At 38.2% G+C, this 138,122-nt stretch overlaps 2 protein-coding genes and 1 pseudogene across 4 annotated transcripts in view; all 3 read right to left on the minus strand.

Moving 5' to 3' along the window:
- CCNJ (cyclin J) overlaps positions 1-3,635 on the minus strand; it is a 17,973-nt gene extending 14,338 nt beyond the window's left edge. Inside the window, exons 1-3 of one of the 3 annotated variants that reach the window (XM_060101660.1) lie at positions 3,446-3,634; positions 2,902-3,141; positions 2,680-2,789 (exon numbers count right to left, since the gene is read on the minus strand). In XM_060101660.1, the coding sequence (XP_059957643.1) occupies positions 2,680-2,748 (69 nt within the window). In that variant the 5' untranslated portion in view covers positions 2,749-2,789; positions 2,902-3,141; positions 3,446-3,634. Of the gene's footprint in view, positions 1-2,679; positions 2,790-2,901 lie in introns of all 3 variants that reach the window. The other 2 variants (XM_060101668.1, XM_060101655.1) reach the window with 2 other exon arrangements.
- An 11,775-nt stretch (positions 3,636-15,410) lies between these two features.
- CC2D2B (coiled-coil and C2 domain containing 2B) lies at positions 15,411-119,465 on the minus strand. The gene is given in 34 exon segments (XM_060111475.1): positions 15,411-15,599; positions 17,486-17,663; positions 19,336-19,394; positions 24,378-24,500; positions 24,894-25,028; positions 27,077-27,190; positions 29,780-29,869; positions 33,257-33,454; positions 33,597-33,779; positions 35,943-36,041; positions 46,268-46,364; positions 51,312-51,421; positions 52,190-52,310; positions 53,539-53,709; positions 64,199-64,290; positions 67,531-67,623; positions 73,953-74,156; positions 75,308-75,446; positions 79,814-79,961; positions 81,110-81,260; positions 83,908-84,085; positions 86,382-86,497; positions 86,693-86,801; positions 91,543-91,683; positions 96,337-96,434; positions 101,997-102,206; positions 108,523-108,651; positions 108,736-108,872; positions 109,210-109,408; positions 113,143-113,230; positions 115,877-115,950; positions 116,312-116,388; positions 117,737-117,797; positions 119,424-119,465. Coding segments are annotated over 34 exon segments (4,353 nt in total).
- A 10,743-nt stretch (positions 119,466-130,208) lies between these two features.
- On the minus strand, positions 130,209-131,700 carry LOC132487898 (52 kDa repressor of the inhibitor of the protein kinase-like; annotated as a pseudogene).
- Between the last annotated feature and the right edge of the window lie 6,422 nt (positions 131,701-138,122).

The following is a 138,122-nucleotide window of genomic DNA, read 5'->3' on the forward strand; positions in this document are numbered from 1 at the left end:
CATAAGAAAATGACCTATGCTTCTCTCAGCTTATGAGTTTTTTCTAATGTCTATTCCTGATCCCCTAGAATTGAATACTCTTGCTTCTCAGGATCCCACAGGACCAAAGCACAGAGAGACCTAAACATGTCATCTCTATCTCCAATCTCAGGCCCCCACTAGCTCACCACCCTAAATGCCATCCCCTTCCCAGAATGGGTTAACTGTCCAGTCAGGCTGGAAATAAAGGCATAGAAGGAATACTCACAACTCTGTGGGATATTTTCTTGATGCTTCTCACAAAATTAGCATTGTTCCCATCTGTCATAAAGGCTCCTGAAAATACTTCCCCAAGCATCCTAAGACACTAGTATACATAGCAAAACAATGAGAAGAAAGAGAAGACACAGGGTATAAGAGGACAGCTGCTTTGTTGGGAGTGTGGGGGCGGGGGGAGAAGTGATTGTATTTTACAAAAACAGTACAGCTGGCATTTGGGGTTAAAGAGGATTTTCATTTGTTGTAATTTTTACTCTTCCCTAGTAGATGCAAGGCTGGTCACACCAATTATTCCTCCACAAACCTTGGGTCTAAACATAGATACCTTCCATTGTGCCTGAATGGCAACTGCCCAAAGGAAGACCTAAATTCAGATGCTCTAAATTGTATGAGATTAGACTCCATAAAGGTAGGGATCATGTCTGTCTCATTCACTATTACCATTCCAACCCCTGGCATAGCACCTTGCACACTGTAGGCATGCAAATATGTTGAATAAGCATACGACTACCCAACTAAATCACCTAATTAATAGCCTGGAATTAACATGTATTCTCTGTGAGAAAAGTTCATTTTAACTTTCCTTGACTTCAGTGTACTATAAACAGTGGTCTCTCCAGTTCCACAGGTTCAAGTTTTACTGATTAACAAATTATAAAGTGTGGCCATTGTGTCAAATAGCAAGAATGTGGCTTACACAATGCTTAAAGATAAAGACAACCCACGGTAGCATGCCGCAGGTGGCCCAAGACAACTTTCAGTAGCATTCTTTCAGGCCCTGTGCTATCTCGTCCTCTGATAGTTTGTAAGTAAGTTTAGTACAGGTTGTGTCTTATTCCTTGGATCCTCCCCAGAGCTCAATACACAAAAACATTCAACAAATCTGCTGGAAAAAAAATCCATTTCCAACCTCAACTAACAAAATTAATTCAGGTAATCACTCAGGATTAAAACTACTCATAAAATGTAAGAATCGAAAACCATGGAAATCACCAAGAAAAATCTTTTAAGTTTCATGTCATTACAAAACATATGTATCATTAACATCAAATAATATTTTCACCACATACCAGAGGAATAAAGAGCTGACACTTAGAAAATCAGAGCATTTAAAACTGAAAGACAACATCTGAAAAAAAAAAACAAAAAAAAAAAGGTATCTGGACAATTTTCAAAGTGGAAAACCCGCAACTCTCTTCTTAACATTCCAGAGAACCATGCCATAGTTGAGACTTTTCTGTAGTACAAACAGCCTCTTAGGGGGCTGAGGTGTATTTAGAGTGTCTAAGAGACTGAATGTCAGAATTAATAAGCAGCATTTAGAACTCAAACTTTAGAAAAGGGTACAACTGTAACAATTTAAGTCAGAATTAGGTTTTCTAATCTACTTAACCTGGTTAAAAAAAATCAAGATACAACTTCATTATCATCCCAGGATCTCTCAACTCCAACAGTGAGCAGCCTTTTTATTAAAGAGTCAGCTGTTTTGCTGCTTTCCAATTTTCTATACATAATGAGTGGCTCTCTCTATCCATAGTGAAATTAAGTTAGAGTTAATTTTGGATCTGGTCTCTCTTCTGGTTATCAAGGATGCAGAGCTGACACATTTCCCTGAGATGTGACACACAGAATAAAATTGTTACTTAGGAGCAACAATAAACAAAATTTGCATTGTGCCAGAAAGATGTACTTTTTCCCCCAAATCTTTTAAAATATACTAGGTCTACTCCTGGCCTTTGATATTAGCTGAAGGAGCAGCTAATTCCTACCTTAAGGCTTTCTGAACACCCCCCAAGTCTTGGGGTTTCGGGGGTAGAGAATAACAAATAGTTATCACTTCCTTGGTGCTTACTATATGCCAAGCACTGTTCTGAGCACATCTACAGTATTATCTCATTTTAATCTTCACAGTCATCCCATAAAGCACGTTCTATTATTCATTTGACAGATGAGGAAATTGAGAAGCAGAAAATTAAGTAACTTGTCCAAAGTCTCACAGCAAGTTAGTGGAAAGGCTGGGGAATTGACTGTTGTACAAATGTGACATAACAGACAGCTGCATGCAACAGCAACTATAGAATAAAGGAGGGCTGCTCTGCCCAATAAAAAGCCAGCACACTTACCTTTTTAAATACAGTATCAAATCCATTTTCCATCTGGAAACAAGGACATCAGAAAGTCCCTTCACACCTTCCCTCTCCCAACTACCACGCCCCACCCCCTCCTCATTCAAGTTTCAGGTTCTTCTGCTACAACCCAGGGAAGAAGCCAAGAAGTTAATTAACCTTGAGCAAATAGGCAAACTCGCCTTTTCTGGTCTGGAAACTAGTGGTTAAAGACCCGGACAGGCTTTCCAGGGAGCCGAGATTCATACTAACTGGCATAAGACACCGAAGGGAAAGGTCGGGGCATCGCGGTTACCTTGTATCGAAGAGCTTGATGGATATCTGCAGCCAGCTGTCCCCGCCACCACTGACCCTCCAGCTCCATGGGACCGGGCGGCGCGCCTGGCCAGACACGGCAACTTCAGTCTGTAAGACACACCCCAGACGCGGTCACTGCCAGCTCCCTCCACACGCCCCTCCGCGCCCCCTCCCCGAGGCGTGTGACCTCAGGCCACCCTGGGCGACTGTTCATCTTCACCTGACTCGTCCTAAAATCAGCACCGATCCAAACCAATTCCCTGACGCCGCACGTAAGGCCCGAGCCACCGGTCAGGAGGAGCCGGCTTGTTTGGAGAACGGCCGGACCGGGCGCCGGGCAAACTGGGACCAACTTGGGCCCTAGTTCCCAAGGCGCGGACCCAGGCGCGTGCTCGGGAAAGCCGGACAGGAGGCCCGGCTTCGGGCTCCCCGAGCTCCGGCTTCAATTCTCCAGCCGGCCCTGAGAAGAGGAGACTTGACACCAGTCACAGCCCCCCTGAGGTGAAAACCCCCCGCCGAGAAACCCGGAGACAAACGCCCGCGCGGCTCCGGGTGCCCGCCACAGACAGTCGGGGGCGCGCTCCTCCCCGGGAGCCTCATCGCGGCCCGGCCGGCCCCAGCGCGCACCCAGGCTGCCGCCTCCTCATCCGGAGGAGCGCACGGGATCGCGCGGCCCCAGAAAGGCGAACAAAAGGCCGGGCCGGGTGGGTCCGGTGCCCCGCCGCCAGCCCAGGCCTGCCGGTTCCCACGGCGGCCTCCCTTACCCGGAACCGCGGCCCTCACAGGCCCAGCCCCGCCAGCGTGCGGGGGACGCCGGCCCCGCTCATGCTGCGGACAGTTGGCCGCGAAGCGCCGGCCTCAGCTCGGGCCCAGCGCTGGGGCGCTCGCGCCGCCCATTGTTAAAGGACCGGCAGGCGGCTCCGCGTACAAAGCCAGCGCGGGGGCACATGCGGCCCCGCCGCTGCCAATCTCGTCTCGCGATACAGCCGGGTCATCCGGAGCCGTCCAATGGGCGGCCGGGCCGGGCCCAGGTGCAACGCCCGGCAGCGGCTTGGCGGCCACCGCCGGACGCGGCAGCGTAGCCCGTTGGCTCTACGCTGCCCTGCGCTTCGCTTTGCCCGAGAGCCCCAACACCACCTACCGCAAAGCCGGACTGAGGTGCGGGCAGAGGTCTGAAGAGAGCGCCGGAGAAATTAAAATGCTGAGCATCCTTCCGTTGGCCAATCCGGTCATGCCTCTCACCTGCTGAGAACCTTCGATGGCTCCCCGATGCGGAGGAGGAAAGTTCCGATGCCTCAAGTTGGCGTTTTATAAACCCTAATCGGAGTGGATTCAGTCGACCTCATCTCGCGTTACAACAGCCCCGTACATGCGAGGGATGGGATTATCAGTCCCTCCATTTGTGCTTTACCCGTTTCTGAAGCCCCTAAAGTTGCTTTCTTTGTGAAATTCTCTCTTAAGTTCCACCTCGAAACCTATTCCTTCTAGAAACCTAATTAATCTCTTCGTCCTCTTTATTTCCTTTGCTTTAGAGATTACCAAAGCTTTGAATGAAGGCGGTGAAGATTACCTTTAGTAACCTAGCTTGTCAAATCTGTAGTGGATGTAATTAACCATCTGCGGTCGTAAATCAGGAAAAAAAAAAAAAAAAAACTGTGGAAAAACTCCAGTTAAGGTGATGTAAGACCTGAAGTGTTAAATCTAATCAACTGTACTTTAACTTGTTTAGTGGAATATCACAACAGAAGTAGATGGTCAGCCCAGGACAGTGATCCTCACTTCCGAGAATGTACATCAACCTCTTTAAATATTAAAAAATAAATCATGAAACCCTAACCCTTTTACTTGGAATCCTTGGTCCCAAAAGATGCATGATAGAGATCTACAATTAAGTAATGAATGTATGTTGCATGAATCTGAGTTTTAGTTATGACCTCTTCATATACTTGAAGAACAGCTACAAATATGTATGTGAGCCACGTGGCACAATGCTTATGCTCAGGAGAGTAGGGCTTCAGGAACCAATGGCAAGACAAGGAAAACTCAGAAGCAGAAGTTGGCAGAGCCCAGTCTAGCCCAGCATCATTCGGGGAGAGGCTGCCTTGGCCTATCTTATGTTTCCTAGAGAGGAGATGGCCACATCAGGCTAAAAGCTCCATGCCATTTATAATGGCATTTAAATAGTACCTACCTCCTCATGTTCCAATTCATGTGCCCTAAGCAACTTTATGACAATAATTTGGCTTCCCAGTAACTTAAATGTCCAGAACCTATTTAAGAACACTTTCAGAAGAATGGGTCACAGACTATAATCATCAGTTTAATAAGTAGGCTGTCTCTCATGGCTTCTACTTTCAAGCTGTTTTTCACTGGGAGATATGTGTTCAGAAATCATTCTCACAATTTCTGGATTTCTGGATATGATAAAAGGACTGGAATGTGTATGTGTATTCATTTTAGCATGTGTGTGCATGTGTCTATGTGTGAGAGAGTATATATATATATATATATATATATATATATATATATATATATATATACACACACATATATAATTTTCCCAATGTGTCCCTAAAATGCAAAATTCAGGTTTATTACATTTCTTCATTAATTCCTTTAGGGCAAGCTGGACACAATTTAGGTATTTACTTAATTCCTAAATAAAATTGAGTCTGCTCCCTGTATAGAATACAGAGTTTATATTCTAATGAGAATAAGTGAACAGCAACAACAAAGTCACATAGTGACAAGTGCTATGAAGAAAAATAAACATAAAAAGAGAAACGAAAGTGACAGTGGGTGGACATTGTTTTATGATAAGTAGCGTATGCCAAGTCCCGAGGGAGGTTAGGGAACATGCAGATATCTGGAGGCTGAGTGTTCCAGGCAGAGAGAACAGTAAATGCAAAGGCCCTAAGGAAAAGGCATGTTTGGAATGCACATGAAGGACAGGGTATGCCTGGAGTGTAGAGGATATAGGAAGTCTTAAAAGCAGTGATCAGTAAAGGTTATGAGAGGGTGGAAGTTAAAAAGGCAGAACTTCTTTCTACTTAATGAGCGGAGTAAGGAAACTGCAAGGAACCCATGTGCCTGCAGCATAAGGCACAACATGGGTTTGGCAAGAGATGAGAGGGTACCAGAGTCTGCAGAGTTTTTGTAACTCACTGAACTTTAGACAGTGAAAAGCTACTGATTTTAAATTGTTTATTTAAATAGTTCACTCATTATTCAAATTAATGCATGCAAAAGGTAAACCATTCAAACAGTAGAAGACTGTATCTGATGACTAGCATTTCTCCCTCCCTCCCTTGATCCCAGTTCTTCCTAGAGGCAACATTGTTACTATTTGCTTTTCTTTCCTTCCAGGGATATCCAGATATTTATAACCATGCATGTACATTATCTCCTTGCCCCATTTTGTCACAAATGGTAACACATTACACCGTGTTGTGTCCCTAGCTTTTGTCATACGATACATTCTGGTGAACATTCCATAATGGAACATCCAGAATTCCTTTCAATGTCTACATCATATTTGACTGGATGCAAATGACTTGAAGTTAGAAGCCCTGGAATCTGGTTCTTGGTTCTTGATTTGTTGCTTTTTAGTGGAGTGGCCTTAAGGCAGGTCACTGCCCTCCTCATCTATAAAGTGAACTGAGTGATGACTGAGATTGCTTCTGACTTTAACATTTTAGGTTCCTTGCTCTTGCAAAGACATGAGAGGACATTTTGCAAAGTCCTCTACAGTGAAAGAGGCCTAACACTCCCCATAAAGCTCTGATCATTATCCAGTTGTAAAGGTTTTAAATTTAAAGCATATCAGTGTGGCCCGAGATTAAGATGGTGGAATAGAAGGACAAGGACCCCCCCGCCTCCACGTACACATCGAAAATACATCTACACGTGGAGCAATTCTCATTGAAAACTAACTGAAGACTGGCAGAAAGACTCTTATACAACCAAGGCTGACTCCACACAGAGTCAGGTACGAAAGGAAGAGAACTGGGACCTGTGCCCCTAGAAGGGGACACAGAAGAGGAGGGAGATTACAAGGGCTCAGAGATCCTCCCTGGGGAGTGAACAGTTTGAACCACATATTGGGCACCCCAGCCCTGGGGTCCGACACCAGGAAGAGTTCCCTTAGCTGGTTTGAAAACAAGTGGGACTAACAGGAGGGCTATACGAAACCTAGACTCTGCTCAAGAAAAGTGCACCCATGCTTGTTTACTACTGGAAAAGGTGGAGGAAACAGACTGAAACTGCCCAGGACTCTGGTCAGTTTCCCATGACCACCCCAGCATGGGCCCCAGCCCACGCCAAGCACCCGCTCTGGCACCTCTACCCCCAGTGCAGCTCCCCACTAGGGTGAAGGCTGCTGTGCCCAGGAGAGTGGCCAGCTTGGACCCAGCACTGCATCTGAATGGGGCAAGGGTGGGCATTATTGGTGCTCACGGAAGTGGCGGATGGGGAGCTGTCCTGAGCTATGACTGGTGTGCTGGAACCACCCCAGCACAAGCCCCAACCTGCACCGGGTGCCCACTCTAGCCCTCCTTGCTCTAGTGCTGCTCCCCTCTAAGGTAAAGATGTTGCTGAGAGCAGGGAGAGTGCACACCTAGAGGGAACAGAACCAGCTCCTACCCAACCCTCAGGGCTTTTGCTCCAGTACCTTGGGACCTGCCATTTCCCCCACAGGGCTGTAACAGCCACTGAGGTTAGGAGAAACCCTGGCTCACACCTGGCTCAGGCTCTAGCCCCTCCCTCTCCAGCCCTATCTCCCACCAAGTGATAGCTGCCAGCACACTCTGGGGGGAAGACATGACCTGTGCTTACTTCAGATCCAGCTCCCCCACCAAATCCCACGTGTAGACTGCAGATGAATGCTCCCATGCAAGGACAACGCTTTAAGACTGGAATATGTAACTGTTTCGCCTAATTTTTTAAAATTAAATTTATCTATTTATTTATGGCTGCATTGGGTCTTTGTTGCTGCGCACAGGCTTTCTCTAGTTATGACGAGCGGGGGCTACTCTTCATTGCAGTATGTGAGCTTTTCATTGTGGTGGCTTCTCTTGTTGTGGAGCACGGGCTCTAGGCATGCGGCCTTCAGTAGTTGTGGCGCACGGGCTTAGTTTCTCCACGGCATGTGGGATCTTCCTGGACCAGGGTTCCAACCTGTGTCCCCTGCATTGGCAGGTGGATTCTTAACCACTGCACCACCAGGGAAGTCCCTCATGTAATTTCATAGAGACAGAGGAAGGTAGGCAAAATGAGAAGCCAGAGGAATTTGTTCCAAACAAAATAACAGGAAAAAAATAAAAACCTGAAAAAAACAATTAATGAAAAAGAGATAGATAATTTACCAAATAAAGAGTTCAAAGTATTAGTAATAAGAATGCTAACTGAACTAGGGAAAAGAATAAAGAAACATACTGAGAATTTTAGCAAGGAACTAGAAATATAAAAAGAACCAATCAGAACTGAAGAATACAATAACTGAAATAAAAAAACACACTAGGAATTAAGAGCAGACTAGGTAATACAGAAGAACACATAAGTGATCTGGAAAATAGAATAATGGAAATCACCAAATCAGAACAACAAAAAAGAAAACCAAATTTTAAAAAAATGAGAGCAGTTTAAGGGACCTCTAAGACAGCATCAAGTGTATGAACACTTGCATCATAGGGTTCCCAGAAGGAGAAGAGAGAGAGTAAAGGGCCAAAAAGTATTTGATAAAATAATGGCTGAAAAAAGTCCCAAACCTAAAGAAGGAAACAGATACCTAGGTCCAGGAAGCAGAGAGAGTCCCAAACAAGATGAACCCAAAAAACCCACACCAAGACGTATAATAATTAAAATGGCAAAAGATAAAGATAAAGAGACAATTCTAAAGGCAGCAAGAGAAAAACAAAGAGTCATACAAAAGGGAACCTCATAAGGCTATATCAGCTGGTTTTTCTGCAGAAACTTTGCAAGCCAGAAGGAAGTGGCATGATATATTTAAAGTGTTGAGAGGGAAAAACCTACAACTTAGGATACTCTACTCAGCAAGGTTATCATTCAGAATTGAAGGAGAGAGAAAGAACTTCTCAGACAAGCAAAAACTAAAAGGGTTCATCAATCCTAAACCGGCCCTAGAAGAAATATTAAAGGATCTTCTCTAAGTGGAAAAGAAAAGGCTACAACAAGAAGTAAGAAGTTATAGAAAAGGGAAAATCCCACTAGTAAAGGCAAATATACAGTAAAGGCTGTGGATCAACCACTTAAATAAGCTAGTACAAAGATTAAAAGACACAAATTGTAAAATCAACTATAAACACAATAAACAGTTTAGGGATAAACATGAAGATGTAAAATATGACATCAAAAACACAAAACAGGGGAGAGAGGAGGAAAAAAATGTAGATCTTCTAGAATATGTTTGAATTTAAATGAATACCAGTTTAAAACAAGTAGATACAGTTATAGGTCAACATATATAAATCCCATGGTAACTACAAATCAAAACCTACAATAGATACCCAAAAACTAGAGAGAAAGGAACACAAGCATACCACTAGAGAAACCACAAGGGAAGAAACTAAAAGAAAAGAATAGAGAAGAACTACAAAAACCACCAGAAACCAAGTAACAAAATGGTGGCAAGTACATGTCTATCTATCTGTCTATCTATCTTCTTAATGATTTCAGTTTGCTAATATTTTGTTGAGGACCTTTGCATCTATCTTCATCAGAGATATTGGCCTGGAATATTCTTTTTCTTTTTTTTAGTGTCTTTGTCTGATTTTGGTATCAGGGTAATGGTGGCCTCATAGAATGACTTTCAGAGTTTCCCTCCTCTTCAATTTTTTGGGGATAGCTTGAGAAGGTTAAGTATTAGCTCTTCTTTATATGTGTTTAAAGGGCTGGAACTCTCAGCCCTATTCCCTGACTTTCAGGGAGAGGGGACAGGTTGGATATTGAGTTAATTACCAATGGCCAGTGATTTAAATAATCATGCATTTGTTCCAGCCCCTATCCTGAAGCTATCTAGGGGACCTCCAAGAGGTACCTTGTTAGCATGAACGCAGGTATATGCTTGAAAGGGGCTCATGAATATCAAAAGATACTTCTCTCACCCCCATCACTCAGGAAATTCCAAGGGTTTTAGAAGCTCTTGTGTCAGAACTGAGACAAAGATCAAATATATATTTATTATATCATAATATCACACCTTCCTAATGTGGGTGGCCCTCATTCAATCAGCTGGAGGCCTGAATACAACAAAAAGGTGGACCTTCCTGTGAATGAGAAGGACCTCCTCCTGCCTGACTGCTAATGAGGTGGGACACAGATCTTTATCAGCCTTCAGACTCAAACAAAAACACTGACACTTTGAGGGTCTTGAGCCCCCTGGCTTTCAGACTGGAACTTATGCCATTGGCTCCCCTGGGTCTCTAGCTTGCTGACTGCAGATCTTGGGATTTCTCAGCCTTCATTATTGCATGAGACAATTCTTTATATTAAAATATATATATATGGCATAAAGGCAGAAATGTAAAGGAATATATAAAGTGGTTGGAAGCAACCTAAATGTCCATCGGCAGACAAATGGATAAAGAAGATGTGGTACATACATACGATGGAATACTACTCAGCCATAAAAAAGAAGGAAACTGGGTCATTTGTAGAGATGTGGATGGACCTAGAGACTGTCCTACGGAGTGAAGTAAGTCAGAAAGAGAAAAACAAATATAGTATGTTAACGCATATTTGTGGAATCTAGAAAAATGGTACAGATGAACCAGTTTGCAAGGCAGAAAGAGAGACACAGATGTAGAGAACAAACATATGGACACCAAGGGGGGAAAGGAGGGTGGGATGAATTGTGAGATTGGGACTAACATATATACACTAATACGTATAAAATAGATAACTAATGAGAACCTGCTGCATAGCACAGGGAACTCCACTTCGCTGTACAGTAGAAACTAATACAACATTGTAAAACAACTATACCCCAATTTAAAAAAAAGCAAGGAAAAAGAAAAAAAAAGAATATATAGATGTCTCTGTATAAGTGAATCAAGTTACTGTACACCCAAAAGAAACACAATATTGTAAATCAGCTACACTCCATTATAAAATTAAAATTTAAAAAATAAAAAGGAAAAAATAAAAACCTAAAAAAAAGAGAAACATATAAGGAGGTAATAGCTCTACAATCCACTTAAAGTGGTAAAAAAAAATTCTAAATAGACTATGAAAAGTTAAGTATGTATACTACAATCCTCAAAGAAACTTTAAAAATATATACAAAAAGGTATAGTAAAAAATATAATAGATATATTAAAATGAAATACTAAGAAATGTTCAAATAACCTAATAATGTAGGAAAGAGAAAACAGTGGGACAAAAACAGATGGAACAAATGGAATACAAATAATAAAATGGTAGACCTAAGTCCAAACATAAATAATTGTATTAAGTGTAAACAGTCTAAATATTCCAATTAAAAAAGAAATTGTCAAAAGGTATTAAAAAAGAAAACATAACCCAACTATATGTTATCTACAAAAAACTCACTTCAAATATAATTATATAGATACATTAAAAATAAAAAGATGAAAATATATACACCAGGTAAACACTAATCCAGAGAAGCTGGAGTGGCTATATAAACATCAGACAAAATAGAGTTCAGAGCAAAGAAAATTGCTAAGGATAAAGAGGAACACTGCACAATGATAAATGGGTTAATTCACCAGACGGCATAAATTCTAAATCTGTGTGCATCTAACAGCAGAGTTTCAAAATACATGGAGCAAAAACTGATAGAACTAAAAGAAGAAATGGACAAACTCATAATTACAGTTCGCAACTTCAATTCTCCTCTCTCAGTAACTGATAGAACTAGTATACAGAAAAACAGCAAGGATATAGAAAAACTAAACAACACTTTGATCAACTGGATCAGAAGTTATTCTTATCGGTAGGAGAATGATGAATAAACTATAATAGATAATATTCACAACCAGGGTTGTCACATAATATACAACTCCAGGGGTCCTTGCACATAAATTGTGAGTTGTGTGGCACACTGCTTAAGTGCACGTAGTGGTCCTGCCCCCACTTTAGAATAATATGGATCTTTTAAGAAGAATGAATTAGTTTACTTGGAGTATTTTCACTATTTTTGAAGGACAAAAATAACATGCAGGAAAGCATACACAATGTGGTCCCATTTTTATAAAACAAACAGGAACATATGCATATATGTATATATGTATACATGAGAATGTTGGTAAGTGGAAGATACCTGTTGGTGAGGGGGTGGGTGGAGTGAATAATGTGGGTGGAGGAGGGGAGAATAGTAGGACAGGGACCCAAGCAGAAAAGGAAAAGAAAAAGAAAACCTGCTCTTTAAAACATGATCATTTTTATGCACAAATAATAAGTACCTCTAAAAATAATTTTAAAGTATTCTCAAATATAAAAAAGGAAAAATACTACTTTATTCGGTTACCTAAAATCTTTCAATGATGGATTTGCTATTATACTTTAAATAAAATACAAACTCTTTACCATGACCTATGTGATCTGGTCCTTGTCTACCTCTCCAACCTTATGTGCTACTACCCTTTCCTCTCCATAAAAGCCTCTTTCTGGACTAGAGGCCTTTGTAATTGCAGTCTCCTCTGCCTGAAATGCTTTTGCCACAGGTCTTTGCATGACTGGCTTCCTCTCAACTGTGGAAGCCACGGACGCCTACCCAAAGCCATCCTCCCCTACTTCCTCACCAACAGAACCCTGATTTTATTGGGAGAGCAGTATGTCCATTTAAAATACTTGATCTCCGGCCTCTCTCGTGGCCAGGAGTGATGCAATTCTGGCCAATGGAATATAAGTAGAAGTTACTGGACACAGCCTGCCGAAAAGCCTTTTAAAAGAGCTAAACCAGCGGCCTTTTCTACCTCCTCCTTCCCTTTCTGCATTTTCTTGTCATGAAAATGACTGCGAGGCTATGGCCTCTGTGGTTCCCAGGTCAGCAGTCTCAGTATCACCTGGGAACTTGTTATAAAGGCAAATTACCAGGCCCCACCCCAGATCCCACTGAATCAGTAACTCTGAAGCTTAGGCCCAGCAATCTGTGTTTCAACAAACTCTTCAGGTGACTCTTAGGCATGCTGAAGTTTGAGAGCCACTGAGAAAGAGGATAGAAGTCTCCTTAGAGATGGTGAAGAAGACGGATGAAGACGAGTACACTTCTGACATCACAGAGCTACTGCACTAGAGTTGGACGGCCTCCTCCGCACTTGGCAGTTGTATAATCCCTATTTGGTTACGCTACTGTGATTAGGTTTCTGTTCCATGCAACTGAATGCAATTCTATTTGATAAATCATCTTTTAAATCTCCGCTCAAACATTATCTCCGTGGAGAGGCCTTCCCTCACTACTCTGCTTATATCCTCCATCCCCAGCAAAGTCCTTCTCCATCGTGCCAACCTTTTTGTTTCCTTTATAGCAGGAGTCCCCAGCCTCCCATCAGCGGCCTGTTAGGAACCGGGCCACCAAGCAGGAGGTGAGCGGCGGGCGAGTGAGCGAAGCTTCACCTGCCGCTCCCCACTGCTCGCATTACCGCCTGAGCCATCCCACCCCACCCCCTCCACTCCCCCACCGCCGTCCGTGGAAAGATTGTCTGCCATGAAACCTGTCCCTGGTGCCAAAAAGGTCGGGGACCACTGCTTTATAACATTCATCATACCCTGAAATGATCTCACTTACTTACTGTTTATTTGCTTATGAGCTGTTTCCCTTGTAAGAATGTAAACTTCCCTTGTAAGAATGTCTTTTCACTACTGTCCTCCAGCACATATAAAGTGTCTGGTACATAATGGATGCTTTGTAATTATTTGTGGAACGATTCATAGAATTTTATAATTGCATGTTACATTTAATATTTTTAAAACAGTAAAATGAAAAAAATGGTTCATTATAGACAATCAAAATTTAGGAAAAATTTTTAGTTGAGAAACACATACACATATTTAAAAATGCATATAATACAGAATACAATACACACTTGCCTGTGAACACTTTCTACCTTACTCTTAAGTGGCCTATCAATTCTAAAACCACAAACGATTAACAAAATAGCTATGTAAACATTCAGTGTGTCACAAAAATGAACTGCATGAATTCAGCATTTCTTTGGCAAACTTGTCTTTTCATAGATACAATTTTGTGCTACCCCAATCAGTGTGGGAGACTTGTTAATAACAAAACTTCCTATAGCATTTAAACACAAACATTCAAATAAAAACAAAAATTCTGATCATTTTTCTCATGCATGCCAGAGGACATATATAACTAGGTTTTAACCTTGCAGAGAAAGCATTCTCTTTACCCACATACCCACTCTTTCTACTCTTCTGGTAATCTTGAGTTTGGTCCAAGACTAACACCCTGCAAATAAATGAGGTCTTCTCTGGCATCAACCTATGCAGGTATATTGGGGGAGGGGATACAGATTGAGGGTTCCCTGAGGATGAATTTGGGGTCTCTGCTCTCTGCTTGGGGGAGTGACTCAAGAAGCCCCAGTGCTACTACATTGGGAGAAGTGAATTTTCTTTTTATTACTTTTACCTCATATAAAACTGCTCTCATCATATAAAACCTTTGGAAATCTGTATCTTTTGATTAAAAAAATAAGTTGTTATGTAACATTTAAATAAACTGTATGAATACTCTTCTCAATGAAGCACAGAACAATCAAATACAAGAAAGTACAGTGTTTCCTACTTAGATACATAACCACTCTTTCTTGAGGCCCTAGATGGGTCCCTTGGGTGCACCGTTGTGAAAGAAAAGCAGCAGAAAAGTGTCAGAGGCAGAATGGGGGGCTGCTCATTAAGAAAAAAAGGAGCTCTGGGATTTGGTAAGACCATTTTCTCCCTTTCTCACAGAATCAGGAAAGCATTTAGGTAGTGTTTCCTGGGAGTCCCTTCCAAATTCTTGGAGATGAAATGACTTCAGGTCAGTAGCATCTAAAGAGAAAATTTTTGAGAAGCCCCCAGAAGCTGTCCTCAACCCAACATGGCATATTTCCCTCTTATTCTTAACCAGTGAAATAATCTTCTATCTCATGAGAAGCAATGACCTTGGGTTTCTATTTGAATAACTTCTGCCTGGAATTCCATCAGAACCAGCATCAAATGTACTAGCCTCACTTCAGTAAAGACGACACTCTATAAGGCTGGGTTCTCACTCTTAACTGGTCAAGAGAGTTACCTGGGGAGCTTGTTTAAAATAATGTAGGTTCTGGAGCTGTACTCCCAGAGATCCCCATTCAATAGGTCCTGGATGAGATGTGGGATTCTGCATTTTCAATAAGGCTTTCCAGGTAATTTTGATGGAGGTGGTGTGGGGCCCCCAATTTGAGTAACACTGGCTCAGAGAGAAGCCAGAATTGCTTCTTTCCCAGAATAAGACCTACCTTAGACAGCGACCCAAGGTGCCAGACTTCCCAAAGTGTCCTCCCTGACGAGGTCTCCGGTGAGGAGGTCATTTATGCTTGTCCTCAAAGACTCAGGGAGTGAGTCTTGTGCCCAACTCTATAAGTGAACCAAAAATTGGGCTCACACTTGTCTGGATTTGAGGATAAATAGGAAAATCCCAAGTACTAGAAAAGTTTGGCTTCTGGTTGGGGACCTATGTACAATCTTTCCCTTTTCCCTTATTCCTTTTCACTGATATCGCGCTAATGAAGCCAAATAGACCCACACAGATAATATGTTGTTTGGGTAGGGGTGAATATACACAGCTAAAGCAAATTCTGTCTGTGGAAATTCAGAGGAATGAATTCCAGTTTGATACACAGCATCAATAACTGACTGTACATCAGTGTATGGCATCTGGATAGGAAATCCTGCGACCTAGACAAATGACAGAATAACACGTAAAACCACATTACAATCACGTAGGTGATGAAGAATTACTGTATGCAAAGAGATTACAGAAGCCTCAAAGAAATGGAAGTCATAAAATAATAATAATAGTTATCATTTTGTGGGTGCTTACTATGTTCTAGGCACAATGCTAAATACTTCACATACATATTTAATCCTCAAACAACCCTATGAGGTAGGCTTTGTTATAATCCCCACTTTACAGAGAGAGGAGCAGAACCAGGTCTGTCTAATGCCAGAGCCTGCACACTTAACATTCCACATATTTGCACCCTTTCTGGAATAGCAAACTGCCAACAAGGAAACCTTGATCCTACAAGTGACAGATTTAAGGGAGCATTTTGGAAGAATTTATTTAACATTGATTCAGTTTATATTTATTGATAACTATATGACAGGATTAAAGGATACAGAACATGGTCCCACGTAAAATTATCTATTTAAGAATATACAAAGGACAATCATTAGCTTCTTTCAAGACTTAGTTTGCTTACTTTAGGAGGTTTTTCCTGATCTTTAAATCTGTTGATGTGCTCTTCTCTTGTGGTTGTATAGGACACTGTCCTTTCCTAGCTTATTTAATAAAATATACTGCAATTACTCATTTTCTGGTCTATTTCTCTAACTAGCCCACAGTCTCTGTGAATGCTCAAGGTTGTATCTGTCTTGTTTACTGTCATAACCCTAAGTGTCTAGCACAATGGCTGCCACATAGGATACAAATAATAGTTAACATTTATTAAGTGCTGGGTGCTATGGTTAAGCAGCTCACTTAAACCTCACCACAACCACAAAGCAGGTAACTCTTTTTATTCCTGTTTATCTTGAGCCGTGGGGTAGAAGTTATAGAGAAGTTAGGTAATCTGGTCAAAGTTAATGAGTGGTTGAGCCAGGATTTGAACCCAAGCTGCAGGATTCGGTCTAGGTTTATGAATGTGTGTTATTAAATAGCAGATAATTTTACAAAGGAACTCCAAGTTTTAAACCTTGGCTTATACTTAACTATGCTTTGCTTATCTCTTTACCCCCTAATTCTATTAAAAAGAAAGCAAAACAAAACAACTTCCTCCCTATTCATGAAGAATAGTGCCTGCAGATCCCTCCCTGGCAGCCTGAGTATGAACTCCCAACAGATTCCTTCCTTTCTTCTCTTAGAGGGTTTCCCGAGGAGACATCTTCTAGTCTACGGGATAGTAGAGGGAAGGAATATCACTTTTGGGAGGCTGGGGCTTCCAAAAACCCACTGGAACACTTCATAGGGAAAAGGAGGTGAGAGGATTCCAGAACTAAGGATATCATAGGGGAAGAAAAGAAGGACCCGAACAATACACCAGATGCCCACCATGTTTGATTATGGACTTAACTGAGTTTGAAGTGCCTTTCTACCATCCAGGATGATGTCAAATGTGCTGGTGAATATATGAGAGGAGGTCAGGAGTCCAGGCTGGATGTATAAATTTGAGAATAATTTGCATGTAGAAGATATTAAAGCTTGCCTGTAGTCCTCTTGCCCAGAAGCAAGGACATGGAATCCATTCTATTACTACCATCTAGAAATCATTTTTTAGTTTCTTAGTTGCAGGTGGCTTCCTTTTGGGTATCTCTTTCCAAAGTTTGTGGTTTATACATTAAAAAACTGATTCCAAGAAAATGTCATGCAATCTGGTCATGGTACTAGTTACTCACTACATTTGAAATTTCTCAGCCTGTAAGTAAATGCATTTTAATGACATAGCATGTATCACCTAAGATCAAGATAAAAGGCATTTCAGGGATACTTAAGATTAGTATCATCTGGCAATTAATAACATAGATAAAACAACTGACATTAATGCATTAAATCATATACAAACCCAATAAAATTGTAGCAGTCTTTCAAATTCACTCTCTTCTTCAAATGAAACAAAGTTTCCGGTGCCAAGCTCTAACTTAGGAAGGATTTGTCTTAAAATGAAAGTACATTGTCTATTCCAACGTGTTGGCTGTTTAGGTCGCCATTCCATTATTTTATATTTCAGAGTTCTTTCAATCCTAAGGTAAGAATGCGAAGATTATTTTATGATAAATTACAACTCATTTAAATAAATGTGAAAAAAGTTTTGTCACTTTTTCTCAAGTATGAGAATGATACTTTTTTGATTTAGGAGAAAACCAGACCTCTATGGCTAGGGATATCTGCCATCATTCACATTAATCAAGTCCAGGAGAGAGCAGGCTCTTGCTTGGCTTGAGAAAGCAAGACGCTTCCTGGGGTAGCCAGCAATTAGCTCTCAAAGGCACATCTTTTTTCCAGTTACCTGTGTGTAGGCAGCTGCCTACTGGGTGTGATTTGCCTACCATCTGATTACTGGGTTGGCATTCCTATTCTCCAAGACCCTCCTTTGACATAAGACATTGTGTTTCCAAGAAATGCCTTTATAAAAATTCAGATATCTCGTCTGGGATAATGTTAGCAGGAATGGGGTAACTGGATCAGTTAATTCAGCAAGCAGAATTGGGAGGAAATGAAGCACTGGACTGATCAGTATGATGAGCAGTTTCCCCTACCAGAATGTATGCTCCACAAGGGCAGGGAGTTTTGCCTACCTATGCCACCTCTAAAACAGTGCCTGCTGAGGAACTGTTTTGGGGAGGGGAGGAAGTGGAGCACAGTGTGAGTTGGTTGATGGAAGCTTCTCCTCTGGGCAGAATCACTGTGTGCTACAGAAGAAGCTGCTGGGCCTCTCCTCTTGGCCGAATCTATAAAGTAACTAAGTGGTTTCGAGTTTGCAGAAAGTCTCAGTCACAGCTATATGCCAGAATCACCTGTAGGACTTTATCAAAATATTTCACTGTCTTCCAGATAGTGATTCAACAGGTGTGGTCTTGGACTCTGGCACCTATTTTTTAAAATAGTTCTAGAATCAATTTCTGATGAAAACCAGAAGTTGGGGACCATTTTCCTAGTGCTTTTATTCCTTTTTTGTTAAGAGTTGGGGAAGAAGGAGGGGAATAAGAGGTGAGAGTTGTGTGCTAGTGAGAAAAGGGAGTGGTGAAATGATTTTTGTCATATTCTGTTTCAATTAGTTGGTAGCGGCTTACATGCCAGCCTGCTGTGTCAGCATGAGTCACTGGAGGTAGTCAGATCTAGAAGCTTCTGACACATCTGGAGTAGGAGTGAGGTCTGCTGCAAGGCTGTGACCCTTTGGGCTTGACTCAACAACTCCTCCGGACGTGTGTGTGTGTGTGTGTGTGTGTGTGTGTGTGTGTGGTGGGGGGAGGGGGAGGGGAGGGGGCCTATGAGGGACAGTGTTGATGCTGCCGCCACCCAGCTTGGCTGTTTTTGCCACACACCAAGTTGTGGGCCATTTACCTTCCTGTCCTTTCAAGAAGTGTTAGCTACTGCATTATTATTACTATACGGCTCAACAGGTGTCTGTGTTGAGAACTTCCTAACGGCAGCCCACAATGTTTTCCAGATGCAACCATATTTAACTTGGCATGTTTTTTCAAGAAGTGCCGCGGAGAGCAGCGGGGCTGATCTTTGATGCATGCACCAAGAGATAGATGACTCAGTGGAAGTAACTATTATAATCTCCATTTCATGCTTCTGTTGCTGAATCTAATGGGTATTTTGAGAGACTGGGTTAGAGGACTGAAGGGTGGCTGAATGAGAGGTTAGAGAGAAAACATGATAATCATAATATATAAATAGAGATCATACCTGTTCTTTAGATCTTCTACCATGCTTTTATTAGTATCAGAATAAATTATTTCTTCAGGCTGAAATACAGAAAACTGAAAGTTAGAAAAGATTCTAGGGAGACCATCTTTATGTCAGTTGCCCCTTGGAGTGCTGAGTATAATGAGGGTGAACCTAAACCCGTCTCATGTGGCAAAAACACTCAGTGGTAGAGGCACAAAGGTAACACAGATCACAGTGTTCCCTTTGATTTTAATACTACTTCACCAGGGCATGGAAGGGAGAATGGATTTACAAAAGATATTTTTCATGACAGAAAAAGACAGATCTGCTACCCCCATCCATTTATTCACACAAGCATTTGACATGCTTATTGATTCTACCAGATAATCTTGGAAGCTGCACTGGTATCTTCCACTTATTAACTGTGACCTTGGTGAAGTCACTTAACCTCTGTGAGTCTCAGTTACCACCTCTTTTAAAAAGGGACAATAACAGTACCTACTTCCCTGGGATCATGCAAAGATTTTAAAATAAAGTAATACCTGTAAAGCCTGGCACATATTGTTCAACAAAGATCAGATACTACTGTTATTATTACTCTTGTAACATGGTGTATCATCTTCCTTCTTTGATTATTTGTTCCTTTCAGCAGGCGGGAGTCAGGTCTCTGTGTTTGCATGTACGCATGTGCACACACTCGCACATACATGCAGAGTCCATTTCAATCTCCCCGTCTCCAAGCCTTTGCCCCAGGCACCCCAGCAACAGCAGAGAGCAATGCTCTACCATGTTTCCCCATGTTGCCCCCTGAGCAGGATTTTCTGGGAGGAGGAGAGGACTTCTCTAAGCCCCTCCCCACTACCTAACCCATTCCTCCCCTCCCTTCAGGGCTCATATAGACAAGAGTGAGGGGTTGGGTTTAGGCGGTTTTAACTTAGGATATTTCTGAGCTGAGAAATAGAGGAGCTATAGAGACACGGACGGATGTTTCCCCCTCATGAGTGGAATGAGGGTTGTACGAAAAGAAGGAAACTTTTGCTAGGCCTCTAGGTCTTAGAAAATTTCGTGAGTGATTTGAGGGGGCTCAGTCTGTCAGATGATGATCTAAGCCAGTGGCTCCCAAAATGTGGCCCCCAGACCAGCAACCTCAGACCCAGTGATTCAGGAACTCTGAGGGTAAGGCCCAGCAATCCATTTTTCCACAAGCCCTCCAGAAGGTTCTGATGCCTGCCGTGGTTGGAGAACCACTACATTAGAGCATAGGCTCAAGCACAGTGAACTTCCCCACAGTGAACACGGCAGGAGATGAGGGATACTGGAGAAAGGGAAGCATAAACTGCAGCATCATCTTACAGGGGCCACCAACTATCACAGTCAGGACAGGTAAACTGAACTCCCTGATTGCTGTCACCAACCACTGTCTGCCCCTCCAAAACAATTCCCTGCACCCCTATCCTGGCAACTCTTACGGATTCGTTAGGCCACTTTCAGGCCTGAAAAAGAGGCCTGGGTTATGTTGACTTGATAAGTTTATGGAGTGTTAGTCTATTTTCTTTTCAGGCAAAGGCCCGTTTCAGGGAATTCATATCCTTTAAAACTTCGAGAGGATTTCCCTGTTAACTCCATCTCTGAATACCCATATTCTCATCATACACACTCAAATTTGTGTTCTCAATTGTGATTAAGAAATAAAACAGGGCTTCCCTGGTGGCGCAGTGGTTGAGAATCTGCCTACCAATGCAGGGGACACGGGTTCGAGCCCTGGTCTGGGAAGATCCCACATGCCATGGAGCAACTAGCCCCATGAGCCACAATTACTGAGCCTGCACGTCTGGAGCCTGTGCTCCGCAACAGGAGAGGCCGCGATAGTGAGAGGCCCGCGCACCGCGATGAGGAGTGGCCCCCACTTGCCACAACTAGAGAAAGCCCTCGCACAGAAACGAAGAGCCAACACAGCCATAAATTAATTAATTAATTAATTTAAAGAAAAAAAGAAAAAAAAACAACAACAGTGTTCACCACAGATAGTGGTTTATTCCGGTATGTGTGCGACAAGGCAGAAGATCAAGGGCCATTAACCCACAGGAAAGAAATCAGTAGGGATACAAGTCAAAAGCAACTATGAATTTTATATTTATATATTCAACTTGACAAAGGGTTTAGTGGCTTTTTTTTTTTTTTTTTTTTTTTTTTTTTTCGGTATGCGGGCCTCTCACTGCCGTGGCCTCTCCCGTTGCGGAGCACAGGCTCCGGACGCGCAGGCCCAGCGGCCATGGCTCACGGGCCCAGCCGCTCCGCGGCATATGGGATCCTCCCAGACCGGGGCACGAACCCGTATCCCCTGCATCGGCAGGCGGACTCTCAACCACTGCGCCACCAGGGAGGCCCGGTTTAGTGGCTTTTAAAACTACAATTTTGATTATGGCAGCCCTTGCCTTGGTGATGTTGGCTTCTGACTGTCCTCTGCTCACTCCCTGGCAGCAGCCAGGCTGGCCTTTCAGCTCCTTGGCAGACATCTGCTTGCCACTGCAGGTCTTCATGCCTGCCGTTCCCGCTCTGTGCTGGGAACATTCTCCTCCTTAACTTTCATCTAGACCAGCTCCTGCTCACCCTTCTTCACTCTGCTAGTCATCATCATTTTCCCCAGGAAGCCCCTGCAACTCCCCTTCACCTCAGGCCTCCTGCTGAGTGCTCCCAAAAGCACATTCATTTCTTCTCTAATAGCATTTATCGCTCTGTACAGCAAATGCTCGTTTCCTTCTGTTTCCTCCTCTAGAACACAAGCTCCAAGAGCACTGAGACATGTCTTTTTCCTTGTGGTACCTATACCTAAAACAGTGCTGGCCCGCTGCAGCACTCAATAAGCATTACCTGAATTAATAAGAGAATGATTAATAGAAACAAAAAACCTCCACTCTAAATATATCATTCTCCCCCCCAGGAGGCAGCAATACTTTGGTCACAACTTTGGGATGGGAAAAGCAAGCAAGGTCTGTGGATGCCATAAATGTGGTTTGCTCAAAAGAGATAAGCACATTTCCCCTTCCTTATAATGACTTTACAAACATCTGCAAGGAGAATGCTCAGAAGGATGCACAAGGAGCTACCAAGAGCGGCTGTTTCTTAGAAAGTGGGGAAAAGATGTTGAAGAGGAGAGAAACTCTTCACTTTATACCCTTTGATACTGTTTGATTTTTCTCCCCACAACCACCATTCCTTCTTTTTGATATTATGAACTATGTCAAACATTCTCAGATAAAGCACTGAGAATAATGTAATGAACATCCACCCAACATACATACCACCAAGCTACATCTAATCTTTGCATTCTTCCACACTTGTTGTAGGTTGTTTTAAAAGATGTAAAACATTACAGATAGATTTGAAGTACTCTGTATACTGCTCCCTGATATCATTCTTTTTATTCCTCTTTCCAAAGGTAAACTTTACCCTAAATTTGGTGTTTATCATTCCCATGCAAGCTTTTACACTATCACTATATATCTCTATATACGTAAACAACATATATTTTTCAAACAAGTGTGTCATTTCACATCTTCTTTACTTTGCTTAACATTACATTTCTTATATTCATTCACGTTGATAACAGTGGCTCTAGATCAGTAGTTCTCAACCTTGGCTGCATGTGGGATCACCTGGGGAGCTTTAAGTAAAACCAATGCGTGGGCTCTTCCCTCAGCGATTCTGATACAATGCATGTACAGCCAAGTTGAGAACTACAGTAAATTAGTTTCATATATTCTTTTTTTTACTGCTGTATAGAATATTTTATAGTAGGAGTATTCATAACTCATGTGCCCATTTTCTGGTTGATGAATTGTTTCCTTTTATTTATTTATTTTTTGCTCTTTCAAGCAATTCAGTAATGACCATCGTGTACTTGTCTCCCTGTGCGTGTACCTCTAGGGTATATACTTAGAAGATGAACTGGTGGATCAGAGGCTGAGTTTCTTCAGCTTTACCAACCTTACCATATTGCTTTCTAAAGTATTTATAGCAATTCACACTCCCACCATTTCTCTGCCTCTTTGCCAATACTAGATGTGATCACACTTTTTAAAAAGTTTTGCCAATCTTCTACATGTGAAATAGTGTTTTATTGTTTTAAATTGCATTTCTCTCATTATGAGTGACGTTGAGCCCTAGAGTTTCTGCTTCTGTGAATTGTCTTCTTCCTATTTTTCCATTGTCCTTTTTCTCATCCCCCTCTCTTCCTTCCTCTGGGTCATAGCTTCTAGTTTTTGAATTTCACAGTTGCTTGCACACTGCCATACCATGGCTCTCAATCCAGAAACAGCTGTCGAAATGGAATTTGGGTGCCTTCCCAAAGCAGTAGTGAGTACATCATAGATCCCTGGACAAGCCACCTGGTGATTAGGTTGGTTCCTGATTCTCAGCTCTGTACTTTGGTCTCTTACCTCCTGAGCCCCAGGCAGTGAGTCTGCTGCTTTTCTTTCCCATCTTCTCTCAAGAGTAGCAAAGTAGGGGAGCCACAACACAGTCCCTGGCTTCAAAACGTGAGACTGGCTCTGGTTCTCTGGATTTCATGAAGCATTTTCAGACCTTGGTGCCAACCTCTTTGGGCCCCACTCACTGCTAGTGTTTCCGTCCTGCTTCTATTCCATGAGATAACTATCATGGTTTGGAGCCCAGATAAGCCTTCTGTTTTTCAATTTTTATACTTTATCATTGTTATGGATATGTAGTAGAAGGGCTAGTTCAAAGTAAGAACTTATTACACCATCTTGACATTATTATTTTTTATGTTTCATGATGAACATTTAAAAATTTTTATTTTAAAACCTAAACTCACAATTAAGATAATACCTTCTTCTCAATTCCTCTTTTCTGCAAGTAGAGAAAATGGATCACAATAGCCCAAACTCAGGCTGGATGGCAGAGAAAACTAGGTTTTATTAATACTGCCAAATAATTCAATAAGCAATCAGCTGTATAAATATAATAAGAGCTGTCACAATTCCTAAGATTAGAACCAATGGTAACTTTCATAGAGACACACCTGGAAAAGTATAATTTACCTGTATGCTTTGTGCTTTCATCCCTCGATAATTTTTTGGAAGCATCTGTTTCCAGAAACTTTCCTTTGAATAGTCAAAATATACAGCCCTTGGTGAATTATTTTGCTGAATGTTAAACCAGACCTATTAATACATCAACATAAAATCAGTAGAGGCCCACAGGAGTACGAAGCCCGTAGTAGGTTAGGACAGAGCAAAATTTTACAGTCCTACTCCCCAATGAAGTGGCAGAAGCCAAGGATGGTTCTGAGGCAGGAGGTACAGAGATCCCAGGGGTGTGTCCACACTAGACTGCTCGCTGGTTCTCAACCTTGGAGGCACTGCAGAATCGCGTCAAGGAGCCTTGGGGATAAAAGATTCCCCTGGCCCTACACCCCAGGGATTCTAACTGAACATCTATAGCTTCTTCAAAGTTCCCACATGATTCTAATATATGGTCAGTGTAGAGAACCACAGGTTTAACTCTTGAGGAGATAACTCAAGATTCCGCCCCCCCCCCCCCCGCCATATACTTACATTTTCACCATCAAACAAACAATCTACACTTTGTAAGGGACAAAATGGGTCAAAATGCTTATGACATTGCCCAGTTAATGGATTCCAAAGCAAATATTCATCACTTTCTGGCGTTAATACGTAAGCCACATGCCCCTGTACGAAGAAAGAGTTAAAGTCATTTTTGGTGGATGATTGATTTAACTCATTTTCGTATGTGGAAATTATAGTGTAAGCATATGATATCTCTGATTTTTTAAATAGATAATATGGCCAGTTACCTTAGTTATTCTTTATTCCTGTATTATTTATTTATCTATTTATTTATTTGCCTTGCCGCACAGCTTGTGGGATCTCAGTTCCCTGACCAGGGACTGAACCCGGGCCACGGCAGCGAGAGCCCAAAATCCTAGCCACTGGACCACAAGGGAACTCCCTGGTATCTCTGATTTTTAAAAGCCTTTTTTAGGACCTTTACAATTTTTTTGGAAAGGATAAAACCAATGCAACTGAAATCCTCAGGCCCAGGCTAGCATGAGGATTCAAATGAGAACTTTTGAGCTAGTGCTGCTACGTATGGCCCTGAAGGGGGTGTACCCTCACAGCAATAAAATATGTTGTTCTAACAAAATCAGTATATTATGACCAATTCCCAATAGCTAGTACTAAAGCGTTTTGAGGTAGGGGCGCTTTTGTGTAATTCACACAAAGGTGCTATATGGATTAGCCCTGTTTTATGTAGAATATACTTGGAGACCAAAGGTGAACACCGTGCAAAGTTAGGGAAGGGAATTTTGCCTAAGGCTCTGAAAAGCCAAGTGAAGTTGCAAAGCCATAAAATTAATTTTGTGAGCAAGATACAGAGTTAGAGGCCAGAGAGAAATTACACAGGAAAGCACCTGAGGAATAAAAGTAGTCATTATGTTATTATTTTGCTCTGCACGTACTTTTGAAGTATAAACCTTTCTTATTTAGCAAAGAATAAAAATTTCAGGTAACAATAATAATGACTATTTAACATTTATTGAGTACCCCAGGTACTGTACTCAGCACTCACACTAATTTTCTCACATGAATTCCAAAGTCTGTGAGGTAGGGATGATTGTCATGCCCATCTTTCACATGAAGAATAAGAGGTTAAGAGATTGTCTAGGGTAACAGTAAATGGAATTACTCCTCTTTGGGGAGGAGATAAGTGAGGCTCAGAGAAATAAGGCTGAGACCGTACAGTTAGTAAACGTCATTGCTAGGTTTTAAAATCCTCTTTGACCTCCAAATCTATACTCCTAACACTGTGCTGTGTAGCCTGGTTTCCCTAACTCCAAAGCTCTTGCTCTTTATCACTGTGCTCATCTTTTACAGTGAAGAGGCTTCACCTCAACCAGTAGTTGAGGTGAAAGTCACAGTGAGTGCTGCCACCCAGTGTTGACTCAGAGGTAAAACTGTAAAAATGTTTGTTGAAATATTGTTGACTGTTTACTGCCATCTAGTGGCACTCAAAACTACAGCAGGGGGATCATATGGGGAAATTAAGGGACTATAGAGAAATAAATGATCATGACAAAAACCATAAAACAAGACTGGAAGTTTTTGACACTTATCAAGATATTCATACTAGAAATAGAAACAGTCCAAAAGAAGACTGCTTTCTGGAGGTTTGAATGCAGGTGTATATAATTAAGTTGTAAAAATTTCAGGTAGGTTAACATAAATTTCCGGCCCACTTCTTACACAATTAAAAATTGAGCAGTGGAAAACAGGAAGAAGTCCTTCTTAAGGATCTTAAAGTATAGTGTTAGGGACACATAAAGATGATGGTGGTGATGATGGTTAACAACCACTATAACTACTACTGTAACTATTACTACATCACCTACCACCACCATTTATTGAGCATTTGCCACATAAACCAGGTGCTGTTCCCAGTGCTATTTACTATGTAATTTAATATTTTTAGTAGCTCCATGAAGTAGCACTATTATTTGTACTACTTTACGAAGAAGATGAACAAAAGGAAGTCATTCTTTACCTTGTAGAAATTTTGATGAACGAACATTATCCTCCTAAGTAAATAATTGTTCGCCTAGGAAATTTCCTAATTAGCTTGTGAAAAGAAGGAAACTTGGGGTTGAAGTCTTTTAAACTTGCAGCTAAAGGCTAATTAGTTTTGTTTACACTATTTAAATATTAAGTCCACCACTTACTTCCAACATCGAGGTTCCTAGGAGGACCAAAGCTTTCTTTCCAAAATACAGGAAGAAATTACAGAGAAGTATGGCATGCTCCTCCTTATTTCCAATAGCCAAACTGATGCAGCGCTAAGGCAAAACAAAAGCAACAAGGACACAAAACAGGAGGGGAGGAGAGGAAGTTGAGTAATTCAAGCATCCAACAGATTTAGAGTCCCTCCAAACCCTCACACACACATTCTTGCCAGGTCACTAAGATGACTGCAAAGCCGAAAGCCCCAGCACCCTTTGCCTGTTAAAACACTAGGGCATTAGAAAGAGAGAACATTAACTTGGAACATAAGGGTCACCTTTATCATGGGATAATTAATGTGGATACTGTGTAAGTGACCCAATAATTTTATCCTCCAAAATGGGGCATTTTTGTTTGAGACAAATAACCTGGGAAAACAGGGATATATTGGCTGATATTTTAAGGAACTTCACCTGATGGGAAATCACATAGTGTTTTTGGAGGAAGGGATCCTTTGGTTAACGGAGCTACACTCTGTCCTGTACCAATATAGTGCTCTCAACTGAAAGAGAGCAAGAGATCTGAGTTGGAGCCCAATCAGAAAGAGTAATGGAAACTTCTTTAATTGAAAGAGCTGAACAGTTGGGTTGGGTGTAATCAAATACAGGGTGCCTAGTAAAGCAGTGGTAGCAGGAGAGAAAAAGCACAGCAGAGGTGGCAGACCAATGGTTTGTAACTTAGTTCTAGTTGATAGGTGTGTTTCGTTTGGCCTCGAAATGCTTTTAAAAATTGGAAGATCTCATATAAAACTCTGGATTTCTAGCTTGAAAAATCAAAGGATCTAACAAAATATATGGGCCCAAATGTTCATATGGCAATGATGTGTTATTTCTGAGTAGTGGCTGTACCATTTAGACTGCACATGTGCTTCCATTTCATTAGTCCCAGAGAAAGGGCTGTGGTGGTCAGGGAGCTTGGGGAGGGGGTGCTCAGGAGCCCTTGGAGTGACTATTTACCAGTCTGGAAGCATTTCAATGTTTTAACTGATATGGCCACATCAGTACACACCGGCTGAATGTGATGGTGAGGGATGGAGGCTAGGGAAACGTGGCTCTTCTGAAAGATGTGTGTGAACAGGAGAATGAAGAGCAGATTATGAGCAGTCTTCAATGTCAGGCTAAGGAGGTTCCCCTGACTGGATTTCATAAGAGAAGGAGGGAATGGATGAGAGTAGGTAACTAACCTACTGCATTCCAGGTGCCTATCCTTTCAAAGCCCCTGTATGACACAGATGAGGAAACTGAGGTCCAAAGAAGCTAAATAACTTATCTTAGGTCACACAGCTATCAGATGGTTGTAGTAGGATTTGAACCAAGGTTTGTTTGACTCCAAGACTGTACGTTGGGTAGGAGAAATAACTCTTGCCTTGTGACAGTCTAATTAGTCATTCACTCATGGGTATCCCAAGTCCAAACAGTTCATGTCAATGGGAAGACATTAGCTAAGAGGAAGCCTATGACTGTGGTAACCTGTTGATTATGGGTATTGTTTGGATTGGAGGGCACTCGGGAGCACTAGTATTTGCCTGAATGGTTATTTTATGGTTATTTTTAGCTATTTTAGAGGCTATCTTTCAGTGTTCTGCAGGATCATAATACCCCTGAACACATTCTGATTAGTTTTAAGAGTCTAAGAAGAATCTAGAGTTAACTGACACCTCTTTGAGTTTTACCAGATTTGAATCACTGGATCCTGAAACAAACCACGTGCTTGTATCTCCCTTACTCCCACTTAGCAGAAGGCAGGGTAGCTGACCTATTAAGTTAGTCCTGTGCCCCCTAAGTCCATTTCAGCTCAAAAATCTAACCTCTAAAACATTCTAGATAAGTGCCAGGCCTATCAGTCCCAGATGGAAAGTGTCCTTCTCTTAGGCTCCCATCATGCTGGTATTCTCCATTAAAAATATTGAATACTTGCTAAATTTAAAGTACATACAAGTGACAAATATAAAAGTAAATAAGAATCAAATCTTCCTTATCATTCAAGGAGATTAAACTTGGGATGTATATGTACAGTGTGTGGGTATAGGGCCAGTATATAAGCAACTAAATATAATTTAAGGTGGAATGGAAAATGTGTTCTAATTAGGGCTGCCATATTTGGGAGGGGGCAGGGAATAGGATGCCTAGTTCAAGTTGAATGTCAGATAAACAAGTAGTTTTTTAGTATAAATATGTCCCAAATATTGCATGGGGCCTGTATTTTACTTGGCAACCAGTCTAAAGACAATTTTAATCCAAGTGCCAAGGAAGAGCACTGCTATACAAGCTCTTCATTCAGATGTGGGAAAACTGGGGAAAGCTTCTGGGAAGTGGTGGTATTTCTGCTAGACTTCAGGGTCTGACCACCTCTATAGTGAACAAGCCATATTTCTCTCTGGAGAATGTCATAATATTGTACTCCTGGAATTCCTGTTGAATCTCAATATTATGAGCTACTTAAAATGTTGAATAAGAATTTTGGTCTTTAAGAATTATTTTTACAGGTTGTTATAGAGCTGAAAATGATGTATTAAATTATCAAATACCTTCAAATTGCACGAAGCAAATTACTACATAAGTGCATAATATTTTTTAAAAGTTTTCTTTAAAAGAAAAGCAAGTAAGAAATACTATACATTTAAATTATAAAATGTAATTTGTTACCTCTGATGTCATCCATATATCACAACCATCATTTTCATCCAGTGTATCAGGCATAATAGGAATCAAAGATACAAAGCGAGCAACGAGGTCCTAAAATAATATTAACTAACATTTATTGAGAGCATACTATATGCCTATCACCAAGTACAATGCTTTACATGCACTGTCATCACATTTAGTGTATCCTACAAGCCTATGAAGTACACACTATTATTAATTTTATTTTACAAAAGAAGAAACAAGCTTAGAGTGCTAAGATAACTTGCTCAGGGTCACACATTAACACAATATATGGGTCTCTGGGAATAAGCCCAAGTTAGCATGACTTCAGAGCATGCATGTTAACCATTACATTTCATTGTAATAAGTAAAAAATTTAAACATGATACATTACATGTATACTTTAAAGTATAACTTTTTAAAAAATGAAAAAAGATGTTGAAGAATAGCAAAAGTTTGATTTACTTTTAGGTTCAAAATCTAGCAGAAATATTTTTATTAATAAAACTAGTTATAAATTGCTGCAGCAAGAAGTTATTGGTGCAGCCTACTTTTTCCAACAACAGAAGTTCTATTGTGGATTGTTCCCCCTATAGGGTTGGAGATAAGGACTCAGACTAGAGTAGGAAAGAAGAAAGGAATACAAATAAACAATGAGCTAACACAGAAAGTTCACTAACATTTTCACTGATTTACAATAGCTACCATTTATGCACTATTATGACTTCCTACACTGGTCACATTTCTGACTTCATGCAATTAATTAAACATGGTTCACAGTCCTTGATAAGCAAAGGAGCTAGGATTTATGCTTTTTTAAAAGGTAAAGATTGTCCTTGAAAGAAATCTGAGAGCATTATTATCTCCTTGGACTTTGGGTGTCAGGAAACAGGCAAGAAGAAACCCGTAATGGAAAAGCAGAGTGTAGCAAAAGGTGATCTAAACTAGGACTTTTGATTTTAGCTTAAAGAATCCAGGTAAGAGCTTTATACTGGGAAATAATACAAATTTTCTGAGGAGAGCCAATTGACTCAATCAAGCCTGAATAAATAAAAGGTATAAATGATTTTTCATAAATGCCCTTTAATCAAAGCTTATTTTTTCTTTTTATTTATGAAAATAAAATCTTTATTTTCAGTTATTACCCACCAATAAGAGAAAGTTCACAATTTTAGCTCTTGACACAAAGTGAACTAGGAGGCAAATTTACATCCATCAGATACAACTAATGGACCAACTTTTAAAATCCAGGCTATCTTGCAAGCTTGCAACACACCAGATATTGCTGTGTATTCTCTAGTGACAGAATGCCAGCAATGGCTGACAATGGCTTGTGAAGTGTTTTTAATAGCAGTGTTTTTTTATATGTTGCTAGAAATCCAGAGGTTTATAACACATTCGTGTCCAGAAATGGGTTAAGATACTTTAAAGTCTAAACACACTATGTATGAGTGTGTTTAGGAGTGTGTATGTTGCAGTCTCAAGAGGGGTCAATAGTCCATATGGACTAAATTAATACTTGCCTCTGGGTAGCAGGTATGTTTGTAAATATAAAATTATGTTAAACATTAGCACCAGTGCAGAACATGCTCAGCATCATAAGATCCAAAACACCAGCACAAGTTTACCCATCATTAAAAAAACCCAATTACCTCCTTCCTAAAATGTCAAACTAGTAGGTAACTAGATTAATAAATCGAATCCCAATGAATGACTCTTGTACTGTACAATTTCTCTTTTAGAATTATAGGGGAGAACTAATCAGCTAAACAGACATTTTATGATTTGAAGTCTTAAATCATAAAGTATTTTTAAAACTGGACATTACCATACATAGATAGAAAACTACTAATAATAGTGACAAAAAGAGCTTTAAAACTGTAAATAAAATCCCTTTTCTCTTTATCAATAATGTTGCAGAAGACTTTTTAAAAAAAAGATCCTCGGGCCTCCCTGGTGGCGCAAGTGGTTGAGAGTCCGCCTGCCGATGCAGGGGATACGGGTTCGTGCCCCGGTCTGGGAGGATCCCATATGCCGCGGAGCGGCTGGGCCCGTGAGCCATGGCCGCTGAGCCTGCGCGTCCGGAGCCTGCGCGTCCGGAGCCTGTGCTCCACAACGGGGGAGGCCACAGCAGTGAGAGGCCCGCATACCGCAAAAAAAAAAAAAAAAAAGATCCTCGAAAGCCTGTTTATTGATTATTCTCTCCATGTACGTTCTAGTAAGTGGTGATGCTCTTGATCAAGAAATCCATTATTAACCTAATTTTCTAATGGAGGAAGAGGTAAAAGATACTTATCACCTTCTGTGGAATCTATCAACTTAAGACCAAAATTAATAACAATATAGGAAGTTCAGAAACAGTAAAATTTGTGTTTGTATTTCATGGATGGTGCTGCTGTTCCAACCTTATAAAGTAAAGCTGTCTGCAAAGCTTATTTTTTTCTTGAACGGGAGACTAGATATCTGATTTCATATTTTCCTTTCTTAAAGTGGAAGAAGCTATATTCTCTTCTAAGTCCATAATGAATACAGGTACGTGTCTCTTTTGTCAGCTGGTAAATAACAGATATGCATAAAGCCACATAAGGATGGGGTAGGAAGTGTTATGTTGGCGGTTTACAGAGCAAAATGTAACATAGTTGGACTTCCCTGGTGGCACAGTGGTTAAGAATCCACCTGCCAATGAAGGGGACAAGGGTTTGATCCTTGGTCCAGGAAGATCACACATGCTGCAGAACAACTAAGCCCGTGCGCCACAACTACTGAGCCCACGTGCTGCAACTACTGAAGCCTGCACTCCTAGAAGCCGTGCTCTGCAACGAGAAGCCACCGCAATGAGAAGCCCACACACCGCAATGAAGAGTAGCCCCCGCTCGCCGCAACTAGAGAAAGCCTGCACGCAGCAACGAAGACCTGACGCAGCCAAAAATAAATAAAACAAAAAACAAAAAAACATAGTTTCTTCACTCCCACATACAACAAGAAGCAATCCTTAGAAGGGCACAACTCCTTTAGAAATATAACTTTTAATTTTGCCTGGAAGTCAAAGGAATTTTTCTGTGTCATTTTTCAAAGTTTGACAGAAAAGTTGTGAAGCTGATATGGTCACATGAACTGGTGTGGCAACAGTGACTCTCTAGTACAAGTGGGCAGAAGTGAAGGGGATCAGGAAGAAATGTTTTCTTCCATCTGGTGCTCAAGAGGACACATTGCAACATAGATGGTTTCTCTCTCAGGAAACTGTCTCTGAAGGTAAAGTAATTTTAATAAGAAAGTTATACTCAAAGTTAATAATAAAAAGTAAACAAGCTAAAATAAATATAAATTTGGAGTGATCAAAATGTTCTAAAATTTACTGTGGTGATGGTTGCACAACTCCATGTATATACTAAAAGCCATTGAATTATATGCTTTGGAAGGGCAAATTGTATGGTATACGAATATCACAATAAAGCTACTAAAATAAATATAACTTACAAGTGTTGCATTGGAATCATGAAGAAATATATCCAGGAGTTGTTGAGGTGGATTCAATGCCTTGATATATCTTGTTACTAAGATCTGTATCCCTTCATCATTAAAAACAGTAGTTGTGATTCTTCGTTTAGGAAATAATGCCTTACAATTTTTTTTAAAAATCTGTGCTCTCTCCAAAACATCTATTTGACCTGAAAACTAGAATCAAGTTTAAAATATTTCAACATTGTACTATATTGTCCCCACAGGAAAATATCAAGAACCAACATTCATTTTTGTCAGCTTTGAAATTAACACTTCTTTGATAGTATATATGAAAATAATTCAGTGTAAAACCTACCTTGTCTAGTTCTGGATTACAGATGGCATATGATATTTGAGGTTCCATAGTAGCAAAAATATTTAAGAAGGTACATTCTTTTAAATTCTGTCCATTATAATCTTCTTTAGGAGACACATAAGTCTCACTCCAAGTATACCCAAGCAAAACTGGTGGACTATTTACTTGAAATGTTCCACTAATCTGAAAGAATATATCAGTATAATGGATTCTGCATGATGAAAATAAACATCAGTCAAATATAGTATAGCTCAGTTCAGTCTTCTCCATTGCAGGAAACAGGCTTGCATGGGTTCATGCTGATTCTACTAATAGGTACTTGCACAAGGATGGTAAGGCTCTCCATGATGATTTGTTCACAGGCAACCTTGACACCCTGGGTCCCTGTCTAATATGTAGTACATGGAGAAGGAAGAAGTAAGAAAGGGATGAAACAATGAAGCAAGTTAATGGACCAGAGTGATAAAAGCTCTTAGAAGATCTAATTTAAGCTCAGAGAAAATGCTAAAAGACCATGATACATTTTGCATTGGGTCTGGAAAGAGGAAAAAAAATGTAACAGCAGGAAGGATGACCCAAAGTCCACTGGAGGAGGGATCTTATGTGTGTGTGTGTGTGTGTGTGTGTGTGTGTGTGTGCACGTGCATGTTTGGGAGGAGATAATTTACAATAATAACTAATAATAATACTAATATAACTAATAGTTATTGAGCACTTACTATGTACAAGGCATTCTGCCAAGTGCTTGATATAGATCATATTATTCAATGAGGTAGACACCACTCTTATCTCCATTTTATAGATAAGGAAACTGGGGCACAGAGCATGTAAGTAATTCGTGCAAGATCACACAACTAATGAGTAGTAGAGCCAGGATTACAACCCAGGTTGGTCCACCTTTTTTTTTTTTTTTTTTTCTTTTTGGCGGTACGCGGGCCACTGCTGTGGTCTCTCCCGCTGCGGAGCATAGGAAGCCCTATACCTCCAACAATTTAAAATCTCTGTTGCTCTTTATTTGCAGCACTTGTATTTTCAACGTGCTCCCTCATGACATCCTGTGATTGCATAATACACAGATGTTTCTATTCTCCTCCATTCTCTTCTCCTTTCTTACCAACAGTTTTAGGTGGTAACATGACAGCCATGGAGTGACCAAGTCACATAAGTAAAATGCAAGAAGTCTGAGAGGTTTTCTGGGGAAGTGTCTGTTTTCCTGACACAGGCACTGCCCCTTCTTGCTTCACCTCACCTCCTGTCTGCAGCATGAATATGAGGCTGGAGGTGCAACTATGAGGATGAAAGTCACATGATAAGGAGAGTAGAACAGAAAGACAAAAGTAGCTTGGATCCTTGATGATATTCTTGAGCAGCTGCACTGGCATCTAGACTTCTTTTTTGTGAGATAAATAGACCTCTTACATCAGCCACTGTTAGTCAGGTTTTCTGTTGCATATGACTGAATACAGTACTAACTGATACACACATAATTCCTTCTGAGTCAAATGACTTTGTGTGCTTGATAAATGCATCTTTAGGGACTTGATTAAAAGTTATCTCCTCTGTAAATATTCCCCTGATCTTTCATCCTCCTCCTCATTCCCCTCTTACCTACCCTGAACCCCTCTGAACGCCCCCTTGCTTCCCCCTCCAAACCAGGAAGGGTAGGGTACTCCTTACTCAGTGTTCTCATAGTACCAATCTCATGCCCCTATCAAAGCCCTACAGCATTACCATGTTGTACTGAAATGGTTGTTTTCTTCTATAGAGAGTGAACTCCTTGAGGTAGAAAATTCATTTCTGAATCATCTGTAACTGGCATATCTCTGTAAGTTATAGGGCCCCAAATGAAATCTAGACTAGGGTTTTTATATTTTGCTGGCCATGTAGGCATATTCTTGTTGCAAAACACAACAGCAGAGCCCTCTGGGGGTACCACAGACATAGATGCTAATCATCAGTCTCACTATTATCAATAAACGGTGTTTGAGGAGCTGAAACTCCTGGAACCCATGGTTACAAAGCAATGTCATTAATCAGAATATTTATGAATCTGGTCTTACAAAACTATTATGAGCAAATATGAATGTTGCTGTAAGACCTAAGGCTACCTGTCCTTTTCTTCATCAATGAACACTCTAAAAATACATGAAATAAATTTGTGGGTGTCTCCTATTCCAGAGACAGCTAAAACCTTCAAATACTCCAACACCCATGGGGCAGTTGAATACAGGATCATTTTGACTGACTTATCAACCTGCCAGTCAGAATCTAGCTCAAAGACACAGGTATTTCTATCAGCCAGAGACAAAAATTTAGAATAATTAGCAAAGAATCATTTTCTATTACCTCAGATTGTTGCAGGAGAGCAGAGAAAGGGAAGACAATGGATCCAAGCCAATTCTTTCTTATATATGAATGACCACTGCAGCTCTTGAAACTGTGATCCTATTAAAATAAATAATTTTTCTATTACTCATTCTATATCATGTGATGGATAATCTCACACAAACATGTAGGTAAGTATAAAAAATTCTCTTCCTTTTTAAAAAGAAACCGAAGAGTAAATAGAAAAGATCTTTTTTCTCACTTAAAAAATTTCTTTAAAAGATAATTGACTATTTAAAGCAATAATAATGACCTGTGGTGGAGTTTATGACATATGTATAAGGAAAATGTATGATAACACTAACACAAAGCACAGGAGGGGAAATGGAAGTATAGTAATATCCTGTTCTTACACTATATATGAAGTGGCATAATATTATATAAAGATAGACTGTGATAAAGAATATATAATAAAACCTAGAGCAACAATTAAGAAATAAAAGAAGTATAGCTAATAAGCCAATAGTGGAAGTGTGATAGAATCATAAAAGAACTCTATTAATCCAAGAAAGGGAGGAAAAAAAGAAAAAAGGAACAAAGAACAGATGGGACAGCAGAAAGCAAATAGGAAGATGGAACCCAACCAGGTGAATAATTACACAAAATGTAAATAGCCATTCATTAAAAGCTAGAGATTGTTACACTGAATAAAAAGCAAGACCCAACTATATGCTGTTTAAAGTAAACCCATTTTAAATATAAAGACACAGGTTAAAAGAAAAAAATAAGAAGAACAGAAAGAAAAAGATATATCATACATACAACCACTAATTAAAAGAAAGCTGGAATCACCATATTTATAACATACAAAGTAGATATATGAATAAGAATATAACCAGGGATAAAGGGGAGTATTTCATAATGATAAAGGAATCAATTTATGAAGAAGAAATACAATCTTAAAAGTATGTGCACCTAGCTGAACCAAGATGGCGGAGTAGAAGGATGTGCTCTCATTCCCTCTTGTGAGAACACCAGAATCACAGCTAGCTGCTGGACAATCATTGACAGGAAGAGACTGGAACTCACCAACAAAGATACCCCACATCCAAAGACAAAGGAGAAGCCACAATGAGACGGTAGGAGGGGCGCAATCACAGTAAAATCAAATCCCATAACTGCTGGGTGGGTGACTCACAGACTGGAGAACATTTATACCACAGAAGTCCGCCCACTGGAGTAAAGGTTCTGAGCCCCACATCAGGCTTCCCAACCTGGGGGTCTGGCAACAGGAGGAGGAATTCCTAGAGAATCAGACTTCGAAGCCTAGTGGGATTTGACTGCAGGACTTCGACAGGACTGGGGGAAACAAAGACTCCACTCTTGGAGGGCACACACAAAGTACTGTGTGCATCGGGACCCAGGGAAAGGAGCAGTGACCCCAGAGGAGACTGAACCAGACCTACCTGCTAGTGGTAGAGGGTCTCCTGCAGAGGCGGGGGGTGGCTATGGCTCACTGTGGGGACAAAGACACGGGCAGCAAAGTTCTGGGAAGTACTCCTTGGCGTGAGCCCTCCCAGAGTCTGTAATTAGCCCCACCAAAGAGCCCAGGTAGGCTCCAGTGTTGCATTGCCTCTGGCCAAACAACCAACAGGGAGAGAACCCAGCCCCATCCATCAGCAGTCAAACGGATTAAAGTTTTACTGAGCTCTGCCCACCAGAGTAACAGTCAACTCCACCCACCACCAGTCCCTCCCAACAGGAAACTTGCACAAGCCTCTTAAATAGTCTCATCCACCATAGGGCAGACAGCAGAAGCAAGAAGAACTACAATCCTGAAGCCTGTGGAACAAAAACCATATTCAAAGAAAGATAGACAAGATGAAAAGGCAGAGGGCTATGTAGGAACATAGGATAGAAGAAGGAACAAGATAAAACCCTAGAAAAACAACTAAATGAAGTGGAGATGGGCAACCTTCCAGAAAAAGAATTCAGAATAATGATAGTGAAGATGATCCAGGATGTTGGGAAAAGAATGGAGGCAAAGATCGAGAAGATGCAAGAAATGTTTAACAAAGACCTAGAAGAATTAAAGAACAAACAAACAGAGATGAACAATACAATAACTGAAATGGAAACTACACTAGAAGGAATCAATGCCAGAATAACTGAGGCAGAAGAACGGATAAGTGACCTAGAAGACAGAATGGTGGAATTCACTGCTGTGGAACAGAATAAAGAAAAAAGAATGAAAAGAAATGAAGACAGCCTAAGAGACCTCTGGGACAACATTAAATGCACCAACATTTGCATTATAGGGGTCCCAGAAGGAGAAGAGACAGAGAAAGGACCAGAGAAAATATTTGAAGAGATTATGATCGAAAACTTCTTTAACATGGGAAAGGAAATAGCCACCCAAGTCCAGGAAGTGCAGAGAGTCCCATACAGGATAAACTCAAGGAGAAACATGCTGAGACACATAGTAATCAAATTGGCAAAAATTAAAGGCAAAGAAAAATTATTGAAAGCAACAAGGGAAAAATGAAAATAAAACATACAAGGGAACTCCCATAAGGTTAACAGCTGATTCTCAGCAGAAACTCTACAAGCCAGAAGGGAGTGGCATGATATACTTAAAGTGATGAAAGGGAAGAACCTACAACCAAGATTACTCTACCTGGCATGGATCTCATTCAGATTCGATGCAGAAACCAAAAGCTCTACAGACAAGCAAAAGCTAAGAGAATTCAGCACCACCAAACCAGCTCTACAACAAATGCTAAAGGACCTTCTCTAAGTGGGAAACACAAGAGAAAAAAGGACCTACAAAAACAAACCCCCCAAATTAAGAAAATGGTACTAGGAACATACATATCAATAATTACCTTAAATGTGAATGGATTAAATGCTCCAGCCAAAAGACACAGGCTCGCTGAATGGATACAAAAACAAGACCCATATATTTGCTGTCTACAAGAGACACACTTCAGACCTAGGGACACATACAGACTGAAAGTGAGGGGATGCAAAAAGATATTTCATGCAAATGGAAATCAAAAGAAAGCTGGAGTAGTAATACTCATAACAGATAAAATAGACTTTAAAATAAACAATGTTATAAGAGACAAGGAAGGACACTACATAATGATCAAGGGATCAATCCAAGAGGAAGATATAGCAAGTATAAATATATATGCACCCAACATACGAGCACCTCAATACATAAGACAACTGCTAACAGCTCTAAAAGAGCAAAGCGACAGTAACACAATAATAATGGAGGACTTTAACACCTCACTTACACCAATGGACAGATCATCCAAAATGAAAATAAATAAGGAAACACAAGATTTAAATGACACAATAGACCGGACAGATTTAATTGATATTTATAGGACATTCCATCCAAAAACAGCAGATTACACTTTCTTCTCAAGTGCACATGGAACATTCTCCAGGATAGATCACATCTTGGGTCACAAATCAAGCCTCAGTAAATTTAAGAAAATTGAAATCATATCAAGCATCTTTTCTGATCACAATGCTATGAGATTAGAAATTACTTACAGGGAAAAAAACATAAAAAACACAAACACATGGAGGCTAAACAATACGTTAGTAAATAACCAAGAGATCACTGAAGAAATCAAAGAGGAAATCAAAAAATACCTAGAGACAAATGACAATGAAAACACGATGACACAACACCTATGGGATGCAGCAAAAGTCGTTCTAAGAGGGAAGTTTTTAGCTATACAAGCCTACCTCAAGAAACAAGAAAAATCTCAAATAAACAATCTAATCTTACACCTGAAAGAACTAGAGAAAGAAGAACAAACAAAACCCAAAGTTACCAGAAGGAAAGAAACCATAAAGATCAGAGCAGAAATAAATGAAATAGAAACAAAGAAAGCAATAGCAAAGATCAATAAAACTAAAAGCTGGTTCTTTGAGAAGATAAACAAAATTGATAAACCATTAGCCAGACTCATCAAGAAAGAGAGGGAGAGGACTCAAATCAATAAAATTAGAAATGAAAAAGGAGAACTTACAACAGTCATCGCAGAAATACCAGGCATCCTAAGAGATTACTACAAGCAACTCTATGCCAATAAAATGGACAACCTGGAAGAAATGGACAAATTCTTAGAAAGGTATAACCTTCCAAGACTGAACCAGGAAGAAATAGAAAATATGAACAGACCAATCACAAGTAATGAAATTGAAACTGTGACTAAAAATCTTCCCACAAACAAAAGTCCAGGACCAGATGGCTTCACAGGTGAATTCTATCAAACATTTAGAGAAGAGCTAACACCCATCCTTCTCAAACTCTTCCAAAAAATTGTGGAGGAAGGAACACTCCCAAACTCATTCTATGAGGCCACCATCACCCTGATACCAAAACCAGACAAAGATACTACAAAAAAAGAAAATTACAGACCAATATCACTGATGAATATAGATGCAAAAATCCTCAACAAAATACTAGCCAACAGAATCCAACAACACATTAAAAGGATCATACACGATGATCAAGTGGGATTTATCCCAGGGATGCAAGGATTCTTCAATATACACAAATCAATCAATGTGATATGCCATATTAACAAACTGAAGAATAAAAACCATATGATCATCTCAATAGATGCAGAAAAAGCTTTGGACAAAATTCAACACCCATTTATGATAAAAACTCTCCAGAAAGTGGGCATAGAGGGAACCTACCTCAACATAATAAAGGCCATATATGACAAACCCACAGCAAACATCATTCTCAATGGTGAAAAACTGAAAGCATTTCCTCTAAGATCAGGAACAAGACAAGGATATCCTCTCTCACCACTATTATTCAACATAATTTTGGAAGTCCTAGCCATGGCAATCAGTGAAGAAAAAGAAATAAAAGGAATCCAAATTGGAAGAAAGAAGAAGTAAAACTGTCACTGTTTGCAGATGACATGATACTATACATAGAGAATCCTAAAGATGCTTCCAGAAAACTACTAGAGCTAATCAATGAATCTGGTACAGTTGCAGGATACAAAATTAATGCACAGAAATCTCTTGCATTCCTATACACTAATGATGAAAAATCTGAAAGAGAAATTAAGGAAACACTCCCATTTACCAAGGCAACAACAAAAAAAAAATACCTAGGAATAAACCTACCTAGGGAGACAAAAACCTGTATGCAGAAAACTGTAAGACACTGATGAAAGAAATTGAAGATGATACCAACAGATGGAGAGATATACCATGTTCTTGGATTGGAAGAATCAATATTGTGAAAATGACTATACTACCCAAAGCAATCTACAGATTCAATGCAATCTCTATCAAATTACCAATGGCATTTTTTACAGAACTAGAACAAAAAGTCTTAAAATTTGTATGGAGACTCAAAAGACCCCGAATAGCCAGAGCAGTCTTGAGGCAAAAAAACGGAGCTGGAGGAATCAGACTCCCTGACTTCAGACTATACTACAAAGCTACAGTAATCAATATAGTATGGTACTTTCACAAAAACAGAAACATAGATCAGTGGAGTAAGATATAAAGCCCAGAGATAAACCCATGCACCTATGGTCAACTAATCTATGACAAGGGAGGCAAGGATATACAATGGAGAAAAGACAGTCCCTTCAATAAGTGGTGCTGGGAAAACTGGATAGCTACATGTAAAAGAATGAAATTAGAACACTTCCTAACACCATACACAAAAATAAACTCAAAATGGATTAGAGATCTAAATGTAAGACCAGACACTGTAAAACTCTTAGAGGAAAACATAGAAAAAACACCCTTTGACATAAATCACAGCAAGATCATTTTTGATCCACCTCCTAGAGTAATGGAAATAAAAACAAAAATAAACAAATGGGACCTAATGAAACTTAAAAGCTTTAGCACAGCAAAGGAAACCATAAACAATATGAAAAAACAACCCTCAGAACGGGAGAAAATATTTGGAAATGAATCAAAAGATAAACGATTAGTCTCCAAAATATATAAAGAGCTCATGCAGTTCAATATTAAAAAAACAAACAACCCAATCCAAAAATGGGCAGAAGACCTAAGTAGACATTTCTCCAAAGAAGACATACAGATGGCCAAGAAGCACATGAAAGCTGCTCAACATCACTAATTATTAGAGAAATGCAAATCAAAACTACAATGAGTTATCACCTCACACCAGTTAGAATGGGCATCATCAGAAAATCTACAAACAACAAATGCTGGAGAGGGTGTGGAGAAAAGGGAACCCTCTTCCACTGTTGGTGGGAATGTAACTTGCTACAGCCACTATGGAGAACAGTATGGAGGTTCCTTAAAAAACTAAAAACAGAATTACCATATGATCCAGCAATCCCACTACTGGGCATATACCCAGAGAAAACCATAATTCAAAAAGACACATGCACCCCAGTGTTCATTGCAGCACTATTTACAATAGCCAGGTCATGGAAGCAACCTAAATGCCCATCAACAGACGAATGGATAAAGAAGATGTGGTACATGTGTACAATGGAATATTACTCAGCCATAAAAAGGAACAAAACTGGGTCATTTGTTGAGATGTGGATGGATCTAGAGACTGTCATACAGAGTGAAGTAAGTCAGAAAGAGAAAAACAAATATCATATATTAAGGCATATATGTGGAACCTAGAAAAATGGTACAGATGAACCAGTTTGCAGGGCAGAAATAGAGACACAGATGTGGAGAACAAATGTATGGACACCAAGGGGGGAAAGTGGCGGGGGGTGGGTAGGGGTGGGATGTATTGGGCTATTGGGATTGATATGTATACACTGAAGTGTATAAAATTGATGACTAATAAGAACCTGCTGTATAAAAAAATAAATAAAATAAAATTCAAAAATTAAAAAAAGTACATGCACCTAATAAAGGGTTACAAAATATATAAAGCAAAAACAGAGCTAAAAAATATGACACCAAAAGCAAGTTGATAAATTTGACTTCATTAGAACTTAAAACTTTGCTCTTCACAAGGCACTGTTGAGAAAATGAAAAGACAAGCTACATACCGGGAGAAAATATTTGTAAATCATATATCTGATAAAGGATTTGTATACAGAATATGTAAAGGATCCTCAGAACTCAATAATAAGACAACAAATAGCCCAATTTGAAAAATAGACAAAAGATTTGGACAGACACTTCACCAAAGAAGATATTCAGATAGCAAATAAATACATGGAAAAGTGCTCGCCATCATTAGTCATTAGGAAATACAAATTAAAACTACAATGAGATACAACCGCATGGTTATTAGAGTGTCTAAAATTTTTAAGTCTGACCACTTGTTTGTAAGACTGTGAAAGAACTAGAATCTCATACATTGCTGGTGGAAATAAAAAATGGTACAATCACTTTGGAAAAACAGTTTAGCAGTTTCTTAAATGTCCACTTACCATATGATCCAGCCATTTCACTCCTATGTATTCACCCAAGAGAAATTAAAACATTTGTCCATACAAGGACTTATATACAAATGCTCATAGCAGCTTTATTTATAATAGCCACCCCCAAAGAAAACCCAAATGTCCATCAACAGCTGAATATTTAAACATACAACAGAATGTATGTGTTCAATAGACTATCACTATACAGTAAAAATTAATGAACTATTTGATAAATAAAAGAACTGAGACAAATCTCAAAATAATTTTTCTGTGAAAGTTGCCAGACCAAGGGGGAAAAAGTGCATACTGTATGATGCCATTTCTATACAATTCCAGAAAATGTAAACTATAGTTACAGAAAGCAGATCAGTGGTTGCCTGGGGTGGAAGGAAGGAAAGGAAGGAGGGAGGTATTCTAACAGGACAGGGAAAAACCTTTGAGAGTGGTGGATATGTTCATTATCTTGACTTTGATGATGATTTCATGGGTATATATATGTCAAAACTTGTCAAAGGGGCTTCCCTGGTGGCACAGTGGTTGAGAGTCCACCTGCTGATGCAGGGGACACGGGTTCGTGCCCCGGTACAGGAAGATCCCACATGCCGCGGAGCGGCTGGGCCCGTGAGCCATGGCCGCTGAGCCTGCACGTCCGGAGCCTATGCTCCGCAACGGGAGAGGCCACAACAGTGAGAGGCCTGCGTACCGCAAAAAAAAATAAAATAAAATAAAAAATAAAAAACTTGTCAAAGTATACACTTTAATTATGTGTAGTTTATTATATGCTAACTATGCCTCAATAATCCTATTTTTTAAATTAGAGAAAGTATGTGTAGTAAGAGAAGCAGGGACTAGACATAAATGGGTTTGGCATTTACCACCACCACTAACCCCACTGGCAGTACTCTATGATTCACTCCACTTTTAGCCATTTAAATTTTTCACTTCATCAAGAAAAGTGCTGAAATGGGGGAATATGGGAAAGGTGTTAGGGAACAGCTCTTGGGACAGGCATGTTGCTCGTTTAAGACTACTATAGGCAACGTCCCTCTCTTTAGCACTAGTATGTACTTATATCCACTGAATTTATTTGTTTGTAATTAGGGAAGGTGAGAGCAGTTGGGCTGAGTTTAGGAATCAAGACGAAAAAAAAGGACAATGAGGACATGGAAAGGGTTGGTGTGCACTGTACCCCACTAGGTCCCTTGTCCTGGGTTTGGCCCCTGATGATTAGGGTCAGCAGCTGGAGAAGCTCTTCTACTGTGAGATTTTGTGTACCAATACTATTGCCTTAAGATCTAGATATATAATATGTAGTATGAATTCAGAGAAAATAGGGCCATTCTTCCCATGTTTGTGCAGAAGCCAGTGCCTCTTGGGTATTCTGAAGTTTCATAGCTTTGGGCTCAAGGATAATTGGGGAGATAATACCCTTGGAACACATGATGGCAACCTAATCAGGGGCAATGTCAACAGTGGTGGTGGTGAGATTCTTTTAAGTGGCTTTGAGAGCTGTGGAGCCTGAATCAAAAGAACACACACACTGTTGAAATGGGAAGGATGACTATAGCTAACAGTCGTGTTTAGGCACATATATGAGGACTACTTGCAGGCTTCCAGAAAATTTTGGGAGGGACTGGTGGAGGTTCTGTGAGTAGAGGGTGGAACAACAGTAAGACCTTAGATTATTTATGTTAATGTGACTTCTTTTAAATCCATAAACTCAGAATTTCTGTTAATATTAAAGTTATACACTATTATCTGGGCTGAAATAAGGAGACAGGAAAAAAGAAGGGAGATAAAAAGGACAATTCATTGTAGTTTTCCTCACACACTATCTTGCTTTCTGCTTCATTTTTTACCTTTCCACCATCCACCTTTGCCTTGCTGCCGTAATTATGGATCATGTTGGCTTACTGCCAAGAAATAATGGTATCAGTTAGGTTGCCATGGCCCGTTCCTTGACTAAGAAAATTCATCTGATGGTCCACTTGTAGATAGTCCAGGTTAGAAATGTAAAAACCTTGCAAAAGAAAATGCAGTATATTCTGGCTCCCATTTTAATCTGATCTCTCTCTTCTAAGAAGAACAAATGCCAGGGAGTCCAGGGTCATAATAGACAATTTTGAGATTCTAGTGATCATATGCAACTGTTAAGAATATCAAGAAAGCCATGGTATTCGATTTCCAAGCCCTGGGATTGTTGTTGCTATTTACCTGAATTTGGGGAAGGGTCAAAGTTTGAAAAAAGCTGCCAATACCCCAGATTCCTGCCTTCAGTTCATAACCACTGCTTTTGGATATCTTGCTACATGTCAGTAAACAATGTAAAGCATCTTAATGTATATACCTTTATCATAGTAAATATGCTTAGCGCAGCAAACTTTAAAAATACGCTAAAGCTTGGCTACCAGGAAGTTCACATGTAAATGTAACGTTCAATTGCAGAAATCTACTTTTCCCAAATTCTTGGTATATTTATCTCTCCTCCTCTTATATGTGGTTTATGATCCCTGGGTTTTTTTTTTTTTTTTTTTTTTGTGGTACGCGGGCCTCTCACTGCTGTGGCCTCTCCTGCTGCAGAGCACAGGCTCTGGACGCGCAGACTCAGCGGCCATGGCTCATGGGCCCAGCCGCTCCGTGGCATGTGGGATCTTCCCGTACCGGGGCACAAACCCATGTCCCCTGCATCATCAGGCAGACTCTCAACCACTGCGCCACCAGGGAAGCCCTCCCTGTTATTTTTGAATTGACTTGTCATATGTCTGATTTTATTTCAAGTTGACCCATATCCTTTTTTAGAAAATGTTGGAAATAGATAGTATATCTAAAACCAAATTTACAAATACGTTAATAGACTTCATTCAGTCTGAACTTATAATTATTTCAACATTGATTATTATAATTATTTTACTTTACCTCATGTTTTTCAATAATCATTTCATCAAAAATGTTGATATATATATTATCTTTTATTTTAGATAAGCTTGAGATGCTATAATCATGTCCTGGTAAGCTGTAAATAAGAAAAACATATTTAAATGCTTAATTAATTTTATAAAAGCATTATTCATAAAGGACTATAAAATTGCCTGCATTATTTTCTTTTATAAAGTATAAGAAAAGAAAATCTATGTGCTTTCAGGACAACTGCTATCTTTCATTAAAGCCAGTATCAAAATATCTACAAACAATAAATGCTGGAGAGGGTGTGGAGAAAAGGGAACCCTCTTGCACTGTTGGTGGGAATGTAAATTGGTACAACCACTATGGAGAACAGTATGGAGGTTCCTTAAAAAACTAAAAATAGAACTATCAAATGATCTAGCAATCCCACTCCTGGGCATATACCCATAGAAAACCATAATTCAAAAAGATACATGCACTCCAAAGTTCATTGCAGAACTATTTACAATAGCCAGGATGTGGAAGCAACGTAAGTGTCCATCAACAGATGAATGGATAAAGAAGATGTGGCACATATATACAATGGAATATTACTCAGCCATAAAAAGAAATGAAATTGAGTTATTTGCAGTGAGGTGGATGGACCTAAAGTGTGTCATACAGAGTGAAGTAAGTCAGAAAGAGAAAAACAAATACCATATGCTAACACATATATATGGAATCTAAAAAAAAAAAAGTTATGAAGAACCAAGGGGTAGGACGGGAATAAAGACACAGACCTACTAGAGAATGGACTTGAGGACACAGGGAGGGGGAAGGGTAAGCTGAGACAAAGTGAGAGAGTGGCATGGACATATATACACTACTAAATGTAAAATCGATAGCTAGTGGGAAGCAGCGCATAGCACAGGGAGATCAGCTTGGTGCTTTGTGACCACCTAGAGGGGTGGGATAGGGAGGGTGGGAGGGAGGGAGATGCAAGAAGGAAGAGATATGAGGATAGATGTATATGTATAGCTGATTCACTTTGTTATAAAGCAGAAACTAACACAGCATTGTAAAGCCATTATATTCCAATAAAGATGTTAAAAAAAAAAGTCAGAGGGATGCCATCAAAAAACCATGCAAATAGTCAAGAACCATATGATCTGCAGAAATTGAGGGAGCTGAACAAGATTGGCAAGAGAAGGGGGTAAGAGCACCAGGAAAAGAGAAAGGACTTTGATAACAGATGTAGTTGACAGTTCTTTATATTTCTTTTACCCGAGGGAGAGCTAAAGATGTATAGGAAGTAACAACTGAAAATTGCTAATTGAGTTTAGAGAACAATTTTAAGTTCTACATTTTAAATCTGTCTTGATCAGTGCACTTTATTTTCAATTACAAAAACCTATTTATATAGCTTTAGCATCAAATATGAACCTTGAGAAAGAAAAGAGCTGGAGATCCCACTTCCTGATTTCAAAATACATATATTACGAAGTTACAGTAATCGAAACAGTCTGGCCTAAAAACAGACATATAGACAGTGGTACAGAATAGAGAGCCTAGATATAAATCCTTGCATCTATGTCAGGTCAACCGATCTTTGACAAGGGTGCCAAGACTACTCAATGAAGAAAGGACAATCTCTTCAACAAATGGTGTTGGTAAAACTATGTGCAAAAGGATCAAATTTGAGGGAGGAGATATGGGGATATATGTATATGTATAGCTGATTCACTTTGTTATAAAGCAGAAACTAACACACCATTGTAAAACAATTATACTCCAATAAAGATGTTAATAAAAAAAAATCAAATTTGATCTTTATCTTTTTCTTTTTTTTTTTTTTTTTTTTGTGATACGCGGGCCTCTCACTGTTGTGGCCTCTCCCATTGGGAGCACAGGCTCCGGACACGCAGGTCCAGAGGCCATGGCTCACGGGCCTAGCCGCTCTGCGGCATGTGGGATCTTTGCGGACCGGGGCACAAACCCGTGTCCCCTGCATCAGCAGGCGGACTCTCAACCACTGCACCACCAGGGAAGCCCTGATCTTTATCTTATACCATACACAAAATTCAACTCAAAATGAATTAAAGATTTAAAATATAAGACCTGAAACTATAAAGCTTCTAGAAGAAAATACAGGGGAAAAGTTTCATGACATTGGTTGTGGCAATAATTTCATGGACATGATACCAAAGCACAGGCAACAAAAGCAAAAATAAAAAAGTAGAACTATATCAAACTGTAAACCTTCTGCACAACAAAGGAAATAATCGTCAGAGTACAAGGGCAACTTATGGAATGGGAGAAAATATTTGCAAACCATGTATATTATAAGGGGGTTCATCTCCAACATACATAAAGAGCTCATACAACTCAATAGTAAAAAAGCTAATAATCTGATTTTAAAATGTACTAAAACTTGAATGGACATTTTCCAAAAATGACATACAAATGGTTAATAGATACATGAAAAAACGCTCACAATTGCTAATAATAAAACACTCAGTAATAATCAGGGAAATGCAATCAAAGCTACAATGACATATCACTTCACACTTGTTAGTATGGCTATTATCAAAAAAATAAAATAAAGTAACAGGTGCTGGTGAAGGTGTGTAAAATTGGAACTCCTGCACACAGTTGGTGGAATGTAAAATGGTGCAGCTGCTATGGAAAACGTTATGCAAGTTCCTCAAAAAATTAAAAGTAGAACTGATACCATATGATCTAGCAATCCCATTTCTAGGTATTTATCCAAAAGAACTGAATCAGAATATCAAAGAGATGTTAGCACCCTTATGTTCATTGCAGCACTATTCAAAACAGTATGGAAGCATGCTAAATGTCTGTTGACAGATGAATGGATAAAGAAAATGTGCTATATATATGGAATACTGCTCACCCTTTAAAAAGAAGGAAATTCTGCAATATGTGGCAACATGGATGAATCTTGAGGACATTATACTAAATGAAATAAACCAGTCATAAAAAGACTGCATGATTCCACCTATGTGGCATCTAAAGTAGTCAAATTCATAGAGTCAAAGAGCAGAATGGTGGTCGCCAGGGGCTGGGGGGAGGGGGAAATGGGGAGTTACTAATCAACAGGCGTAAAACTTCAGGGAAGCAAGATGAATAAGCTCTAGATCTGCTGTACAATCTTTTACCTACATTCAGCAGTAGTATATTGCACACTTAAAAATTTGTTAAAAGGGTAGATGTCATGTTAAGTGTTCTTTCCACATTAAAAATGTCAGTAGACGTTGAGAAAGGCAAACTACCCTCTGTAACAGTGGCTCACGTGATTGTGGGGGAAGGCAAGCCCAAAATCTGCAGGGTAAGCTGGCAGCCTGGCAGGGGAGAGCTGCAGTTCAAGTCTGAAGCCAGTGTCCTGGCAGAATTCCGTCTTCCTAAGTGGGGTAAGTCTTTTTTCTATTAAGCCTTCAACCAACTGGATGAGGCACACCCCTATTACAGAGGGTAAAGAGAGTCAAACACACACACACACACACACACACACTGTTAGTTCTGCTTTTATGGAGAACCCTGAAATGCAATGACACTCTGGAAAAGGTAAAACTATGGTAGTAGTGAAAGAATCAGTGGTTGCCAGAGGTTCCAGGGGAAGGATGAACAGATAAATGGGTGAAGCACAGGGCATTTTTAGGGCAGTGAAACTATGCTGTATGATACTACAGTGGTGGATACATGTTATTATCCATTTGTCAAAACCCATAGAATGTACAACACAAAGAGTGAACCCTAATGTAAATTGTGGACTTCGATAATATGTCAACATTGGTCCATTGACTGTAACAAATGTACCACACTGACACTTTAGGGGGGCTGTGTATGTGTGTTGTAGGGAGAGGAGGTATAAGAACTCTGTGCTTTCTGCTCAATTTTACTGTGAACCTAAACTGCTCTAAAAATTAAAGCATATCGATTTGTTTAAAATGGAAAAAAAAAGGAAACTCAATCTCATTAGAAATCCAGGAATGTAAATTAAACCACAATAAGAATATCACTTTAGATCCACCGCATTAGAACAATTAATTTTAAAAATACAAAATATTATTGAAGATGTGGCACATTAGGAACTTTTATATCGCTGTTGGGAGTATGTATTGGCACAATCACTTTAGAAAAAAATTTGGCATTAGCTAGTAAAGTTGAAGCAATTCCACTCCTGGATACAGATCCTAGAGCAAAGGGTCTCAAAGTGTCCCCTGACTAGTATCATCAGTAACACCTGGGAACTTGTTAGAAATGGAATTATGTATCAAGCCCTACCCCAGAGCTACTGAATTAGAAACTATGGAGTTCGGCCCAGCAATCTGTTTAAAGAAGCTGTACAGGTGATTTCAGTGCACAAAATACTTTGAGAACTACTGTCTTAAAAAGAAACTCTTACATGTGTGTTCCAGATGACAAGTACAAGAATGTTCAGAGCAATACTATTTACAATAGCAAAACATTAAAACCAGGCAAATCTGCATCAACAGGATAAAGTATAAATAAATTATGGCATTTTAATACAGTGGAATACCATACAGAAGTGAAAATAAAGGAAGGAAGGAATAGTTACAAGTATGAATATGGATAAATCTCTCAAAATAAGAGTAAAGAAACAGATTGCAAAAGATCATTCAATTTACATAAAGTTGGAAAACATCCACAGGTAAATAAAACATAGCTAGGGATAAATACCTATGATTTAAAATCATAAAGAGAGGGAATGATAAACAAATTCATGGTTGTTACCTCTGGGGAGAAAGAAAGGGGATACAATTAGTTATTCGCACAGTGGAGCCTTCAAAAATATTGCTAATACTCCATTTTTTAAGCTAGATGGTAGATACACAGGTATTCATTTTATCATTTTTCCTCAGAACTTACATTTACACATACATTATATATATTAATATCTATGTAAGAAATACTTCATAATTTAAAAACTTAAAAATTAAGCCTATATCCATCATTATTTTCAATAAACGGCTCAAGAAAATAATTTTGTTACTGCTCTATTTTAGAAGCTGAGGAAAAATGGACTCCAACTTACATAAAATCTACTTTAATTTCTTCGTTCCAGCATGGATGAGATCCACTTGCAACACTGGTTTGGTACACAGTGTGCTGAAAGGAAACTTCCACAAAGGGGTGCACAGTATCCTGAAACATATAATTAACACCGACTAGATTTTTGTAATATTTTATATAGTTGATAAAAGGTAGAAATTAGTTACTGGCTGATAACTGGATGGCTTACTTTTTCCAGTTTTTCAAACAACCATTATTCATTCATTCATTCAATTAACATTTCTTCAACCTATTCAATATCAGGTACTACTTTGCTTGGATCCAAAAATAAATGGAAATCCTTAAGGATTTTTATCTTAAGTCTATCAGGAGAAATTAAACAGGTAAACAAATAATTGCAATGAAATGTAAGAAATATATTCGAGGTATAATAGTAACTCAGGAGAGAGAATGATTAACTCTCTGGGGTGAGGACAAGGAGAACTTCACAGAGAAAACATTGCTTGGGCTTGAGCTTTGAAACATAAAATAGTAGTTCATGTGGCCAATAAAACGGAGGTATGGTGGCCATTCCAGGCAAAGGAAAGGGCATATACGGAGGCCTTCTAGAACAAGTAGTAGTATGATATGATACCACTGTGGGCTGATGAGAAATGTGGCTGATTGGTATGTAAGAACCAGATCATTACAGAGTTTGGTAGCCATTCTAAGGAGCTACAATTGTAAGGAGTTTGCACCTTATTCTATAGACCCTGAGAGCAGGGTAGCAGAGAATGAAATAGTTAGAATTACATTTTATAAAGAGCACCTTCACTGTGTTATGGAGAGTAAACTAGAATTAGATGGATAGTCCAGTTAGGGGCCAGTTGCAATTCAGGGAAAACATGATCAAAACGGCACTTTATAGAAGTGTTAAATACTTATCTCATTTAAGATCTCATCTGAGGTTACGGATTTGATTGTTTCTTTATGTCTGAGGCGAGACACGGATGATATCAAATAAGTAGGCATATCCAAGGCTCTTCTGAAAATCAATATAGAGATATGCACTTTAATTAATTTTAATATTAGTTTTGGTGGGAGTAGCTGGGTTTTTGCTTATGTTTATAGAGATATATAAGTCAGCTACCCTGGATCTTACAGAGTTTGCTTTGGATCTTCATAACATAGGTGGTTAGAGATAAATACGTGACAATCACTACTCTGAAAGGGTAGCTCCTAAATGCTGAACTATGGATTGGAACCAGTCTGTGACAGAGTTTTCACTGACCTTCAGCAAAAGGAAAAAAATAGAGCAGGTAATACTTTGAGACTATATTATTCTTATTTTTGGTGTTACAATTTTCTTTTTTTTTACAAATTGATTATTATAGAAAATGGTGGTAATTTTATAATGTCCTTATTTCACAAAACAGCCTTGAAATGTGAATTTGTTTTGAGAATATCAATTCTATCATAAATAAAGTATTTTATAATATAAAACACAGGCAAAACCTTTAAGAGGTTTTAACTATAGATTCATAGCTAATAAGCAAAATATTTGTTTTTCATATGTAGAGTTCATGGGATGTGGTAAACATAAAATAAGCAAGTAGAGCACATAAGTGTTAAATGTAGACAGAGAGGGTTACTCAGTATTCCTGAGGTACCTGGGCACTAAATATTCACAATACATAAATTATACATGAGATTAAATATATGAAACACTTGATATTCAGGTTATACTAAATATTCATGAGTATTTAATATTCATGATGCCTTAATTTGGCCACTCTGACCGTACATATCCTCTGCCCAAGAAACGCAAATAAAACACACTGAGTGCCTGCAGGCGAGATAGGTAAGATCTGATTTTTGTAGAAGTCACCTAAAATGATAAATCCAAAATGGAGCTTACTCTCTCCTGTAGTCTATATACTTCCAATACTGTGAGGGGACAGTGGCAGAGAACAGTGTAAGTAGCAATAGCAGCTTAAGTTTTCACAATAGGGAATAGGGACAGAAGGTATTTATTTGATATAGCACCCAAACATATACATGTTAAAGGTAGTTTGGGCATCTCACACTTCTGAAAATTTGTAATACACAGCAATGACAGTAAGTTTGACTATCCAAATGAAGATTTCAACTTTCATTTAGTTTCTGTATATTGAGCATTAATAAAGTGCAAAGTTTTAGTAAGAAGACAGTACAGAAATTTACATTTAAGACATCTTTTGCAACTCCAAAAATTGGTGCAATTGCCTTACCTATTAACTATTGCTTTCCTTGTAGGAATATTATAAGCCCTCAATATTCTGAAAAGAATCTTAATATCTCCATCACAGATAGTCTGTGCTGCCACTTTTTTCCTTTCTTGCCTCTGAGGCTTTAACTTTCTTCGTCGTTCAAGAAGCTTACAAACTGCACCTGTCAACTGGCTAAAGAGTAAAAAATGATCAATCATATAGATACAAGATAACTTAAAATTTGAAAGATATCAATTTTTTAAATTAATTATTATAAATAAGGCCATTATTCTGAACCATCTTCTCTCCATTGTGGAGGGGAGACAGAGTTGTCTTAGACCCAAGGAAAGAATCTTTGTCTGAGCATAGGAGAGATGCTATGTTAAGAGAGAATGGGATTGCTCCATGTCATTTAGGTGTATGGTCCAAGAAGAAACAAGGGCATGGAGAGGTAATTTCATGAAACATGATGTTATATCAAAGGATTATTCATTTTTTAGGAATCGTTCTCTTGAAAGTGGTTAGATACTCAACTTTTCTACATGGTTCTGAATAGGAGTTAGTTATATGTGCCGCCAACCCTGGCAACACAAACCTATGCAATTATAGCTTTATGGTCACACTTATTTTCCTCCAAAGACTGAAAATAAAACACAGACTTCAGACTATACTACAAAGCTATAGTCATCAAATCAGTATGGTACTGGCACAAAAGTAGAAATATAGATCAATGGAACAGGATAGAAAGCCCAGAAATAAACCCATGCACCTATGGTCAATTAATCTATAAATATGACAAAGGAGGCAAGACTATACAGTGGAGGAAAGACAGTCTCTTCAACAAATGGTTCTGGGAAAACTGGACAGCTACATGTAAAAAAATGAAAGTGGAACATTCTTTAACACCATACACAAAAATAAACTCAAAATGGATTCAAGACCTAAATATGAGACCAGACACTATAAAACTCTTAGAGGAAAACATAGGCAGAACACCCTCTGACATAAATCACAGCAATATCTTTTTCAATCCATCTCCCAGAGTAATGGAAATAAAAACACACATAAACAAATGGGGCCTAATTAAACTCAAAAGCTTTTGCACAGCAAAGGAAAGCATAAACAAAATGAAAAGACAACCCACAGAATGGGAGAAAATATTTGCAAATAATGTGACTGACAAAAGATTAGTCTCCAAAATTTACAAACAGCTCATGTGGCTTAATATCATCAAAACAAACAACCTAATCAAAAACTGGGCAGAATACCTAAATAGACATTTCTGCAAAGACATACAGATGGCCAAGAGGCACATGAAAATATGTTCAACAACACTAATTATTAAAGAAATGCAAATCAAAACTACAATGAGATATCACCTCACATCAGTCAGAACGGTTATCATCAAAAAATCCACAAATGGGCTTCCCTGGTGGAACAGTAGTTAAGAATCCACCTGCCAATGCAGGGGACACATGTTCGAGCCCTGGGCCAGGAAGATGCCACATGCCGCAGAGCAGCTAAGCCCATGTGCCGCAACTACTGAGCCTGCACTCTAGAGCCCATGAACCACAACTACTGAAGTCCAGGTGCCTAGAGCCTGTGCTCCGCAACAAGGGAAGCCACTGCAATGAGAAGCCTGTGCACCGCAACAAAGAGTAGCCCCTGCTTACCCCAACTAGAGAAAGCCTGTGCACAGCAATAAAGACCCAATGCAGCCAAAAATTAATAAATAAGTAAATTTATTTATTAAAAAAAATCCACAAACAATAAATGCTGGAAAGGGTGTGGAGAAAAGGGAACCCTCTTGCACTGTTGGTGGGAATGTAAATTGATAGAGTCACTATGGAAAACAGTATGGAGGTTCCTTAAAAAACTAAAAATAGAACTACCATATGACCTAGCAATCCCACTATTGGGCATATACCCAGAGGAAACCATAATTCAAAAAGACACATGCACCCCAATGTTCACAGCAGCACTATTTACAATAGCCAGGACATGGAAGCAACCTAAACGTCCACTGACAGAAGAATGGATAAAGAAGATGTGGTACATATATACAATAGAATATTAGCCATTAAAAAGAATGAAATAATGCCACTGCAGTAACATGGATGGTCCTAGAGAGTGTCATACTGTGTAAAGTGAGACAGAGAAATAGAACTATCATATGATATCACTTATATGCAGAATCTAAAAAAAAGATACAAATAAACTTATTTACAAAACAGAAACAGACTCACAGACTTAGAGAACAAACTTATGGTTACCCAGGGGAAGAGAGGGGAAGAGGGATAGTTAGGGAGTTTGGGATTGACATGTACACACTGCTGTATTTAAAATGGATAACCAACAAGGACCTATTGTATAGCACAGGGAACTCTTGCTCAATATTCTGTAACAATCTGACTGGGAAAAGAATTTGAAAAAGAATAGATACATGTATATGTATATGTATAAATGAATCACTTTGTTGTACAGCTGAAATTAACACATTGTTAATCAACTGTACTCCAATAAAAAATAAAAAGTTTAAAAAAAATAAGTTTTCATCATTGACACACACACACTACTATATACAAAATAGATAGCTAATAAGGACCTACTGTATAGCACAGAGAACTCTACTCAACACTCTGTAATGGCCTATATGGGAAAAGAGTCTAAAAAAGAGTGGATATATGTATATGTGTAACAGATTCCCTTTGCTGGACACCTGCAACCAACACAACATGGTAAATCAACTCTACCCCAGTAAAAATTTTATTTTTAAAAATTTATTTATTTTTGGCTGTGTTGGGTCTTTGTTGCTGCACATGGGCTTTCTCTAGTTGCAATGAGCAGGGGCTACTCTTCTTACGGTGCATGGGCTCCTCATTGCAGTGGCTTCTCTTGTTGCAGAGCACAGGCCCTAGGCACATGGGCTTCAGTAGTTGTGGCGTGTGGTATCAGTAGTTGTAGCACCCAGGCTTAGTTGCTCCGTGGCATGTGGGATCTTCCCAGACCAGGGCTCTAACCTGTGTCCCCTGCATTGGCAGGCGGATTCTTAACCACTGCGCCACCAGGCAAGTCCCTATCTCAGTAAAAATTTTTTAAAAACAAGTTTTCATTTAAAAAATGTGCCCACGGGCTTCCCTGGTGGCGTAGTGGTTGAGAGTCTGCCTGCCGATTCAGGGGACACGGGTTCGTGCCCTGGTCCGGGAGGATCCCATATGCTGTGGAGCGGCTGGGCCCGTGAGCCATGGCCGTGGAGCCTGTGTGTCCGGAGCCTGTGCTCCGCAACGGGAGAGGCCCCAACAATGAGAGGCCCGCGTACCGCAAAAAAAAAAAAAAAAAAAAAAATGTGCCCATGGGGTTAGGGACTTCCGGGGAAGATGGTGGAAGAGTAAGACGCGGAGATCACCTTCCTCCTCACAGATACACCAGAAATACAGCTACACGGGGAACAACTCCTACAGAACACCTACTGTACGCTGGCAGAAGACCTCAGACCTCCCAAAAGGAAAGAAACTCCCCACGTACCTGGGTAGGGCAAAGCGGAGAGATCCCCACACAGAGGATCGGTGCCAACCGGCACTCACCAGCCCAAGAGGCTTGTCTGCTCGGCCGCCGGGGTGGGCGGCGCTGGGAGCTGAGGCTCGGGCTTCAGTCGGAGCGCAGGGAGAGGACTGGGGTTGGCGGCGTGAACACAGCCTGAAGGGGCTAATGTGCCACAGCTAGCCGGGGGGGAGTCCGGGAAAACTCTGGAGCTGCCGAAGAGGCAAGAGGCTTTTTCTTCCCTCTTTGTTTCCTGGTGCGCGAGGAGAGGGGATTAAGAGCGCTACTTGGAGGAGCTCCAGAGACGGGCACGAGCCGCGGCTGAAAGCGCGGACCCCAGAGACAGGCGTGGGACGCTGGGGCTGCTGCCGCCGCCACGAGGCCTGTGTGCGAGCACAGGTCATTGTCCACGACACCCTTCCGGGGAGGCTGTGCAGCCCGTCACTGCCGGGGTCCCGGGATCCAGGGACGTCTTCCCTGGGAGAACGCACGGTGCGCCTCGGGCTGGTGCAACATCACGCAGGCCTCTGCCGCTGCAGGCTCCACCCGCACTCCGTGCCCCTCCCTGCCCCCCGGCCTGAGTGAGCCAGAGTCCCTGAAGCGGCTGCTCCTTTAACCCTGTCCTGTCTGAGTGAAGAACAGTCGCCCTCCGGTGACCTACATGGAGAGGTGGGGCCAAATCCAAAGCTGAGACCCGGGAGCTGTGAGAACAAAGAAGAGAAAGAGAAATCTCTCCCAGCAGCCTCAGAAGCAGTGGATTAAAGCTCCACAATCAACTTGATGTACCCTGAATCTGTGGAATACATGAATAGACAACAAATCATCCCAAATTGAGGAGCCAGGAGTCAGTGCTGTGCCTCTGAGGTGGGAGAGCCAACTTCAGGACACTGGTCCACAAGAGACCTCCCAGCTCCACATAATATCAAATGGCGAAAATCTTCCAGAGATCTCCATCTCAACACCAGCACCCAGCTTCACTCAACGACCAGCAAGCTACAGTGCTGGACACCCTATGACAAACAACTAGCAAGACAGGAACACAATGCCACCCATTAGCAGAGAGGCTGCCTAAAATCCTAAAAAGTCCACAGACACCCCAAAATACACCACCAGACGTGGACCTGTCCACCAGAAAGACAAGATCCAGCCTCATCCACCAGAACACAGGCATAAGTCCCCTCCACCAGGAAGCCTACACAACCCACTGAACCAACCTTAGCCACTGGGGACAGACACCAAAAACAACGGGAACTACGAACCTGCAGCCTGCAAAAAGGAGACCCCAAACACAGTAACATAAGCAAAATGAGAAGACAGAAAAACACACAGCAGGAGAAGGAGCAGGATAAAAACCCACCAGACCTAACAAATGAAGAGGAAATAGGCAGTCTACCTGAAAAAGAATTCAGAATAATGATAGTACAGATGATCCAAGATTCTATTTCCAAGATCCAAAATCTTGGAAATAGAATAGACAAAATGCAAGAAACAGTTAACAAGGACCTAGAAGAACTAAAGATGAATCAAGCATCAATTAAAAACACAATAAATGAAATGAAAAATACTCTAGATGGGATCAATAACAGAATAACTGAGGCAGAAGAACGGATAAGTGAGGTGGAAGATAAAATAGTGGAAATAACGGATGCAGAGCAAAATAAAGAAAAAAGAATGAAAAGAACAGAGGACAGTCTCAGAGACCTCTGGGACAACATTAAACGCACCAACATTTGAATTATAGGGGTTCCAGAAGAAGAAGAGAAAAAGAAAGGGACTAAGAAAATATTTGAAAAGATTATAGTTGAAAACTTCCCTAATATAGGAAAGGAAATAGTTAATCAAGTCCAGGAGGCACAGAGAGTCCCATACAGAATAAATCCAAGGAGAAATACGCCAAGACACATATTAATCAAACTGTCAAAAATTAAACACAAAGAAATCATATTAAAAGCAGCAAGGGAAAAACAACAAATAACACACAAGGGAATCCCCATCAGGTTAACAGCTAATCTCTCAGCAGAAACTCTACAAGCCAGAAGGGCATGGCAGGACATAATTAAAGTGATGAAGGAGAAAAACCTGCAACCAAGACTACTCTACCCAGCAAGGATCTCATTCAGATTTGATGGAGAAATTAAAACCTTTACAGGCAAGCAAAAGCTGAGAGAGTTCAGCACCACCAAACCAGCTTTACAGCAAATGCTAAAGGAACTTCTCTAGGCAAGAAACACAATAGAAGGAAAATACCTACAATAACAAACCCAAAACAATTAAGGAAATGGGAATAGGAACATACATATCAATAATTACCTTAAATGTAAATGGACTAAATGTTCCCACCAAAAGACACAGATTGGCTGAATGGATACAAAAACAAAACCCATATATATGCTGTCTACAAGAGACCCACTTCAGACCTAGAGACACATACAGATTGAAAGTAAGGGGATGGAAAAAGATATTCCATGCAAATGGAAATCAAAAGAAAGCTGGAGTAGCAATTCTTATATCAGACAAAATAGACTTTAAAATAAAGACTATTACAAGAGACAAAGAAGGATACTACATAATGATCAAGGGATCAATCCAAGAAGAAGATATAACAATTGTAAATATTTATGCACCCAACATAGGAACACCTCAATACATAAGGCAAATACTAACAGCCATAAAAGGGGAAATTGACAGTAACACACTCATAGTAGGGGACTTTAAAACCCCACTTTCACCAATGGACAGATCATCCAAAATGAAAATAAATAAGGAAACACAAGCTTTAAATGATACATTAAACAAGATGAACTTAATTGATATTTATAGGACATTCCATCCAAAAACAACAGAATACACATTTTTCTCAAGTGCTCATGGAACATTCTCCAGGATAGATCATATCTTGGGTCACAAATCAAGCCTTGGTAAATTTAAGAAAATTGAAATTGTATCAAGTATCTTTTCCGAGGACAATGCTATGAGACTAGACATCAATTACAGGGAAAGATCTGTAAAAAATACAAACACATGGAGGCTAAACAATACACTACTCAATGACGAAGTGATCACTGAAGAAATCAAAGAGGAAATAAAAAAATACCTAGAAACAAATGACAATGGAGACACGACGACCCAAAACCTATGGGACGCAGCAAAAGCAGTTCTAAGGGGGAAGTTTATAGCAATACAATCCCACCTTAAGAAACAGGAAACATCTCGAGTAAACAACCTGACCCTGCACCTAAAGCAATTAGAGAAAGAAGAACAAAAAACCCCCAAAGTTAGCAGAAGGAAAGAAATCATAAAGATCAGATCAGAAATAAATGAAAAAGAAATGAAGGAAACGGTAGCAAAGATCAATAAAACTAAAAGCTGGTTCTTTGAGAAGATAAACAAAATTGATAAACCATTAGCCAGACTTATCATGAAAAAAAGGGAGAAGACTCAAAGTAATAGAATTAGAAATGAAAAAGGAGAAGTAACAACTGACACTGCAGAAATACAAAAGATCATGAGAGATTACTACAAGCAGCTCTATGCCAATAAAATGGACAACCTGCCAAGACTGAATCAGAAATGGACTGAAGAAATGGACAAATTCTTAGAAATGCACAACCTGCCAAGACTGAATCAGGAAGAAATTGAAAATATGAATAGACCAATCACAAGCACTGAAATTGAAACTGTGATTAAAAATCTTCCAACAAATAAAAGCCCAGGACCAGATGGCTTCACAGGCGAATTCTATCAAACATTTAGAGAAGAGTTAACACCTATCCTTCTCAATCTCTTCCAAAATATAGCAGAGGGAGGAGCACTCCCAAACTCATTCTACGAGGCCACCATCACCTTGATACCAAAACCAGACAAGGATGTCACAAAGAAAGAAAACTACAGGCCGATATCACTGATGAACATAGATGCAAAAATCCTCAACAAAATACTAGCAAACAGAATCCAACAGCACATTAAAAGGATCATACACCATGATCAAGTGGGGTTTATTCCAGGAATGCAAGGATTCTTCAATATACGCAAATCAATCAATGTGATACACCATATTAACAAATTGAAGAAGAAAAACCATATGATCATCTCAATAGATGCAGAGAAAGCTTTCGACAAAATTCAACACCCATTTATGATAAAAACCGTGCAGAAAGTAGGCATAGAGAGAACTTTCCTCAACATAATAAAGGCCATATATGACAAACCCACAGCCAACATCGTCCTCAATGGTGAAAAACTGAAACCATTTCCACTAAGATCAGGAACAAGACAAGGCTGCCCACTCTCACCACTCTTATTCAACTTAGTTTTGGAAGTTTTAGCCACAGCAATCAGAGAAGAAAAGGAAATAAAAGGAATCCAAATTGGAAAAGAAGAAGTAAAGCTGTCACTGTTTGCAGATGACATGATATTATACATAGAGAATCCTAAAGATGCTACCAGAAAACTACTAGACCTAATCAATGAATTTGGTAAAGTAGCAGGATACAAAATTAATGCACAGAAATCTCTGGCATTCCTGTACACTAATGACGAAAAATCTGAAAGTGAAATCAAGAAAACACTCCCATTTACCATTGCAACAAAAAGAATAAAATATCTAGGAATAAACCTACCTAAGGAGACAAAAGACCTGTATGCAGAAAACTATAAGACACTGATGAAAGAAATTAAAGATGATACAAATAGATGGAGAGATATACCATGCTCCTGAATTGGAAGAATCAATATTGTGAAAATGACTCTACTACCCAAAGCAATCTACAGATTCAATGCAATCCCTATCAAACTACCACTGGCATTTTTCACAGAACTAGAACAAAAAATTTCAAAATTTGTTTGGAAAAACAAAAGACCCCAAATAGCCAAAGCAATCTTGAGAACGAAACACGGAGCTGGAGGAATCAGGCTCCCTGACTTCAGACTATACTACAAAGCTACAGTAATCAAGACAGTGTAGTACTGGCACAACAACAGAAAGATAGATCAATGGAACAGGATAGAAAGCCCAGAGATAAACCTACGCACATATGGTCAACTTATCTTTGATAAAGGAGGCAGGAATGTACAGTGGAGAAAGGACAGCCTCTTCAATAAGTGGTGCTGGGAAAACTGGACAGGGACATGTAAAAGTATGAAATTAGATCATTCCCTAACACCATACACAAAAATAAGCTCAAAATGGATTAAAAACCTAAATGTAAGGCCAGAAACTATCAAACTCTTAGAGGAAAACATAGGCAGAACACTCTCTGATATAAATCACAGCAAGATCCTTTTGGACTCACCTCCTAGAGAAATGGAAATAAAAACAAAGATAAACAAATGGGACCTAATGAAACTTCAAAGCTTTTGCACAACAAAGGAAACCATAAAAAAGACCAAAAGACAACCCTCAGAATGGGAGAAAATATTTGCAAATGAAGCAACTGACAAAGGATTAATCTCCAAAATTTATAAACAGCTCATGCAGCTCAATAGCAAAAAACCAAACAACCCAATCCAAAAATGGGCAGGAGACTTAAATAGGCATTTCTCCAAAGAAGATATACAGACTGCCAACAAACACATGAAAGGATGCTCAACATCATTAATCATTAGAGAAATGCAAATCAAAACTACAATGAGATATCATCTCACACCAGTCAGAATGGCCATCATCAAGAAATCTAGAAACAATAAATGCTGGAGAGGGTGTGGAGAAAAGGGAACACTTGCACTGCTGGTGGGAATGTGAATTGGTACAGCCACTATGGAGAACAGTATGGAGGTTCCTTAAAAAACTAAAAATAGAACTACCATATGACCCAGCAATCCCACTACTAGGCATATACCTTGAGAAAACCATAATTCAAAAAGAGACATGTACCAAAATGTTCATTGCAGCTCTATTCACAATAGCCCAGAGATGGAAACAACCTAAGTGTCCATCATCGGATGAATGGATAAAGAAGATGTGGCACATATATACAATGGAATATTACTCAGCCATAAAAAGAAACGAAACTGAGCTATTTGTAATGAGGTGGATAGACCTAGAGTCTGTCATACAGAGTGAAGTAAGTCAGAAAGAGAAAGACGAATACCGTATGCTAACACATATATACGGAATTTAAAAAAAAAATGTCATGAAGAACCTAGGGGTAAACAGGAATAAAGACACAGACCTACTTGAGAATGGACTTGAGGATATGGGGAGGGGGAAGGGTAAGCTGTGACAAAGCGAAAGAGAGGCATGGACATATATACACTACCAAACGTAAGGTAGATAGATAGTGGGAAGCAGCTGCATAGCACAGGGAGATCAGCTCGGTGCTTTGTGACCGCCTGGAGGGGTGGGATAGGGAGGGTGGGAGGGAGGGAGACGCAAGAGGGAAGGGATGGGGGAACAGATGTATATGTATGACTGATTCACTTTGTTGTAAAGCAGAAACTAATAAAAAAATTTTTCTAAAAAAAAAAAATGTGCCCATGAAAGAATTACTTCAAGGTATATTTTAGAATAGAAACCCCCCCCCGCCAAAAATAGATTTCAGCATCCTACCCCAATTAAAACCTTATTATTAATACTAAGAATCTGCAAGTGGTCCCAGGGCGGTTTCCCCAAACGCAGCATCCCTAATTTCTGCTCCCACCCTTAAGTTTCGCAGATAGGACAGTATGAGAACTGAGCTACTTCAGCCAAAGGCTCCCCCAACTGCTGCCTGTGGATCACAGAGCCCTTATATGGCTGAGGATTCCGTTTTGAAAGGGAGAGATTACAGGCTTAGTGTGTGGTGCTACCAGCAATGACTTTTGCAGTAGAGGTCTCGGGACAGGGAAATCTTAGGGGAAAACTAATTTGGGACAAAGGTATTTCTTTTTTTTTTTTCTTTCTTGCCCTAAGAACTATCAATAAGGAGAGAGTTAAAATCTAAAATATTATACAATTGAAAATACAAATCATATAGCTATGTCCAAAATGCAATTTTAAAATGACCAAAAATATTTAAGTCACTGTATTTCATTTTATACTTTGTAATTGCATTTTGACATTAACTTAATTAATATAAAAATAGAGAACTTATTAGAGGACTTTGAAGGTATTATCTTATAGCTTTATATTTTGTACTTAAATAATAATAATTTTAGTATGTACCTTGCAGATACAATTTCTTCATAATCAGCCACAATATCTGATAAGTTAAATTTGCTAACTTTGGCAATTCTTTTCATTATCAACCTTCTCATCTACAAAAAAATTTTTAGAATTTAAAGAAATGCACAGTTTATATTTTAAGATTAAGTATATACAATGCTACTGGTGTCACTATTTTTTACTCCTAATTTTTTCAAGCAATGAATGGAAAGGGGAATTAGGTAAGTGAAAGTATGGTTCTGTTTGCTACCATTATTAAAATCATTCCTAATGCTCTCATTAATGTCCCTCTCATCTCTTTTTCCACCTAACTCACAGTATACGTGGACAGAGCTAATCTTCACCAAAGGAGATGATTATCCTGTGAATGTGTTTCTACAACAGTCACTTGTACACACACAAATCTTGATCCACAAGGAAATGTGGTCACATTTCTGTATTTCCTTTGAGTCCATCCTATTCTGACCTTAAGCTCTCTTTCTGTCAGCTTGGTAAGATATTTAGTGCTTGAACAGAGCCATTCCCCTAAGCCCTTGCTACTTGCAGAACCCACAGACCTTGGTTCCTCCAAGGACTCTGCAATTCTTCTTTTTAGTCTAAGGAAATCCCTCCCTTTCTCTTCTAACCTCATGCTTCACAACGGGTTTAGACTTTTAGAAATGAAACCAGGAAGAAGTGTGTCTGGAGGCAATTTTCTGCTTTCTGTCCTGCCACAAATCATCCCAAAGATAATGTAACCTAGAGCCTAATGATCTGCTTAAATTCGACAGGAAAATGGGGTGATAGGAGAATGGGAAATTATAATTCCTAAGAATTACCCTGCCATGTGGGGAACAAATTGTTTCCTTTGAAGGTGAACCACACCCCTCCTCCCTCTGACCCCATCATTGTGCTTGAGCCTTCTCACTTGTGCTTTCTCTCTCTGTCTTTCTCTCTTTCCCTCTCCCTCTCCCTTACTCCCTTGCTATCACACAGACTGAGCTCCTTGCTGTTCCCCCCATAGGCCATGCATATTCCTTCCTCACAGTTTTCACATGTGGTTCCATCAGCCTGGAATGTTCTTCTCCCAAAAAACCTCCATGGCTAGATCCTTGAGTTCACTTCAGGTCTTTTGCTGAAGCGTTAGCTTCTCTTTCCTTGATCTAAGGAAGGCTTTCCCTTATCTAAAATCACACCTGACCCCCCCACCCCCATACACACTCCTGTCCTCTCTTCCTACTTCACTTGTCATAGTGCATATCACTTTCTAACATACTAATGTTCTGTTCATTATCTGACTTCCTCCACCAGAACGACCTCCTCTAGGAGGCCAGGGATTTTAGTCTATTTTGTTTACTGCTGTAATTCCAGTGTCTAGTATAATGACTGATTCATAGCAGGTGCCCAATAAGTATTTATTGAGTAAATTAATGAAAGGGATAGGTTGAGGAGAAGCACTGGCCTCTTAGATGCAAATATTTCAGCAAAACTTTATCTAGCAATCCTTGAGACTGCTGGGACTTTACTGCTCCAATCCCGGCCTCAGCGACCACTGACCCCAGTAACACAGCAGGAAGTGTAATGCATATAACTCACAGTCCCTCCCACAGCAGGATTTAAACACGATGGCCCTATTAGGCCTCCAGTGTCAAAGCAGGATTCCAGTACCTGTAATTAAAGTAATTATCCCTTGAACTTGTAGTTTTAAACTATCCTGAGATAGCAAAGAAGTCTTCACAAGAAGGTGAAACCCAATCACACAATGTTCTTAAAACTCCTTCCCAGGATTCCTATATGAAAGTCAAGAATCCTCAGACACTTGCTCTCTTACCACCTTCCTGATCTTTTGCTGCCCTCCCTTCTGGGCTTCCTCATACACCAAAAAAAGAGAAGGCATAAGAAGGATATGTATTCTCTTTTCTTATGAGTAAGAACACCTCTTTATTTCCTAAGACATAAATATCATTATTAAATCACATCTCAACTTAAAAATATATATGTGGAGCTAATGAAGAAGGTGTAGGAGGGGCAAGAGTGAGTGGAAAAAGTCTGCCAGCGATAAAGAGGAGGTGCTCTTTCAGGCTACAATAGATATAGTGGTCTGCATTTCCACCACACTTCCATAGGAACAGAGTACAAACTAGCATAGCCCTTGAGGTTCTATCTTATTTGCCCCTTACTTCAGAAGTAAAGCAAGGCAGACATTGTTATTGTCTGTTTGTTTTGTTTTTTTTTTGCGGTACGCGGGCCTCTCACTGTTGTGGCCTCTCCCATTGCGGAGCACAGGCTCGGGACGCGCAGGCTCAGCGGCCATGGCTCAAGGGCCCAGCCGCTCCGTGGCATGTGGGATCTTCCCGCACCGGGGCACGAACCCGTGTCCCCTGTATCGGCAGGCGGACTCTCAACCACTGCACCACCAGGGAAGCCCTATTGTCTGTTTTTATAGAACAATAAGGCAGGACTCAGTGCATAGATTACCCGCCCAATGACAAACAGGATGGTCAGAACAGGTCTTCACATACCTGCCTAGGGATCTTCTAGTCACACAAGGTTGCTTCTCTCCTGTCTCCACAAGGGATTTGTATGTATCTCTTAGATCTTTCCATGGCTCTCTGCTTCTTTTCAAGTTACCCTAAAAGGCTGCTCTGGTGCCCAATAGCAAAGGTTATAGATTCTACTCTTGCAGAAGTCTTAGAAACCTCCTCAGCCTTCAATTTTATCCCTTACCTCATTAATTGTTCAAACATTTCTCAACATTTTCTGAGTGAAGAGCACTGTGCTGGGCATTATGGATCTATATACATATAGTCGCTGGAGCGATGAGGGGTCAGTAGAAAGAAATCAGGAGGGAAATTCAGTGAGGGATTCCACCTCAAACCTGGTTTAGGCTTTGTTAGGGTGTTCTGTCTCCTAGTAGCTCCTCCACCCCTTTGTCCCGTGAACTGCTCTGGTGTACGGCATTATGAGTTATTAATAAAACTAGGGATTCTGGCAAAATGCTGGCGTGCTTCCCAAAGTGAACTTTTAGGGTCAAAAAGAGATGGGAAGTCTTTAACGTTCATTTGTAAACGGAAACAGTTGGGATATGCTTTAATAATGAGTTTGCTGTCAATTGAAGTAACTGCTGCATCAACAATGTACATCAACAGTGTACATTTACAGATGGTCAGTAACTAACTCTGAAAAGGAAGTCTGAATAGAGCAGAAAACCCCTCAGTGATCAGAAAGAGGTGATGAGTAAGCAAGTCTGTCCATCTGACTCTCTGGGAAGAGTATAGTACTGTGCATCCAGCAGACCAGTTTTCACAAAAGTAAATTCAAACATATTGATAAAACTATTTTGTTGTTGTTACCTTTTTCAGAAAATTGGCAGAATTAATCCTTTGTGCGGTAATAGGATTCATATCTGAAATGGACATATCCTTCTCTATCTGACTTTCATATTCCTATAAACAGAGAATTAAATTAGTTTCACTTATTGAATGTAACAGAGTTTAGATATGATACACTGCAATAAAATATTAACTACTCATTTCAGTTCATGTGTAGGAGATATTGGCAACACTCTGGAACTGAGAGGAGAGAAAACTTCTTTTAGATTCTCCCAATGAGAATTAGGTAAGAACACATATTTTGTTTGCTTCTAGGAGGAGGTCCATTCATCTTTTAAAACTGAGTAATGATTGAGAAAAAATTTGCGATTGAGAAAATTATAAGAAAATGTAGGGCTTCCCTGGTGGCGCAGTGGTTGAGAGTCCGCCTGCCAATGCAGGGGACACGGGTTCATGCCCCGGTCTGGGAAGATCCCACATGCCGCGGAGCAGCTGGGCCCGTGAGCCATGGCCGCTGAGCCTGCGCGTCCGGAGCCTGTGCTCCGCAACGGGAGAGGCCACAACAGTGAGAGGCCCACATACCGCAAAAAAAAAAAAAAAAAAAGAAAATGTAAAGACGATTGACAACTATTCTTCATGCATGCATATACCTGGTAATCACTAGAAACAAAAGAAATGGAAAGTGGTAGAGTATAAGGGTCAAGAGAGTGGGCTTTGGAGGCCATAGTCCTGGATTCAAGTTGGCCCTGCCATTTACTAACTTTGTGGTTTGGGAAAAAGACAATTAACTACTGCAGACCTCAGTTTCCTCTTTTGTAATAATTATAATATTACTGTTATTAATATGTCACAGGATTGCTGTGAGATTTAACTGAAACAATATCTATAAAGTGCATGGCATACAGTAAGTAGTCAAAATATGCTGACCATAATCAATAACTTTAATTTAACATCCAGCAGTTGGTATAAGATTATTTGTCAGGATGATTCATCTATATAATTTAGAATAAATTGCATCTGTTATATCTGCATTTGTGGGATACTTTCCTAACTGCACACTGAAATCATTTTACATTATAGAGAGCATTAAAGATGACACAAAAATTATGAAGTATCTCTTATCTTAAGTAGATAAATTATCTGAAAGTAATTTATTTGTTTTTCTAATTATCCACAAGAAATCTTGAAATTAATCCTGTTGACAAGTAACAACTTTTTACCTAAGGATATATTATATTACTATTTCATATCACTTTATTTATTTTAAAAGTACTAATTTATAGGAGTTACTTAAATACTCTGGATATTGGGCCTCCCTGGTGGCGCAAGTGGTTGAGAGTCCGCCTGCCAATGCAGGGGATACGGGTTCATGCCCCGGTCTGGGAGGATCCCATATGCCGCGGAGCGGCTGGGCCCGTGAGCCATGGCCACTGAGCCTGCGCGTCCGGAGCCTGCGCGTCCGGAGCCTGCGCGTCCGGAGCCTGTGCTCCGCAACGGGGGAGGCCACAGCGGTGAGAGGCCCGCATACCGCAAAAAAAAAAAAAAAAAAAAAAAAACCCAAAATACTCTGGATATTAATTTTATTAATTAATATATAATTTGCAAATATCTTTTCCTAATCTGTGGGATTTAAACTTTAATATTATCAAGTTTATTAATCTATTTCTTTATAATTTATACTTTTTGTGTTTTGTTTAAGAAATACTTTCCTGCCCAAGATTAAGATATACATTTAAAGTTTTGCATTTCATGTGTATTCTTCATTACACATGGTATTTATTTCTTTTGTGAGGTCTGAATCTAATTTTACACCATTCAAAAATGTTTTATACGGGCCTCCCTGGTGGCGCAGTGGTTGAGAGTCCGCCTGCCGATGCAGGGGATACAGGTTCGTGCCCCGGTCTGGGAGGATCCCATATGCCGCGGAGCGGCTGGGCCCGTGAGCCATGGCCGCTGGGCCTGTGCGTCCGGAGCCTGTGCTCCGCAACGGGAGAGGCCACAACAGTGAGAGGCCCGCATACCGCAAAAAGAAAAAAAAAAAAAAAAAAGTTTTATAATTCTCTCCATTAAGTTTTTGTACATGTTTTGTTCAATATATTCCTATGAATCTAAGAGTTTTTATTGCTACTGTAGGGTGTATCTTTGTTAAGTTACATTTTTAGTGGGTTTTTGTTGGTGTATAGAATGCTATTTATTTTTTGTTTTTAATTTTTCCTCAAGTTTTTCAAACATACAGAAAATTAGAAAGAATGTTAAAATCTATGCACCTACACTTTAGATTAAGTAATTAATATTTTGCCATGTTTGCTTAATCTGTTTCTTTTGTTTTCTTTTTTTTGGCTAAATATCTCAAAGTATAAATTACAGACACCATGACACTTCATTCCTAAATAAATACTTCAGCATGAATCTCCAAAAACTAAGGACACAACCACAGTGCCATAATCACAGACAACAAAACTAACGATTTTCCAATATATCTATTATTCAATTATCAATATTACATAATAGTCCAATATCCAAATTTCACCAATTGCTGTTTTTTCACCATATATATTGTATATCTCCATATATATGTAATATATATATTCTCTTCAGATTTTTTTCCCATTATAGCTTATTACAAGATATGGATAAAGTTCACTGTGCTATAGAGTATGACCTTGTTGTTTATTTATTCTATATATAGTAGTTTGTATCTGCTAATCCCAAACTCCTAATTTATCCCTCCCCACCCCCTTTCCCCTTTGGTAATCATAAATTTGTTTTCTATGTCTATGAGTCTGTTTCTGTTTGTAAATAAGTTCATTTGTATCATTTTTTTACATTCCACATATAAGTGGTATCATATGATATTTTTTTCTTTCATCTTATTTTATTGAGAACAAGATTTACATGAGAGAGCCAAATGCTGGCTTTACAAAATTCTAGAAAATTGCTATTGATTCCAACCTGGAAATTCCTAGCAAACCTAATACCGTCAAGGGATGTATGTGTATGAGCACATAATTGCACAGCTCTCTTTTTAAGACTTTGTAATGCATTTCCTAAATTGAAGGTGATATCATATGGTATTTGTCTTTCTCTTTCTGACTTACTTCACTTAGTATAATAATCTCTAGGTCCATCCATGTTGCTGTAAATGGCATTATTTCATTCTTTTTATGGCTGAGTAATATTCCATTATATACATATACCACATCTTCTTTATCCATTCATCTGTCAATGGACACTCAAGCTGCTTCCATGTCTTGGCTATGTTAGATGGTGCTGCTATGAACATTGGGGTACATGTATCTTTTTGAATTAGAGTTTTCTCTGGATGTATGCCCAGGAGTGAGATTGCTGGATCACATGGTAACTCTATTTTTAGTTTTTAAAGAACCTCCATACTGTTCTCCATAGTGACTACACAAATTTACATTCCCACCAACAGTGTAGGAGGGTTCTCTTTTCTCCACACCCTCTCCAGCATTAATTTAATTTGTAGACTTTTTGATGATGCCCATTCTGACTAGTGTGAGGAGGTGCCTCACTGTGGTTCTGATTTGCATTTTTCCAATAATTAGCAATATTGAGCATCTTTTCATGTGCCTGTTGCCCATCTGTATGTCTTTGAAGAAATGTCTATTTAGGTCTAAAAATGATGACTTTTTAAAGAGATCAAAATGCAACAGAGAGAAACAGTTGTACTTGTTAGCCAGTTGGCCCACATTCCAAATTTGTCTGATTGTTTCTTTGTGGTGTCATTTAACTTGTTCCTTTATTCCTCATCTTTCTTGTAAACAAATTAGAGGAGGAGGAGGAGGAGGAGCGGAGAAGGAGGGGGGAGGAGGAATCGGGGAGGAGGATGAGGGGGAGGGGGGAGTAAAAGGGAGGGAGGAGGAGGAGGAAGGGGACAGGCTGAAGATGTCTCCGGGAATGTGGGATCTTAGCTCCCTGACCAGGGATGGAACCCGCACCCCCTGCATTGGAAGGCGAAATCTTAATCACTGGACCACCAAGGAAGTCCCTTGGGCATTTAAAAGGAGCATATTTTTTCCTTCCTTAAGTCTGTTAATGTGGTAAATTATATTAATAGATTCCTTAATTAGATTAGTTTAGCTCTGTTATCTGGAAATAAACCCTACTAGATTATGGTGTATAATTATATATTTATACATAATATATTGCTTTTTGATTTGATAAAATTTTATTAGTAATTTCACATCTATGCTCATAAGTGAAATTGACCTAAAATGATCATGTTTTGCTTTCTTTGTCCAATTTGGCATGAAGGTCATCAACCTCAGAAAATGAGTTGGGTTGCTTTCCCTCTTTTTGTGTTCTCTCAATAGTTTGTATAAGATAAGGAAAGTTAGCAAAGCCCCTAGTTTCAGAAGCAGAAATTCTTCCTTTTTTATGATGTTATATCCTCAATTATGCTGAGCATTGTACTTTGCCCATAGTAGTTTATGGAACTGTAGAATTAAATTCAATCATTGAGAGAAACAGGAGGAAACTGAATAACTTTTCAGCCATTCTAAGCCAAGGTCTTCCCACTGCAGTTTACTAACTGAAATTCCTAAGGTCTCAAAACAGATGAATCACAATTAAAAGTTGAGCAATGCTTTCCAAAGCCAAATATCAATTGGTCTGTTTGTGAATACATCTTATTTCTACTCACCCATGTTTGTGAAAATAATGAATAATCTATGACTATAATAGTCATATGTGCTAACTGGTGGTGCCATGATATTAGCATTGAAAAATCATTAATTTGCATTTCCTCTTTCACCTCTGAGCCACACCAAAAGAAATTCTCAGACAATCCACTTGGTTCATCCACGAGTGTCTTCCCACTATTACTTGAGTTTTAAATGTAATGAGTCCTGTATAGTTTTGTTTGTGTCTCCTCTATATTAGGGTATAACAGCTAAAGGATGGCTGAGTGGCAACAACAAGAAAAAAACATAAACCTTTTTATAAGTAACTTTTACTATTTTTACTATTAAGTGGCTTGCTGCTATTTCCCTTCAGTCCAGAATCAAATGAAAACAAATATCAAAAAGTTTATCCATTTTTTATCAATTGATAATAATTCACCAGAGTTAATAAACTTGTTATAACCAATTTTAGTATAAGGCATTCACTCTTTCTGACTTATAAGATGTATAAACCTCAATATCCTTCATCAGCATCTGCTATCTTTAAGTTGGCTGACATCACCCTACAGTGGTAATTCTACTACACAGGCATTTTCTTCAGAGATGGAACACTGGTTTCTTTCTTCTTGAACCATCTCTTTGCAAGCACGAGTGTTAGGATTAGTACAATTGTTTTTTTCTACAGGAATTAGCTCTTATAATTCCATTCTTTTAAGCCTAGTGGAGTGCTGGTAAATGTTTAACAGCCAGTTTTCTGGGAGTGGGAGGGGAAGCCCCAATTTGCAGCATTTGCTGAGTTATGGTGTAGACATTCTCCCAGCAATACATTTAAAGCAACCAACATGAAATCACTGAAGGTGGAGCAGGGAAGAGATGCACACAACAGGCTCTTAACAGCTGGTGCCAGCAGGCTCCAGCACACCATCACTACACAGCATAAGATGAACTTTTCTTTCTTTCTTTTTTCCCCACATTTTAAAGTTTCTGAAATTGAGATGTGCTTTACAATCAAGTATGTTTAATGTGGTAGTGTTTCTCTCCCTTATCCCCCAAAGTTGCTATTAAATTGGTGATACATTTTACAATAAAAACCACAATATTTACGTAAATTTATAATACACTTAAAGGAGTCTGGCTGTGAAATAGGTTGTTGGGACAACTAAGTTGCAAAGTTAAGCTAAGGACTTTCTGAAATTTGGGAAAGCTATACGTTTTTAATGCCTAAAGAAAAGGGGATCCCCAAAAAATCAAGAAAGAAAAATTCCCATGAAACAAGCTCGACTTAATTGTGAAAGAGAAAGTATTATCAACATGGACATGACTGTTGCCTATCCATGTCCAACATGTTGCCTAATATGTCCAACAAAACATATTGTTTCAAACAACTGAATATAACAACAACAAAAAAGAGACTCACAGATATAAAGAACAAACTAGCGGTTACAAGTGGGGAGAGGGAAGTGGGGAAGGGCAATATAGGGGTAGAAGATTAAGAGGTACAAACCATCATCTATAAAATAAGCTACAAGGATATGTTGTACAACACAGGGGATATAGCCAATATTTTATAAGTAACTATAAATGGAGTATAACCTTTAAAAGTTGTGAATCACTATATTGTACACCTGTAAAACTTATATAAATATTGTTCATCAACAATACTTCAATTTAAAAAAAATTTAAGAGGGGAAAATTGTTGTCTACAGATTATCAGTTTAAAAAAAATTAAGATAGATTTAAAGCAGCAAAACATTAACTTATCATAGAATTAACTACATTCAAATAGAAACCAAGTACCTGGAAGAGTAAATCTGGAATCTCTCTGTCATACAGGGGCATTTGCGGCAGAAGGAAAACATCTAATTGACCTGCATTTCTAAGTTGCAATAGCCGGAAACGTTTACTCTTTTTCATTTCCTCTTCAGAAACAAAGTTAAATTCATCTTGCAACTGTTTGAGACGAAAATACTTTGGAATATCCTGTTCTTTATGTTTCATGTACTATAAAACACCAATAATGTAAAGTCTTTACTTAAAATATTAATTTTTTAAAATTCAAGAATTATTTCAAAACAGTTTTTCCCCCTAACTGTGAGATATGAGAGTTGCAATAGAAATAGGAAATGGAGCAACTGAATCTGTACAGAAAATCTGAAAAAAAAAAAAAAAAAAAGCAGAATCCGGCCTATGCAGTTTCTCAACCTTTTCCTGGTCATGATTTATACAGAAAATGAAAACATGTGTACTGCACAGCGGGTTAAAAGATGAGAGTTTTTGTGTCTGGTTGCCCTGAGTCGACAGAGGATCAATATTTCTATACACATGTAATCAATTCAGCACATCAGTTGAGAAGCTCTGATCTGAAGAAACTTAATTGCAATAATCTATGCATGCACTGCTTTATTCAATAAATGTAAATGTGAGTACATGGTACATGCAAGGAAAAGTGCTAGCTGCCATAAGAGAGACAAGGATTTACTAGTTGTAGTTCCACAAGGAAAGATAAAGCACATGGACGAATAACTAAGGTAAAAGGCAGAATGGTATTAGAGCCATAAGAGTTTATAAAAAGAAAAAAAGTTAACAGGAGGGCAAGGGAAGAAAAGCCCGTATATAACTGAGGTTGCCAAGGAAGGATTTACCAGACTTGCAGGGTGGGTAAGACAGCTGCTATAGGTGCCCTTCTAAAGAGAGGGAATGACATGAATAAAGGTATGAAGAAAGCCTGTTTGGAGCACACAGAGCAGTTCAGTTGGCTGTAAGAAGGAGTAGCAGAAGTGAATAGATAATAGAGTCTTTGAGGGAAGGAGTGTGTCTATAAATCATCTTTAAAATCCTCAGCATTTAATAATATGGCTGGCATTCAGTAGATGTACAATAGATGTCAGCCTGGATGCAAGATGCACCAAGCAAGGGCTGCTAAATAGTGGCAGAATACCAATCATCAGGCCTAAAGTAGAAATTATTTCAGTTGCTGAATTTCTAACTGCCTTACAATACTATAAACTGGCTGAAAACTCTATCTGTCCTCAGATTTACTTTTAATGCCTCCTAATGCCTAGAAAAATACACTGCAAACTGTGGAGGAGTATGAGAGTGTAGAGCTTAAGAAATAAAATATATTTACAGTACAGATATTTGCTATAACTTACCATAACAAATTCCATTAAATCAGAATATTCTGGATTATTTGGGTCAATTCTGACCTCATTTGCCCATTCAAAAAGCTTCTGTGCATTAATAAGCCATGGAATTCCAGGAACACCTCTTGCATCCACATTCCTTAACACACTAACATAAAGAAAAATATTTTGTGAATTTGTATATAATATGCAGGTGATAAATCTGTTATATGGGATAAAACCTACCCATTCCAGGTATTTAAAGATAAAGCTTATCCTGTGTTTAAGGATAAAACAGAAGGTTTAGATGTGATATCTTTCCTGGTTCTTCTCACTTTCTAACTGTATCATAGCTTTTTTTTTTTTAAACATCTTTTTTGGAGTATAATTGCTTTACAATGATGTGTTAGTTTCTGCTTTATAACAAAGTGAATCAGTTATACATATACATATGTTCCCATATCTCTTCCCTCGTGCATCTCCCTCCCTCCCACCCTCCCTATCCCACCCCTCTAGGTGGTCACAAACCACCCAGCTGTGTATCATAGCTTTTTTTTTTCTTGCAGTACGCGGGCCTCTCACTGTTGTGGCCTCTCCCGATGCGGAGCACAGGCTCCGGACACGCAGGCTCAGCGGCCATGGCTCACAGGCCCAGCCACTCCGCGGCACGTAGGATCTTCCCGGACCGCAGCACGAACCCGTGTCCCCTGCATCGGCAGGCGGACTCTCAACCACTGCGCCACCAGGGAGGCCCTATCATAGCTTTTTGATAAATGTCTACCCCTCCCTTAAGAGACAAGTAAGCTTCTTAAGGGCAAAGTCTGTAAATATTCATCTTTGCTATCTAAAGTCCACAATATAAAAAGAATCTTTAGGCTATATCTTTACAGTTGAAACATAATATAGAGTATGTAATACAATTAACTGGGAAGTATGGGCCAGAAGAATATCTTTGGTCATATGAGGCCATCTTCAGAAGTTAAGAGAGCTATAAAAGATAGGCTAGACTCATAATGCATCCTTAGTGACCTCAACTATAGGCTAAGTGCAGAAGGAATTCAACCCTAAACAGTAAGGGTTTATTTTCAGCCATCAATTATCCCAGTTATTTAACCTCTCTCTTCATAGATAATTTGTTTCATCATGTAGAATTAGAGCAATTTGGACTAGAAGATTTCTAAGATCCTTTCTGAAAAGTACTCAAGAAATATTCCAGACCATAAACTAGGATTCCAGAAATATGGTTCTGACTCAGATTCAGTAATGCCAACCCAAACATGGACATTCATTTTACACTGTCTACTTTCCAGCATTTTACACTGTCTACTTTCCATCAGTATCTATTCATATTTTTATGATAAATCTTTGGAAGCTATTGCTAACAAAGCCAATGCTTGGTATGATAGGATGTTAAACAAAATTACAAATAGGTAAAGCTTGAGTATTCTTCCTTTCTTTAATTCCTATGTCTGCCCTCATATTTAAACTGTTTTAATGTCTTTGTCATAAGAGATATCTAGGGCTTGACACCCTTAACACCATCATGTAACAAATTTTCCTTCTCATGGGAAGATTCTTAGCCCAGGTCCCCTAGAGAACAAAGGCTGAGGTACAGTTTAAATGTCAATGAATAGATTAGTGAGAGAAACTTAGCCCATTATAGCCTAAAAAAATTAGGTTGTAATTGTATTTCAAGGTAGTCTCCAGATTTCTACCTCAGGGGAAGTAATAAAGACCACAGAACATCTCCTGCCCTTGCTATAATGATTCCCCCAGCTGGCCCTACAGGTGTTTAGCTGTGGGCTATGGCAAAATTCCTTGGTCATCTGCGCCCCCTCCTTCACAACCAAATGCTAAGCAAGTAATATAATTCAGTGATATTAAGTATACCCACAGTATTGTTCAACCACCGTAACTATGTACTTCCAGAATTTTTCATCATTCCAAACAGAAATTCTGTACGATTAAACAATAACTCTCCATTCCTCCCTCCCCTCAGCCCCTGGCTTTGTCTCTATGAATTAAGCAAAAAATTTTAAAGTTAGCAGGGAGAAAAGACAATCTACAAAATACTAATGTTTAGACTGATGGCAGACTTTTAAACAGCTGTGATAAATCCCAGAAGATAATGCAACTATAGCTTCAAATAGGGAAAATAAACATCAGCCTCAAATTTTATGCCCATCTAAACAGTTATTCAAGAAGGAGGAAAATATAAATACATTTTCAGATATACAAAGACTAAACAAGCTTGCTAGCCATGAAAACTGAATCATTAAAGGAGCAACTTTCAGCAAGTAAATCCAGAATGAAAGGTGTGGGAGGTAAGAAATGAGGGCAAACATAAAAGTCAATTAACCACGTCAGAAAATAATTAACTAGTGAGTGTAAGAAAAACTGTTTTATGTTTTAAAAGTGTATTAAACAAAAACTCTAGACAACATGGGATTGGAGAGATGTGCCTAATGTTATACTGAAGCATTCTAAGATCTTCTTTTTGTTCACTTCTTTGTCTCTGGCTCTGTCAGTAGTTGATGAATAAATGAATGAATGAGTGAGCGAAACAGTGAATGAACATACTTTCTTTCTGCTCTCCTTTGGCTCCATGCTCTGACTCTCACAAGTCAATCTTGCCTTTTGGAGCACCCATCCCGTTCCTAGAACCACTGCTCCTCACCAGTCCTTGGGCTCCCACAGCTGTAGAGGAGGGGAGTTCTGTAACTTCCTTCTCTGATCTCAGAGGCCCCAACTGTAAAGTTTTACTTCTAGTTCACTTTAGAAAGGACTCTGAACTTTGAAAACCTCTCCTGCAATTCATTCCCTGTTGAAACCTGTCATCTGTTCCAATCTTGCAGAATTACTCTCAATCTTTTATAAATTTGAGTTCCCAACTAACAGGAACTGTTAAGTGCAGCATCACAGAAGCCATGAGACAAGAGACGTCAAGAAGCAAAACGAGGAGGACGGGCCAATGAATATGTCCAGAAGGTCCCTGGTAGCCTTCAGGAATAACTGAGTTGGGTTAAGGATGAAATGTGTGAATTAAAAGTAGAGGCAATGTATGCAGACCAGTAGACCACCCATATGAGGACTTGGGTGGGAAAAACAACCAGAAAGTGTTTTCAGGGTTCAATCAAATGCTTGGATTTTTCTTTGTTTCAAAGCACAGAAGGCTTCTTGGATACAAAAGACTTATAGCATAGGAAACGGAAAAGTTGAAGAAAAGATAAGAAAAGGATATAAATATGTCAGCAGAATCCTAACAGAGACGAAGGAAAGTTCCAAATTACTTGTATAAAAGCTAGCTTTAGAGTGAGGAAAACAAACATCTGACTCCAAGAAAAAGGCAAAGAATAGTATGATGAGGCAAAGATTAAAAATAGCTGCAGTGGGGACTGTGCTAGGGAAATACTAAGAAACACAAGAAAATAATCGTTCGGCGTATTAAAAGCTTATTCACTAGTGCCAAAATGAATTACCCTTATTAATTGTCCATTTTTCCCCTAAAACACCCTGCACAGCCTACCTCACTATCAACATCCTGCACCAGGGTTACAATTTATTATGTTTGTTGTAATAAAAGAATTGCACTTGTTATAATCCATGAACCTATGCTGACCCATCATTATCACTCAAAGTCCATGATTTACATTAGGGTTTACTCTTGGTGTCTTACATTATATGGATTTTGGCAAATACATAATGACATGTATCCACAATTATAGTATCATACAGAGTAGTCTCACTGCCCTAAAAATCCTGTGTGCTCTGCCTATTCATCCCTCTCTCTTCCTAACCCCTGGCAACCACTCACATTTTTTACTGTCTCCATAGTTCTGCCTTTCCCATAATGTCATATAGTTGGATATAGCCATGTTTTTTTAAAAAATATGTGTTTAGATGGAGAGGGGAAATGCTATCTTCTTGTTATCATCATTCACTAATTTTTAAACGATGGGATCTTTTGGTCCTTTATATTTACCATCTTACTCAAACATAGCACAATAGGTAAGCCAGCATTATCATCATTTTTATAGAATTTTACTTTACTTCTAGTAATCCTGTTTGTGGATGTGGTCTAGCAGTTAATCCCAATTCCTCTAGGAAGTCCTGGGATATAGATGAAATTTCTATGTCCAGCAATTTCTTCCAGCAAATTGATAATGCAAAAAATGATTCTTTCATAATCCAGAATGATTGGGAGATATAAAGGTCCCAGAAGTAAAATCCTTCGGAATCTTGGCCTTTGCCTACAATTTAAGGACTGTGGAACTTCCTCTCTCATCATCCATGTGGCTCTAATCCTAAGCATTGAAGAGATACATTCTCTTACATACAAAGATACTTATTGTCTTAGTAGAGTGACTATAAATAAAATCAATAAATATTTTACATATTTATAAATACAAATAAAAAATAAAGCAACATCCAAGTAAACTAAACTGTTCCTACTGTTTCTAGAATTTTCCCTTTTTAGGTCTTGTGTGATGCTTTGCTGAGGATTGGCATTATTTTTCAAGCATAAACATTTATTACCTGCAGTAAGCAGATCGTAATGACTGTGACATAGGTGTCAGAGGAACACCATTTTCATCTAAGGCCCATGATAGAGAATAGCTTAGTTTTCCTGAAGTCAAAAGACAAAGTTCTTCAGTTCCGTTTCCCTCAAGAAGAAAGGGCACATCTATTTATAAAAGGCATTAAAAACAAATGAATATTTGAGCACATTACAGTTTTTTTCCAGACTTTTACTTGTGGAACCTCAGGAACACAAAGTTTATGTTGACCACAGGCTCTAATCTTAGAGCTCTCCCTCACCTCACATCTAAGATCCCTCAAGGTAGACTGCTTCAAACAGACTACCAAAGAGAGAGGAACATATTTATCTGAACACAGCAGTTTTTAACCCATTCTTTCTGGGAGTGGCTGCCAGCAAGAAAAATATATTGGCAGCAGAAAAAGAGCTACTGTTTGTCTCCTTTCCTACATTCTTGAGTGTTCCCCCTCTCCTCATCTTCCTTCTGTCTCCAGAGAGCTTAACGATACTCCTTGAAACTTCTGCCAAGTTCCTAGTGCTCCCTAAATTTTTCACTCTTAAGTCTTTTCTCCTGGGTCTCCACAACCCTATTTTCTGCTTCATCTGGACTCTGTCTAAGCAGACTACATTCCTCCCTCATTTTCTGTTCTCCCCTGGTTCCTTTGCCTACTTATTGTCTTCTCTCTCCTCCTTGCTCACTCATTCATACTCCCTTTCTTTTTACCAGCTGGATGCAGCAATTGCAAAACCCCTAGGAAGGTGAAAGAGAAGGGAGCTGGGGGAGAAGAGAAATGACAGCATTCTGGCAGACATGCTAACTTAAATTTAATTGCAGGAGGAGTAAAATCAATTGAACAACAATAAACAGAAACATCACTTCTTCTTTCCTCTCTCCTTTACCTCTTCCTTTCTCTCTCTTTCTCTTCCTCCCTCCCCTATTCAGTTCAAAGATGAATCAACCTGTCCTGGAGCATCTTTAAGATTTACGAAAGGAGAGGCAGAGGCAGAGCAGCCTACCCATTCAGGAGTGGAGCTCACATTCCAGAGAGCATAGCGCCCTTGTCTCAGATGTCCTAGGGAAAGCAAAGGGGCTAATCCCGAATTTTAGATATCCCAAAGATCTGATTCAAGTCAAAGTTTTAAAAATTAGTTTAATGTCTGGAAGAAGAACTTAATTCACTTTAGCCTAATACTGTAAATATAGGATTCTTTATTCATATAAATGACCCAGGGTCATTTAGGATATGGAACTCATGAAGAAAATAGGAGGGAAGAAACATTTTTAATAAACTTACTGCTTCCCACTTCTCCATATGCAGGTATGACCAGCTTATCAGAGCTAAATTCTACATATTCCAAAACAGTTTTGCTTTTTAGCTCTGTGTTTTTAGGTAAGGGTAAATATAGTTTTGCCAATAAGCTTGTCCTTTTACTTATTTCATAAACCTAAATATAAAAGAAATGGTTGATAAATCACTGAAAGTACAAAATAGAAAAAGAACTAAAATAAAGATCATCACTAACATAATTCTTTTAAAAATACTAGAATGTAAAATAGGTATTGCTCTATAGAATTTGATCCACATGATTGTGAGAAAAGTAGATAACCCTATGTGTTTAAAAGCATAATGCCTTTTATGGTTTCAAAGAAAATCAACTGAATAAAAGGACTACAAATACAGTTCTGTGAATATATTACATATAACACAATACCCAAATAACTTACTTTTGTGTAGCAGTTTTAAAATTCTTTATCTCATTTAAACCTGATAAAAATTATAGGAAATAGGTATTATTCTTCCCATTTTGTAAATGAAGAAATGGAGTCTCTATATGAAACTATATTAATTTTTATTAAAAGGGATAGAAACCCAGGTAAAGTGCTTAAGAAAAGGGGAGATTTGTTAGCTCATGAAATCCAAGGACAGTTAAACAAGCTATGGGGCAGGGAAGGGAGGAAAAGTCCCAGAAGGAGTAAGAGAGGTGCTGAGGAGACTGTTCCATAGATGTCCACTGGGTACTAACCCAGGTCTTCTGATTCTGTATGCTGTGCTTTCTACTATAGTTCCATCACTGCCATAACTACAAACCTAAATTTTTTTCAATAGAAAAATCTTATTTTGACTTATACTGTGTTATCAGTGTTTGGGGAAACAGTGATATGTGTTCTAAGAAGAAGGAAATCAAGGAGGGGTAAATGCCCCATGAAAGATAAAAAAGAATGTACCAATCAAAAGGATAGTTGATTAACCAAGAAAGCAGGGGAAAAGGAAAGACAAAGAGGCAAATATTTTTCTGGTCATCTAAATACTGTCCCTGTAAGAGTGAATTTAACCCAACACATTGGTCTCTTTGACAAAGGCATCCCTAATAAAGAAAGGTTGTAGGGGTTATAGCTAATGGACTTAAAGTATTTAGGTCTGTGAAAAAATTTTCTTACTGTAAATTAGTAAATTGACTAACTAAGAAGAGACAATGAACTGATAAATATATTCAAATATTGAATTGGCATTCTGATTTTACACATCGTCCTTGTATATTTATTTAGGGTACGTAGATGCATTCTCATGGAACTGTTAAATCCAGTTTCTGAGACTGCAGAGCTGGAGGCCAGATCCTAGATGGTAGCAAATGTAAAGGTAGCGAATTCTACCTGGAATCTCCCCAGAGACAGACTTGTCTCCTAATGGAAGCTATCAACACCACTGTGTGGCTGAGATGGAGTGTGAAGAATGAAAATAGGCATTAAAAGTGGAGAAAGTAGAATATTCAAAACTCTAAGTAGGAAATTGCAAGAATATATGGAAAAAACAAGCAGTTCAGTTTGGCTGAAGTGAAGAAAGAGTAAAGAAGAATAGTAAGAAGAAAATTAGAAATGTAGGTTAGAATCTGTTAGTCTAGGGCATATAGATTTATTTAGCAAGTTTTGCACTGCTAATGGTGTGATTTATCCCTAGATAGATTCCTTTCTTTCGCTGCCTCTTGTTTTGTTAAGATCATGTGCTAATTCATGGGATGATGAGGGATTCAAAATACACACTTATCTATTTTGGGAGGGGGCAGATTTTAAATTTCAAGTGGTTGGATTATTATATCACAATTTATTTTAGGTACAATAGTAGGAAAGTGTAGTCAGTATATTTTTTAGATAGAAATTTCAACAGAGGTGCATTTTAAGATGATAGTAACTTGACAGCTCAGATGAACAAAATGAATACAGCTTTTGATCAGCGATAGCACAAAATTATTTTAGGCATTAAAAAATAACTGATTTAGATTTGTAATAATAATCTTCTCCCCACACCTCAAACTCCACCCCACACTCACATACACAAATATTTTTATTTTTACTTTTATTTATTTTTATTTTTTTGTTGGGGTATAGTTGTTTTACAATGTTGTGTTAGTTTCTACTGTACAGTGAAGCGGAATTCCCTGTGCTAAACAGCGGGTTCTCATTAGTTAACAAATCTTTATTCCCTCCTAACTTTTCTTTCGGCTCTAGGTGCAAGTTTAACCCTTATATTAACCATCAAGACTTCTTATCTAAACTCCTTTACTGTCTCTAATTTTTCTCCATCATCCTATCTTCTTCTTCTTTTAGTGAAGGGATTCTTAGGGTGGGGTGTTTGGGCAGGAATCAGGGGTCTGCTCTATGTGTGTTCTTTCATCAGATTCTTAAAGGGATCCAAAATTTTTTTAAAAGATGAACAAATATATCAAGAGACTGAAATCACCAAGTCAAGGTTGGGGCAATTTGGAGAAATCATTCAACACTTACAATAGCTATACTACTCATAGTTTAAACAACCCTCTTCCACCTCACTAACAAATGAATAATAATGCTGCACATCTAGGGTTGGCAAGAACTTTAGCAGAATAGAAGTATTTAGAACAATTACAAATCAAATAATTTTGTACTTACGGCTATTAATAAAAGACTATTGATGAATTATAAATATCTTGTCTACCCATATAGATCAGTCATCTCAATATAAAAGAACTTACTTATCACATATAACAGCAACTAACAAGAAATTTAAAATTATGTATGTCATAAAATAAGATACAAAATTAAATGACAATGGCATACCTCCAAGCAAATTGTTTCAGGCCAATATATTAACTGAATATTGAAAATTTGTTGAAACATGACTTTAAAATCAAACTGTAGGGGAGATACTGAAGTGCAAGAAACTTGTTTATTGTTGTATAATATTTTAATAAAATATTTAAGCTTCTGAATTTTGGTTCTCCTCTTTTGTTCGTGCCTAAAAATTAAATAAACCTTTAATGGACCCTTGAAAAGCAAACCAGATATAAAATATTATTCTTTTCAAAATGTACCTCAACATGTTAAAATATGATCATTTTAGAGGACAAATAATATTTGAGCCCAATAACATTTGCCTATATGTGGATAAAAGCCTTTCCTACTCCTCAAATGTTTTTTTAAAAAGACATTTACTCAAAAATACAAAAAGAACTAAAATTAAGGTACCATAAATCATTCAGCTATTTTACTAAATTATAACTTAAAGAGATTATAGCACTTACCCATTATAAGATGTCTTATGAGAGGAGAAAGCTGAGGGACTTAAGAATGGGGGTGGCGGAGCTTGAATCGAGAATTCAAAAATATTTTCTAACTTTTAAAAGACATACACACACACACACACACACACACACACCATGTCTTCAATAACCTCAAGGAGGTGGCTCTAAGTCAATAGGCTTGCTGTGTCCTCCTAAAGGTCTTTGTGAATCTCTTTAGGCTTTAGGTTGTATACCTTTGTTTCCCAGGACATTGTTTCTCTGAACCTAAAGATCAGACAGGAAAGCCAGAGAGGTTACTTTCCTGGGGCTGCTATGAAAACACTTTTTGGGGAAGAAATTGATCCATTCAATGATATGAGACTACCAAAGAGAGTCTTCAATCCATCCATTCATTTGTTCACTCAACCAACATTTACTGAATATCTTCTCAGCTGCAAGGCAACTGACCTAATGATATTTAAGACTTGATCCTGCTTTTCAGAAGGTAGAAGACTAGTTGGAAGATAAGCCATAGGCTGAAAAATAAAATCCCCTTCTGTTCTCCATCCTAATCATCCTATAGGCCAGTATCTCCCTGCCCCCATATCTGCTCATCTTCTCTGTAATCTTCTCAGAGGGTTATGGGACAAAAGATTACTTATTCTTCCTGTCTCCCTGTAGGCCTTTTTTGACCTTCCTCCCAATTACCTTTAAAGAAATAGTTTCATAAAATAAGTCCTCTGAAAGTAGTTTAAATAATGAGCTTATGAAAATTTGTTAATTTGGCATTATATTTATCCTCATGAAATCTTGCCTTTTTCTTCACCTGTAAACTCTTTTTAATTTTTCTTTAATCCCTGTACTCCTTTCACCTCTATCCTTGACATCAGTATATTATTGTTTTCTAGAGAATCAATTCTTATTCAACTGGACATTTTAAATGGATAATGACAGCAATGCCACAACAATAGCTTTGAAAAGATATAAAGCATTATATTGCCTTTTGCCTTGACCTCCACTAAGTTTTAGCCTAGGCTTTCCAGCACAAATATCTTCCTCCTTCTCTTTCTCCTTTTTACTTCCAACTTCCATTTTATGGCTGTTCTCTTGTCCTCATTTAGATAGTCCTTTTGCCTGGGTGTCTTACATAATAAATCATCTTGGGCCCTTTTTGGAAGTAGGTGTAGAACAAATAAAACATTGCTTCACTGCTGCACTTCTCTAGTCAGAAAGAAGGTAATGATAATTGTGCCTTTGTGTTTGCTACTCTTTATGTTCATTTAAAAGTTTAACCACCTATTCATTCGTTAAATGAAGATGAGTATTTATTGGGCACACACTACCTTCCAATACCATGCTAAATGATGCACATTCACAGTACTGAGAGATGAATCTGTACCAAGTGTTCCATGGGACAGAGATGTTGGAAGGTTGTACCTAGTTCAGTGCTCTAAGTTGCTACATCCTCTTTAAGGGAGATGAGATCCAAAGGCTTAGAGATGGGAGAAATGGGGATCGGCATGACATCTGTTTATGCATGGATGTCCTAGGAGTAGGGAGAAAACCTTAAAGCTTCTAGGAAGAAGTCACAACTGAGAAGGAAAGAAGCTTGTATTGTCAAAATAGAAAATTGTCCAGCAGGCCCTTTCTATACCAAACACTTTCTATGAAATCCAGGAGGTCCTTCAACAAACAAAGGTGACCATATAACCTTATTTTTCACAGTGGCCTTATATTCCACCTATCTATACCTGAACAAAAATTACTACCATAGCAAAACAAAAAACAATCATCAAACTAAACTGGGTTATGTCCCACCTCAGTCATGAATTAGAAGTGTGACCCCCATTTCTAAGATGAAGATAATACCATAGAGCTATGGTGGCAATTAAATGTGCAAATATATTTTTTAAACTCAGCATGCTAAGTGCCCAGTATATGGTACTCACTCAAGAAATCTAACGTTATTAAAAAAACAATACAATTACTAGACAATATATAATGAAGAAATAATCCTTTAAAAATGCTTACAGTGAACATCTAGATGAGTCTGTTAATTCTGCTGTGAAAGAAATTTGTGGCATCAAGGTAATTGGATTTCTTTCAATATCTATTTCTTCAAATTCTGAAGCTAAATATGAGAAACTCTAGAAACAGAAAAATAAATATATAATTTATAATGTAAGTTCATTGCTTAGGACAATTATTCTTAAAATTAAACTTTATTTCCTATATTTGTCATTTTCTTGGGTAACTGTTACAAATACCAAGATTTCCTATTCTAACAAACAAATATTATAACTAGTTAAGATGAGTTGAATGTTATTTTGCAATATAAATACCTCCTGTTTCTCCCCAGTCTTAAATGCTTTTCCTTCAGTTTTCTTCTGAGTCTCATACATTTCTGACAATTCTTCTTGTTTTTGTTCATCACATTTATTCATTTTCATCCTTATTAATAATAAATAGAATTATTTAAAGCAGGAATAATGGATTTGAGAGTTGTTAGAGATCTTGCCAACACACACACACACACACACACACACACCACAATTTCTTACATAAAATAATTTTACATCCCAAGGAAATTATCAGTATGATACACACACATATATATGTATATACATAAAACTTCATAAACTTGTTCTTAGTTTTCACAGATTTCTCCCTACTTAGTGTCTTCAGCCTTTTCTAAGGACATCAAGAAACCTCTCTGGTGAGAATGAGTAACCAAGGGGGATGGAAGATATAAATTTAAGGGCACATGCCATGTTTCCTCTCATTTTGCTTCCTCTCATATTTTAAAAAAAATTTTTGGCCATGCCACATGGCATGCAGGATCTTAGTTCCCCAACCAGGGATTGAACCCGTGCCGCCTGTAGTAGAAGCGTGGAGTCTTAACCCCTGGACTGCCAGGGAAGTCCCTCTCATATTTTTTAAGCTGTGAGAACATGAGCATGTGTAAGGGCAGGGCACTATAGGAATATTAAGTGGTAAATCTCAGTTATACTCCTTGGGGTTTATGCATAAACAGTAAGCAGTTCATGACATTACTACTACCACTACCACAACTACCACCCCCACCCCCACCACTAACAACAATGACAACTACTACTACTACTATCACTACTACAACTAGTACCACCACCACCACTACCACTAACAACGACAACTACTACTACTGCTATCACTACTACAACTGGTACCAACAACAACAACTACTACTACCACTACTACAACTAGTACCACCACCACCACCACCACTACCACTAACAACTACTACTACTACCACCACTACTACTACTACCACCACTACTACTACTACTAGTAGCAGCAGCTAACTTTTACATTGTACTTACTAAGCACATGCCAGGCAATATTCTAAGTACTTTACACATATTAACTCATTTAATTCTCACAGCAACCCTACGAAGTAGGTATTACTATTATTCCTCTTCTATTAGTAGTCCAGCAAACCCCAGTTCTCTGGAACCCTTTCAGAAAATAATTGGTCTGGGAGTTGACTTTTTATTCTTTTCAGTTCAAAGTTCAGTTTTTTATTTTTAATCTTTTAAAAAGGAGATTCTTTGATAAGTATTATATGCTCTGTTGGGAATAGAAAATGGTGCAATTGCTTTGGAAAACAGTCTGGCAGTTCCTCAAAATGTTAAGCACTGAGTTACCATATGACCCAGCAATTCCATTCCTAGGTATATACCCAAGAAAAATAAAAACTATATCTACACACATGAGGAGTGACTGCTAATAGGAAGATAGTTCTATGGGGGGGGGTGCCTAAAATGTTATAAAATGTTAATTGTGGTGATGCTTGCACAATGCTGTGAACATACTAAAAACCATTGAACTGTACACTTTAAATGGATGAACTGTATGGTATGTGAATTATATCTCATTATCATTGTAAAATATCATATGCTTTTTGCCTTCTGCAGTAAAATATAGGGAACCTAGTGTAGATACTACCTATATGGGCTAGAGACCAGACTACCTGTGTTGAAGCCCAGACCCATTACTGACACTATGGAATTTGGGCAAGTTACTTAAGTACTCTATGCCTTACTTTTCTCATCTGAAAATTGGGTTGTTATGAGAATTAAATGCACTAATTCATGTAAAGTGCTCAGTCCAATGCTTGGAGTATAACAAACACTCAACAAATATTATTATTGTTTTCCTCTGATTCAGGGTAATCAGTATGAAAGTCAATTAACCTATTGTTTAATCCAATGGCTCTCAAACTTTGTCACATATTAAGATCACCTGGGGATATTTTTAAAGTTCCTGATGCCCAGACCATACTTCATACCAACTAAATCATAATAGTGGTTTTTAGATCTCTCCCAGGTGATTCCAGTGTAGAGTAACTTAGGCAATGTACAGTATTTAGACAATAGGTGTTTTAACAGGCAGTCTCTTTTTGAGGAGATCACTGAGACAGTGACCTTGGTTCCATAGCTTCCTCCTTTCTATTCAGTAGCTCTGGGAAATGACGTGGATTTTCCTGCTTGAATAGATTGCTCTTTCTATATCTTTTAAAAGCCCCTTTGGCAGTTATCTGGATCCCTTCCAGATAAGTAGGAGCCTAACAGAGAACACAGGTGAAAACAATATACAGGAATCTGGGTTCACCGTGCTACTTACCAGTGCTGTGGTTTGGGTTCAGTAGCCAAAATACAACAAGGTCTGTGGCTACTTACCCAGGCAGTTTCTCTAAGTTTAATGTAGTGTTGGTAACATTTGACAAGGAAAATTTATTGCCTGAATGAGAAGACAGGACTATATCCTCAACTTCCTGCTATTTTATTCTGCCACCATCACTTCATCAAACCTGCTCTAATTTCTCAATCAGTAATCTCCATGTGAGGAAATCCAATGAAAATTTTTAGTCCTAGACTTAACTGATACTTCAGAAGCATTAAACACTATTAACCCTCCCTCCTATTTAAAATACTCCCCTTTCTTTGCCTCTGTGGCAAAACACTCTAACTGGTGTTTCTCTGTCCCTCCTCTGGTTTCTCCTCCTCTATCAAGCCATTCAAGGCAGTTTCTCAAGATTTAGCTCTCGGCCCTCTTTTCATCTCATTCTCTACCCTCTTCCTAAGCAGATTCATGCACACGCATGGTTTCAATTACTATTACTCTGCCACAAAATTCAGCATTTTTCTTTCTAGTACAAACCATACATCCAGCTGCCCATTCAGTTGCTTTATTTAGGGATGTCTCAAAAGCTTATCAAATTCGATATGCCCAAAACCAAATATATGAAGAAAAGATAACCTGAGCTTAGTGTCTAGGTCCCAGGTCTTCCTGTCATAAGTACTGTCTTTCACATAGGCCTGGCTACAAGCTTATTCAATTAGTGTTCACAAGGTGAAGGCCTGTGGTGAGGTTGCTGGTGATATACCTAGCCTGGAAACAGAGTTCCCAGGAGCATCTTCAAACATCAGCTTTTATAGTTGATCAGAATGATACTTTGCTCTTTGTAGTGAGGTGGATGGACCTAGAGTCTGTCATACAGAGTGAAGTAAGTCAGAAAGAGAAAAACAAATACCGTACGCTAACACATATATATGGACTCCAAAAAAAAAATGGTTCTCAAGAACCTAGGGGCAGGACAGGAATAAAGACACAGATGTAGAGAATGGACTTGAGAACATGGGGAGGGGGAAGGGGAAGCTGGGACGAAGTGAGAGAGTAACACTGACATATATACACTACCAAATGTAAAATACATAGCTAGTGGGAAGCAGCCACATAGCACAGGGAGATCAGCTCGGTGCTTTGTGACCACCTAGAGGGGTGGCATAAGGAGGGTGGGAGGGAGACGCAAGAGGGAGGGGATATGGGGATGTATGTATGCATAGAGCTGATTCACTTTGTTATACAGCAGAAACTAACACAACATTATAAAGCAATTATACTCCAATAAAGATGTTAAAAAAAAAAAAAAGAATGATACTTTGCTCAAGTGAAATGCCCCATTTTAGGGTAGCTGGGGATAGCTAGTCCTGTGCAGCCAAACTCATCACTGACACTGTGGGGTTTAGTTCAGAAGTCTACAGGAGCAATCTGGAGAGGCAAACCCAAGACAAAGTCCACTGGGAAAGTTGAATGGTAAATGTCAGAAGGAACAAATGCAAAGGGCCTCAAGTGGGATTGGAGTTTAGTAGAATAAGAGTAGGTGGCGAGCAGAAATATTGGTCCAGAGCTACTGTTCTGAACAAGCTTATTGCATCTGTGACTCTCCTTTTCTGAAGAGGGGTTCATAATGCACAAGTGTTATTAGACCGGTTTAAAAGATGAGAGGCAAGTCAGCAAGTTTACATGAATTCAGGAGCCTAAGATAAACAAAGTCCATGCTGGGTTAGGTTTAGAAACTGTCAGAAGCACTCTTGTTAAAAACTACTACAGGAGGAAAAAAAATCAACAAAGCTAAACATCTTTCTTAATTGCCTGAAATTATACTAATCTTTTATAATTTTGAAAAACAAAAGACCCAGGACAACGGCTTGTGGGAGAGAACCAGTTATTTCACTGTGGGTTCACAAACAGCTTAAGAAGTGATTAACAAGCAAAGTTTTAAATTTGTAACTATCTCCTCCACTAGATATGTTTTTGTGACTTACATGTTCCATCTAGAAGTATGATTGCTGGGTCTATGTTTAACTTTATCAAAAAGTGCCAAACTGTTTCCAAAGTAGCTGCGCCATTCTGCATTTCCACCAGCCAGCAGTGAGAGTTCCTGTTGCTTTGCCAGCATTTGTTATTGCCTTTTTCTTTTCTTTCTTTCTTCTCTCTATTCTTTTCTTTTCTTTTTTTTTTTTTTTTTGGATTTTAGCCATTCTGATAGGTGTGTAGTGTATCCCACTGAAGTTTTAGTTTACATTTCCCTATTGACATAACATAATGTTGAGCATTGTTTCCTGTGTTCATTTGCCATCCATATACCTTCTTTAATGAAGTGTCTGTTCAAATCTTTTGCCCATTTTTAAACTGAGTTGTCTTATTAAGTTGTAAGTATTGTTTATACATTCAAGATACAAGTTCTTTGTTGACTATGTCAAATAGTTGACTAGCTTCTGGATTTTCTTTTCCAAGTTACTGTGAATTCCCAGTTATTTGTGGGCAGCTCCTCAGGAGATCTATAAGAACAAATAGAGCAGCCACTCACCTCTGAAACTGCAACTTTATCGAGGTGCTTGTAAATCCTTGGCGTTGTCGAAGGAATTTCATCTGTTTCCAAGTCCATAATATACTGTGTAGTAGGGAGAAGTCCTTTTCCTTTTCTAAGTCATAGAGCTGTTTTGTATTACTACAATAATGTTAGATTAAAAATATGTTAGTGGGGCTTCCCTCGTGGTGCAGTGGTTAAGAATCTGCCTGCTAATGCAGGGGACATGGGTTTGAACCCTGGTCTGGGAAGATCCCATATGTCGCGAAGCAACTAAGCCCATGAGCCACAACTACTGAGCCTGTGCTCTAGAGCCCATGAGCCACAACTACTGAGCCCGTGTGCTACAACTACTGAAGTCTGCATGCCTAGAGCCCATGCTCTGCAGCAAGAGAAGCCACCGCAATAAGTCCGCACACCACAATGAAGAGTAGCCCCCGCTCGCCACAACTAGAGAAAGCCCACGTACAGCAACGAAGACCCAATGCAGCCAAAAACAAATAAATAAAATAAATAAATTTTAAAAAATATGTTAGTGGATTAGAACTACAGTACAAGTCATTACAAATGGCCTGGAAGAATGTATTGTACTAACTCTTCTGGGCCCCCCACCCTTCTTTTTTTTTTCCATTTTACCCACATCTTGATGTAGAGAATGAAATTCCATTTAGAGATTCATACCTCTTAAAGATTTTTCACTATTCAAAAGTGCTCTGCTAACATCCATGTATTTCCAGATTTTCTGGACATTCTGTAGTATATTTCTTATACATTTTTTCAGATTGACAATTAGAACCATTGCTTCAAATTTAGAGGTACTTTGCCTGATGGGTAGTGAGCGGATTATTTGGATGCTGAAGTAATATACTATTACTGGTTCCCTGACTTTGCAAACACACTATAGTATGGCAAATTATGCTGATTGACTTTCTAATATTAAATCATCCTTGCATTCCTGGAATGACCACAGTTTAGCTATATTATTTGATAAAATTCTGTTTAGCATAGTTCATGAATGAAATTGGGTTGCGGTGTTTTTTGTATTGTTGTTAGGTTTTAATTTCAAGGATAAGATAACCTCATAAACTGAAGTCCCGAGTTTATCAATTTTTTATCAAACATCTGGATTTGTTGATTCTATCCTAGCTTTCTTATTAATTTCTGTTCTCTTTATTTCATTCCTTCTATCCTTTTCCCTTGCTTTCTAAGAAAGATGCTTAGCTCATTAATTTTCAACCTTTCTTTTTCTCTAATATATGTATTTAAATAATCAAAATTTCCTCTGAGAATTATTTTAGCTGTATCTCACAAATTTTGATACATATTAGTTTTTTATCAGTAAATTCAAAACATTTTCCAATGATCAATATGATGTCTTCTCTGGCTAACAAATTATTTAGACCTGTATTTCTTAATTTCCAAACATATGGAGATTTCCTAGCAATATTTTTTGCATTTTTGTGTTGCGTTTCTGCACTAAATGATTTAAATCCTTTGAATATATTGAGACTCTGAGATTTGTTGAGATAACATAAGGTCAATTTTTGTAAATGTTCCATGTGTTCTTGAAGACAGTGCTATTTTGCAGTTGTTAGGTACAATATTCTACAAATATACCAAGTCAAGTCTATTAAGCATGTTGTTCAAATCTTCTATATCCTTAATGAGATTTTTTGGTTTATTTATTCCATCAATTACTGAGAGGAATGTGTTAAAATTGCCCAATACATTTGTGAATTGCTATTTTTCCTTATATTTCTGTCAAATTTTGCTTTATATATTTTGAAGCCATATTATGATATGCATATATGTATATGTCTGTGTGTGTGTGTGTGTGTATGCACACATGTGAATTAAACCATATATTCTGATGTGGCCCTCTAGCTCTAGTAAAGCTTTTTGCCTTAAAGATCTATTTTATCTTATACTAACTTAGCTATGCCAGCTTTCTTTTGTTAGTGTTTATGTGACATATTTTTTCCATTATTTTGTTCTCTAACTTTCTATATCCCTATGTTCTAGATAAGTCTCTCCTAAATAAAATATAACTGGATTTTTAAAAATCCAATTATTGGGCTTCCCTCATGGCACAGTGGTTAAGAATCTGCCAATGCAGGGGACACAGGTTCAAGCCCTGGTCCAGGAAGATCCCACATGCCATGGAGCAACTAAGCCCGTGCACCATAACTACTGAGCCCGTGCGTCACAACTACTGAGCCCGTGCACCACAACTACTACTGAGCCCATGTGCCACAACTACAGAAGCCCATGCACATAGAGCCCGTGCTCTGCAACAAGAGAAGCCACCACAGTGAGAAGCCCGCACACTGCAACGAAGAGTAGCCCCTGCTCGCCACAACTAGAGAAAGCCCGCACGCAGCGACGAAGACCCAATGCAGGCAAAAATAATAAAAATAAAATAAAATAAAATTCAGACATAACTGCCACAAAGAAAAATTCCAGAAAGAAATCCAATTATTTTAATTCAGTCTAGATAAAAATGGATCACTTAACTCACTTAGATATATTTAGGTTTAACTCCACCATTTTCTTTTATGCTTTTTCCTTGTCTCATCAGTCTCTACAATCTCTTTTCTCTCTCTCTTTGTTTTTTTTTTTTGCCTTCTTTTGGATTGTTTGAGTATTTTCTTATTATACTATTTTCCTCTTCAATTGATTTGGAAGATATATTTTTTAATTCTCTTTCTTTAGAGGTCATAAGTTAAAATCTAAGTCCTTGATTTATCAAAGTCTAATATTAAGCTTTACCTTTATTCTCCTCCTAGTCAATGTAAATATCTTTAATTACATTTACCCTTCTCCATTCTTTACTCCACTCTAAAAGTTTTATTTTATTTTATTTTGCGGTATGCGGGTCTCTCACTGTCGTTGCCTCTCCCGTTGTGGAGCACAGGCTCCGGACGCGCAGGCTCAGTTGCCATGGCTCACGGGCTCAGCCGCTCCGCGGCACATGGGATCCTCCCATACAGGGGGATGAACCCGTGTCCCCTGCATCGGCAGGCAGACTCCCAACCACTGCACCACCAGGGTAGCCCTAAAAGTTTTATATTTTAACTCTCTCTATATTTTTATACCCTGTAAGACATCATTACATCACTACATGATTGTTCATTGAGACTTACCTACATATTTACCACTCTCTTTGTTCCTCAATCCTTCCTGACTTGCTCTGTGTTCCTTATGCCAATGACTGTTCTTTGCCTTAAGTTGTAGTTAATTTTATAAATAACACTAGTTTATTTTGTAAATACTGAAGGTTTCTGTTCATTCACTCATTCATTCAACTAACATTTATTGAGAGTTCACTATGTGCCAGTACTTGTACAAGGCATATGTCAACTTCCTCAAGTAATATTGTTTGCATTTAACTAGGTTATTCTAGGAAACCAATTATTTAAAACAACTTGCCTCTAGTGGTTAAGAGCTTGTAGAGCCATTTCAGGTCAATGGGCATAGAGTCAGGGAAATTCTTTAACTATCAAATCACTCTCACAGTTGTCATATCTTTGTGCATAGTTTAACTTTCTACCCAAAAAGTACCGCCCAGAGAGCTTTCCTGCTTTTGAAGATTCCTTGACACATAATCATGTGTTGTCCTGAAATTATTTTTCCAGTTATTTTATTCTTTCCTAACTTCTCTTCCCAACAATTCTATCAGCCAATGATTCCCAACTCGTAGATCACGTTTTTTTACAGGAGTCCTTAAATCTATATACTATCTGAGTATTGTTTTTAGACTGAATTAATAATATATCTTGCACATATGTGTATGTGGACTAATTCTCAAACATATACAAACACTTGAGATAAATATAATCCAAGTCAATTGAAAAGTATTAATAAGCTCATAGTAGTTTTTAATCAACATGTATTTTTTTAAATAGACTGTAAAACTACAACTACTTTCATGTGACACCTCCATGAAATATGCTTACACAAAAATGAGTTTTTACAAAAGGTTGGAACCATTCCTATAACTGCCTAAAGACTAAGAATCTTCAGCAATCCCACTCCTGGGTATATACCCAGAAAAAATGAAAACTGTAATTCGAAAAGATACATGCACCCCAATGTTCATAGCAGCACTATCTACAATAGCAAAGATATGGAAACAGCTCCCAAGGGCCCATCAACAGATGATTGGCTTAAGAAAAAAAACATACACACACACACACACACACACACACACACACACACACACACACACTGGAATATTACTCAGCCATAAAAAAGAATGGAATAGTGTAATTTGCAGCAACATATGAATCTAGAGAATATTTTACTTAGTGAAGTAAGTCAAAAAGAGAAATACGAATGCTATATGACATCACTTATATGTGGAATCTAAAAAATAATACAAATGAATCTATACATGAAACAGAAATAAACTCCAGACGTAGAAAAGAAACTTATGGTTACCAAAGGGGAGAAGGAAGGAAGGAGGAACAAATTAGAATTATTGGATTAACAGATACAAACTACTATACCTAAAATAGACAAGCAACAAAGATTTACTGTATAGCACAGGGAATTATATTCAGTATCTTGTAATAACCTATAATGGAATATAATCTGAAAAAAATACAACTGAATCACTTTACTGTACACCTGAAACTAACAAAATATTGTAAATCAGCTATACTTCAATTTTAAAAAAAGAGTAAGGATATTGTTATTTTCTTATTTTATATCATCCATAGCATTGTACTATACTCTGTCTAAAGAAATTACTTAATAAATGCTTGATGAAAACATGAATGGCCTAAAACCTACCTTATCTGCCAATAATAATCCTGTAAAGATTTTCTGGTCAGCTGGCTTGTTTCCAAATTTTCGTTTGCTAATTTGGTAGCATCCTTCAGTGCTTTAAGCTACAACAAAGAAAAGAGCTTTTTTGTTACATTTCATCCACTTGTTACCACCACACCAATTCACCTGTAGGTCTAGGTATGAGCAGCAGAAGCACAAGTGTATAACTTTTTGTGTATTACTGTCTTGTCTTCCAAAATATATTTTATATAAGCACCTTGGGGCAGAACTGAGAAGAGCCTCAATATTTGTCTAAGAAACAAACATTATACCTTGAAACTTCTAAGTAATTAGTTTATAATATAAAGAAATGCCAATCAATCAAGATGGCATATTGAGCACAGGAATCTATCTTATCTTCTATCTAAAATCCCATGGTTACAGAAAAGATAACTATCTCTCTTTATCCATATTCACTACCATCATCACAACCATACCTATACATATATTTTATAATTATATCTACACATCTATATCTCACTATAAAAGAATAAGTGTATAACAACATAGGATAACAAGTAAAATAAAATCAGCAAAATATATGAAGGAAAGTATAAAACAGACAGAAATATCCACAGAGAATATCGACAGAGAAATAAAACCAAAGGAAACAAGACCCTAAAACATGCAGAAGTCGTCTATCGCAGTTAGCAACAGTTTGTGGCAACTCCACGACTAGAGTCAACTGATATAAATGTTTACTGGAAGACATAAGAGAAGACCTCAACAAATGTGAAGACATACTACATTCCTAGATGAGGAAACCCAATTTTTTATAAAGGTAAAATTTCTTTCAAAATTAATATAACAATGCAATTACAATAAAAATGGTAATATGATCTTTTTTAAAATTTTTATTGGAGTATAGTTGACTTACAATATTGTATTAGTTTCAGGTGTACAGCAAAGTTAATCAGTTATACATATACATATATCCACTTTTTTTTTTAGACTCTTTTGGTAATAGGATCTTTATTTTTTAAATTTATTTATTTATTTTTGACTGCTTTGGGTCTTCGTTGCTGTGCACGGGCTTTCTCAGAGGGGGCTACTCTTCATTGAGATGTGCGGGCTTCTCTTGTTGTGGAACATGGGCTCTAGGCACGCGGGATTCAGTAGTTGTGGCTCACAGGCTCTAGAGCGCAGGCTCAGTAGTTGTGGTGCACGGGCTTAGTTGCTCCGCAGCATGTGGGATCTTCCTGGACCAGGGCTTGAACACATGTCCTCTGCATTGGCAGGCGGATTCTTAACCACCACACCACCAGGGAAGCCTTGGTAATAGGATCTTTAAAATAGAAGTTGACAAGCTAATTCTTAGGTTCATATGGAAGATCAACTCTATAAGAATATGCAAATACATACTAGGAAAAAACCAATGAGGAGGAACTTGTCCTTACACATCAAAATTTAATAATTAAACATAGTAATTAAAACAGGGCAGAAACAGACCAATATGTCAGTGGAGTAGATAGTCCTTAAACCTATGTAAATATGTGAAACTGGTTTACAATAAAGGCAGAATTTTAAATCAGTAGAAATAATAGGCTAACCTTTTAGGGGAAAGAAATTGAGTTGAAGCCTGACCTCACAAAACACAGATATAAACTCTAGATAGAATAAAAAGCTAGAAATTACATATCACACACACTTTATTAGGAGAATATATAGACTTTTTTTTTTTACATCTTTATTGGAGTATAATTGCTTTACAATGCTGTGTTAGTTTCTGCTGTATAACAAAGTGAATCAGCTATACATATACATATATCCCCATATCTCCTCCCTCTTGCATCTCTCTCCCACCCTCCCTATCCCACCCCTCTAGGTGGTCACAAAGCACCGGCTGAACTCCCTGTGCTATGCGGCTGCTTACCACTAGCTGTTTTACATTTGGTAGGATATATATGTCAATGCCACTCTCTCATTTCGTCCCAGCTTACCCTTCCCCCTCCCTGTGTCCTCAAGTCCATTCTCCACATCTGCGTCATTACTCCTGTCCTGCTCCTAGGTTCATCAGAACCTTTTTTTTTTTAGATTCCATATATATGTGTTAGCACATGGCATTTGTTTTTCTCTTTCTTCACTCTGTATGACAGACTCTAGGTCCATCCACCTCACTGCAAATAATTCAATTTCATTTCTTTTTATGGCTAATATTCCATTGTATATATGTGCCACATCTTCTTTATCCATTCATCTGTCAGTGTACACTTTGGTTGCTTTCATGTCCTGGCTATTGTAAATAGTGCTGCAATGAACATTGTGGTACATGGCTCTTTTCAAATTATGGTTTTCTCAGGGTATATGCCCAGTAGTGGGACTTCTACTTCTAGTTTTATAAGGAGCCTCCATACTGTTCTCCATAGTGGTTCTATCAATTTACATTCCCACCAACAGTGCAAGAGGGTTCCCTTTTCTCCACACCCTCTCCAGCATTTATTGTTTGTAGATTTTTTTGATGATGGCCATTCTGACCAGTGTGAGGTGATACCTCATTGTGGTTTTGATTTGCATTTCTCTAGTGATTAGTGATGCTGAGCATCCTTAGAAAGGCATCTTTATAATTTTGGTTTGCCAGACACTATTGGTCGCCCTTGAATACTCATTTTTCTTGGTAGGCAGAGCCCCAATTTTGTTCAGTTGCTCAATCTTCTTCCATTTATTTTAGACGTAAACCCTGATGAGTCTAGCCATTTGTAGCAATGTCATTCTTCTCGCTAGTGACTGGTTTAGGCATGATAATGTGATATAATTCTAGGCAATGAGACATGAGGGGAAATCTGCTGTGGTGTAAGGGAAAGGTTGGAGAGGGCTCTCAAAGTGAGACTCTAGGCTGCATATTGTGTGTGGCCAGCATGCCTTCAGCTGGAGCAGCCACTCTGTTAGTTCCCATGAGAAGAGCTAACCAAGTCAGCTTTCTGAAGACGAAGATTAGAAAGAGAAAAAAGCCAGGGTTGTTGATGATATTGTTGAGCCACCAAATTAACCAACTGTAGAGCTGCCCTAACTTCGGACTTTTGATACAGAAGGTAATACTTTTTCCCTATTGTTTAAAGCAATTGAGAGAGAGTTTTCTGTGAGTTGTAACCAAAGGTATGCTGATTGATACAAATCTAGGGAGCTTAGTAAGTGAACAACAAAACTTAAAATCCCCAAAGAAAAAAACTGACAGATTTGACTTCATAAAATTTTAAATATTTCCAAAAGATAAGAAAAATGAAGTTAAAAAGCAAGAAACAGAATGGGACAAAAATATATAAAACATATTCAAAAGACATATATCTTGTATGGACTTACATCCAGTGTGTGTGTGCATGTGTGTACATGTGTATATACATATATGTGTATATATAAGAAAACTCTTATAAAGATACACAAAGCTACAGAAAAATGGGCAAATAATATCAACTACTGGTTAGGACTCTGGGAAGTGGGGTCTGTCCTGTACCGTCCGTGGAAATTCAAACTGAAAACCTTTTTTGGAAAGGCAATTCATTACGCTCTAATAAAATTTAAACTTCATGCACTCTTACCCTTGACCAAAAAATTTCACTTCTATGAATCTAGCCTACATTTCACTTGTGTGAAAGAAGTTTTCACTTGTGTGCTCGAATATATGGATACAAGGATGTTCATTGCTTTATTATTTGTAATCATAAAAAGATGGAAATGACCTAAGTGTTGTGAATGGGGAGTGATTAAACATATTAAAATACAGGTATATTATGGGTCTATATATAGTGATATGGAATAAGCTCCAAGATGCAGAATTAATTTTAAAAAATGAAGTTGCCAAATAATACATATGGGAAGATCCAATTTATGTTGAAAACTATCATGGTATATGTATACACACAGATACATGGAAAAGAGAACTTTAAAGCTGTAGTTCAAACCATGAGGTGAAGATTGAAGTAGGTCTTTCACACTTTGAAACTTCTACACTGAATCATTTACAGTGAGAATGTACTCCTGTATTACTTGTGTAATTTTAAAAAAAACTAGAGGGAAAAATAGCAGAACGCTGCAAAGCTGAGGATCCTTTCTACTCTCTAATACTGTCTGCAGCATTTCTCCTTGTTCTTTAAGTGAGATTCATACTCATATAAAGGGACATATTCCAGTTTCAGAATTCCTTGGATGTCAGTGAGTTTCCCACTACTCTGAACTTGGTTTGAACCCACTGAGAACAAGCAGAGCCATACATTTCACACCAACGGACTAAAAGGATACATACATTATAAATCAGTATTTTGGTAGGAGACCAATGGACACACTCTGTAACACTTGGCCTTTTCTCCTCCTCCCTACTGTTCTTCTCCTCTTTCATTTTAGAAGGACATGTACATGACCTACCAAATTTCTCTTTTTACAATTTAGCAGGAAATTGGGGAAAATGTTTATGTGCACATAAGAGAATAAATTGAAGAAAAGTAAAAATTAGCTAAGAAATTACTTTGGGCTCCTAAGAATCAAAATAATAATAATAATAATAAACATGTTACAAATAATGATCCCCAAATGTTATTCTATACAGAGAGCCATGCTACATGAAAAACAAATGTAGAGTTTTTATGTACAGTAATAGATAGTACTCTAGTGAAATATAATTGATATTGCTAGATCAGACTTCAAAAATTATACAATACTGTTGGAAAACTGTCTATTAAGTAGAAATCTATAAATCAAGTCACTTTTTCAATGACCTACATCTTAATTTCAGAGTTGATTCCTTCATTCATAAAAAAAAGTGGTCATATTAAACTAAAAGTTAGAATATTCAATATTTGTTTTAGGAAATATTCTGACCTTATTAATTCATGGTCTTCATCTGTTAAGTTCTCCCACACAATTGCTACGTGAAAATTCAATCAAATGGATTAAGTCCTGTAGTTTTTGCACTTGTATTTTAAAAAGCAGATATATTAAGGTACAATTCATTTCCAGCTTATTGGAGTATCTTGGTGACTCTATTAGGTTTGAATATTTAACTAAATACCTCACTAAATATTTATTTTTAACTGTATTAATTAGCTGAATGAGACCTATCAAAATATCTTTTCAGAGAGAACACTAGTTAACAGAATGCTCATGTATCAAAAACTCAGCACAGAGTCTAGATGAGAGGTGCAAATTCATAAAAATAATCAGTGGGTACTCCTTCGATTTCTCTTCAGATTTTATGTACCCTTTATGACGTCATTAGATGACTACTTGGATTAATCACTCTCAGACTAGCACTCTTCATATTTGATGAGAGATTCAGGTCACTAATATTTTTATCAAAAATACACTCTTACAAGATTGAAAACAGCCATTTGGCTCTTTTAAATAGTAATGATTTCAAATATTCTTCTTGAGTCATAGGACCAAGAATACCATTGATTAGAAAATATTTATAGATGTTAAATATCCTGCAGGATATGTTTGAGGCTGCCTCCCTGGCCAGTTAATTCCTACAGTTTCTTTTCAGGAAAACTGAAATCAACCATTCTTTTATTTGATTAAATATTCAAAGTGCTAAGGGAAAATATTCAGTGATAGCTTGCTCTGTACTAAGAAATCTCTTTTCTCTTTCAATATTAAAAGTTCAGCTCTGTAAATATAATGAAAACCATTCTCACCTTCTCATAAAGCAGCTGAGGTAAATTCTGTTGCTGCCTGTCCTGAAAACACTCATAAAGTTGGAGCAGCCTAGCACATAATACTTGTTCTTGATTGAAGAGAGGATGATGACTGAATTGCAAACCCACAATGTTGAGATCTAACTGGTACCTTTCCCTTTGACCTTCCATTTTGTTCCTAATAGAGCTTTCTAGATCAGATTTCACTGCCTTTTAAAGAAAAATATTTACAGGATATTAATTTTATTCTATTTCTTTTGAAATTACAAGTAACTTCTTTAAAAAGTAATATGTTAACTGTAAGAAAATTGAGATACAGAAAAAGAAAAAAACAATTATTTGCTCCTTCTTCCTCAAAATTGATTATAGCCCTTGATTTCATAAAATATATTTACACTGCAGACTTTTAATCATCTTGCTATAAATTACTGTCATCTACCTTACTATTGTGTGCTGGTAGAGGTTGAACTTTCAAGTTATAAGCCACCAAATAATTTCCTATGGGAGCACTATGAAAAATGGTGTTTAGAACTGGTGGGTCAATAGTTCGCTATGTGATGTTCTAACTGTCATCTGTGGCCAGAGTTAAATGACAAACCCTTATTAAAACATTGTTCCTAAGTGAATATGTTGGTAATTCCCTGGAAAATTCCCTCGAGGGGCCTGGACTCTCTAAGCAAATGTTACCTTATAAGGAGACCATCTTTCTTTATACATGACACTGTCTCCATTTGTAGACCAGATTGTCCCTAAATTAGTTGAAATCCATAGGCCTTAGATCTTATTAAAAATGATTCAACAGTGTTTTAGTATACTACTTTGAATTTAAGTACTTATGTTTGAATATTCATGTGATTAGTTTTTAGTGATACAGTTTGAGAAGGTCAGTGGGTTACTTAGCACGTACAGCTTAATTCATGAATGGCTAGCCACTCCTGATATGAGCCATGACTGCAACCACCTAAAAAAAAACAGCATGAGCTCTTTCTAGATCAATCTGTAGTAGTAGAACATACCCTCCAGTCTGTGTCATTGCTATTACACCTGTTATTACACTGAAAAAACTGTTGTCCCACCCCTGATCTGGTGTGGCATATCCAGTGCTTCTCAAGGACTGTAGGTCACCAGGATGATGCCTACATCTCTCCCTCCCTCCTCTCTCCTGAGCTAGGAATCTCCTCCTTTTTCCTCTTTGGGTTGATGGGAGGCAAGAAAATAGTCATAAAGCTTGTTTTTGTTTTATCTTTATCTTGTAAGTCTCTATTCTCAATGTAAAGGCCAACTCAGAAAGGGAAACCTGAACTTAATTCCACCTATAAAATTTAGTAATAGGTAGTAAATTGGTCATTAACCAGGCAAAACCACCAAGGAAATAAACAGTTTCCATTTTAAACAACCAAATTATAACTGAATAATTTTGGAAATTCAAGTTGCTAAGCTAGAGATGCCTGTCTTATTAAGCAGATTCAGTACTGGACGAATAACCATGTTGCTTACTTGCTTTGCGTTTCTACTGGAATAACACAAACCTCTGCTCTCGGTCCTGTCCTATTCAATACCTACTGATTGTGGTGCTCAGATGCTAGAGAAGGGTAACTGAGATGGCAGAATATCCAACAGTAGTCAAAGGAAGCAAGTTTAGACTGGAAAGCAAAAGCTAAAGGTGGAAGTAGGCTTCAAATATTTGAAGAGCTGTCACGTAGGTGAAGTAGTTTATGAGCTCTTTATGGCCAAAGTCAAAAGAGCAATAGTGATCCAGGAGGCAGATTTTAATTCACACAGAAAACAATAAACAATTGGAACTGCCTAATACTGGAATGAGTTCTCTTGGGAGATAGCAAGCTCCATGACACTGGTTAAAAGCAGCAGTTTACTGAAGGAATTATGTGAACTTCTAGAACTAGGAAAGTGTGTTAGACCATAAGAACAAAGATCTAGGCAACAATGAACCAAAAACCAGATGAAAGTACAAAAACATCCATGCTGTTACATGGCATAACAAATTAAAAAAACAGATTTTCAGAGACCCAGATATTGGAGTTTGATCAGATATGGACTTTAAAGTAGCTATTATTAATGTGTTTTAAAAAGAGTAAAAGATAAAATACATGAAAAGATGAGAAGATGAAAACATGGAGCATTTCACAAGAAAACTGGAATATATTCAGAAGAATCAAATGTCAAATGAACACTTTAAAGCTAAAAATATACTGAAAATATCTGAAATTAAGAATCCATTAGATGGGTGATTCTGGAAATATAGTGGCCATATAGTTTTAGATCTGGGCATACTTCATTTCCTTGTACCTTGCTTTATTGTACTTCTCAGATGTCATTTTTTTTTTACAAATTCTTTAATTTGTAAAAATTGATTCATGGCAACCCTTTGTTGAGCAAGTCTGTCAGCACCATTTGTCCAACAGCATTTGCTCAATTCCCATCTCTGTGTCATATTTTGGTACTTGTTGCAATATTTCAAACTTTCTCATTATTATATTTGTAATGGTGACCTGTGGTCTGTGATCTTTGATGCTACTACTGCAAAAAGGTTATGACTCCCTGAAAGCTCAGATGACAGCATTTTTTAGCAATAAAGTGTTTTTTAATTCAGGTATGTACATTGGGGTTTCTTTAGACATAATGCTATTGAATGCTTAATAAACTACAGGGTAGCATAAACGTAACTTTATGCTACTGGTGGCGCAGTGGTTAAGAATCCGCCTACCAATTCAGAGGACAAGGGTTCAAGCCCAGGAAGATCCCAAATGCCACAGAGCAACTAAGCCCATGTGCCACTACTGAAGCCTGCACGCCTAGAGCCAATGCTCCGCAACAAGAGAAGCCACCGCAATGAGAAGCCTGCACACCGCAACTAAGAGTAGCCCCGACTCGCTGCAACTAGAGAAAGCCCGCACACAGCAACAAAGACCCAATGCAGCCAAAAAAAAAAAAAGCCATCAGCTAAAACTGTTAGAGGTTTTGTCTACTCCAGTTATGGGTTACAGCAAGGAATTCTGAAGCAGCTAGGGGAGCCTACTCCCTAGAAAGTTTTATGACAAGGCTTCACACTAAAGAGAAACTACTGGAAGTGGAATAAAACTTGAGATGGTCAGGGACCACAGAGATTAATAGAAGGTACAGAAAAAAATCTGGGAAGGAGAATACAGCCACTATATTGTTTAACACTACACAAAAACAACAGAATTCTGTGATATCAGAAAAGTTATCTGAAGCAAGCTTTTTTCCTAAAATTTCAGGAAAACTAATTTAATATAAGAATGAACAGCAGAAAAGTCTCAAGATTAAACCTATACAAAGTTTCTATAATAAAAATGAATAAACAGTAATATAATATCCCCACAATCAAAGCATACCAGAAAGACATTCAAAAACATAAAAATTGAAATGTGACTTACAAAACAAGCCAAAAGACATTAAGAAAATTTATAACATTAAAGAACACAAACCAGAATTTTGAAAACTCAGAAATGAGGTAACAATAGAGTAATAGAAATAATTAAAAATTTAAAAAGTATTTAGATATTAAGCCTAAACTAGAAGGAACACAAAAACAAAGATCACAGAATGCTTTTTCCTTAAGGTTAAAAAAAAGAGAAATCTTTTCAAGTAAAAAATAAATGAAGAAGGGGAAATAATTCATTAGATGGATCTAACAGGAGATTAAACACAGTAGAAAGTTAGCTAAGTGAACTAGAAGACAGGGCAACAGAAAATATTCAGACTAAACTCAGAGGGAAAAGTCGATAAAAACAAGGCAAAAGCAGAAGATAAAATGGATATGTATACTTGACGTTCCAGAACACAAAGAGAAAGAGATTAGGGCAGAAGCAGTATTTGCTAAGATAATGGCAGAGTATTTTCCAAAATGCATGGATAACATGGAGGCATACACTGAGGAAGCCCTAATAGCCCAAAGCAGGATCAATATAAAGAAAATGCATACCTTAACATATTACAATGGAAATCACACCTTAATATATTATAGTAGAAAACCAAAGACAAAGAGAAAAACTGAAAACCACAGTAAGACTTTAAGCTGACTTTTCAGTAGAAACAATGAGTTTCAGAAATAAATGGAAAGTTATCTTCAAAGTGCTAAAAGAAGAATAACAACCAACCCAGAATTCTAGACCATTTACTTCAATGGTGTGCTGGAACTTCTCCACTGGACTCCCAGAATTCCACAATGGCACTCTTGTCCATGGGTGATTGTCAAAATCAGTGTTCTCTGGAGAGAAAGACGGTAGAAAACTCTTATTCTGACATAATGATGATTTCACTCTTCCAGTTTTGCTCTTCTGTATCAAGATTGTTTTGGCTATTCAGGGTCCTTAGAAGTTCCCTATGAATTTGAGAATTGTTTTTCTATTTCTGTGAAAAATACCATTGGGATTTTGATAGGGATTGCATTGAATTTGTATATTGCTTTGGGTAGTATGGACATTTTAACAATACTAAGTCTTCCAATCCACAAACACAGGATGTGCTTCCATTGGACAGTTTTTTTTATTTTTTAAAAAATATGTCTATAATAGAAAACATTCCCACAAATAAATTTCCAGGCCAAGATGGATTCAGCAGTGAATTCTCCCAAACTTTTAAGGAAGAAATAACACCAATCTTATACAATTCTCCCAGAGAAGAGAAAAAGAGGGAACACCCCAAATTGTGTTGAAGCCAGTGTAACCTAGATGGAAATCTGCCAAGAACATTACAAGGAAGAAAAATCAAAGAAAAAGTTATCTCAGGAACATGTATGCAAAAATCCTGAACAAAATATTAGAAAATCAAATTCAGTAATATATAAAAAGAAAATGCATCACAAATGGGATTTATTTCAGAAATATTTGAAAATCAGTGTAATTCACCACATTAAAAGTTAAGAAAATACTGTTACAATACTTAATAGGCTTAGAGAAAGCATTTGATAAATGTCAACACTCATTCATGATAAAAATCTTTGTATATGTCTTTAATTTTAAAAGTAGGACAATTAATTAAAGCTTAAATGCATTTTGCATGGTAAAATGGTAAAAGATTTTCTTAGCAGCAAAAAGTTTTGGTGTATTTTTAGAAAATCCTGAAAGAAATTTATGAGTGGTATAAAGATATAAAAAACATTACAACATAAGGAAGACTTTTTTAAAATTTTCTAGTTTCTCTGGGAAAGAAATAGAAACTGTGGAGAAGAAAAGAGAGCAAATATCATAAAGAAAGAAGATCCTCACATGTTACAGAAAGAGAAAGAGACCTCCAAAAGTATAAATCTCTTCAGTTTAGGGAGAAATCTCATTTCCTATGGAGGCTGAGAAGTAACAGCCTTATAAGGAACTAAGTGCTCTTGCTGTTAAAATGTTGCAGTTACTGGAATATGCAAGAAACACAGAACTGCAACTGTAAAGAAAAAGCATTAACTACAGAAGGCATATAATTACTAGAAGAGAAGTAACTCACAGGTTTAAAGCAACAGAGGGAATAGAGAATGAAGTCCTGTAAGTACAGATGACCCTTAAACAACATGGGTTTGAACTGAGCTTGTCCACTTATACACAGATTTATTCAATAATTACAGTATCTATATTTTCATTTTACAGATCTTTAAATTAACTCAGTGTGGGGAAAAGTTGGTGTTCGATTAGAGATCACAATGTGTGGAATCAAAAGAACTAGGGTTTGAGTCCTGAGTCTACCCAAACTGTCTCAGCTTCCTGCCCTTGGATGAGTAATTTATTAATTTCTTTATTTTTGAGGCAGAGAGAGCAGTATGCAGATTTTTGACTGCATGGAGTTGGTGCCCCACTGCTGCATTGTTCAAGGGTTGACTGTATTTTTAGGAAGCATTATTTCCACTTTGTATCTACCTACAGCCATATTTCTTATATATGGAATGGTTAATGCAAGTGATTGAGCAATTAAGTTTTTGTACAAAATTCTTATTTAAATTTTTTCAAGCCAAATTTTTAACATAACTATTTCTGTCTAAATATTTCTTCTCATTAGGTTAATGGACTGCTAATTTTCATAATGTCTTTTAGAATACACATAAATCAGTTTAATTATAAGTATAACATACATTCATTGCTGAAACTTAGAAAATAGAAAAGAGTATAACAAAGAAAATAATCCTATGTCCTACTATCCAGAGATAATTAACTATTATATATTTTCTAGCCTTTTTAGCTATATACACATATATGTACTTACTTATTCATTCATTGATAAATTCATTCATTCATTATCTATTTTTATAAAATTAGGATCATATGAAATTTTGCATTCTGCTTTTTTTAACTTTACATTTTATTTTGAGCACTTCTCCATATCATTAAATATTCCTTGAAAACATAATTTTAATGGATATTTAATATTTCATCATAGTTTTGCCTTTACTAGACTTAACTAATATCTTTAAAAGGTGAATTAACACCACAAAAATAAGTATACAAGTTATAATTGATATTACAAGAATTCTAACCATAATCATAAATAAACTGTTGCTCGTTACCTTCCTGTATATGGTCTTCAGTGCTGGATTTAAAGGTTCCTTACTTATGTTTAGTCTGAAATTCCATGACCGTCTAACAGGTGAAGGTAATGACATTATTTCTCCACTTTCTTCAAACCAACACTTCCCCTATCAAAAATATTTAAGAATATAGTAAGTAAATATTACACTAAAAACAAATGTCACACACAATCAGTGAGCTAGTGAACTTGCCTCTTCTAGTTTAAGCAGGCGATTTTCCATTTTGTTGCAGGTCTTTTTATATATTTCTGGCTTTTTGTGAACATAGAATCCTTCTTCTTCTAAAATGCGTGGCATCATATCTTTTGGCAGTTTAAGTTGGTTGATCACTTAATAACAAAACCTAGATATTACTTTACTTTAAAGTCCAAAATATTAAACTGGTATTGGCCAAACAAGAAGCAAAATGGAACTAACTATCACATACTCTACCACTAAAGCCTAGCAGAAAGTCTATACACACACACACACACACACACACACACACACACAATGAATGAGCTCTTTAAACCAATTCCCTTTAACTCAGAGAAAGCAAGAAGAACAAATATAGAAAATTTTCTATAATTTTAAATCACTACTTTTTATCTATCCAGCATACAAAGAAGCTATTATCCTACAATATGATTCATTAATGACTTGAATATTTTCTTGTAAAAACTTTACCCGGAGAATTGCTTGGAACAAAAATATTTGCCTGTTGTTTTTTTACTTGTTCTTGATCATCTTCATAATCGGCAGCCTTTACTTCAAGTAAATCTAGGAAAGTGACTTCTTCCATAAAATCTTCATCTCGGCCCTTAGCAAAGTTCTGTAAATTATCACCAAGGGAAAAGTGTTTGTGGTAACTAACATTTACTGATCTCTGTTGAATACCAAAAAGAAAAATAAGTATACGTGTTTTTCCTCAGTGATTAACAGGCAGATAAATGAAAGGTACTAGAATCTTGCTGTGAAGTCTTTCTGATCTATGCCACCCAGTTCAAGTTCAAGCTGAAACTGTGTGACAATGAACTTTCATTGAACACAGAGGAACTCATTTAAGGCTTAATATTATAAAATATGATTTTTCTATAGCCCTTCATTGAAATTCTCAATGAAAGACTACTGAAAAAGAATTACAATTCAAGTCTCTCCTCTCCTATGGAAAATGTTCTGAAATATTGGACTATGATATTTCAACTGTTGAGAATTCACAGTGTAGGGCAAAGTCTAGAGACATCAAGCCATGTGGTCTTCAGCCCCATTTTTTTCCACCATTCAGAAAGAAGTACTACCTAAGGTGATGTGGAGTAGTCATGCTGTTTTCTGGATGATATTTAAGAAAAAAAAGAAAGAAAAGTAAAGATACAAATAGAAGTCTGTGGCAGTGTGATTGATTATGATACATTTCTGAAATATGATATATAAAAGTTACAAACAATCTGAATGTAGGTATTGAAACAGATATATTGCTAAATATAAAAATGTATACTTTTATATTATATCAGAAATTTTATATGAGTCTCTTCACAAAAAAAATTACCAATTTATCTTGGATGACTTTAGTTGTCTAACTTAAAATCTACATATATTGAAAGAGAGAAGGAGACAGAGTATGTGAGTCATGCAAATAAAAGTCCCTTAATTTTCAAAAACATACATTTAGGGGTAAATAATTAAATTAAAAGAATTAATAATAGAATTCCATTGAATAGATAACCATAGATGGCCTTGATCAACTCTGACAAAATTAAGTGAGTAACACGGTTAAGCATCACCTAGGTTCATATCAAGTCATCACATCATCATACCTTCCCTATATCCCTGTCATGAAATCAAGAAAGTATTTTATATCCAGAAATCTTTGTGGCATCATCTTCAGAAGTCAAACAAGATATGACACTGACATCTAGGAGCAAGATTTGGGGGATCTTCACATAGGGGATCTCTCTGAATATTCCAATCATAGACAAAGAGGGGTTCTTTGCTCCTGCTGGAGGTCCTATTACCAAGCTACTTTCACCGCACCCCTGGTGTGGGCCAGGGCTTTCAACCTGCCTTCAGAGCTGAGGTCTGCCCTGATGGCTGAGTCATGTCAGGCTCTCATCTTGGATCCCAGCCTTTTATTTATGACCAGGTAGGTCTCTTTCATGAATCCTACCCCCACTAAAGCTACCTATATTTTTAGCCTGAGATAAGCTATGATCTCAAGCAATATAATCACCTTCCTGGTCTTCACTATGCAGCTCACAGCAGACCAGTGTCTGTGCTGTTAGCTGTTGTGTGACAGGAAGCATGAGGTCAGAAGGCAACCACCTAATTTTCCATGCATAAGTCTAAATGAATGCACCTGAGTATGGTGTGGTAAAAACAGAGAGAGAGAGAGAGAGAGAGAGATTCTCCCCTTTCTCCTAGTAGGAAGGAGCCACAGTCACACTCAGCCTCCCACAAAACAGTAGCTTTCTCCTCCCTGTGATGAGGACAGTAGATTCCCGTTGTCCCCAAATATACCAGGTGCAGGGCAGATAGCTTTTCCAAACAACTTCTCTAAACAACCCACATCCAAGCCTGGACTTCCTTGTGCCCAAATAGTCTACTTGCCCCACTGACCTAATTTCTCTCATGTCTTCCCTGTGAGAAGGAAAAGCAGCCATAACCACAGCGCTTTGTCCTGGTGCACTCTGCTGGGTGGACCGTCTTGTTTCCCCTGAAAAGTCCATTCCTTAACCCATATCATGGGATTCTGGGATATCAGGTGACTTGGCAGAGCATGTGCATGTTTGATATTCATTTATTCAATATTCACTCAAATACGAAGTGCTTAATATGTTCAAGGAAGAAAATAAACAAAGAGACAGAAATACATGCAAGGTGGTGATAAATATCATAAAGAAAAATGATGCAAGATAAGTGGCTAGAGAATACTGGGATGGGGGGTTGGGGGGTTGGGGGCTACTATTACATAAGGTTTTCAGGCACAGTATTTTTAATTATGTCATTTGAACAGAGACCAAAAGGTAGTGAGGGAGAGAGCATGAGGATAAGAGAAGAGCTTTCTAGACAGTTAAAAGGTACAAAGTCCCTGAGGCAGGAAAAGGAAGGAGGCCAGTATGGCCGGAGTTGGGTGGGAGAAGGGGAAACTAGTGAGAAAGGAAGTCAGAGAGGTACTAAGGGGGCCGTGGAAGCCCCTATAAGGACTTCAGCTTTTTTTTCAGTGAGATAGGAAACCATTAGAAGGTGTTAAAAAAAATGTTCTGTCTTAGATTTTAACAGAATCACTCTGACTACTGTATGGTATACCAAATAGACTGTTGGGGCAATAGTAAAAATAAAGGGAGGCTATGGCAATGATCTGGATGAGAGGTTACGGCCGCACAGATTAGGCTGTGCCAGGGGAGGTGATGAAAAGTGGGCTGGGTTCTGGAAATGGGTTGGATACTTTGAAGGTAGAACCAACAGGATTTGTGACAAACTGGATATGAGGCATGTGAGTAAAAGAGGATCCAAGGATGACACCAAGGTTTGGCTGAGCAATTGGAAAAATGGAATTGCTATACTGTGATTCTATTTATATAAAAGTCTGTGTGTGCATATATGGGTATAAGCATAAAGAACAGTATGAAAAAATGGTAATAGTGGTTTATCTCAGAGCAGTGGGATGTCACATGATTTTTATTTCCTTCCTCGTGGTTTTCTGCATTAAGTTTTTATAATGTATATAATAAATTTGTTATATTTTTTAAAGATAAAGCTCTTTTCTGTGGAACAAACAACAACAAAAGGAATGTAAAGACTGGAGCAGGATACAGAATACAAAGAAAGGGGAATGGAAGAGACTGAGAAGTAAGTAGAAAGGCAAAGGGGGGTCCAAGAGAAATTCAAAAGGAGGACCTGAAGGATTTGGAAATGACTGGGAGGTGTCAGAAGATACTGGGTAGAACTCTGGAAATACAGGAGGGGGCTCAAGGAAACTGTAGAGAGATCTGAAGGTAGAGAGGAATGGAGAAAGTTGAGAGGAATAGGAGCAGAAGGGAGACCAATGAGACTGACAAATCAGGAGATGGGAAAGACTAGTGAGACTGATTAGGACTGGAGGAAAGGACAGCTCTAGAATAATAGTGGGCTGAAGAGTTTGGGAAGAACTGACAGAAATTAGAAGGGTCTGGGATTGTACAAGGAGGGATGAAGAATGGGGAATCAATGAAGAGTAATAGAGATTACAGAGAACAACGTGGGCACTTGGAGAAATGAACAGGAAGAACAAAAGAAAACACAGGCTTTGGAGCTGATAGCCTGTACTTCCCGGCTCTATCAGTTCTTACCCCTGTGTGCCTATTTCCTCACCTATAAAACAGAAATGATAATAATGCCTACCTCACAGGGTTATTATGAGGAGTGAATGAGACAATCCACATTAAAAATTTAGAATATCACTGGGCATCCAGTAAGCACTCAATAAATGTTAGGAATTATTATTATGAACAGTTTCTCAATTCAAAGAGGAGGCAGCTCAATAATAAAAATTTCACCTCCCATCAAGTATTTCATTCTATGCCTTTAATAAAGAGTTATTTTTCCTGAGAATGAGGATGTAGGAGGAAGGGAAACAAATCCAACCTGCTCTGCAGACGGGCCTAAAGTTGAGTCTTCTTCACCACTCAGAATAAAAAACGAAAGACCTTCATCCAGTGAGACTTCAGTCTGCAGGTTAAACAATGGAAAACCAGTATTCAGTGTTGAAGTGAAAGCGTTTTCCGCTTTTAAGGGAAAGAAGTAGTTTTCTGTAATATGGTAATAGTAACTGTATCTTATTCAAGAACAAAAAGTAGTAGGAGAGATAGTATCAAGTTAATATTTAACTTTGAGTCTGTTTGGCTCATGAATTATTTTTGTATTTTGTTTTGTTTTTAAGGTCCAGTAACTGTGATTTAAAAAAACAAAAACAATAAAATTGCAGCATTATTTCCAATAGCCAAGGTATGGAAACAACTTAAGTGTCCATCAACCAATGAATGGACAAAGATTTACACACATACACACACACACACACATACACACACAATGGAGTACTATTCAGCCATAAAAAGAATGAAATCTTGCCATTTGTGACAACATGGATGGCCCTTGAGAGCATTATGCTAGGTGAAATAAGTCAGACAAATACCATATGATCTCACTTATTGGTGAAATTTTTAAAAAGCAAAACAAAAAATCAAGCTCACAGATACAGAGAACAGACTGGTGGTGAACAGAGGCAGGGGGTGCAGGGGGCAGTAGGCAAAATGGGTGAAGGGGGTCAAAAGGTATAAACTTCCAGTTATAAAATAAGTAAGTCTTGGGGATATAATTACAGCATGGTGACTAGTTAATAATGCTATATTGCATATTTGAAAGTTGTCAAGAGAGTAAAACTTAAAAGTCCTCATCACAAGAAAAAAAACTTTTTTTTTGTAACTATGTATGGTGACAAATGTTAACTAGTCTTATTGTGGTGATCGTTTCCCAACATATGCAAATATTGAATCCTTATGTTGTACAGTTGAAAGTAATATAATGTGTCAATTATATCTCAATTAGAAAATTTTTTTAAATAAAAATATAGGGTCCAAATCTTCTCCATCTTCCCAATCTATCTCTTCACCCTAGTCAGAGTATTGAGAGCATTACCTTACAGTTAGATCAAAATGTGGACTCAGGGCAAACTCTTTTTTCTCTCCCTGTTTTTGGGTGCTCTCATGTATGAATGCACTCATATACAAGTACCACCCCACCCCACCAATAATCTTTTGTGAACTTAGAGATAATTAAAAGTATTAAAAGTGGCATATTCTTAGTGATGAACTTGCTTATAAATAGGTTCTCAGTTTTCAATACTGTAAAGTCTGAATCTTTCAAATATAAATCACCTATCACTTCTTTGTCACACACGTTTAAATGAACTGTTTTTAGAGAGGTTTGGGAGAGGAATCGGAAGGAAGGAAGGAAGGGAGGGACGGAGGGAGGAAGGAAGGAAGAAGGAAGGAAGGAAGGGAGAGAGAGAGAGAGGGAGGGAAAGAAAGAAGGAAGGAGGAAATCTGCTAGTTCCTAGGAACTGAAGAATTCAAAAATATGTAAAATACAAAAGCTTATCCTACATCCTGTTTGTATGTACAATATCGCTGTCCCATTAACTTTAAACGTTATGTACCTTTCAACAATACTGATATATAAACTGTCCATATATATTTTTACTTCCCTCTGTCTCTGCTCATTGAAAAATCATTTGCTAAAATCCTCAACTTCCTGAGAAGATATCCCTTCCTAGTAGTTTATAATGGAAACTCTTAGAAGCCAATTTCTCTTCCTTTTTACCTCTTTTCTTGATATTCAATGGACTTATCTTGACAAACTTCCAATTTTTTACTATTCATAGTTAAATTAAATCCAAGTTAGGCTCACTTTTATTCATTTGTTGAATGAACAACATGTATACAATCATCTTTTTTTAGTCTGCTTTTACTATTAAATTTAATTAATTTTTACTAAGCGCCCAAGAGGGACCCTGCGGAGAAGACAAAGATGAGTTTTTAAAAAACCCGAAATACACTCCTTACATTTTAAAATTTGAGAGTATTTTTTAAATGCTCTCATTGCTTATGGCAGAAATGACTAGTTGTTCATTGCTGTCTTTTCTCCCATTTCTAATAATAGAACTTACTTTTAGCTGGATACCGAGACATTTTTTCCCACGTTCCTTTAGTGGAAATAATGTGTGCAATTTTCAGGTCTTGTCCTGTAAGAGATCAATCTGCAATCCTATGGCTCTCTTCCTCCTCCCTTCCCTTTGGTTAGCAAATGAAGACACAGTAGCTTTGCCATTGGACTCAGAGATGGAAACTAAGTGTTGAAGATGGCAGAACTCTCCTAGTAGCCTGGACTACTTATCTATTACACTAGAGAGAAATAAAACTTCTATCTTAATTAAGACATTTTACTTTGAATCTTTTTGTTAAAGCTGCTTAGCCTTTACTCTAAATAATGCAGTTTGCCCAAGATGTGATTGATTTTGTCATTTGAAGTTTCAAATATGTGATTACACATTGTATTTCAGAACAAAATCTGTAAGTCAGGGATCACCTATTTTATTATAATTTTTTAAGATAAGAAATAATGTCAAGTAGAAATAGAGAGTGATTAAATATTGGCATGACAGATCTTTTTGGAGTGACAAAATGGTCTAAAATTGGATTATAATGTCAATTATATATTCTGTAAATTTACTAAAAATCATTGAATCATATGCTTAAAATGGATGAATTTTCGCTATGTAGAGTACACCTCAATAAATCTGTTCTAAAAAGTTTTTTTTAAGTTATTCACCTTAGACCACTGATATATCTTATTATCAACGAGCAGCTGAGTTGAAGATTTTTTGCCTTGATTAATCTGAAACACAATGTAAATAAATAGTATGGAAAACTTAATGTTCACAGATATAGACATAATCGTGTTCATAAGTCTTTTGCCCAAAATAGATAAAAACAAAGACTTCTCAATGTTTTTCCTTTAAAAAGTATATACATGTTTTCTCCTGAGATGTCAAATTTAGTTACCATAACCAAACCACTTAACTTTTCTTGGCTTCAAGTTTGGAAATAGAAAGCATGGAAAATAACTTGAAGCTTTTTGGATTTAAGAAGCTATATTAAAATAGAATTTTAGCTCTTTTTTGATAAAGAAAAGTTTATCATGATATATGTTGATTTAAACAGTAAATTTGAAAATAGGAAAGAAAAAATAATATTACCTTGGCATTTTTTATCTTTTCTCTTACTTTGCCTCTCAGAGTTTCTATTATGTTTTGATTTTCTTCCATATTTAAATCTATCAAGAAGCCAACATAATATGGAGTTCATGACACTTTCTTATAATATAATTAAACAGCAATAGCATCAAAAGTACTTATTAAATAGCTAAATAACATGCATTTCTTTGGATCATGACAATTATGAAGACTGGGTCATTGCCCCATGAGAGCTTAGAACCTAGAAAATAAAGCTTAGAAACTTCTCCCTTTTCCATCTGGAATAAATACTCATGCATGGTCAGTACTGAATTTTGTAGTGAGGCTAAAAAAAAAAAAAAGGTTCAGGTAAGCAAACCTTTATCTTTTTCCTTTTAGGAAAAAAAAATCAATGAAAACAGTAATATTCTATATAAAGTGCTCTACAGTCTACAGAATATACAAATATCAAAACCAGTTTACTTCAACTTGATTAAACTGAAGAGGAAGGAATCTGAAAAAAAGAGAGGTAAGTCTCCAAGCACCCATTTTAACTACTTATGTCAGTTTTGTAAATTCAGTATAATACTGCCAGCTCTTAGAGGAAATGAAACAGTCTTGCTGGGTATAAAGAAGGCTCCAGCTGCTATGTGTACTCCAAGCCTTATATTATTTTCTTCTCATCCACCAGATGATCTACTGTATGGATTGAGAAAGACAGGGGTTATGCAGTCCTAGGTACAATAGAAAATGGAGGACCTACTGGTCATTTTGCCTTGTATTTTTCTTTTTCTTCTCCCTGCCTTTGAGTAGTTAAAGGTTAAATAGAAAATGGTGGAAATAAAGGGTAAGCATAAAGCTAAATCAGTATAGGTCATGAGAATCTTCATTCTTAATTGCAGTATTCCATTATAAAATTTAAAAATTATTAGTTGGTTTGTTTATACTCTATTCCCAGAACTTAGAATGACAGATGGCACATAGTAGGTGCTTAATAAATATTTGCTGGATAAATGAAGCAGGAGTCAACCATTATTTATATACTTTTCTCCTTGAGACCTGGAAACCTGGAAACTTAATAAATATTTGCTGGATAAATGAAGCAGGAGTCAACCATTATTTATATACTTTTCTCCTTGAGACCTGGAAACTTCCTGAAGCAGGTTCTATATCTCTGTATCTTTAAGGTGTAACATAGTCTGAAGAACAAGAAGATTCTCCATGTTTGCAGAGAGAGAGAGAGAAAACAAAACTTAGTTTTATTACATGCACTGACTTTACCATTATTTCCTTATATCCACTTGTATTATATAGGAAGTTTAGTTTCTGTTTGAACTCATCCCTTAAGAAACTGTGTTCCCAAATAAAACCCTGGGATAGAATTAGTCATTTATATCTTTTAAAAATAAAGTCCAACAGTATTAGAGCTGTGGTATACTTATTGAGAACCTTTCTGTAGATGCTTGTCTACATTTTCTTCTACTGCAATGTTATCTGTGTCTTCTGACATCTGCAAAAAAAGGGGGGAAGGGTTACCTTGTATCTTTTTGTTTTGGCATTTAACATCTTTTCATAGGTTTATCAGCCCTTTGAAAGTCATCTTCTTTAAAATGACAATTCATATCCTTTGCCTGTTTTCTTAAATTTCATCCTTTTATCAATGGGTATGAGCTCTTTATATATGATAGATTTTTAAATCAAAAAATTGCTCTCTGTAATATCAAAAAAAACCTTTTAATGATAAAATCCAGTAGATGTTGGTGTTCATATACTGCCTATTTCATATACCTTTTAGGAGGGTCAAATGAGATCAAACATAGGAAAATACTTTGAAACTCAACACTATATCAATGTTAGCTATTACCTGAGTACTCTGTAGCATCTGATAACTTTCTAAAAGCTTTCTATATCCTTTTCCTCTACCCTTCCACCTCTCTGGCCACTTATTCCTTGTATCCTTTCTTGGTCACACTTCTCCTCATAGCCTAAATGTGGGCACATTCCAAGGATTTGGAGAGTGCATGGATTCCCATGGCTTCCCAAATCTGTCTCCAACCTTGACTGCTCTCCTGAATACAATATTTCTAGTTGCCTACTGGTATTTCTAATTGAATGTACTACCATTATCAAAAATTCAATATTTAAAAATGAGCATTTATTTCTTTTACCACTTTTTAAACCTCAATATTCTAAAATTAAACCATACTAGCAATGTTAAACGTTTTTTTAGAACAATATGGATAAGTTTTTCATTTTAAATTGAAAAAATAGAATAGCAAAAGACTCCTTAAATAACAACTGTACATGCTAACCAAACTAATGTGCAGTTGGAGTGGGAAGAGCAAGCAGACACACATCAGATTTCCAATCACAGTAAAAACATGGATTTGTGTCAAAAGCCAAAACAGGGTATACTGACATGATCACAGTAAGAGCTTAGGCTATAGACTTTATGAAAGAACTCCAAATCCACCAGTGGTTCCTATACCACACTTAAGAACTACTGAGTAAGGTCAGTATGAACTAAGATGTTCTGTTCTTACTAAACCTTCAGTATTTTCCTCAACAAAGTTAAAAATACCTAACTTCACTCTTGACCAAGGAGACAGTAACCCTTGAAGGTGTGATGGGACATCAACCCCAGCAAGTGATTGATAGATGTCTCCTTCAATTCCCAATAATCTCACCCAGCATTCTGTATATGCTTTTCATAACTTCCCATCCCCATCTAGAAGACAGGAATAAAACATGAATCTTAATTGGAGTTACTCTAGGTGACACGTAGATACCAGTCCTAAAAATGTTTCACTCACTAATTGATTAAAAAAAGAAAAACTTTTTTTTTCTTTTTTAGCAAAGCAGGAAATGGATTGTTGGCTGGTTGAGAGAACAGAGAAATAAATATTTAAATAAGGGAATAAATAAATAAATAACTCACCTCTAATACTCTTTATTACATAATTGACAGACCAAAGAGTATAATTCATCTGTAAACTCTCTTATTATTTTTTTTAACATATGAACTGTATGATTTGTATATAGAACAAAATATATCATATTTTTCAAGATTATCCTACATTTACAATTGAGCTATTTAGTATAATCAAAATCCTTATAAACTCCATTAATACCTTACTTTTCTAAAAATATCTTCTTTTCTCTTTGAAATCTTTTTCATGATGGTTCTTTCAGTTCCACTTTCTAAATAAATAAGAAATATTTTAAGAACTATATACCGTATTACTGAGAGAAAACAATTATTTTGATACTTGAGATAAACATGCTATTTAAATTTTTTAATTTAACTAAAAACTAAACAAAGAAACACACTATTGCCTTTAGTATTTAGTTGTTGATCACCTTTAGTATTTAATAGAAATTCTAGTTAGTCTAATAAGACATGTAAAAGAGTTAGAGGTAAAACTATTGGAAAGGAGACAACAAACTGATTTTTTTGTAGAGGGTAGGTTTTATACATAGAAACTCCAAGACACTCAATCAAAAAATTAAAAAAAAAAAAATGAGAGGGCTTCCCTGGTGGCGCAGTGGTTGGGAGCCCGCCTGCTGATGCAGGGGACATGGGTTCGTGCCCCGGTCCGGGAGGATCCCACATGCCGCGGAGCGGCTGGGCCCATGAGCCATGGCCGCTGAGCCTGCGCGTCCGGAGCCTGTGCTCCACAACGGGAGAGGCCACAACACTGAGAGGCCCTCGTACAGCAAAAAAAAAATGAGAAAGTTGATAAGTGGCAGAATACAAGAGAATGTATGACAAAGTTAACAGCTTCCCTATATGTTAATATAATAGAAAAAAATCACTTTCATAACAGTAATACAAAACTTTTTCAAAATACATAGGAATAACTTCAATGAAAATATTTGGGACCTCCCCCCCCCAAAAAAGTATAAAACTTTACAGTGAGAAAAAAATCTTATTAAACAAAGAGATATTCCCTGGAGGCAGGAAAACTAGTTAAGAAGCCATTATAATAGTCCTGATGAGAGATTCTGGAGATCTGAATCCAAAAGTGGAAGCGGGAATGGAAGATGGAGATTCAGTTAAGAGGTAGAATTCACAGAATTTGGTGAGCACTAGATGTGTAGGACAAAGTGAGGGAGGAATCAAGGACTCTAAGGTTTGGACTTGAGTAACTGAGAGGTAGTATCATTCTGAGTATTGTCGAATATAATCGGGGAAGGCGTTAAAGAGTTGTTTTCAGAGGCTGCTTACGGGACATTAAGGTGAGAGGTCCAAAAAGTGATTAACAATACTGAACTGACTTGGAGCAGAAGAGAACCAGGTCTAAGTTAGCTAACTCCTTTGTTTAATCAGTTAAAAAAAGCATTTAAGAGATTGATTCCATGACTCTTGAAAAGAATCAACACCTTTAAGATTTTTCCCACCAACATACCAAGAATGGACACAACAGGAATAGAATGCTGGGAAAAGAGAATTTTGAATTTACTTTTCATTCTGCAAGAACTTCTAAAATGAACTTCAAATCAATACCTGGCTTACTGATGCCTACACCTGCAAATTTTATCTGCTAAAGCTAGGGAAAACATTAGCAGTGGCACATCCTATAGATAGTTAAATTATAATAAATTATTAAATAAAAATCTTATTGCAGAAGAAATTATTAATCATGTTTTTTGCACACCTGTAGATGTTTCTAAACTAGTTTATTTATCGTTTCATAAATACTATAAGATAAATAAATGATTACAGACAAAATAGTAGATAAAGTTGAAGATCTGGATGAAAATTACATTTGCCCTATTGAAAAATCACATGCGGAAGTAAGGAAAAATTATGACTCAGACTTCCACCTTCTTACAGAAATTCAACTTTCTGTGTTAAAAAACTGGCTCCAACAGTTAAATCCAATATTCTCTTCAAGGATATTGCTAATTTACAATTATTATAGTTACAGCTTTTTCTAAAAGATAAGGAAATTGAAGATTAGCTATTTTTGTATCAGATGAACTGGAGATCCACAGTCAAAGACTGAGAATTAAAGTGAAGTAATTTGGGCCTCCCTGGTGGCGCAGTGGTTGAGAGTCTGCCTGCCGATGCAGGGGATGCGGGTTCGTGCCCCGGTCTGGGAGGATTCCATATGCCGCGGAGCGGCTGGGCCCGTGAGCCATGGCCGCTGGGCCTGCGCATCCAGAGCCTGTGCTCCGCAACGGGAGAGGCCACAACAGTGAGAGGCCCGCATACCACAAAAAGAAAAAAAAAAAAAAAAAAGTGAAGTAATTCATTCAACTTTTTCTGGTCCATACCAAACAGAAGGAAATTTTTATAAGTGTTTTATAAGTATAAATGTTTGCCTCTTGCTTAGCATTTAGAAATCTCTGGGTTCTGCAAATACATCCAGCAATGCCTTTATCACTATGGTGATTCCTGAAATAAAATTTCCTAAAGCCTATTCTATATTGTGTGTAAATTTAACGTTCAACCACCTGCCACTTGGTTTCAGGAGTGTTAGCAGAATAAAATTACAGGAAAATCTCTAGCGTATGAAATGCTCACAAAAGGCATATTCTGGTATCTAATAATATTTCTTTGGTTAAGTATGAACTAACTAGAAATTTGTTTTTCCTTCAGTTTTTCCCCAGCTCTTGTTGAAAATAACCTCAAATGTATTAATCCACTTTTCTTCCTTAGCAGAACAGAATTCAGTCCAAAACCCAGTTTCATCTTTATCTTTGTTCATTTATTGTCACATAGTATCATGAATCCTTTCTGAACTCCCTTATAGCAATGTTTGACAAATCATGTTCTCTCAGATTTCTTTGATTTGAATGGGGATGCTATGCCAAAAAATTAGTCTCATTCAAAGTTATGATAAAATTAAAGCAATGGATAGCACTTTTTCAAAATAAAAATTTATTAAATACATGTCACCAGCTACCTTTTACTGGTACTGGGATATGGAAAAGGTAGAACTTAACCAAAATATTACACAAATAAGTGTGACACAGCATTATTTCACAATGTTTCACAAAAAGTATCAAGAATTCCAGGTGGGGCCTTCCTGGAGGCGCAGTGGTTGAGAGTCCGCCTGCCGATGCAGGGGATACGGGTTCGTGCCCCGATCCGGGAGGATCCCATATGCCGCGGAGCGGCTGGGCCCGTGAGCCATGGCCGCTGGGCCTGCGCATCCGGAGCCTGTGCTCCGCAACAGGAGAGGCCACAACAGTGAGAGGCCCGCATACCGCAAAAAGAAAAAAAAAAAAAAAAAAAAGAATTCCAGGTGTTCCATTACCTAAGTTTGAAAATTAATATCTTTTAGTTAACTGTGATCTTATTTCCTAAAATGAAAACCTAGGAACCAATGGTCTGACAAAGAATTTTCTGATCTGTGAATTTGTACACGTCTTTGAAAGGCATCAAAACTAAATCATCCATTGCTCTCAGGACTAAGTCGGAAATCATCACAACCTGCTTCTGTAGGTCAAGAAAGACTGGGTCCACTTCCCTTGAAACTTCTGGTATATAAAAATTGAGGTCTTCCCTGATGGCGCAGTGGTTAAGAATCAGCCTGCCAATGCAGGGGACACGGGACTCTATCCCTGGTCCAGGAAGATCCCACATGCCGCGGAGCAACTAAGCCCATGCGCCACGACTACTGAGCCTGCGCCCTAGAGCCCGTGAGCCACAACTACTGAGCCCAGTGACACAGCTACTGAAGCCCACTCGCTTAGAGCCCATGCTCCGCAACAAGAGAAGCCACCACAATGAGAAGCCCACGCACTGCAACGAAGAGTAGTCCCCGCTCGCAGCAACCAGAGAAAAGCCCGCATGCAACAACGAAGACCCAATGCAGCCAAAAACAAAATAAATAAAATAAAATAAAATAATTTTTTTTAAAAATTGAATAAGTGACAAAACAAATTATAAAAAACTGTAGTATATTTTGAAACATTATATCTAACACACAATGCAATGTAATTTTGCTACCTACAAGTTCATCATAGGATTGATTAAAATGTATTAATTCATAGAGCAACAAGGGTCATGAGGTCCAGAAACTGGACACAAGTAAGTCCTGTGATGTTATCTTTTATTTAAACCTGAAGATGTATCTTGGGTGCCTGTACTTATAGTCTCCACTGGATAGAAACTCAAAACAAAGGCCCTTTCTGTAAGTGAGGCCAAAGGACGCTTGTGTCCACTTCCCCACCTAAGTCTTGCTCACCACTCTCTCATAAACCTTCAACTATACCCAGACCTAACTCTTCTTTATACTCCCCGCCAAGTCCATCATTTGATTTTTCCAGCTTCTCCCGTAATCTAGAGCATTCCACATTTCAAAGCCGGATTCAAACCCCACATCTTCCAGGAAATTTTTTCTGACTCCAGTCCTTCTGTGACCTCCACTAGCACTAATAATACGTAGTTTTTGTTCATTACAGTCTACCTTACAAGGCCACTTGCTGCTTACCCTACAGTGGGCTGGGGCATGAACTCATCTTCTTCTACCCTCCACCAACCTAGCAATGTGTTCAGCACACAGTAGGGACTCAATAAATAATACGGACCCGGATTCGAAGCAAATCAACCACTGCTCTCGAAAGCTATACAATGGAGTGTTTCTCAACCCTATTAATTCCCAAGGGGATGACTAATGGGTGGGCCAGGTCTCGGGGACTACAAGTCCCAGTGGCCCATGCGGGTCTGGCCCTGGTAGCCGGGGAACCCCTGTGGCTTCTTCCACAGAGCCGGTCTCCAGCCAGACAAAATACTGGAGCGTCTGCCAGGGAAGGGTGGGGAGGCTTTCTGGTGCAGTAAGACATTCACCTGGATGGACTGCACTTTTGCTACGTCTGGGCAGCGAAGGCAGGACGCATCGTTCACCGCATACTCTGAGAGGTCACCAACCGCCCCGCAGCGCTCCCGACGTCCGCTCCACAAACTAGCCCGGCGCTTGCTTCTCAGAGCTGAACTTCGAGGCGGTTCGGGAGCATGCGCGATGCTGCCCCTCAGCCGGTCGGGCCCGGCGCGCGCGAGGAGCCGGTGCCTTCGGGAATCTTCCGTGCGCTACGTCTGCTCACCCTGCTGCGTGGGCTTGGGGCTCGGCCCGGTCTCTGCCTAGAGCGCCCGGCGGGAGCCACGGGCTTTGATCACCCGCCGCCTGCGTCTGTGCTCCAGTGGCCGCAACTGCCCCGGCGACTGTTCTGGAAGAGATCTGAGAGCGGGGTGGCCTGGGTCGTGAGAACCCCGCACCTCTCGCATTGTGGTGAAGAAGAACGGTTATTCCCAACGGGTGAGTATCGGCCGCGCCCTCCCCGGCCGGCGCGGGCCCGCGGTGACCACCGGAGTCGCCTCTGAGCGGGTGTACCTGGGGGAGGATGCTCCCGAGCCCGCCGTGGAAGTGCGGTCGCCCGCGCCGTCGAGATGCGCCCCGGAGCCTGTGACCCGCGTGCGGGTCGCCGAGGAGCGCGAAGACCCGGGTCTTCGCCGGCGGGACCTGCCTCTGCCTTGCCCCGAGGAGAGAGGTTCTTAGAGTTCAGGGGCTTTGGGTGTGGCATCTGAAAGAGAGCCCCGAATATGCGAGGGGTTCTTTTTCTTTCCAGAGCTTGCTATTAGTGTAACCAATTGAATTATTTTGCCCTCTTAAAAATAGGGCATGCTGGGCATGCGCACTTGTGACATGTCATCTTCGCTTAATGAAAGAAACAACTTACATTGGTTTATTTTCTTTTCCCAGTGACTCACCCCGTGTTAAAATAACGAGTTAAATAAAATGTTCCGTGGTTGGAAACTTGTCCTGGGAAACTCTGGCGGGGGCGAAGTGAGGAAACTTGCTAGTACGGAAAGCGGCACAGCAGTGTTATGTACGCTTTCATTCATTCAAACGTTCAGCAAATGTTTAATGGCCGCTTTCTGTGTGAGGCCTTGTGCTTAGCGCTTTAATCCTAGAGAAATTTAGAAAGTGTTTAAAACTTCTAACAAACCTTGTACATTTGGGGAAGGGGGAGATGTGGAAGTAAAGAAACTGCTGCAAAACTAATGTTCCAGGTTATATTGGTACATTATGGCATAAGTACAAGTAGAACTGAAGTTCCACTCACCTTATAATCTGAAATAATGCATACGGATAAATGTGTCCAAACCTTGAAATCATTTGGCCAAACTGTCATACTGAATAAAATCCTTGCAGGGTCTCCCATCTTTCCAGGGCTTTTTTGGTATAGGAATTTAGGAACAATGAGAGTGGAGAAAGAGAAAATGTCTAGAAATACTGGGTTGATCAGAAAGTTCCTTTGGTTTTAAAGTAAAAATAAAAGATACATATTTCATTTTCACCAAGAACTTTATTGAACAATGTATTCACCGTTTTGTTCCACTACCTTCTGCCATTTTTCAGGCAACTTCATAATTCCATCTTCCCAAAACTTTTTATCTTTTTGAGCAAAGAACTGTTCCAAGTGCCTTTTACAGTCTTCCAGGAATTTGAAATTTTTTCCATTAAGAGAAGTTTGTAAAGACCTAAATAAATGGAAATCCGAAGGTGCATACGGTGGATGAATCAGAACTTCCCAGCCAAGCTGTAACAGTTTTTGCCTGGTCATCAAAGACACATGCGGTCTTGCGTTATCCTAATGGAAGATTATGCGTTTTCTGTTGACTAATTCCAGACGCTTTTCGTCGAGTGTTGCTTTCAGTTGGTCTAACTGGGAGCAGTACTTGCTGGAATTAATCGTTTGGTTTTTCGGAAGGAGCTCATAATAGAGGACTCCCTTCCAGTCCCACCACATACACAACATCACCTTCTTTGGATGAAGACAGGCCTTTGGTATGGTTGGTGGTGATTCACTTTGCTTGCCCACGATCTCTTCCATTCTGCATTATTATACAGTATCCACTTTTCATCGCTCATCACAATTTGTTTTAAAAATGGAACGTTTTCGTTGTGTTTAAGTAGAGAATCGCATGTGGAAATATGGTCAAGAAGGTTTTTTTGGCTTATGTGGAACCCAAACATCAAAGCGATTAACATAACCAAGCTGGTGCAAATGATTTTCAGTGCTTGATTTGGATATTTTGAGTATGTCGGCTATCTCCCACGTGGTATAATGTTGATTGTTCTCAATGTCTCGATTTGATCGCTACCAACTTCAACTAGTCTACCCAACCATGGAGCATCGTCCAGCGAGAAATCTCCCGCACGAAACTTCACAAACCACTTTTGACATATTTGATCAGTCACAGCACCTTCTCCATACACTGCACAAATCTTTTTTTGCATTTCAGTTGCGTTTTTACCTTTCTTGAAATAATAAAGCATAATATGCCAAAAATGTTGCTTTTCGGCAACATTTTGCATTTCGGCAAAATGGCTACACAAAAATTCACCAATTTTGATGAGTTTTTTTTAATGCACAGTGATATGACTGTTGTCACAATACAATCTAACAAAATTGTTTCAAATGAAGTTAAAAACAGCTAAGTGCTACCACAGCCATCTTATGGAAAAAACCAAATGAACCTTTCGGCCAACCCAATACATCTCTTAAATAGCAATATTATAGAGTATGTGTGCATATGCAAATGATATGTACTCTGTGGTGTTCCTTAAGTACACCTAACTCCTGGAATTATTATTATACAGTGGTACATGTTTTTAAAAATACATATAGCATGTATTTACTGAGATGTATTATTATAACTACACCTAGTTGTTATGAACTATATAGGCCCAAATAATGAACAGGCTAAATGGAGGTAGGATTTGAGCTCTAATCGTAGACATAGTTCAGAGGGGGAAAAAAATCAACCCTAAATATATTCAAGTTTAAAGAGCATTATGTGTTTTGTGGGGAAGAAGAGGGAAGCAGTATCAGTCCAGCGGATATCTCAAACTAGTGGGCCAAATCTCACTTGCCAAAGTGTTTTGATTCAGTTTTTTTTTTTAAGTTTCTATCATTTAAAGGTCAGGAGACTTAACATAAAAGTCTATATTTCTTGAAAAATCAGATAGAAAAACCAGATCTGTACATGGCAGTCATCCAAGGCAATAGTCAGTTGTAAGTGATTTGCAGCTCTCTTTGCTATGAACAGAAAGCCTCTCCAGTTGTCTAGTCCTCCAATTTACCATCACCCCCTCTGACCTCTTCAGCACTGAGGCTTAGTGTAAGCTACCTTTTCATTTTATTGTTTCTTTATTTGGGGCATGTTTTACTTAGGTGTGTCATCCTGCCTGGCGTTTGAATTTGCAACTCCATCTATATAGGGTAAGAGGGAAGAAGGACCTTAATTTATCTTGTTTCCAGAATAAAGTGTCATATCGAGTCCTCCAGACAGTGCTGTGAAGGACTGTTTTGTCAAGAGGTGCAGTTTACCTTCCGTGATGTCAGCCTCAGAAGATGAATCTGCCTCAGATATCCCTAGAGTCCTTTAACTCAGTAAGCTGCAGTTTTGTCATCTGAACAACCTAGATGATCATAATATTCCCTCTCCTGCCTGCCACCTGGGATTATGGTGAAATGTGACTGTGAAATATGAAAGTGCTTTGTTAAATGAAAAACCATTAAACAAATTAGTTGCAATAACTCTAAAGCAGCAATTTTCTTATCTGGAGGTACAGATTTACTTTTACCTCCCAGTGACCTCTCTTCCCAAAGTGGGGAAGGGGGAGGGGAAATATATGGCCACAGACAAGAGATACTGTGATTGGGGTTGATTTAGAAAAGAACAAAAAAATGTACAATTGCCCTTTTAAATTATAGAATATTTTGACATGAGGGGTTTTTTTGGGGGGAGGGGGAGAGGGATAGGGATGATGGTAGTAAAAGAGAGAAGATAAGAGAGAGGTGATAAATGACCTTTGCTAAACCCTGCTGCTTAACATACTTTGATCACATCAGATTTGAAGTATTATAGTCATCTAAATTTGGAGACAGATGGTCTGCTTTTGTGTTTTGAAATAAAAATTCATTTTCCCATGGATTTCTAAAGTTTTTAGAAATGTATTTCAGAGATGTTCTCTGTTTATTTGATCCAAATGGAAAACTCTTTTATTAAGCTCTTTGCCTTATTTCTTTACTTTGAGACACTTTCCTCATATAAGAGCAATTCCTGGTAGTTACACTTTGGATCCACTCTCTTTCCAAGTAAAATTCTGTTCTTTGCTATATTTGTGTCCTAGTGGGATTATATATGTTGTGACAGAATAATCACACTGAGTTCCATACTCATATCCAAAACAGTTGGGATCGTCAATTCCATACAGCTGTGTCTCCCTCTTACTCTACTTATTTGCCCATTTTTCAGAGCTTTTCTGTCACAAAACCAGAGGGTCTGCCATGAGAAGGGCAGTTGTAGCCCTGTATGGTGATGAGGGGAATGAAGTCCCTGAATCCTGAAAATTGGGAACAGAGTACTGTCATACATGATTCTTGCCAAACATTGGGTGAGTTTAAGCTGGGACCTCACTCTCTAATGTAAATATTCAAACTTGATTTATATTTTTAAGCAGTGTTCTATAAACGTACTATCTAGAGTTTAAAATACTGTCTTATGTTCCAAACTACACCCATGCTTCAAGGGGTAACCTTTAGTTCACCTTTGAAATTTACAGTTATCTTGTGTGAGTCTCTGATGAGTTTTTAAGCTTTGATTTTATTTTCTAAATGTATATATTAATGACAGAAGAGTGTAAACATTATTAATCTTTTCATTTTGAGATTCATTAATTACCTGAGTTTCTTACAGTTTTTGTCTTTTAATAGTATAGTCACCAAAACTAATACTGATGTTAACCTTAATAACCAAATAAAGTCCCAGTGTCTTTGGCAGCTCGGCACCGAAACAGTATTATGAAAGTTTCATTTAAGATCCAGAGATCAGTAAATCCTACCCTGCCTCTAGTTTCTGTCATACTTGGTAAACACCCAGAAAACTTCATGTATATCACAGGTTCAGCACCCCAAATTCCCTTAACTGACTGTCTGCAGGAACATAACATCTAAGACTGTTCAATATTAAAAATCCTAAAGTCTAACCTTCTCCTCTCCTTCTTCTTCTCTTCTCCTTCTTCATCTCTCCCTCTCCCTTATTTTTCTATACTTAATCCCTCACCTCATGAAGACCCTGTCTCTTGACTACCATTTTATCATCGGTAGTCTCTGTCAATAGATTAACTTTCTTCCTTGTCTAGCCACATTACTTGGTTTATTATTTATCCACACCAGTGTCTAAACTTTCCTTGCCTTTTGTCTTTCTTCCACTTTTTCCCAGCATACTCTCCACCCTAGTTCAGTTTAGCCATTTGCTTTTTCAACTGATATATATATATATATATATATATATATATATATATATATATATATATAAATGTAACTAAATTCTAGTAGTGAAAATCACATAACCAGATTATTGTGGTGATGATATGTCATGGTCTATAATGTAGCTAGCCATTCTTTCCTTTTCCTACTCACAGCTACTGTTCTTTTATCGTTCCTTAAACTTTCTACCGCACTTTTTTTAAAAAACAAAATTCACATTTTGTTTAGGTTGAAAAAAACTATACAAAATTGATTTTCTTCACCAAAAATTACAGCAATATTTTCTGTGTTCCTAGATAAACCACAAAACACTTATTTTTGTAGGTTTTCTAGGTTTTGCTTGTAAATCAAGATGAGGAAGTAGATACAGTCATGGAAAAAGACAGAAAAAAAAGACAAATCAGTTGTCAGTATCCATGGCCTCTGATCCTGTCTTGACCATGAAACAGAAGTGTTCAACATATACCTGCCGAAAAGCTTATGAAGATGTAGGCTCAATAAAGGAATATAAACAACAACCAGATGTGGAACAACAATGGCAGGCTCTTCCATTCAAACTTTAACTATAACTTGTTACTTTAACTTCACTTGATAAAGACAAAATCTACACTGAAATCCTTGTTTGGCGAGCTCACATGTTTCTCTTACAGTTATTCCATCTAACATTTGTGACACTATTTATACCATCTAAACATAAAACAAGTGCTTGTAGGAGGTCCACTAAGATTTCAAAAGCATCATGCCTGCCTGTCCACTGGAGAATGGCAAATTTCCTTCAGTTCTTTGCCCCTTTCTTCATTGTTCTGAAAGAGGACAGAAATTACATTGTCAAGCTCTAAAAGCAGTTGTGGTGATGGATGGAAAAAAGAACAAACTTCCTCAATTGTTCCTAATGCGACAGATACTCCCATAACAGGCAGTGATTTTGCCAACCACATATTTTAGGCACAGGAAGAGCAGAGTGTGTAGATAGCTTGGGGATATTTCTCTAAAAGTCTAGAAGCAACAACTTTCATTTTGGAAGAAAACCCACTGGACACAATGTAAGCCTGGCCGCAACAGTTCTCCACATTTAATCCCCACTTCTCAGTTATCGTAGTGTGAAATTTCACAGCCAAAATTTCTGCATTAGTTTCATAAGGCAGGAAGCCCACAAATTCCTCTCTCAGGTTGTGAGCTTCATCAATAAACCTCACCTACACAGGCAGGTACTCTTCCCCTGCTATGTCCACCACATCGTCAGTGACGATGGAAAAGAAGTGAGAGTCTCCCACTTCCCTGAGGGTTTCTTCCCGGATGCAGCTCTCACAGATCTCTAGCATCCGTTTCTGCTGTGTTTTCAAACAGAACAATGTGTTCACTGCTGTTGTCTCAAAGCGCTTTCTCAGAACCTCTTCGCCAGAATTGATCCGGCACTCGGGCAGTGCTTGAAAGTTATCAGGAGTCAAGAGACCTTCTGGGATTTCATCAGCTTCATGTCCATCCAGAGGTATGTTCCTTTTTCCCATAGGAATCAAAATTTCAAATGAAGATTTTAAGTATTGTTTTCCTTCTCTTCATGGGTTAAAGGTAAAATGTCTTCATCCTGCTCTTCACCCCCTTCTTCTGCACTGGGGTTCTGAGCATTGCTGTTGTTTATTTCCTTATGTTTTGGTTCCTGTTAAGAGGTTTCACCAATTTTTTTCTGTTTCAGCGTCCTGATTTCATCTTCACTCAATTCTTTTCTTCGTTTTCTGTGTCTACTGTGTGGATTATTCAAATGGCTGGTAAGATCAAATGTTGTTGGTATTGCATTATCTCGAAGAACTGTCCTATAAGGACTCTCCCAATGACTTCACAAGTATCTGCTTCAGTTAATTTTGAGAAATAAAATAACCCAATCATTCTTTAGTTTTCTGATGCCTCTGCAAAATGTATAGTTCTACAGATCATATAAGTCTCAAAGTGTTTGGCACACAATCGATAATATTTAGTTGATCGGATGTTTTCTCTTCTAAGTCTGCTCTCCTACAATTCTCCCCCGACTTCTGGCCTCTGGCTGGATCCCGCCGGAAAGTGAAAAAGGCCAGGTCCGACTGCGTGCTCTTCCACGTGCAGTTGGGGACCTCGCAGAAGTTCGGCATCGTTATCTGCCCGCCGGCCGGCCCAGCCCTCCCCTCCCCGCCTCCTCAGGGCAGCCAGCCCCCCCTCCCCGGCCCCGTCGGGGCCGGGAAGGGGAGTCAGCCCTCCTTAGGGCCTGCGCGCCAGGGGGCGTGGCCTCTACCCCACTTTTGACCTTGTACTTTCAGCTGCTGGCTTTGCTTTCTCAGGGGAAGTAGACTCTCAGTCATGAACTGCAGCACTGACTGCCAGGCCAGCTTAACTTCAGCAGATATCCTTCTCTCTCAGATGTAAAGGTACCCTTTTTTCCTACACAGCTGGTCTTACATGTGTCCTAGATTCCATCCATTTTGTCTCCCCTGAGGCCTTGTTTCATCATTTAACCTTTTCTTTTATCTTTAGTATACCCTTTCCCCACCTTCCCATACCAGCTTCATTTCCCCTTTCCAACAACAACAACAAAACCAGAAATTGGATTTTTTCTGATTGGATTATTTTCTGATTTCTGCTCTCTTTCCTCTCCTTCACAGTCAGACTTGTAGAAAATGGAATCCTCTCCCTACCCCATCACCTATTAACTCCTCCACCCACAATATTCTAGCTTCCATCACCTGTTGTGCTGCCAAGGACTGCACAGCATGCGGGATCTTAGTTCTCCAACCAAGGATCAAACCTGTGCCCCCTGCAGTGGAAGCGCAGTGTCTTAACCACTGGACCACCAGGGAAGTTCCCTGCCAAGGACTTCCTAATTGCCAAAGCCAGTATATCTTGTTAGACCTCTTAAATGCACTTGGCTTTATGGACCACTTCCCAGTCTTGAACTTCTCTTCCTTGGTTTCTTTAACATCAGTTTCTACTGTTCTTCTCCCATCTCTTACACCATTTAAAATTTTCTATACTAATTCTCCTGGGGTCTTGCTCTAATTCCTTTTTCTCGGATTTTTTTAGTTGTTTTCTTCTCTTTGACATATAAATATGTTCAAATTAATCTAAACAAAGCAAAAAACAAAACAGAAAACCAAAACTCCTCCTCTGCTGCCCTTAATTGTTGCTCTACAGGGTTTTGTCCTTGATCCTTTTCTCTTTTCATTTTGTGTTGTTCCCTTGAGTAGTATCATAGCTTCAACTACCATCTGTAGGGTAATGGTTCCCAAATCTATCCTTAGCCCAGATTCTTCACCCAAGCTCTAGATTGCCTGTAACACCCTTAACCCAGTGTCCAAAGCACTCAGTATGTGTGGAGTTCAAAACCAACCTTGCCTCACAAAACTTATTCTCTGTATTTCCTATTTTTGAATGAAACCAGTATCAATTCAGTCACCCAAGTTAAAACAAAGAGCAACTCTGAAATTACATTTTTTAAAACATTCCACACACAGCACGTTATTTGATTCTGAATCATAAACAGCTTCCCTTTGAAGCCTGTCTTTGTCCTCATTGCTCTGCTTTAGTAGCCATCATCTCTTGACAGTAGCCTCCTAATTGATTTCCTTGTCTCCAAGCTGCCCTCTTCTGGTTCATTCTTTATACTATCAAATAACATACAAGGGAATCCCCATAAGGTTATTATATTACAAATTGTGTATAAAACATTTTATTGTACTATTTTCATTTTTATTTTTTCATATTGTTTAATGTTTCATTTTATAGATAAACTCATCGGTGTCTGTTGTACTAATGGAATTAACAGAACAGGATAACTTATATGTAGGTATGAATGATATTGGTGCTATATTTTCAAGTCTGTCTTCTTGAGAAGAAAATTTTAAAATTTACCCTTACCTACTCTGTAAAATTGAAATGGTATTTTTATTCAGGTACCTTATTGAAGGCTGGGATCCAAATACAGCAATTCAAGGTATTTTTATAAAGTTCAGCTAAAAGCAGGGACCAATGTTATGAAAATGTCTAGTGTCATGTAAATGAATATGGATGAAAATGTGGATAATAATGCTTTTTTCCTTTTTATTCTGTTATTTGCTTTGCTGTTAGCACCTTTTCAACTTAATACATTTTTAACTAGATTTTTATTTAATTTAGCCATTTACTCAAAAAAAAAAAAAAAAAAACCCAAATTAGGAACCTTAAAAATTAAGGTAGTAATGTATTTATATTAAATATTTCTCTGTAAATTTTTAGAATCTCATCACTGCTACCATAATAAATCATTTTTTTTTACATAATCTGTTAGTTGGTTAGAGAAATCAAGGATCTTTTCACATAATCTATCTCATTAATCTTGTTTGATCAACACTAATCCTTCATTGATTATTTTTAGCTTCTGGTGAGGCCCATGGTCATTGAATGTATGGATGTGTATACTTAAAGGATCTCAAAACTCAACCCATGAGAAGGCAAATTTTAAAGCCCATTGTGAGTTGTTCAAGGATCTTATTCCTTTAGTAAAGTTCCTTTTTTTTAAAAAATAAATTTATTTGAAATTTGAAATTTAGTGGTTTTGTTTTCTTTGGATATATACTCTGGAATGGAATTGCTGGATCATATGGTAGTTCTGTTTTTAGTTGTTTGAGGAACCTCTATACTGTTTTCCATAGTGGCTGTACCAATTTACATTCCAAACAATGTACTAGGGTTCCCTTTTCTTCACATTCTCACGAACACTTGTTATCTGTGGCCTTTTTGATGATGACCATTCTGACAGGTGTGAGGTGATATCTCATTGTGGTTTTGATTTGCATTTCTCAGTTGATTACCGATGTTGAGCATCTTTTCATGTGCCTGTTGGCCATCTGTATATCTTCTTTGGAAAAATGCCTATTCAGGTGTTCTGCCCATTTTTAAAATCAGGTTGTTTGTTTTTTTGATATTGAGTTGTATGAGCTGTTTATATATTTTGGATATTAACCCCTTATCAGTCATATCATTTGCAAATATTTTCTCCCATTCATTTGGTTGGGTTTTTTTTTAGACAATATTAGGGGTTTTTGTTTTTTAGTTTGGGAGTTTTTTTGTTGTTGTTGTTTTTTAGTGAAACTTTCCTTTTTGTTCTTGTTGCTGGAAAGCAAAGTTCTGACTTTGTGGTCAATTATAATATCTCATCCTGTGTTTTTAATAGTTATCTTCTTGTCATTCTAAATGCTATCTATTCCTCTTTTAAACTCTGTATCAAGTTGGTGTATTTTTATGTTTATGTAGTTCCCTATATGTAGTTCTGTAGTTCCCTATGTAATTATGCAGTTCCCTATAAAACTAAAAATGGATTTAACATCTGACCCAGCAGTTGCAGACTTGAGCATTTATCCTAGGAAAATGAAAACTTGTGTTTACACAAAAAACTGATATGAATGCTCATAGTGGCTTTATTTATAATAGTTAAAAATTGGAAACAGCCCAAATGTATTTATATTAAATATTTTCTATTATAATCTTTAATAGATCTTAGGAATAATTATATAAAATCAATATATGTTTTTATTATATCTTCTGACATGAAGTCAGTTCAGTAATCCAGCATGTCATCAGCCATATTTTTAAGATTATTTCCTTTATCATATAAATTGTGGTAAAAGTGATCTGGTTATGAAATAGTCCTTTAAATGAAAAGATGTTGTGAAATGTGTTGTTCACCAACTTTCAGAAAAAAAAAATTCTGTTTAATACCAACACACTTTTGTTTGGAAATTTACAAGTTGATAGCTGCAAGAAAGAATTTTGTGCTCATTAGCAGATACAAAGAAGGAAAATTAAAATGTGGCACATCCCAATTTAGGGGACATCACAACAAAATTGTGTCCTGCTGACTTGAATAATGGGAGATTTTGCTAATAACTTAGCATTTATCCTTCACTTACTGTTAGAATACTAAGGACTTATAGCATATTTTCCCCCACAGGCCTGGGAAAAAGTCAAGACTTCTTAATGATCAGTACCCTCACAGTGATGTATAATAGTTCTCAATGGTGAAAAACTGAAAACATTTCCACTAAGATCAGGAATAAGACAAGGTTGCCCACTCTCACCACTATTATTCAACATAGTTTTGGAAGTTTTAGCCACAGCAATCAGAGAAGAAAAAGAAATAAAGGGAATCCAAATTGGAAAACAAGAAGTAAAACTGTCACTGTTTGCAGATGACATGATACTATACATAGAGAATCCTAAAGATTCTACCAGAAAAGTATTAGAGCTAATCAATGAATTTGGTAAAGTAGCAGGATACAAAATTAATGCACATAAATCTCTTGTATCCCTATACACTAATGATGAAAAATCTGAAGGAGAAATTAAGGAAACACTCCCATTTACCATTGCAACAAAAAGAATAAAATACCTAGGAATAAACCTACCTAAGGAGACAAAAGACCTGTATGCAGAAAACCAGAATACACTGATGAAAGAAATTAAAGATGATACAAACAGATGGAGAGATAAACCATGTTCTTGGATTGGAAAAATCAACACTGTGAAAATGACTATACTACCCAAAGTAATCTACAGATTCAATGCAATCCCTATCAAACTACCAATGGCATTTTTCACAGAACTAGAACAAAAAATTCACAATTTGTATGGAAACACAAAAGACCCCAAATAGCCAAAGCAATCTTGAGAAAGAAAAATGGAGCTGAAAGAATCAGGCTCCCTGACCTCAGGCTATACTACAAACTACAGTAATCAAGACAGTATGGTACTGGCACAAAAACAGAAATATAGATCAGTGGAACAGGATAGAAAAGCCAGAGATAAAACCACACGTATATGGTCACATTTTCTTTGATAAAGGAGGCAAGAATATACAATGGAGAAAAGACAGCCTCTTCAATAAGTGGTGCTTGGAAAACTGGACAGCTACACGCAAAAGAATGAAATTTGAACACTTCCTAACACCATACACAAAAATAAACTCAAAATGAATTAAAGACCTAAATGTAAGGCCAGACACTATCAAACTCTTAGAGGAAAACATAGGCAGAACACGCTATGACATAAATCACAGCAAGATCCTTTGTGACCCACCTCCTAGAGAAATGGAAATAAAAACAAAAACAAATGGGGCCTAGTGAAACTTAAAAGCTTTTGCACAGCAGAGGAAAACATAAGATGAAAAGACAGCCATCAGAATGGGAGAAAATATTTACAAATGAAGCAACTGACAAAGGATTAATCTCCAAAATATACAAGCAGCTCATGCAGCTCAATATCAAAGAAACAAACAATCCAATCCAAAAATGGGAAGAAGACCTAAATAGACATTTCTCCAAGGAAGGTATACAGATGGCCAACAAACACATGAAAGGATGCTCAACATCACTAATCATTAGAGAAATGCAAATCAAAACTACAATGAGGTATCACCTCACACTGGTCAGAATGGCCATCATCCAAAAATCTACAAACAATAAATCTGGAGAGGGTGTGGAGAAAAGGGAACCCTCTTGCACTGTTGGCGGGAATGTAAAATGACACAGCCTCTATGGAGAACAGTATGGAGGTTCCTTAAAAAACTAAAAATAGAACTGCCATATGACCCAGCAATCCCACTACTGGGCACATACCCTGAAAAATCCATAATTCAGAAAGAGTAATGAACCACAATGCTCACTACAGCTCTATTTACAATAGCCAGGACACAGAAGCAACATAAGTGTCCATCAACAGATGAAGATAAAGAAGATGTGGCACATATATACAATGGAATATTACTCAGCCATATAAAGAAACAAAATTGAGTTATTTGTAGTGAGGTGGATGGACCAAGAGTCTGTCATACAGAGTGAAGTAAGTCAGAAAGAGAAAAACAAATACCGTATGCTAACACATAAATATGGAATCTATTAAAAAAAAAGTTCTGAAGAACATAGGGGCAGGACAGGAATAAAGACACAGACGTAGAGAATGGAATTGAGGACACAGGGAGGGGGAAGGGTAAGCTGGGATGAAGTGAGAGAGTGGCATGGACATACATACACTACCAAATGTAAAATAGATAGCTAGTGGGAAGAAGCCGCATAGCACAGGGAGATCAGCTCCGTGCTTTGTGACCATCTAGAGGGGTGGAATAGGGAGGGTGGGAGGGAGATGCAAGAGGGAGGGGATATGGGGATATACGTATACGTATAGCTGATTCACTTTGTTATACAGCAGCAACTAACAACAATGTAAAGCAATTATACTCCAATAAAGATGCTAAAAAAAAAAAAGTGATGTACAGATAGAGGATTATGACCATGTCAAGAGTGGACCTGCCCAGAGGTATAGAGATTTTTATACACACCAGTGTAGTGACAGCACACCAGAAGAGAGACACCGTAGAGATTTGGATTTTGGTAACAAAGGACAAGGATCAAGATGTTCATTTTTTGCTAATCACCAGTGTTATGAAGTCTCCCAAGAGGAAATAGATTTCATTAACAGGGTACCTGGAACAAGAAGAAGACCATTTCATGATCACCAACCCTGTTTTTGACTTCCATGAACCGGACAT

This window comes from Mesoplodon densirostris, chromosome 1 (assembly GCF_025265405.1).
Source record: "Mesoplodon densirostris isolate mMesDen1 chromosome 1, mMesDen1 primary haplotype, whole genome shotgun sequence".
In the NCBI taxonomy this organism is placed as follows: domain Eukaryota; kingdom Metazoa; phylum Chordata; class Mammalia; order Artiodactyla; family Ziphiidae; genus Mesoplodon; species Mesoplodon densirostris.